The sequence below is a fragment of the Pinus tabuliformis genome, chromosome J (assembly GCF_031772625.1).
Source record: "Pinus tabuliformis cultivar Carrire ecotype Pingquan chromosome J, CPIR1, whole genome shotgun sequence".
NCBI lineage: Eukaryota > Viridiplantae > Streptophyta > Pinopsida > Pinales > Pinaceae > Pinus > Pinus tabuliformis.
In genome coordinates this window covers 1,082,172-1,226,350 of record NC_142295.1, presented here as the reverse complement: position 1 = coordinate 1,226,350, position 144,179 = coordinate 1,082,172, and the positions used below count along the sequence as shown (strand labels likewise).

The 144,179-nt window shown below is 37.9% G+C and overlaps 2 protein-coding genes and 1 long non-coding RNA gene across 3 annotated transcripts; all 3 read left to right on the top strand.

Moving 5' to 3' along the window:
• The first annotated feature begins 60,437 nt into the window (after positions 1-60,437).
• LOC149225115 (CASP-like protein 5A1) lies at positions 60,438-118,377 on the top strand. The gene is made up of 3 exons (XM_089376918.1): positions 60,438-60,877; positions 117,568-117,700; positions 117,799-118,377. Exons 1-3 carry the CDS (start codon positions 60,672-60,674, stop codon positions 117,988-117,990), a joined length of 531 nt encoding a protein of 176 aa, XP_089233044.1. The 5' UTR covers positions 60,438-60,671; the 3' UTR covers positions 117,991-118,377.
• LOC149225117 (uncharacterized) lies at positions 76,127-79,092 on the top strand. Its single transcript, XR_016247635.1, has 4 exons — positions 76,127-77,990; positions 78,101-78,170; positions 78,344-78,402; positions 78,499-79,092. It is a non-coding gene; the product is annotated as an uncharacterized LOC149225117 (long non-coding RNA).
• LOC149225116 (uncharacterized) lies at positions 108,571-117,610 on the top strand. The gene is made up of 2 exons (XM_089376917.1): positions 108,571-110,685; positions 110,809-117,610. Exon 1 carries the CDS (start codon positions 108,745-108,747, stop codon positions 110,299-110,301), a length of 1,557 nt encoding a protein of 518 aa, XP_089233043.1. The 5' UTR covers positions 108,571-108,744; the 3' UTR covers positions 110,302-110,685; positions 110,809-117,610.
• Positions 118,378-144,179: the final 25,802 nt, after the last annotated feature.

Here is a 144,179-nt window from a genome sequence, read left to right as displayed (position 1 = left end):
AAGAGTGTGACCCTCTAAGAAATTCATCATCAATCTAGCATGATACATATACATAGAACCAAAATGTCCTTCACACGTGATAAATTTTTGGATAACTAACAACAGACTAGACCATTCCTCTTTTAGTGCATGAACAGGGATGCCTCTTGTAAACACGGTGGTATCCATACCTTGGTTTTGTAGCATAATTCTCCATATCTGATCATCCACACTTTTATTTTTAAACCACCTCTCACCTTCTTGAGGTAGGCCTGTGCAGCTGCTACTGTGGTTTCAGTCACCGTGAGCTTCAAGTCTCCAATCTCCACTGTTTGACCATCAAAAGACCGTGCAAAAGCTTTGGTCACCTCCTTGTTATGGCCTTTAAACTTTTGGATAAATCGTAACCATCTGGCTTTCTTCAGCAATTCTTTAGTTTGAGGATAACCTTCCAAGTATTTCAGTCCTTCTGGCTCTGCTCTCAGTAATTTTCCCATCCTCTGTTTTGAATTTCAACTGAGAGCTCTTCTGCGTGTGAGGGTTCAGAGAAAAAAATGGCTCGGTTACACGATTTAGGATAGACTGTAGTGGCTGCAATCAGGGTTTAGGATAACTGTAGTGCCTGCAATCGAAAATGCAGAACAGGGAATGGAAATACCTGAATTACAGGAGGAACAAAGGGTGAGCAGCAGTAAACGAGTTCATAAAATAAAATGCGGATGCATGTGAGGAGTATGGTATTAATGGAGTGGTAAACGAATGGAGTAACGTCAGGATTCTTTTGAATCGGATGACTGTGTATGAAATGTTACACGTCTCAATGGACGGCTACAGAAAATGCGACTAAGAAGAACCATAACGAAATAGGTCACGTATCATGAATACGGGTAATAAATGAAAGTGCAGTCAATCTTGAGTTTAAACTCGAAATAATCATGAGACCGTTGGAGAAATGAATGCAAGGTGTGTAGAGTGATATCGTGGAATAGGAGTGGTTTAATGGAGCCATCGTATCAAATCATTGCACGTAGTAGAACTTTTTATGGTTTGATAACTATGCGTAATTATGACTTGAATTGTTGTTTGATAAAAAAAATTGCTCATACCTTTGGAAACTTTGTCATTTCTTGCTCAAGGTTTCCAACCAATTGCTCTTCCTTGATGTCTTGGAGATGCCCCATGTCTTCAACTCAATTACACCTGCATTTCATGATTATTGCACTAACAGTTGACTGTAAATTTGAAAAACAGAGTGATGGTGGCTGCGGAAATCGTTTTTGGCTGCGGAAACAGCTTCCAGCTGCGGAAACTGAGACAACACCCACTTAGTTGAACAAAGATAGTTAGAGAAGAACTAACTGAATGAAAATAGTCCTGAAATGGACTTTTATTGATGAAATGAAATGGAATGAGTGGAATGAAATGAAAATGAAGTGGAGTGAAGTGAAATGGAAATGAGAATGAGATGGAGATGGAGTGAAATGGCAAATAAGGTGGAGTGAAAATGGAAAAAGAAAGAGAGAAGATTTTTTTTTTCGAAAATATAGAGTGTCAGGTGTCCCTGATTTTCACTCTTACATTTTCTGCATAAGACCGCCAATCTGTGATTGGTTTTCAGGCTTATACACTTTTTTTTTCTTTTTTCTTTTTTTTCTTTTTTAAGAACTGAAAGAAACAAAGGTTAGGCTGGTGGGTGAGAAGGATTCTTCTCCACCAGCCTTATTGCAGAATTCTCTTGGAACATTTTGACAAATTCCTCTTTTGAGAGTGGCTTATGATAAATTTTCAATCGGTGGCCATTCACAATGAGAGGAGTTTGAAATTCATCAATGGTCTTGATTCTTACCGCTCCATTGTTAAAGACTTTGTCAATCTCATATGGCCCAAGCCAATGAGTCTGAAATTTTCCTTTGAAGTCTTTAAACTTGGAATCAAACAGTAACGCCTAATCTCCCTCTTGAGACTTTCTCTCTTTGATGTATCTGTCATGCCACTTAGCTCTTTGATGTTGAACTAGATCAGTCCTTAAAATTGCTTCTTATCTGATCTCATCTAGCTCATTCAGCTGCTCCATTCTGTGCTTTTGGGTTTCTGATAGATTCATCCCCAACTGGACTGCCATCTTGAAAGTCTTGACTTGAAACTCAATGGGAAGCAGGACTTCTTTCCCACAAACAAGTTCATAGGGAGAATGTCCTGTTGTATTCTTCCATGTAGTTCCGTAGGCCCATAAGGCTTCAGGAAGCCTTTCTGCCGAATCTCTTCTTTGTAGATGAACAGTTTCGGTGATGATGTTCTCAAGAACTTTGTTTGTAGACTCCACTTGGCCATTTGCTTGCGGATGGTAAGGAGTAGATTTTTTGTGCTTGATTTTGTATTCTTCCATCAGCTTCTCCATCAAGTTAGATGTAAATTGACTTCCCTGATCTGTCACAATTTCTCTTGGGACACCAAAACAAGTAAAAATATCCTCAAAAAGAAATTGAACAACTGAATTTTCAGTGGAAAAAGGCAATACTTTAGCTTCTACCCGTTTAGTGACATAATCAGTGCATACCAATATATACTTTTTCTGTTTAGATGGTGGATTAATAGGTCCAATGAAATCTAAAGCCCATTTTTCAAAGGGTTCGATGAGTACCTGTGGTTGTAATGGCATTTCATTTGAAAGAGTCGGTCTCCCAACTCTTTGGCAGCTGTCACACCTTCTGATATATTGTTTTGCATCTTTGAAAAGGGAAGGCCAATAATATCCTAAAGAAAGGATTTTATAGGCCATCCTTTTGTCAGCAAAGTGTCCACCGCATGGTTCATCATGACATGCCTTGAGGATGTCAGGCATTTCATCTTCCCGAACACATCTTCTGATCACACAATCTAGCTCCGTTTTAAACAATTCATTAGAAATCCATGAATAACTTGAACTCTCCTGAATAATTTTTCTTTTTTCACCAGGAAATAGATGTGGAGGTAGTGTTCCTGTAGCCAAATAGTTAGCAATATCTGCATACCAAGGAGTCTTAGTAGTTATTGCAAATAAATACTCATCTGGGAACTTATCCTCTACAGGAGAATCTTCATTAGTATTTTGGATTCTAGACAAGAAATCAGCTACTGTATTTTGTTTCCCTAGTCTATCCAACACAGTAATATTGAATTCTTGTAAAAGTAAGAGCCACCTTGTAACTCTGTCGTTAGTAACAGGTTTATTCATGAGATATCTAATTGCAGAATGATCAGTATGGACAAAAGTTTCATAGCCAGTTATATAGTGTCTAAACTTATTGATTGCATGAACAACAGCTAAGAACTCTTTCTCAGTCACAGTATAGTTTAACTCAGTGGGAGTCAAATTTTTACTGGTGTAGTAAATGGCATAAGGAACTAAATCCTTTTGTCCCAACACAGCTCCTAGAGTTGTATCTGAAGCATCTGTGGAAATATGGAAAGGAAGTTTCCAGTTCGGCCCTCTCAAAATGGGTGCTTCAGATATTCTTGTTTTCAAAGTTTCAAATGCAGATTGACAATCAGGATCCCATTTGAATTCACAGTCTTTTGTAAGTAATTTGAAGAGTGGAGATGTTATTTTGGTGAAGTTTTCAATAAATCTTTTATAGTATCCAGTAAATCCAAGAAAACTTCTAACATCTTTTTGACAATTTGGAATAGGCAACTTGGAGATGACTTCAATTTTTGATCTATCAACTTTAATCCCATCCCCTGAAATATGATGTCCTAAAACAATCCCTTCAGTAAACATCATAAAGCATTTTTCATGACTTAATGATAGGTTTGTTTCTTTACATCTTATAAGGACTTTTTCCAAATTCTCTAATGCCTCTTCAAACAAATTACCATAAACTGTAAAATCATCCATATAAACCTCTACACAATCATGGATTAGATCGGAAAAAATTCCTAGTACTGCCCTTTGAAATGTTGCGGGTGCATTAAATAATCCAAAAGGAAGTACTCGGTAAGAAAAAGTTCCCCATGGACAGGTAAATGTGGTCTTGTCCTGATCTTCAGGTGCTACCTGAATCTGATTGTAACCACTAAAACCATCCAAAAATGAAAAATACTTTTTGCCTGATAAAGTATTTAATACCTGATCGATAAAGGGTAAAGGAAAGTGATCCTTCAAAGTTGCTTTGTTCAATTCCCTGTAATCAATGCATACCCTCCATTTACCATTCTTTTTAGGTACTATAACCAAAGGAGAAACCCATCGGCTATCTGAAATTGGATAATGAAGTTTACATTAAGTAACTTTTGGAGCTCTTCTTTCACTATCTCCCTAAGGTTTGGATTCATCCTTCTCTGAGGTTGTCTGATTGGTCTACTGTTTTCCTCAATGTAGATGTGATGAATGCAAGTCTTAGGGTCAATACCTTTCATATCAGTATATTCTCATGCAAATGCAGTAGAATGTTTTTGCAAGATTTTGGTTAGTTCTTCATGTTGTGATCTTTCCAAATTTTTGTTGATATTCAATGTTTTTCCTGGAAAGATCTCAATGGCGGAACTACCAAACTCTTCCATAGATAAAAAAGACATTTGTCTAGATGATAAATACTCAATGTCGGAATCTAATTGAAATTGCGTGTGGTCATATTCTGAAGATGTTTCAAAGTTTTCTAATGTGTTCAGAATTTGACTATCTTCACTAACTTCAGAAATGGTAAAGACAGGTTGTATAGTATCTTCATCATCAATCCACTCATTATCTCCTATTTTTGTAATTGCTTTTGCTGGAGGATACAGATTGAATTTCTTTGTCGAATTACCATCAGAAATATACATATCCCTAGACCTACAACTGATGAAAGCATCGGCTGTGGCTAGCCAAGGTCTTCCTAAGATGAGAGGGTGTCCTCCTAAATTACTCTTGGGGGTTAAAATCATAAAATCTACTGGATATTCCCAAGAGTCTAAGGAGACTGAAATGTCTTCTAATACACCATCTGGTTTAATAATTGATCGATCTGCAAGTTGCAGTAAAGTAGGTGTAAAGAGAAGATTAGGAAGTTTCAGTTGTTCCATAGTCTGTCTACTCATAATGTTGATAGCAGCCCCTAAATCAATCAAAGTATTTGGAATTTCAACCCCATTGATATGTGTTTTGACAATTGGACTACCGGGATCTACATATTTCTGCATAGTAATTTTTCCCATCATGATGTCTGCAATTTTCCCTACCAGGTGGATTCTTCTTGTGTCTCTAGGTTTCCTTCCTGGTCTTTTAAGACTCAACTCCTTTATTGTTTTTGCTAGAATAGGAATCTCTCTAATGGCTTGTAACAAGGGAATCTTGATACAGACATTCTTCAATTCATCTAGAAAATCATAGTCAGGCAACAAGATTTGTTTTTCCACCCCTTTGTCAATTTGTAATCTTTCAGGAAAAGGAGGTGTGGATGAAGATGCAGGTTGCTCAACTATAGGATTTGTGGGGGTTAGCTCTTTTTCTTTTTCTTTCTGAGTGTTTGGGTTTTGAAGAGATGCTTCAGCACCCTTATTGGCTTCAAGAGATTCTTCCTCGGAAATGCTTTGATTTTGGGCATCTATAGAAAGTTTATCTAGAACTCTACCAGATCTGAGTTGTACATCATTGAGAGGAACAATCATATAAGCAGGAAATTGTTGACCTTCTACCATGTAAGCATTTTGAGGGTTTTTATTATTGGGGTTTGGCAATGGCTGAGAAGGAAGTTGATTTGACTTCTGTTGGAATGGAAGCAAGAGTTGAGAATTTGGGTTCTGTTGAGAGGGTTGTTGTTGTTGAAATGGAAATGATAGTTGTGCGTTTTGATTTGGAAGTTGTGGAGCTTGTTGGTTTTGAAAAGATGGAGGATATTGATAAAATTGAGAAAATCTCCCATAAGGATTTTTCATACCTTGTACCCATGATTGAAAAGGATTTTGAGGTTGGGACCAAGGTTGTTGCCAAGGATTCCAACTTGGTGGGGTTTGAAAGTTCATAGAGTTATTAAACCCTTGGTTTTGTTGCCCCTGCCAAGGTCTCCTTGCAACAAAACAGAGAGACTCAATTGTATTTGGATCTTCTTGGAAGACAGCTTTGAGCCCGAAAATTGAAGGACAATCCTTGGTCTCATGATTCTCTGAACAAATCGCACATGTTTCTACAACTTTTGCATCCAAGGGACATTCCCTGAGAGCATGTTTTTTTCTACATTTTGGGCAAAAGATGGCTAAAGCTTCAACTTCTGCTTACTGCTTATTGTGGATCTTAAGAGTGTCTAGTTGCTCACTAAGACTCCCTAAGATATCAGTTTTGAATTCATCAAGCATATTGCCAATCTCAGCCCTACTTACTGATCCAGTTGTGGATTTGTTTGCTCTGATGAGAGAAGGATCTCTAGGCCCTTTACCAGTTTTAGATTTTCCTCTTGAGAGATGGACACACAGTTCTGCTATATCATGAAGTGGAAGTTGAGATATGTCTCCTTTTCCCATCATGTTCAAAATATCTATCCATTCATCTCTAATGGCTTTTAATAGAAGGGCTTTCAAGGTTTCCTCATCTAAGTTACTCATGTTTTTTCTTTTCAGATTGTATTGGAATCTTTCAAGTAAATCCTCCAAGTTTTCTTCTTCTCTTTGTACCATTTTAAATACTTCATCCTTGTGGTTGGTAGGCATACAATAATCCATGTATCTATCCAGAAATGTTTGTTTCATATCATTCCAAGTCCTAATGGATTGAGTGAGTAATCCCATGAACCATTTCAAAGCAGCTCCTTTCAATGTTGAAGGAAATAGTTTGAGTTTTTGAGAGTCTTCCAGATAATCATAGGTTCGACACAGGACCTCAAACTCAAATAGAAATGTTTCAGGATCTTCATTTCTTAACCCATGAAAGTTTGGGAGGACAGATGGTGAAATATTTTTCATTGTTGCTCAAGAATCCTCATCGACTATAGGAAATCCAAATGAGTTATCTCCATCCCTATTTCCCCCATTGTTACCTCTACCTCCTCCATTATTTCCTCCTCCCCCTCCTCTACCTCTACCTCTACCAAATCCGTTAACTCCCTCTTTTGTCATGGTAGTGTTCTCAGAGATTTCAGAGTCCTCTGGTTCCTCTACTAATGGCGAACGAGGAGGAATTTCTCCCTCTTCTTCCTCAAATGATTCTACTTCTTCAATTACAATGTGTCTCCCTATAGAAGAAAAGAAAGGATATTTTCCTAATTCAGATTCGATGGATGGTGAGGAAGAGTCTCCTAACTCAACTACTGCCTCTTGAATTCCAGGAATCCTAGGGCTAGGAGTGTAGGTTGGAGATGATGGAGGTGTCTCTTGTCTATTCCTTGAGGTAGAAGGAGTTGTGAAAATCGAACTCTTTGCTCTAGCTAAAAACCTTCCCCTAGAATCTCTTGCTCTATGCATATCATTTTTTTTTCTTCAAGTCAGGCTAATAATTCTCTTTCTGATCTTCCATGTCACTCTAGGTGCAAGAAGAGAGCATACTCAAGAAACTATTAAACCAATAACTTTCTCTTTTATGATCCTCCAGATCACACTAAGTGCAAGAGGAGAGCATACTTTGAGAGGTTATCAATTTTCCTTCCTTGAAATTTTTTTTTTCTTTTTTTTTTTTAAGAAATTGGCTACCTAGTTTCACTTCCCCGGCAACGGCGCCAAAATGTTTGGTCAATTTAGTGTGTTCTAAATTTCTGATTAAAATGCCAATCCGGGATTCGAAAACTGACGAAGTGAAGTGTACTATATGTACAAGATAATCATTTTCTTAGTCTTTTGTTGTTTTTGAGTTTTTTAGTTTGTTTTTGGATTTATCTTTTATGGATTCCCTAGTGTGTGATGGCGAAAATGAAAGTTAAGTATGGATGGTAATGGTGATTTCTACAGTGATTTTTCAAACTTAAAAGTCTTCAAAAAGAAAGCTCTAAAATAACTGTAATGAAATCAATTCTTAAGAGGAAGTAAATGTATCAAACAGTGAACTAATGACAATGGCCCAGTATCCTTACTACTGTATGAAAAAGAAAGTAAAAACTGAACTTAAAGCAACTCAAAGACTGAAAGCAAAGCAACTAATTCACACTACTTCAACTCTTCTGATCCTTTACCCTTCAACTCAATCTGCCTTATGGGAAGCAATCATGAACAAGTTAAGCAATATGATATCTAAATTGCAGGAAATTAAATTGCATAAAGGAAACTAATCACACTACTTCAACTCTTCTGATCCTTTACCCTTCAACTCAATCTGCCTTATGGGAAGCAATCATGAACAAGTTAAGCAATATGAAATCTAAATTGCAAGAAAGCAAACTAAATCACACTACAATAAGTAATATTATGATTCCTTACTAATAGAGTCACTTGACTATAGAAAGAAACCATAAACAAATGAGTAGTATGATGTCTAAGTAACAGAAAAATAAATAAGCAAAACACAATTTGAAAAATGACAGTGCTGGAATTAAACTTCAGAAAATGAAAATTAGCAGGAAGGACAAGATGATCTCATATGTCAGTAGTTATCTAAAAAAATATGTAAATTTGCCTGGACTACCTACAACAAAACCTGTAAAAGAAGCACTGATCAGCTAACAGTTAGAAAAGAAACACAAAGGAAATATAGACAGCAATGATCATTAGAACAACACACTATGTATACAAGCAATGATTGAAAGAAAACAGTAAATGAGAGCAAGTAGAAACTATACAAGGCTCTGGTGTACAGGGGCCCTCTGCAACCTCGACCAGTCAATGAACAGTCACAAAAACGAGCTCAGGAAAGTAGTCTTCTCATGTATTAAAGCAACAGCAAAACACGTAAAACAGAGTACAATGGGGTGATAAAAACAGTCAAAATTACATCTCAAAAGCTTAACCACACAGCGTTTATCAACACGTTATTTATAACGAAAAGTGTTGTAACTAACTCCTAAATCCTATGTTGTTAACTGCGTTGCTAGAGACACGTAGATCTCCTCAGCCCGAGATCTAGCGTAATGGTCATCATGTCCATTAAATCCTCGGAGTGGTAGCTGCTGGATTCAGGTTACGGGGTTGATCTCCAGGTGTGCTGATATCTCCGTGAGCTGAGGACTGTGCCACGTAAACCTTCACGTGCTCAAAACAGAGACGTGCCACTGCTAAATTCCTTGGTTGGCTTTGCCTTTGACCCTTGTTGACCGTGACCGTTTATGGATGATTTGGCTGATCTGAAGGGACACGTTCCATGTACACGTCACCTATAGCTTGCCCATGTGGCTCGTTTCTTCATAGGACACCTGTAGCATAGCCTTTAACAAAATGGCTGCGGAAACCTGTGCTGGTTGCGGAAACTCGTAAGTTTCCGCAGCTGCCTGAACAAAAATATAAACCAAACAACAGTCATAAGAGTTTTCGCAGTTGCTTGAACAAAAATATAAATCAAACAACAGTCATAAGCATAGTTAGAAAACCATGTCAGAAGCTCTTTTTAAACTATAATGCAATGATTTAACAGCTTGGTGGATGAAGTAAGTGGAAAAAGAAGGTTGAGAAGGTGTATAGGAAGGTGCAGGTTTGAGGCTCAAAAATACATATCATTAGTTTCTTATCTATTGATATTAATTTATTGTCTTTTCTTTTTCTTCACCTTATTACTAAAGTTATAATTTTTATATTTATATTGTATACATATATATTTATATACATATTTATTAATGAATGCATTTTTACATATATTTATATATATTTAGATTTTTAGTCTAAACAATTATTAGTTCTCATTCTTGGGGCTTATTTTTTCTATTTATTTTTAATTTTTATTATTCTAGTTTTATATATATATATAATATTAAAATATTTATTTCTTAACGATTTTTTTATTTTATTTTTTTCATTTTTAATTTTGTATTTTCCTTATTCATTATTTAATTCAGTGTCAACTCCTCGATATTGATTTTCTCTTTATTTTATTTCTTTAATTTATATTAATTATTTTATTTCTTGTTCTTAGATGTTACATTAAAATATTTTTATTCATTTTGAATTGTTACTATTGATTTTTTGGCAATTGGAATTTCATATGCACATAATATTTACCTCAATGCTTGTCCCAAAAATAGCAAGGAGTTAAAGAATTTTGTTATGGAGAAATTTCGTAAGCGTATATGGGGAAAAGAGATGGGTAGAAAGAAAAAGTACTATGTTGAGGAATTCAACCCCACTTGTGATCTCCAATAAAAAGAGTATATTGAAGCTAATATTCTGTGGAGAGCAAAGATTCTTATCACTCAATTAAGAAGCTAACATTTTATGAAGAGCAAAGTTTCTTACTATTCAATTAAGAACTAACTCGCATCAACTTCAGTTTGAAATATGACGGCGGAAAAGACCCAAAGAAGCTTGGGAAGAATGGGTATTTACTTTCTGCACTTCTAGGGCAGTGCAATCGGAAAAACATTTCATTTTGGAATGCGATGCTTTTAGAAACATCAAATACAGTTATGGAAATATTTACTTTCTGCACTTCTAGGGCAGTGGAATCGGAAAAACATTTCATTTTGGAATGTGATGCTTTTAGAAACATCAAATACAGTTACGGAAATATGTTATTAAACATGAGGTCCAACCAAAGGAACCTGAGAAGATAGAGTTTGAGCTAAAGGAGGAAGAATCAAACTCTACAGCAGAGGAGGAATCAGAAGATGAAGAGCCACAAACTTTGGGTGTGAGAAGATCAGTTCGAGAAAGAAGGTTGCCAGAAAGGTATAGTCCATTTTCTTTCTATTACTGATGATGAAGCAGTAGATTCAGATGATGGAAAAATCTGGAAAGAGGCCATGGTTGATGAAATGGCATCTTTGCACAAAAATAAGGCTTGGGATCTAGTGGAGTTTCCAACTAGAAGGAAACTCATTGGCAGCAAATGGGTGTTCAAGAAGAAGACAAATGCAAAAGGAAAGATGGGGAAATACAAAGCTCAGTTGGTAGAAAATGGTTATTCCCAGGTGTCGGCAATTTATTTTGGTGATATTTCCTGTTGCCAAGGTAACTTCTATTAGATTACTTTATCTGTTGCTACTGCTTTTGATTTTGAAGTAGAACAGATGGATGTGAAGACAACATTTCTTCACGGGGATCTAGAAGAGGAGATCTACATGAAGCAACCTGAAGGTTTTGCGGTGAAGGGTAAGAAAGAACTGGTATGCATGTTAAAGAAGTCTTTGTATGGGTTAAAACAGTCACCAAGGATGTGGTATCAGAAATTTGATACATTATACGGGGACTTGGCTTCACCATAAGCAAAGCAGATCACTGTGTGTATTTTAAATTAATTGGTGGCCATGTTATTTATGTGGTCTTGTATGTGGATGATATGTTGTTGGTTGGAAATGACAAAGAAATTATCCAAGATTTGAAGACCCATTTGTCTTCCAAATTCGACATGAAAGATCTTGGTGTTGCAAACTATATTTTGGGCATGAAAATTAAAAGAGATCGCACAAAGAGGAAGCTCTAGTTAAGCCAGAGGAAGTATGTCGAGACAATATTGCAGAGGTTTAATATGCAGGATAGTAAACCGGTGAAGGTGCATATTCCTATAGGTGTAAATTTATTTGTTGAACAGTGTCCCAAGACAGAAGAAGAGGAAGAGGACATGTCCCGTGTTCCATATGCAAGTGCAGTCGGTAGCCTAATGTATGCAATGGTCTGTACTAGACCAGACATTGCACATGCAGTGGGAGTATTGAGCAGGTTTATGTCAAAACCAGGGAAGGAGCACTGGACAGCGGTGAAGTGGGTTTTCAGATATTTGCGTGGCACTAGTGATTATGTTTTGTGCTACCAAGGGAGACCAGGATTGGACAGAGTATTGGATATTCGTGGCTTTGTTGATGCAAACTAGGCTAGACATCTGGATCAGAGAAGATCTACAAGTGGGTATGTGTTTAACCTATTTGGAGGTGCAATCATTTGGATGAGTAAGAAACAATCTGTAGTAGCACTATCAACTACAAAGGCAGAATACATGGTAGCCACTCATGCAAGCAAGGAAGCAGTTTGGTTGTAGAGATTGTGTTCAAATATGGGGTTAGTACAGGGAGTTATAACGATAGACTGTGACAGCCAAAGTGCAATTTACTTGGCAAAGAACCCTGCATATCATTCAAAGACAAAGGACATTGATGTTCAGTATCACTTTGTGAGGGATATGATAGAAGACAAAAAGGTGTTGTTGGTAAAGGTGGACACTTTGAAGAATACTGCAGATGCATTGACAAAATTTGTGAGCTCTGAGAAGTTCACTTGGTGTAGAGAAACAATGGGCATTACAAGGCTGGATAAATAACTAAGCTCTCTTGTGGCCCCCTGTGGAAAGAAAACAACAAGTGATAGAATATTGGGTTGTGTTATATTCTTTCCACGACTAGCCCACGTAGTTAACTGGGGGGTTAGAGGGGGGGCGGAGCCCCCCCTTTGTTGCATTGATTGCGTAGCGGGGGGGGGGTTCACAGGGGGTTTGAGGGGTGCAGTTAACCCTGAAAATTTTTGTTTTTTGACCCTATATTAGGTTGGGCGGACCTACCTATGGTTTTGTGCATGATTTTCGCACATGGTTTTGAACGTGATGGTTTTCGATCCATGGTTTTGGACGCGATGGTTTTCAGTCCATGGTATTGGATGCTTCGGCATGTATAAATAAGTATTGTAACATTGAAAGGAACATAATGAAAAATCAAACTGGTAGTCCCGGTTTTGGGATCCAGGGGAAAATCTCTATGTATATGTGTTTTATGTGTTATACTCTCATATTGTTTATTTTCTGTGTTTTAGAATTCGTATGCAGGTAATTTCTATACGAGGTTAAAACCTATATTCCCTTCATTAGGACCCTGATGGAGGAAATTTTTCAATCAAATCAGGATATGCCACTTTACATCAGCATGAAAATCGAGACTGGAGATTTTGGAGGGTATCATGGACAATCGAAACACTGCCAAAAATCAAAGTTTTCATGTGGACGCTGCTCAAAGGAAAAATATTGACCGCTGATAATCTTAAAAAGAAAGGATATGAAGGTCCATCGCGTTGTGCTATGTGTCATGGAAGTGAAGAAAATATCCAACATCTTTTCGCAGAATGCCCCTTTGCCAGGGACTGTTGGAAAGGGATTGTTAGCCCCTTGGAGGTTAGCATCCAACATTCGCTACCTTATCATGAAATTCTATCAACCTGGGGAAAACGATATCCATATTCCTTAAAATAACAAAGAAAGAGTAAAAAGATATTGGTTGAGTTTTCCCTCATTTATGTGTTGGCAAATTTGGATAGCAAGAAATCAAAGGATCTTTAAAGATCATGCTACAAATACTAGAACAGTCCTGGCCAAAACTTGGAGCATGTCATCTGAGTTCATCAACTCTAAAGGAGTTAAAGCAATAGATGTCTAATAGTTGCAGCATGAGGAGAGAGACAAATATGAAGCAAAATCTGAGAATTCCTTTCTAAAGAGACAAATAGAAGAACGGAGGAAAGAAATATTTGTGCTAAAACACAAATGCAACCATTTGGATGAAACGATCAATTATTTGAAGAGCTTACTTATTACTCGGATAAGAGAAAACTCCAACGTACAGAGCAGCAAGAATTGGCCTCAGCCCCATCAGGAACCCTCAGTCAACAAAAAGTAATTGTAAACACCTCAATAATTTCAGTATTGTTATGTCTTTCTGCTACTAGCTCTTTATGTTCTGTAGGTGTAAATTGTTGTTGAATCAGTATGTAAGTATTTATAAGGGTAGTGCAATTAGTAATCTCAAAAACAAAAGGGGAGGAGCTTGGACGAAAATGATTGTTGGTCCTTTGTTTCTCTTCCAGGATGCCCTCGCCCATTTTGGCTTGATGTAAAGGGAGCATGTCTCCCTCCTTTTCTTTTTTGGAATAGAAAACTAGTAATTGACTTTGTTAAAATATAAAATGTGTTTTTATGTTTGATTTTCTTTTGTCACTTTTTTATATATTTTTATATATTTTTTGGTCATGTTTTTTATTTTTATTTTATTTTTTAATATATATTCTTATTTACTTGTTATTATTTTTTCATTTTTTTATTTAGTTTTTATTTTTTCAGTGTTTTTATATTATGAATATATTTGATTAGATACATATGTCAAAATAAAAGGTGCGCAAAAAGTAATAAGTCTAGGAGAACAATTTTTTTGTTGATGGTGTACTTCATTTGCAGTTGATAAGATTCCGGAAACAACAAGTTTTTTTTGCGTAATCTCTGTTTTTTCCCCACTTTCAATATGTTTATTAGTTTTGATTTATTAAATTCAAAATAAATAAAATTTTAATATTAAATTATTATTATTATTATTATTATTACGGCTTTAACGACAGGAGCGAAGGTATCAAGCTCTGTTGCGGGATCGTATTTTGCGGGATCTGTTCTGCTCTGCTACGGGATCGTATTCTGCTCTGCTGCCGGATTCTATTCTGCTCTGCTGCGGGATCGAGTCGGAGTGGACTCGCTGTTGCGGGCCGGCCAAAGGAGCTGCTATTGAGGATATGTGCTTGGAGGTTGTGTTGATTGCCAATAATATATTGTTGCCTGCATTTTCGCAAGAACGGCGCCCAACCCATAGGATCCAAGCCGAGATCCAGCATTTTCGCTATAGTAGGATCAGCCCATACGATTGGGAGTACAGATCACGTGGCGTGGAGGAGACCGAAAATGCAGAAGTGAATTGACGATTCAGTGATTCGCTGGACGGGCGAGGTCGGAGCAATGCAAAGGTGAAAAGGATTCACTTGATAACGAGGAGATCGGGATTGTTAAACGCCTAGGTCCAGCAGTATCTTTTGAAGGTAATTCTATTTCCCTTCATGGTTAGGTTTTAGATCTAATTTTTTGCGGCTAGATCTAGATCTAGGCGGCTAAAATTTTTTGCGGCCAGATCTAGATCTAATCTTATCTTCTGCGACTGGGTTCTACGGACAAGTAAAATACGGCTCCGAGCTTCGCAAAAATAATTGATGGCTCATCTGCCTCTGGAGGGCAATCTCCTGCCCATATCGTCAGTGAAGCCCCAGCTCCCACTATCCAAGTAGTCCAGGCCTCACTCGATGAAGCTTTGAAGTTCTCCGAAAGTGCCCTAATTTGCTGGTTCAATGGTTTTTGGCCGCGGCTGATAGCACTCCACAATTGGATCTCGGAGGTATGGAAGCCTGTCATTTCTGATGAAATTAATATCTACCCTTGTGCTAGGGGTTTCTTCATAGTAGATTTTGAAAATCTTGAAAGCAGACAATGTATTCTAGATTCCGGCCCTTGGTTTTGGGAAAAATCAGGCCTATTCATGAAGCCATGGAACCCATCATTCGATCCCTCTACAACAGTGATAACCTCAGCACCAGTTTGGGTGAGATTGCCAAGCCTACCCTTGCACCTTTGGAATCTCTCCTCGCTAAAAGCCATCGGAAATGCAATTGGGAAATTTTACTGCAGGTGCCCAGAAACAGAGGAATATGCCAGAACCACCTATGCACGAATCTGTGTGGAAATGGACTTCAGTGCCGGATTTCTAGCTGAAATAAACCTAACAAGTAAAGACTATGTGTGGAACCAGAAACTTGATTATGAAAGTGTCCTCTTCAGATGTCAATCCTGCTTTGAGACAGGGCATCTAGCCAAAAATTGCCCAAAAGCCTCTGAGAAAGATTTTGCTAGAAAAAACCACCACAAATCTACATGGTGGGAAGGAGCACAAAAAGAACACTACACTGTCATCAAAGAAGAATATTCTAGAGAAAACTCTGAGTCACAAGAAATCAGGGAAGAAAGAAACAACTCTCAAGACAAGCAAGGAGAAAGCCCGCCCCAACAAATCAACAGTTATGAGGATTCAAATACCGCAGAAAATAAATCTTCATTTAACAGCAAAGCAGATCTCCTAGACCAAACTTCTTCTCTGACTATTTTCAAAAGAACGAACACAATAGATCGCGAAGCTAAGACACCAATGTCCGAAGAACCAGAAGAGATGAAAGAGATGCAAGATAAAGGAAGTTGGAAGACCGTAGAGAAAAAAAATAAAGCTACAACACCAATCTCGCCAAGAAAGACGAGGAGCCAGACAAGTAAAAATTAAGAAAATTATAGGTCCGATAGACCAATTTGGTCTCAGTGGACGTTAACCATCATCATCATCATCATCATAAATTTAAAATATATATATTTATGAGTAATGGAATCTAGTTTTTAAAAAACAATTTGTATATTATAAAATCTTAAAATTATTTAAAAATAAAATATTTACACAAATTTCCAAAAAAACAAATGTTTTAATGCAGAGAGTATGAAAAACTCCAAAATCACATATAAATCATTTATTTTGTAAAATTGTTCATTCATCATAATTGAAGTGTTTCCTATTGAGTTGCTTCAATACATTATATAATTAGTTGTTATTAATATGATAAACTTAAAATAAAAATAAATTAATATAAATTAAATGGTAATAATTTTTTAAAAGAATATTAACATCATGACTGAAAATTGTTAGAAATTTAAGGTTTTTCATAGAGGTGATATTTTATTTTTAATGTCATACCTGAAAATTGTTGGAATTTTAAGGTTTTTCATAGATGTGATATTTTATCTTTAACGTCGTGTCCATCGTTGGAATTTTAAGGTTTTTCGGAGTCATGGTATTTTATCTTTAACGTCATTATTAAAAAATGTTGAAAATTTACCCCGTAAAAAAAATTAAAAAATAAAAAATTTATTCCAACATCAACACTTTTCTTTTTTAGGGTGTTTTTTGCACAAAATATATTGGCTTTTACTTCCATTTTTTTAAATGTTGAAAATTTACCCCGAAAAAATAAAATAAATAAATAAAAATAAAAAATTCCAGCATCAACACTTTTCATTTTTAGGCTGTCTTTTCATTTTTTTGGGGGTTTTTTAGCTAGAGTTCTCGGTTTGAGGTAATAGTTCTCTTTTGATCGGTAACTTTGTTCAATGCGCCCCCTGTAAAGAAGCACCAACCCAAAATCTACAAGACGAGACAGTAAGAAAACTACAGCAAGAGCCCTCTTTCGCCCAATAGACTAACTGGAACCATCTGCTTCCCACACTAGACAACTTCAACCCCAGACACGACAGCCACCCTTCTTCCTTATGCGTTGGGAAATGTAGAGACCTTACAAGCTAGAGCCACCACCTTATGTCGTGTGACCAACCATAGTACTGCAACCCCATAGGTGAATTACACCTAGGATGGTCACCACCACCTTTTGTGGTCACCGTAGTGAACCCTGACCACTTGATAACTCCCACGAAGAGAATAAGACCAGATTGGTCAATGCTCCATTTAAAAGAACCAAAAATAGTCAAACTATAAAAATATACCTGTGAGATAGAGAAATTGGAGGTCTTGAGAGAAAATGTGGGGGCATCCCTCATTACTACAACTCCTACACACCCGAGATGCAAGGGTTTATCACTTGTCACCATTAAGCGTAACAACCCAAAGTCCTAAATGAATACTCCCTGAACCCCCATTAGTATTGAAGAAGCACCAAGCTTCCAAAACACATAACCTAACTTAGTAATCTTCAAGTGAGGGGCGAGGAATGGCTTGGACTTGAGGCCACCCTGCACACCTCAAGAAGTTCCTCTTGTCGCAGACTTACCACTCATCCCCTGAAACCCACAATCAAATGTCTCAACCAAGTGAGTGCCAAATAATCTTATGAGGTTCTACAAAACCTTCACTAAGCGTATGGCAAATGAAACTTCCTCAACATGTCTGCTCATGTTTTTTTTTTTTGAGTAAAGACTAATTCTATTAAGAAAAAGAAGAGTATAGTACAATCAAGCTTGCAAGCAAGCGAAGCAGAAAAGCAAGGGAGCCCAAGGAGATAGGCTCCACCTTGCTCCTTGGCGAAGAATCAGGAGAGGGCTATAGAGAGCATGGAATAACAAAGAACTGGAACTAAGCAAAGAGAACTACCCTGAGGGGGCTGTTATTGTCACACGACTTTTTTTTCCTTTTTTCTTGCTTACTTTGACCCATTCAGTGGAGTTTGGCTGAGCCGAAACAAGTTGAAGACTGTTCTGCTCTAGCGGCGGAATATCCTTCTCAAAGTCTGAGGATGAAGAGAAATGAGAACGTTTCTGGGATATCTGAGAGACCGAGGGGTTTGCCGAATCGTCCAAGGGAGCATCCAGCAGAATCTCAACATTCTGCCCATCTGCAACAATTTCCTCCTCATCCGAACTGGAGGAATCTGAATCGTCCATAGGGGGAGGGGGCGCACAGGGGTTCCAACTTTTGGACTTGGGCTTGCGCTTTGGAATCTTCTTTTTGTCGAGGTACTGGGGACAGGAACTTTGGAGGTGTCCTGTCTGATGACAATGGCGGCAACGGAAGGTTGTATTCTCGTAATCCAAGGTTTGAGTCCAATGGAAATCTCCATACTTGAGATTAATCTGATCCGGCAGTCCTCTGCTTATATCTATTTCTGCACAGATTCTACCATATGTGTAGAGCCCATTTTCCCTCCGAGAAGAATCTACAGCCAGGTAGCGTCCTAAAGTTTCTGCAATTGCTATGAAGACCGAGATATGCCATAGATGCGCCGGAAGGTTCGGGAGCCTGACCCAAATGGGAATCTTGGTGATAACAGTTGTAGAAGGGTCGAAGTCTAGAAACCAAGGAGTAAGAAAAAGCCCAGCCGAGCCCCAAAACCAAGGGCCTCCCGTTAAGGCCTTCTGGTAATCTTCATTTCGGTCAAAAACCACAATGAAGAATCCTTTTGAACATAAGTATATCTGGCTTTTTTTAGTCCAATTGGTATGAATCCATTGGTATAGATCTGATGTGCGCGGCCATAGCCCATTGAATCTGCAAACAAGTGCGGATTCTGCAAAAAGTTGATAGCGCTCATCAATCCCAGGATGGGAGAGATTGATGGAAGGAATGTCCTCTGATTTGTCTACCAGAAAAGGCTTTGGAGCCTCAAATGGATGGCCTGCTGAACATGTCTGCTCATGTTAAATGACACATGGGAGGGAAATTATATGACGTCTCCTGAGCCTCTACTCCTCTTCTTTTCCAGTCTTGTTACTAATGTTATAATTTTGTAACTACATAACTAGTCATATATATTGGTTTTCATATACATATCATTAGTTTCTTATCTATTGATATTAATTTATTGTCTTTTCTTTTTCTTCTCCTTATTACTAAAGTTATAATTTTGATATTTATGTGGTATACATATATATATTTATATACATATTTATTAATGAATGCATTTCTACAAATATTTATATATATTTAGATTTTTAGTCTAAACAGTTATTAGTTCTCTTTCTTGGGGCTTATTTTTTCTATTTATTTTTAATTTTTATTATTCTAGTTTTATATATATATATATATATATATATTCTTTTTATTTTTTAATATTAAAATATTTATTTCTTAACCATTTTTTATTTATTTTGTTTTTAATTTTGTATTTTCCTTATTCATTATTTAATTCAGTGCCAACTCCTTGATATTGATTTTCTCTTTATTTTATTTCTGTAATTTATATTAATTATTTTATTTCTTGTTCTTAGATGTTACATTAAAATATTTTTATTCATTTTGAGGTGTTACTATTTTTTTTGGCAATTGGAATTTCATATGTACATAATATTTACCTCAATGCTTGTCCCAAAAATAGCAAGGAGTTAAAGAATTTTGTTATGGAGAAATTTCGTAAGCATATATGGGGAAAAGAGTTGGGTAGAAAGAAGAAGTACTATGTTGAGGAATTCAACTCCACTTGTGATCTCCAACAAAAAGAGTATATTGAAGCTAATATTCTGTGGAGAGCAAAGATTCTTATTGCTCAATTAAGAAGCTAACATTCCGTGGAGAGCAAAGATTCTTATTGCTCAATTAAGAACTAACTCGCATCAACTTCAGTTTGAAATATGAGGGTGGAAAAGACCCAAAGAAGCTTGGGAAGAATGGGTATTTACTTTCTGCACTTCTGGGGCAGTGGAATCGGAAAAACATTTCATTTTGGAATGTGATGCTTTTAGAAACATCAAATACAATTATGGAAATATGTTAGCATTGGTCCCTTAGCATTGTCTTTTCAGCGAGGGGACTATTAGAAGGTTGAGTCAACTCATCATCAATTTGAATAAGAAAAAGACATAATTGCAAAAGGCGAAAAGCATCAATTTGAATAATAAAAAGACATAATTGCAAAAGGCGAAGAGCAGGGAGGCTGGTGGTGCCATAGACTATTTTTATTCTCATAGACGTTAAAATACTGTTCATTCATATAACTTCATTCTTTGATGAGACTCTCCCTCTCAGTCTTGAGGATGAACCACAGTTATGGTTTGAAACCTGTCGACCAGAGATTATAAGTGTGATTTTAATGAAAGAAATTTCTCATAACAATGTGAATCAAGAACTTAATCTCAAATTTATTAAAAACCAAAAAAAATCAAAATTAAATAAAATAGTACTTATTTAAGTCAAATTTATCAAACATCAAACTTGAAATTGATACATTTATCATAAATATTTTTTATTGCATTGAGAGACACTCTCTGGGCCAGTGTGGAATAGATGTTGTGATGTCATATCATGTCTTGTTACATAAGCATTTCGACTCAGTAATTAATTAAAATAAAATTGAGATAAAATAGTCAATTTATTGTCCGCTGTTTTTAGGCTCAAGTTTTGACAACCCACAATTTTGCTAATGATATTCTTATGTAAAAGATATATATATATATATATATATAAACAATTTTGCATCTATCAATTTTTTAGACAAATCAAATATCTTATATACAAACCTCTTTTAATTTATAAAATTAATTTTACCTTTATAAAACTTCATGTTACAATTAAATTATTAAAAAAAAATTATATAAAAACATCATGCAACCTTATATATTTCCTGAAAAGGTGTAAAATACACATCCTTTTTAACCTTTTTAACTGTTCAATTATAAGGGACATAAAAGATGACAAACAAACTTTATTAATAAGGAATAAATTTGTTAAATATACATGCAAAACCTTTATGAGTGCTACTTTCTAGGTAATAATACTAAAATAAAATATGCGCTCACTTATTAGTTGTAACAGCTAAACGACAAATTTTCACATAAAACTTATAAATTTAATTGAAATGAAAATAAATACAAAACAAAAATTAATATTATACACCCGCAATCCTAAAGATTATAACATCGGCCCATAATGACCCTTGAGCACGCATACATATATGTATTCAAGATATTTATGAAATTTTAAACGGTTTGTATGTGATTGTAAGTGGTCTTTAATGTTCAGTGGAAAAATTTGAACGAGGATCCTCTGAATTTAATGAACACATTTATCCAAGGCAAGACTTACCTGGTTGGCACTCATATGTGGTAACACGCGTCGAGCAGCCTGACCAAAGTGTGGTACTAGTGTTCTATCCTGCCATATGGCTTACTCTAGCATCATTGATCTTCTTTTGTCGATCTGACAGTGAGAAATGGCTAGAGTTAGATTCTCTAACCGAACTCTCGTATCTGAGCCTTTGGTGGTTCATTGTTACTGTTGCTCCGGTCTCCCACGTTGCTCTATTGTGGCCGAGGTTCTCTACAACACTCAACGCTACACATTGTTTTCTCTGGTTTGAAACAGGGATGAAGGTGGAACCTCCCGGAGTAGGTATGTCTATGACCTTAATGTACAAAGGTTTTTATTTGCTCAACCTCGAGGTTTTAACACCATTTCGAGGGTTTCAACCACCTACCTATCCTAAGGTTCGACATCCTATTACAGGCATGGCTTTAGAGGTTGCAGAAGTGGCGGAAAGCAACTAGCACTCTGAGACACCAGAAAAAGGTACCCTTGCCACGACAATAGATCTTATTGCAATTTCCTTCTCATTATAGTTTTACTACTGGTTTATGTATTCTTACCATCGGCTTCTAGATTTGTCACTAAAACCCTTCGTCATTCTACAGATTATCATTTCAGCATGAGGATGCCTCAACTCCAGGTAAGAATCATGTTGGCTTCTTGGGGCCTAACCCAGGTTTGGAGTTAATTAGCCAAACAGATCCTTGTACTTTTTTGCCCTTTCAGCAACATTCCGCGGAGCGCGGACTAAGGTCACACCCGAAGTAGTATGGGGGGATGTTGGAACCAAGTTTTCGCACCCTTGAGATGTCTAAGTGTTTGATTCGGTCCAACTGCTCATCCCTGTGCGCAGGTTGCTTCACACACTTTCCTGGCCTTCGCGTCCTGATATACTTCCCTTCGCGCAACCCTAACCAAGGTTGTGGGGCTTCCGCGCTGCTGGAGCAGCGCTCTACGCTATCTCCCTATGTCACACCTGAGATCTTACCTATCTTCCTTCACTAGTTAGTTATCTTCGCGTAAATAGAAGCCTTGTGTTATATTTAATTATACAACACACTCATATATCGCTCAACAAATAAACAGTACACTTGTAATTTATACTCAATAATGCATTAAATAGGAAAAGATACACAGAAATAAGGTAAACTTATCTTTATTAATTCTTCCAACGATTACAGACTCGACCTGCCCTACGCACTCAGCTGCAGGGGTCCGTGCACTCAGTTGTGGACTACTAGGCCTCTGCGCACTCAGTTGCAGAGCCTTCTCCAACTCTATGACCCAACGACACACTTTACACTTCAACTAAGTCTCTTAGACTCATCATCCTTCCATTCTATTATTTATTTTTTCTCCTTTTCTAGATTTTACACCTAAAGCCTCGCTCTATTTATACACTCCCATGGTCCGCGGACCATGGGTGGATCTTTCAAGCTAACATTACACTACAGAAACAAGGGTGGACAACCATGTGACTATATTATGACTTCGCGCTCAACGCCCACAAATCGAGGAGCCTTTACAATGGACTTGGTCAACACTTGGGCTTTAAGCCCCAAAACATGCCTTGGGGGGATTCCATGCCCAACAAGCCCCCAACACAAACATCGTGACTCACCGTCGAGTCACTCTGTCGATGCAGAGATCATCACGTGGAGGCCCTCCAACTCTATTCGAACCGCTGCAAGGTCGGCAACGCATTGAGCGGCTGCTTGCTAGATCTCTTGTACCCGTTGTTTCGAGACCGCGGTGTCAGAACTGCTTGGCTAGATCTGTTCCTATTTCCCCTGCCTCTATTTATAGTCCCGCACCTTCGTCCGACTACTTGGAGCACGAAGACTATGCTTCTGTCGGCTAGTCAGATAGTCGGGCCACCCGTGTAGGGCTTCAATCGATTGTCATTCACTTTTCCTGGAAAAGGTTATCCATTTAGCTTTACCAGCTGCATTGCGCCTCTGTCTGTGACCTCCGGAACAACGTAGGGTCCCAGCCAATTCATTTTGAACTTTCCAGAGAATTTATCAAACTTATTGTCATACAATAACACTAAATCATTTACCTTGAAGGTGCACAACTTAATATGGTGATCGTGTCAGGCCTTTTCATGCTGCTTTTGTACCTTCTAATGAAAGCCAGCCAGGAACTGTTCCTCTTTGAGTTCCTCTAACTGCGTGAACCTCTCTTCTAGGGCTTCGCGGTCCATCATACCTGTGAGCGTTGTTATGTGCAAACTAGGCACAATATACTCCATGGGCATGACAACTTCCACGCCATAAACCAACCAGAAAGGTGTCTGTCCCGTTAGTGTCTTGCACGTTGTCCTATAAGCCCATAGTACTACAAGTATGCACAAGTCCCAATCACTTAGATACGCGTTGCATACCTTGGTCAGCGCAATCTCCAGTATTTTGTTAAATGCTTCTACTGTCCCATTGGCTTGGGGGTGATACGGTGTGCTTTTCTGATGATACACCTGAAACTCTTCTATCAACGCACTGATTGTTTCGTTCAGGAAATGTGTACCATGATCGCTCATCAAGATCTTCGGACATCCAAATCGAGTCAATACGTGTTCGAACAAAAAATTTGTAGGCGTGGTGGTCGTGCAATCTTTTACCAGCTGCACTTTGGTCCAACGAGTCAGGTATTCTATCACGGTGATAATGTATCTCACGCCCATCTTTCCTTAAGGTTTGATAGGTCCTAGAAAGTCGATTGCCCACTTTTCAAAGGGCTGCAGCGTCATTTGCGGATTCAAAGGCATCTCATCCCTCCGTGATGGTTTACTTGTTCTTTGACATATATCATAGGCCTTACACTGTGCTTTTGAATCCTAATGAAGGGTTGGCCAAGACAACCTTGCACGGAGAATCTTTTGAGCGATAGCTCGCCCTGCATAGTGTCCTCCGGCAGCGCCCCCATGCACTTCTGCGAGGATCTGACTTCATTCAAATTCAAGTACATACCTTCACAGTATCTCGTCATTTCCCATCTTATATAGGTGCCCTGTGATGACAGAAAAATCAGCCGCACGCACCACCAGTTCCTTCTTCTGTTGGACGGAGTATTCTTTTGGCGCAGTCCCCATTGTTAGAAAGTGGGTTATATCTTCAAAGTGTCAGTCCGTTGCGCGCACAGCAAAAATTTGTGTGTCAGGTAATCCTTCTTCCAAACTAGTAGGTTCCTCTCCTATCTCAATGCGTGATAGGTGATCGGGTCTTGCGTTCAAGCGTCCACGGTTCACAACAACCTCAAAATCATATTCTTGGAATAATAAGAGCCACCTGAATATGCGCCCCCCCCCCCCAACACAGTCTTATTAACCAAGTATTTTAGCGCGGAATGGTTTGTATACATCTTGATGTGTCCCCCTAGCAAATAGTACCGGTATTTCTGGAGCGCATACACCATAGCCAACCCATCGCGTTCAGTGGTGGAATAGTTCTTTTCCGCTTTAGACAACCTGCGACTTACGAACGCAATAGGGTGATCCAAGCCCTCTCCACCCTCCTATGTGAGTACTGCTCCCAATGCTATACACGACGCGTCAACATGAACATGAAACTCCACATCCCATTTTGGGAAGACCAAGATTGGCATAGAGGCCAATTTCTCCTTTAATACATCCAGGCTCTTCATGCAACCATCATTCCAGCAGAACGTGACATCCTTTTTCAACCATTTCTCCATTGGCGCGGTGATATGGGCATAGATTTTGATAAAATTCATGTAGTACCCTGTATGTCCCAGGGTAGCGCGCAACTGTTTAACATTTCATGGTGCTTCCAAATTCAGAATCATTGCAATCTTCGTGAGGTCTACCATCAATTCCTATTTGCTGACCACATGTCCCAATAGTTCCCAAAGGGAACAAGGAACATACACTTCTTGAGGTTTAGTGCAATTTGGTGTCGTCGGCAAGTATCCAGTATCAAGCATAAGCTCACTACATCGTTCTTAACCAATCCAAATACAGTCCAATCATCCAGATAGACCTCCAGGAATTTGTGGATATATTCTTTGAATGCTAAAATAACTATGCGCGAAAATATGGCCAACGGGTTTTTCAACCCAAACGAAATAACGGTGTATTAAAAGCAGCCCCACACAGTCATGAAGGTGGTCTTGCTCCTATCTTCCAGCGCAATTTTGATTTGGTGGTACCCTGAGAACCCATCAGTAAAAGAATATGCTTCTTGTCCGCCGACATTTTCCAATACTTCATCTGTGAACGGTGTTGGGAATGGGTCGTGCACACATGCGTCATTCAATTTTCTGAGGTCCACGCATATTATTATCTCACCTTTCTACTTCTTTTCCTGCACTACCATAGGGCTTACCCAGTCAGATTCTTCCACAGGCTCAATGGTTCCAGCTGCGAGCATTTTGTCTAGTTCTACGCGGACCTTTTCCTTGTACTTCGGATTCAAGCGGTAAGGCTTTTGCTTAGCCGTCTTCGCGTCAGGTTTTAAGGTGATCTTCATTATCCCTAAATTGCCAACGATCCCTTTTAAGTTCGTGATCTTGGTCAGGAATAAGTTCTAGTACTCGCGGAGTAACTCGGTGACAATATCCACCGTTGTGTCATCCCAATAGTCGTCGAGCGTTGCATACTTAGGTTCAGCTTCCGTACCAATGTTTACTTGCTTTGTTTTTACTGGCGCAGTTATGTCAGGGTCTTCAATTAGTGGCCCTTGAACCTCACGATAGCCTTCAGTTTCTGGAATGTTAACTTTATGTGGTTCCTCATCGTCTTCTTTAAATTTTACGTTATAACATTCCAGCGCGCAGCTCAACTGAGTTGCCCATTCAGGCTGAATCAATTCTATTGGCTCCTGGGGTATTTTGAAGATAGTTGCTTTTACTGCTTGTAGCACGTCATCAATAGTATCGCACCAACGATCCTCAAATGTGAAGGTTAATAGGAACCCTTTGTGCAAGTTACTTCGCGCACTTCCCTGTCCCTCGCGCCCTAATACACTGCCTTCATGCAGCCATGACCAGGGGTTGTGGAGCTTCCGCGCTACTCGAGCAGCACTTTGAACTATTTCCCTAAGTCGCACTTGGTATCTTACTATTCTTCCTTACACCAGTTGGTTATCTTCGCGTAAATAGATGCCTTACGTTATATTTATTTATACAGCACATTCATATGAGTTCGCGCAGCAAATAAACAGTAAACTTACATAAAATAGGAAAAGATACACAAAAATATGATAAAACTTCTCTTAATTAGTTCTTCCAAAGGTTACATACTCGACCTGCCCTGCGCACTCAGCTGCAGGGGTCCGTTCACTCAGCTGCGGACTGTTAGGCCTCTGCGCACACAGCTGCAGAGCCTTCTCCTACTCTACGACCCAAAGACACACTTTACACTTTGACTCAATTCCTTAACCTCGTCACGCTTCTATTCTTAGTTATTTTATGTGCTACACTTAGAGCCTCGCTCTATTTATACAATCCCATGGTCTGTGGACCATGGGTAGGTTTATCAAGTTGATATTACATTACAAAAACAAGGGCGGATAACCTTGTGACACTATTATAACTTCGCGCTCCAAGCCCACACTTCGCAAAGCTTTTACAAAGGACTTTGTCCAAAGGTACTACTACACGCAGAGATTTTTTTCTCAAAAAGAATCTTTTGCTTCTTCAGATTTATCACCCCATTCATGTTAGTGGCCCAATCTATTCCTAATAATGCGGGGTAGGGATTGTTGTCGTCAACAATATCTATCACTTCGAAATTTGCCAGCGCGCTTGCTCCTTCGATATCCATTGTGATTCCCTGCAATCTCCCCATAGGTAGGATCTTTTGTTGGTTCGTCATTCGCAGTTGGATAGGAGACCATTGCAGCATAGGCCTTCCCATGTGCTCCCATGTTTTCTTAGGCAAAACGTTCATGTTCGATCCTAGATCCAAAATCACTTGGTCCATCTCATACTCTCCAATTTGCGCAGTCAATCTCATCTCTCTTCTCATTCATGTTGTGTGCTTTTTGAGCTTCAAAACTACGTGCAATTCTCCTAATGCGGTCCCAACGCATCTATTTATGATTTCCTGCAGCCCCTTTATAGCCTTGTTGTTGCGCAAAAGCTTCATGCATGTTTCCAGGAATGTTGTGAGCATCGATGGGTCCATTTTCGGCTCTGGTCTATCTTTACTTCCTGAAGTGGAGGCATCAACGAAGGTATTCTTGGCTTCCATGAAGGTTTCCTTAGTGCGCTCTAAATCAAACTCTGGTTCCTTCGTTGGAGCCTTGCGAACCCAAGTACTTTCTTCAAGCTGCTTGCCTTTGTCATCCCTTGTCGTAATTCCACTTCGGAGCACAATATTCACATTAGGGTCTTCCTCGCGCGGCTCAAACCTCATCATTTGCAGGTTCTGAGTCGGGGGAGGTTGGAGTGCTCCTTTATTGTGCAACCTCACTGTCAGTGTGGGACAATCCTCTATCTCATGATCAAATAATGTACAATACAAGCATGATGGTCACATTGCATTTGTACAATCACGGACATGATGTCTTGGCCCTCTGCAATTGTAACATATCAGTTGTCAGTGACCTCTTCCCAGTCCTCCTCCACTTCGGCCTCGTCTGCGCCCCTGAAATCTGGTTCGCATCATCCCTGCGTTCTGGTCAAGGGGTTGCGTTTCGGCCTGAACCCTATAGGTAGGAGTTCGATCCATCATCATCTCATAACTTCTACAGGTGCGCTCATCATGCCCCACCGATCTACAGAAATTACAGAACAACTGCTGTGAATTTTGTGTGTACTTCTGCAATAAATGGCAGTTATTTGCAGCATGCTTTCCTCCTATCTGACAAATCGCACACCATAATGCAAGCGCCGCTCTCGGTCTTGCTTGTGCCTCTGGTCTCAATGGCATTGGTCCTCCTCTCGCGAGGTAGTTCGCGAACACCAGGCAGTGATCCTTGTCATGTCCTTGACCCTTGCACTTTATGCACCATACCTCGTCGTGCACTTCTGGGTGAGCCGTCATGTCTTGCTTCAGACTCTGCATCTCAAGGCACAAGTTTTTCAACTACACGTGAATCTGTTGAACCCCCAAGTTGGGATCCTGTATTGGGGTCTCGTGCAATCTCATCGCGACCTCCAAAGCCTCGGCCTGAGTTGTTAGCCTCTCTTGTGACAACGTGTTCCTTAGATGCGGCATTAACAATGCTACAAACCATGTGGTGTTGTCCATATTTCAACATCATGTTAGCTTCGCGAATTGTGCACTTTAGTCTCTGATCCAACTCCCAAGGGGTCTTTCCTGGTAGCATTATGATTTCTTTGAGCCCGATGATTGACTGCGCCTCTGACTTTGGCCTGCTAAATTCTTTGTTTAGCACAGTTTGAGTATCTACGATCCCCGCATTCAAATTGTCATTGGAATGTTTAATGTACCAGGTCAGTGTGCAATCCTGCAGAACGCTAACCAACATCGCTTTCTTTATATTGTCATCCGTGACTCCTTGCGCTTCCCATACAACTTTTATCACGAACCAAAATTGGTCTGGATCTTCATTCCCTACTCCCTGAACATTGGCAACTTTATCATGCTCGCCATATTGATTCGTGGTGGTGGCGGAGGTGGTATGGGCAAAGATGGGGGTGAAGATGGTGAAACTGGCGATGGTGTGGGTGGGGGTGGTATGCATGGAATCCTCTACCTTATCAAATTGATCGAACTTCTTGGTGAGACCTTCGTGAGCTCTTTCTCGTTCCCTCACGGAGGTGAAATCAAGGGGCTAGTTTCTATTTCTGCAATACCTTCGTCTCTGCAGGTTCTCCCACTTCGCGTAGCCCCAAACATCAATTTATTCGCATGACTTTCTCTTCACACAGTAGCATTTTAATCCAAGTGTTCAACGATTTAATGTACTTACCTCGTGGTCCTTTGAGGAAGCATCGCTCTGCTTCGCTATAGCTGACTAAAGTATCTACCGCGAACTCTGTGATGAATCCTCCTATAATTTGATCAAGTCAGTGATCAACAGCGCGCGCGATCTTATCCTCTGATGCTTTCAATCTGCACACCAATTTTGGAGTCCACACAATAGATATATCGAGCTTGCACTTTCCTTGGCTATCTACTAGCTTTGGAATCCACTTGTATAGCTCAGTAGGGAAGGATGTGAAGAAAATTTCATGGATCTCAGTGTATAAATAGCAGTCTAATGACTCTTCTTTTGATAGTCGCAGATTCCTATTTTTTTGCGCCGTGAACTCGTGAATATTCCTATCCAACCAATCTTCAATTCCTTTCTTAGTTGGATTCCAGTGATACGACATCAAACATCTCTATGTAGATCCCGGTCCCGACAACGGAACCATTTTTTGGCTTGTTGGGGCCTAACCCAGGTTCGAAGTTAATTAGCCAAACAAATCCCTATACTACTAGCCCTTTCGGCAACAGTCCGCGGAGAAGGTCTCACCCGCAGCAGTATGGGGGGGTGCTGGAACCAAGTTTTCGCACCATTGAGATGTCTGAGGGTTTGATTCGGTCCAACTGCTCATCCCTACGCGCAAGTTGCTTCGCGCACTTTCCTGGCCTTTGTGCCCTAATATACTTGCCTTCGCGCAGCCCTAACTAGGGGCTGTGGGGCTTCCGCACTGTTGGAGCAGCGCTCTACGCTATTTCCCTAAGTCACACCTGAGATCTTACCTATCTTCCTTCACCAGTTAGTTATCTTCACGTAAATAGAAGCCTTGTGTTATATTTAATTATACAACACACTCATATAAGTTCGCGCAACAAATAAACAATACACTTGTAATTTATACTCAATAATGCATTAAACAGGAAAAGATACACAGAAATAAGGTAAACTTCTCTTTATTAATTCTTCCAATGATTACAGACTCTACCTGTCCTGCGCACTCAGCTGCAAGGGTCCGCACACTCAGTTGCGGACTACTAGGCCTCTGTGCACTCAGCTGCAGAGCCTTCTCCTACTCTACAACCCAACGACACACTTTACACTTCGACTCAGTCTCTTAGATTCATCATCCTTCCATTCTATTCTTTATTTTTTCTCCTTTTATAGCTTTTACATTAGAGCCTCGCTCTATTTATACACTCCCATGGTCCACGGACCATGGGTGGATCTTTCAAGCCAACATTACATTAAAAAAAACAAGGCAGACAACCATGTGACTCTATTATGACTTCGTGCTCCGCACCCACAAATCGCGGAGCCTTTCCAATGGACTTGGTCAACACTTGGGCTTTAAGCCCCAAAACATGCCTTGGGGGATTCCATGCCCAACAAATCCCTATTATCATTAGCAAATTTATGATTACACCAAAAGGGTTTTAGTCTGCACTGACTTTACTAATCCATGGCGTTTTGTGACAGGTAAGCAATCTTACAAGAAACCTAATGTTTGAGTCCGCGACATTTAATTTCGTAAGGGCTTATAGCCTTCCGGTCATTTTACAGGTTGGAGTTGAGATCTTTGATAGTCTATTCCAGACCTGTCATTACAGAGTTTCATAGAGGGTTTTTCCTGCTTATGGTTTAGATTAAGTTATGCACGCATAAACTGCTCATTTTTGTTTAAGTGAAGCAAACAATGATCTTTGGCTGTCGAATGCTCTTATTTTTGGTTGTAAATATAAATGTATTGATATTGTGACTGGTTCCGAGATTTGAGTTTTGTTTTAAAGAAAGACCTGATGAATTCCTTCTTAAATGCACGCAAGAGTCGACAGTGCCTCTAGGTGGCCTCTCAGATAGCATTTGATGTTTCATAGATTGCTCTGAACTGTTAAGTTATGCATATTTGTTGTTTAATACAATTGTTAATATAATATACTCATTTTGTCTCAATACTACGACATTCAAGGTCCTACGACCTTGTTCATATGTACATAGTATATATATTTGAATATGAGGGTTCCGACCAAATTACTTATAGTGATCTACTGTGTATACCTGTGTTTATTTATTACGTAGAATCTTATGGGGAAATATTATTCTGAGGGTTTTTACTGTCATGATATATATTGAATTGTTCTTTGCTTAACTCAGAGTAGGAGAATTGTTTAACATGTATTCAACCTTTTAAATTGTTGTTCTAATAACATTTATGTTTACTCTGAAGTCTGTCAGAAAGATATTTGCAATTCCTCTGTTTTACTGTTAGGTTATATTTAGTAATATGGTTTAGGAATTATCTCCTATTTCGGATTTGCAAAACAATTAATTCCACTATGTTCGCTCCGTTGTCCATCATATATTTCATGGTTTTTACACAGAAGTGAGCCCTCTATTTTGTTTATTTGTCTAACCTACAAGTTAATGATAGCATCTGCAGTCTAGCATCTTTAACAACATTCTATATTATGTATTTATTATCCTGTAAGTCCAGAGAAAAATACACAGACCAATACTAAATCTTTGAGGTTCTTTATCTTACTTACATGTTATCCTGCACACAATAATAATAATAATAATAATACTTTTCAGAAAGTCTCTCCTCCTAGCCACAAGTCTAGCAATCACGTCTAGACTCTCCCCCGAGCACTTTCTACCTTCCACACTGGATTATATCCAGTTACAGTCAGTACCATGGGCCTCTGGACTCTTGTCCAGCCTATATCTCAGTACTATATGTTTGGACTACATTGAGCAACCTTCCAACTGGTTTATTCCACCCACCTCTAGGATATATTTTCTTGCCCATTTCCCCTCCCTATATTTCCCTTTTCAGGCAGAGGGTAACTGTTTCTTCGTAACCATTTCTTTTAACTAAAACAAAACAATTTTATTCTTGTTAAATTAGTGTTACCAATAATTTAGGTAATCACAAGATAACCATAATAAATGTTTCTTGGCCTTCCAGCCTCAGTCATTTAATGTTAAACATCAAAATGAATTAAAAATTAAATTAACATCTAGTGAAGATTTACTTAGTAATTCTCAGTAATTTTAATGCAATTTTGGGGTGTTACATCTCCCCCCCACATATGAGGAACATCGTCCTTGGTGTTCTCTCTTCCTTCAGAAAACAATGTCGGATAAGCTTTTCGCATAAATTCCTCCTCTTCCCAAGTGGCCTCTTCCGGGCCAAAGTGTTTCCATTGCACTTTAACCTGAGTGATGGATCACTTCTGCCCGTTGGTTTCTTTCTGATCGAGAATACGAAGAGGTTCTTCTAGGAACTCTCCTTCCGGTTCGACCTGCACCACAAAATAATTCTCAGTTATATTCCATTTTCTTTAAAACCAAAACAATATATCTGATCTTATACCTACTTAATTGTTTACCTGAATATTTTCCCAGTCAATAATGTGTTGAGGGTTATACACATACTTTTTTAGTAAAGATACGTGAAATACATTGTGGACCCAAATGTGGCTTGGTAGCGCAAGCTTATAGGCCACTGGTCCAACTCGTTCCAAGACTTGAAAGGGGCCGCAATATCGGGGTGCTAATTTAGCACAACCCTGCCATTGCAATGAACTTTTCCAAGGCTTCACTCTTAGATAAACGTGATCTCCTGGTTGAAATTCCTTGTAGGTCCTCTTTTTATCTGCATACATTTTCTGCCTATCTTGGGTTTCCCTCAAATTTTGTCGAATCTTCCTCACGATCTCCTCCATTTCTGCTAGCATGTCAGGACCCAGTGCAAACTTATTAACTGGATTATTCCAATCTATGGGCACTCTACACTTTCTCCCATACAACACCTCGAAGGGGCTCATGCCTAGCGATTCGTGATGTCCATTATTATATGCAAATTCCACTAAATAGAGGTAATCCTCCCACTTGTGTGGTTTTTGCATCACAAACATGCGTAGCATGTCTTCCAATACCTGGTTTACTCGTTTGGTTTGTCCATCCGTTTGGGGATGGTAAGCGGTACTAAATTGGACCTGAGTACCTAAACCCGAAAAGAGAGTTTTCTAGAAGGTGGAAGTAAATTTCACGTCCCTATCTGAAATCACCACTTTGGGTATCCCATGTAGGTGAAAAATTTCCTTCATAAATATGTCCGCGATTTCCACGGTTTTGTATGTGGACTTCACCGGTATGAAGTGAGTTGTTTTACTCAATTTGTCTACTACCACCATAATTGAATCATGTTGCTTCCTTGTGCGGGGTAAGACGCTGATGAAATCTAAGGATATAGTCTCCCATTTCCATTCTGGAATGGGCAATGGTTGCAACAACCCAGCGGGATGCTGGTGCTCTGCCTTTACCAGCTGACACTCCAAACATTTGGACAAATATTTTGTAATATCCTTCCTCAATCCGGGCCAAAAGTACCATTTCTTGATGGCTGAAAACATTTTCTGATAACCAGGGTGGCTAGCACAAGGCTTCCTATGAAACTCATTCAACACAAAAAGTTTAACCGAACTTTGGTTAGGAACGTAAATTATGTTCTTAAAAGTAAGGAGATTATCGGAATTTATTTCAAATTCTAATTTTTCATTTTTCAACAAAGCTTCTTTTGTTTGTTGCCAAAGGAAGGAATACTTTGGGTCTCTATTAGCTACTTCTTTTATGATTTTAGGAATATTTGAACTTACTTGGCTCATCTGAACCTCATAGATACAATGTAACTTTCTGCTTAGTGCGTCAACAACACGATTTTCCTTCCCTTTTAAATGTTTCATTTCAAAATCAAATTCACTTAGAAAGGTTGTCCATTTGGCCTGTCGAGCGTTCAAGCTAGATTGGTTAAAAAAAATTGTAAGGCTGCTATGATCTATTAGCAACAAAAATTTCTTCCCTAGCAAGTAATGTTGCCACATTTTAAGTGCATGCACCATTGTTGTCAACTCAAGATCATAGGTTGAATATCGTTGTTCATATTCCTTCAACTTTCGAGATTCGTAAGCAATCACCTTTCCTTCTTGTGTCAGCACCCCACCAACACCCTCTTTGCTTGCATTTATGCAAACCATGAAAGACTTTTCTGGATCTGCCACTTTTAACATTGGTGCGATGGTGAGCAGGTGTTTTAGTTTTTCAAAACTTTGCTGACACTTTGTTGTCCAGTGGAAAGCACACCCCTTTTTCTGTAAGGAGGTCATTGGAAAGGCGATTTTTGAAAATCCCTCAATAAATCTACGGTAGTACCCGGCTAATCCCAAGAATGATCGGATATCAGCGACATTCTTTGGAGCTGTCCATTCCATGATTGTTTTGATCTTTTTCTGGATCCACTACAATGCCATCTGCTGATATAACGTGACCCAAGTACTGGATCTGATCCTTGAAAAAGTCACATTTGCTGAATTTGGCATATAACTGATTTTCCCTTAATGTTTGCAATATTATTTTTAGATGTTCTTTATGCTCCTCCTGATTCTTAGAATATATTAAGATATCATCTATGAAAATCAACACAAATTTGTCAAGGTAGGGCTGGAAAATACCATGCATCAAACTCATGAATGTGGCTGGGGCATTGGTAAGGCCAAATAGCAATACCACGAACTCGTAATGACCATAGCGAGTGTGGAATGTTGTCTTGTAAATATCTTCCTCCTTTATCCTTATTTGATGATAACCAGATCTTAAATCGATTTTCGAAAATACCTTGGCTCCTTGTACCTAGTCAAAAATATCATCAATACGTGGTAATGAATACTTATTCTTGATGGTTAGTTTGTTTAGTTTTCGATAATCGATGCATAATCTCAGGGTCCCATCCTTTTTTCATACGAATAATATGGGGGCTCCCCAAGGGGACACACTAGGCCAGATATACTTTTTATCTAAAAGCTCCTGAAGCTGCATTTTGAGTTCTGTTAATTCAGGTATGCTCATGCGATAAGGGGCTCTGGATATAGGGGTTGCACCTGGAATTAACTCAATGGTGAAGTCAATGTCACGCTTTGGTGGTAGACCCGGAATGGATTCCGGAAACACATCAACGAATTCCTGAATAACAAGAATATTTTCCAGAGAGGTCATCTTATTTTTAGTGTTTGTAAATCCCACCTGAACAACATATATTTGGAAACCTTTTCTAATACATCTTCCTAGCTGACTAGCAGTAATGGGACGTAACTTGGTATTAGTTTTAATGCCTTGGAGTTCCTCCCTTTTGCCCGATTCAGCAATAAAACTGACAGTTTTTTGTTTGCAATCCACTAAGGACCAACACTTTTCTAACCAGTCCATCCCGATTAGTATGTCATAAGAACCCAAAGGCAGTATATTAAGGTCTACATAAATAGGTTGTCCTGAAATCATTATGGGACAACATTCTGTCTTTGCGGTTACCCTTCTTTTTGTTCCCGTGGCTAGTTGAACTAACCATGGTTTTGAAAATTTACTGCTCAGCAGTTGACATTTATCTACCACCTTAGGACTAACATAGCTTAAGCTAGTGCCTGGGTCAAATAAAACAGAGACAGGTTGCTTAGCAATCATACCTTCACATTTGATCATGGTGGGCTGAAATTCTGCCTGATGATCATCCAAGGCAGCATTAATTCTAGGCATGCTCCTTGCCATGTCTCCCACCGTGGATTCTTCTTGCATGTTTGATAACTGTTCTGTTCTTGCTTTATGCAGACAGTTTTTATAATAGTGTGATTCTCTGCATCCCCAACACTGTAGTGGCGGTTTGGTTTGCGAGTCATTTATAGATTTAGCAGCTCCTTCCGAATGTCTGTTTTCTGAATAAGCCATCTTGGGCTGATTCCTGGCTGGAAATCTGCTGAGGGGCTTTTGTTGTACATTTCTGCTACCTACAAATCTTGAATGTTTGCTTGGAAGTAGACTTTTGCCTTTCCTGTTTAAATTCCCCTTGGATCCTTCATTCTTTTGTTTCATTTGTTGATAGCAGATGCGGGCTTTCCGCACAACGTCATCCATTGTCTTGGGGTAGTCAAACTCTAATTTCTCTTTCATAAAATTGGGCAAACTGTTGATGAAGCGTTGAATTTTGGCCTTTTCTTCTTGCATGTAAGGCACATAATGTAGCAGGGAGGTAAAGTGTGTCATGTACTCATCCATGGTTAAGGTTCCCAACCTTAACTCATGAAATTCCTTTGCCTTCTCATCGTAATAACGTTCTGTTAAATACTTATCTTTGAAATGCTTTTGGAATTCATGCCAGGTAACTTCCTCTTCATTGATTTTCCTTACTGTTTTGATTTCTTCCCACCACAAGGTGGCCTTTCCTCTTAACTGATAAACTGCTAATCTTGCTTTCAGTTTATTTGTGTACTCATAAATCTGGAAATATTTGCCCATGTCAATGAGCCAAGCTTCTTCTGCCTCTTCCGATTCCCCTTCAAAAAGTGATGGCTTAATCTTTTTAAATTCACCTTGCAATTCAGTTTTCTATCTTTTGGTTTTTCGCTGGTTGGATACATTGTTTGAGCGCCCTTCTTCATCTTCCCCATGTTTCTCAGCTATTCAGCGTTTTCCTCTCCATGTTGCGTTGTTGGGGTCTTCTCCTGGTCTTCAACACTGGGATCTGGATGTCGTTGATTATGTCTATTGGACAAACTTCTTAGTATCTTCTCCTGTTCTTCGCGTAATCTTTCATTATCTGATCTTAAATTCATCATTTCAGCACGCAACTGTTGAACAATTTCTAATAATGTTGCATTAGCCTGTCATGATTCTTCACCCAGTTGTATCCATATGTCAGGATTAGCGTTTACGTATGTGGTTCCGAGTGAACCGGTTGGCCGAGGGCTCCCTTGCATTTTTCCCTGTCTCTTTTGTTGGTGTGATCTTTATTTATTAACTATTTCACACATAAGTTTATTTAGTTAAAAAAGACTGAAGCAAAATTATTTCATGTACATGTTTGTTCCCAAAGAGTCTCAGTGTACGAACCTAAGCTCTGATACCATTTGTAACAACTAAATGACAAATTTTCACATAAAACCTATAAATTTAATTGAAATATATATATATATATATATATACACTCGCAATCCTAAAGATTATAACATCGGCCCATAATGACCCTTAAGCACACATACATATATGTATTCAAGATATTGCGCTGATACCATTTGTAACAACTAAATGACAAATTTTCACATAAAACCTATAAATTTAATTGAAAAATATATATATATATATATATATATATATATATATATATATTATACACCCGCAATCCTAAAGATTATAACATCGGCCCATAATGACCCTTAAGCACACATACATATATGTATTCAAGATATTTATGAAAGTTTAAACCATTCGTATGTGATTACAAGTGGTCTTTAATAGTCAAGTGGGAAAATCTAAACAGAGATCCTATGAATTTAATGAACACATTTATCCAAGGCAAGACTTGCTTGGTTGGCACTCGTATGTGGTAACACGCGGCGAGCAGCCTGACCAAGGTGTGGTAATGGTGTTCTATCTTGCCATATGACTTACTCTGGCATTGTTGATCTTCTTCTGTTGATCTGACGGTGGGAAATGGCTAGAGTTAGATTCTCTAACCAACCTCTTGCATATGAGCCTCTCGTGGTTCATTGTTACTGCTGCTCCGGTATCCCGCGCTGCTCTGCTGTGGCTGGGGTTCTATACAGCACTCAACACTACGCATTGTTTTCTCTGGTTCGAAACAAGGATGAAGGTGGAACCTCCTGGAGCAGGTATGTCAATGACCTTAATGTACAAAGGTTTTTATTTACTTGACCTTGAGGTTTTAACACCGTTTCGGGGGTTTCAACCACCTACCTGTCCTAAGGTTCGACATCCTATTACAGGCATGGCTTCAGAGGTTGCAGAAGTGGCAGAAAGCAACCAGCACTCTGAGACACTAGAAAAAGGTACTTTTGCCATGACCATAGATCTTATTGCAATTTCCTTCTCATTATAGTTTTACTACTAGTTTATGTATTCTTACCCTCGGCTTCCGGATTTGTCACTAAAACCCTTCGTCGTTCTGCAGATTATCGTTTCAGCATGAGGATGCCTCAACTCTAGGTAAGAATCCCTATTATCATTAGCAAATTTATTATTACACCGGAAGGGTTTCAGTCTGCACTGATTTTACTAATCCATGGTGTTTTGTGACAGGTAAGCAATCTTACGAGAAACCTAATGTTTGAGTCTGCGGCATTTAATTTCGTAAGGGCTTACAGCCTTCCGGTCATTTTACAGGTTGGCGTTGAGACCTTTGATAGTCTGTTCTGACCTGTCATTACAGGGTTTCATAGAGGGTTTTTCCTCCTTATGATTTAGATTAAGTTATGCACGCATAAACTACTCATTTTTGTTTAAGTGAAGCAAACAATGATCTTTGGCTGTCGAATGCTCTTATTTTTTGTTGTAAATATAAATGTATAAATATTGTGACTGGTTCCGAGATTTGAATTTTGTTTTAAAGAAAGACTCGATGAATTCCTTCTTAAATGCACACAAGAGTCGACAGTGCCTCTAGGTGGCCTCTCGAATAGCGTTTGATTTTTCTTAGATTGCTCTTAATTGTTAAGTTATGTGTATTTGCTATTTAATACAATTGTTAATATAATATACTCATTTTGTCTCAATAATACGGGATTCAAGGTCCTACGACTTTATTCATATGTACACAGTATATATATTCAAATATGAGGGTTATAGCCAAATTATTTATAGTGATCTACTGTGTATACCTGTGTTTATTTATTACGTAGAATCTTATGGGGAAAGATTATTCCGAGGGTTTTTACTGTCATGATATACATTGAATTGTTCTTTGCTTAACTAAGAGTAGGAGCATTGTTTAACATGTATTCAATCTTTCAAACTATTGTTTTAATAACATTTATGTTTACTCCAAAGTATATCAGAAAGATATTTGTAATTCCCTTGTTTTACTGTTAGGTTATATTTAGTAATACGGTTTAGGAATTATCTCCTATTTCGGATTTGCAAAACAATTAATTCCACTATGTCCACTCCGTTGTCCATCATATATTTCAAGGTTTTTACACATAAGTGAGCCCTCTGTTTTGTTTATTTGTCTAACCTACAAGTTAATGATAACATCTACAGTCTAGCATCTTTAACAACATTCTATATTGTGTATTTATTATCTTGTAAGTCCAGAGCAAGATACACAGACCAATACTAAATCTTTGAGGTTCTATCTTACTTACATGTTATCCTGCAAACAATAATAATAATAATAATACTTTTCAGAAAGTCTCTCCTCCCAGCCACGAGTTTGGAAATCACGTCCAGACTCTCCCCCGAGCACTTTCTACCTTCCACGCTGGATTATATCCAGTTACAGTCAGTACCATGGGCCTCTGGACTCCTGTCCAGCCTCTATCTCAGTACTATCTGTTTTGACTGTATTGAGCAACCTTCCAACTAGTTTATTCCACCCAGCTCTAGGATAGATTTTCTTGCCTATTTCCCCTCCCTATATTTCCCTTTTCAAGCAGAGGGTAACTGTTTCTTGGTAACCATTTCTTTTAACTAAAACAATACAGTTTTATTCTTGTTAAAGTAGTGTTACCAATAATTTAGGTCATCACAAGATAACCATAATAAATGTTTCTTGGCCTTCTAGCCTTAGTCATTTAATGTTAAACATCAAAATGAATTAAAACTTAAATTAACATCTAGTGAATATTTACTTAGTAATTCTCAGTAATTTTAGAGGGTGAAGCCACTCCCCGATAAGACTTATTCTTTGTATTAATGACGAACCCTTCATTCACTGCATTTATTCTTTTAAGGTAGAAACCTTATTGACTCACATTGTACTGAATATATTTTCTCAGTGATTCACACCATTGTTCAAACTATCAAAGCACATATATTGTGTCAAATACTCGAGGTTAGATTCTTTCACTAACATTACTTGGAAAAGTACAAGTGCCACAAAAAGGGTACCTGGCAAAGTTTGAAGGAAATTACGGGCCAAAATTTCGGGGTATGTGGGTGAAATTTAGTCACATAGGGCTAATTTCACGTAATGACAACGTACAAAAGTTACAAACTCTCGTTATTCCTCTTCTTCTCCACTTGCATAACAAGGGCATTTTCTCTCTGAATCAAGCCCATGCAGATAGGGGCTTTGCCTCTGTATATGACTATTGGCTTAATGCAAATGAGCTTAACATACATGTATATTTACATGTTGAATGAGTTTTGTATGCCTCACATTTATGTATTGCAAGGATTGAATTATCAGAGTTGGAAGAAAAAATGATTTGGGAAGGCGGTATACATAAGGAATAGATTGTACCTAAAGAGATATATTCTCTTATCACATAGGGGAAATATAGATGGATAAAGCAGTATGGCTTCAAAAGACTTGGAAACAGGACAATCCCTTAAAAATTAAATGCTTTATATGGTTGGTGGTGAATAATAAAGTTTTAACATGGGACAATATTCTAAAAATGGTTTATCTAGGTCCTAGACGATGTGTATTCTGCAAAGAAGCTACATAAGACATGGTTCATCTCTTTTTATCATGTCTATTTGCAGCCTTGGTTTGGATAAGGGTTCCCCACCTTCTTAATCTTCACGTTGTTTGGTGCAAATTGTTCAGAGAAAAATGTCTTAAGTAATTGTTTGAGGATTTCAAGATATTTCAGACTTTATCGTTGTATATTTTATGGGGAATTTGGAGGTGTTGGAATTGTAAGGTCCCACCTTACCAACCATCAATAGTATAGAGAAGTAAAGGTCGCATTGAACACTATTACTCTTTTTTTTTACTCATGATATGACTAACTTAGTTATCATGTGATCATGTTCATTCATCTATTTCAATATAAGAATATAACATAAGTAGCTAGGGATAACTTTCCCCTAAAACTAATTCCAAAACACAATTCTTCTCAAGTTTAAAAGAAGCATGTGTTATTTTCATACTTATATGTGAGCTCTAAGTAAGAGTGGAATAAATTCCACCATGATGCCATGTGCGCAACATTAAGCTAGATCAACCTATTTGATCTCCTAGATTATGCTAAATAAATTCCACTTATTGACTCTTGACATCATAGCCACAAAATTATGCCACAAGAGCCTAAATCGAATCAGTTGATCCATAACCAGCACCAGCAATTCCAGTTCCCGAAAGTAAGTGTTATAAAAGCATCTCCTTTCAATGCAGGCTGTCTGGGCATCCACCCACATCTCTCTCCCTAGATGGCTGCTCTCTCACCGCCTCGTCAAGATCAACCAATGCATTCCGATACAATTTCTTTACGAGCACGACACTGACCAATCTGATAATTGAGTCTACCTGGAAGAGTGAATAACTCAATGAGAAATGATGGTAGGAAGGTACTGCCCAAATCCAAATAAGTGAAGTATGAAAATATCCTAAGTAATAAGGGGTGGGGTGGAAATAGATAGCCATGCACTGAACGGGGTGATTGGAGGTTGGGTCAGATCTGAAGCACGCAGAAAGGGGAAGCTTAGGAGGGGTTTGGTTACTGGCGATGTGGTGCCTAGATGGTTTAATGTTATGTTTCTATCACAAAAATCACATATCAGGGCATGTGTATTAACCTACATGTAACAAGGTAACTGAAGGAGGAATATGCATCTCTTCATCAGAAAATATAATAAATATGATATGCTTATGAAATGGAAAATGGAATCACAAAAGATATTGACCCAACAACATTTCCAAAATCATCAACCAAAAATTCTCAATCCCAATTATTAAGGCAAAAAAATTATTTGCAAAATGGCATTCCTTTAATCATGAGACCCATATAATAAATGTTGTAGCAAGTGCAACTATTCTTACAAATTCAAAAGCATATTATTATTCAAAAAGTGTCAAGTGGAACAATTGTCCTGCCAAAATTGGGCACAAATAGTTGTTTGCTACAGTCATGAAGCATAAGACTGCACCCATGAATACATGCAGGTCAGATAACTTATTATGCTCGCTTGCATAAGTAATTAAATCCTACATAATTGGCTACTGTAAAATTGTTTCCGACAACAACCCCCTTTTTTTAGCTTTAGATTATAAAAGTAACAACTGTCCTATTCTCTATTCACACTTCAGCAGCTTATTTAATTCATTTTCGCATTCATACAAAAACTTGCAAAGATAGGAAGCTACATCCATTAAATAATCTATTCATAAATCTCTAGTAAATAGAAGATATATTCAGTAAGACATTTACTCTAACAATTTATATGCACAAAATCTACATCCACTGAGGCCTTTTGAAAAACAATTTACAAGCTTGCAATCTACAACCATTGAGGCCTTTTGACAAACACTTTGCAAGAATGCAACCTATAGCCATTGAGGCATTTTGTTAAACACTTTTCAAGCATGCAATCTACAACCGTTGAGGCATTTTTTCAAACACTTGGCAGCCATAATCTCTTAAGGAAATTTTGACATGAAACTAAGATTATTCCTTAGTCCATTCAACTCATAAAATTTATAAATTAAGACTTCAAATGTTGGCATATTAAAACAAGGAATAATTCATCTTAATCCTTCACCAAAAACTTGGCAATAGGCACACACAGTTGGCAGCAACAATCTATAAAATCGCCTAGATTTATGATCTGGGTTCTAAAAAGTGTTTTCTTGGAATCAAATGGGGGGTTATAAGTCCTTATGACAAGGTTAGCCCTTGATGTTGGGCTATCTCTTAAGGCAATTTTGACATGAATCTAAGATTATTCCTTAGTCCATTTAAATCATAAAATTTATAAATTAAGATTTCAAATGTTGGCATATTAAAACAGGGACTAATTCATCTTAATCCTTCACCAAAAACTTGACAACATGCACACACAGTTGGCAGCAACAATCTATAAAATCGCCCAGATTTATGATATGGGTTCTAAAAAGTGTTTTCTTGGAATCAAATGGGGGGTTACATGTCCTTTTGACAAGGATAACCGTTGATGTTGGTCTGAATCACATCTAATATGCCCAAATATGCAATTCTTTAAAACAACAAAAATTTGGATCCATAATGTCTCATTTACCACTTTTGTCAAACACATGGAATGCAAACTTTCATCTACAACTCTACATGAGGAAAGACAACCCAGAATTATGCTACTAAGAGTTTTTCATTGAATTTACACATTTCTAAATCCACCATATGAGTTCTTGAAACATTTTACAACCTGCAAGCTACTTCCTTTGACATAATTTGACAAGCTTATTGCAACCACTGCTACAATTTGACAAACACATGGAAACCCTGAATGTTATAGCCATTAAGGATTTTTTTCAAAATTCTAACAGTACTATACCAAAAACTTGAATCACAAAACATTGAATTATTAATAAGAATGAGACATAATCCATAACTAAAAATTACCTCAAACATACCTCAAGCCTTTGATCTTCCAAACTATATTTTCACTGCCATTATTTTTGCATTTTCTTTTAAGAATTGTTTCTGTAATTCCTTTAGGTATATTTTGGGTACATTTCAATTTTCTTACTTCTCTTGTAAGTTGCAAGTTATCACTTATTCATGCATAAATATATAAATTGATAACATTACTCATTCAGGTATTTTGTCAAACACTTTGCAAACATACCCTAAAACCCTTTCTAAAATGCATCTAATTACCTATTTCAATTAAAACAACACAAAACCATAAGTCATGAAACTCTTACCCAACCTCCTTCACAATTCTTCATTATAATTATTGTTAGCAATATTTGGATTTTCTTCCTCAGTTTGCTACAATACCAAGGTTAGTACAATAAACTACACCAATAATATTTCCAACTTGAAGTATAAGCATCCATACATATAGAATATTCTCATTCTTCATTCTCAATTTAGCCAATAAGCTTCCAGATAACATAAGCTTTAACCAAAATTAGATGCTTACAACAATTTCAATTTATGCTTCTTCTTTTTTATGCTAATACTATACTAAAATTTCAAGACAATCAAATTTAGACTTGATGAGATATTCAACTCCAATAGTTGAGACTATATTCCATCTCTGATTCCTTAACCAACTCATTTGAACCATTCGATTCTCCATCCGACCATATCCAGGGAGAATTTCTCCCCCTGGAACCCCTGAGTTGTAAGAGCTCACAAGCAGTACCAAAATATCGCAATAGAGATATATACAATGCAAGTTGAGGAAGATAAGTTTCACTTCCTCTCAATACCACTCATGGTTAACTCCAATGGGTAGAGCTACTTAGTAATTTAGTTTATGAATTTTAGATTCATTTTAACAACATTTGGCTACTCTCCAAGCCTCACCCTTTCACAATCCTCTTTGAGTCTCTCCAACTCTTGGTATTACAATGCACATGTTTTCTCCCCCAAGTCAGAAGACATGAGACACATATATAGGAGGAGCAAGTCATAAAGGAGAAGGAACTTGCATGCCTTGAGAAAAAGCAACATAATCCATTTAGAGTGTAACTCATGCCATTAAGGAGAGGTATGCATGCCTTAGTTAAGGATAGTGTAACATATGCATTAAAGAGAGCGTAAGAGGAATATTTTATGACATGCTTTTAAGGAGTGTAAGAGGAATATGCCATGTCTTTGATGAGTGTGTAAAAGAGAGTGTGATGTATCATTAAGAGAGAGATTTATTTAGAGCCATGAGAGTCATTAAGGAGGGAGGTGTGAAGTGATTGAGGTGATGAAGGTGACTTGTAATTCCTTTTAATAATATCATAGTCTCACAGAGGATAATGATAATAATAATAATAATAATAATATTGATGATGAAGTCAAGATTGAACTATTAGGATTGATCAGTGATAAGTTAAGTGATTTTCCTTCGAATATACTTGATTACCAATTGATGCAAGGTGATTTACTATTTGGAAAGTCATACTTTAGATGCTAGACATGAATTTCTATTTTTAGAAAGTCACTCCAGAATTATTAGAAATGAGATTTTATTAAGGAAATTCATCCTTGAGTTGCCCATGAGTGGTATTTTTCTTCCGGAGAATAGGGATTTTGCATCCATCTCCATGCCTTAGTAGATTGAGGACTTCACACCCTAATCTACTCCAAGGATCCAAGATTTCACATCTTGATGTTTTAAATATTCATGACTTTGTGCCCTAATCCTTTTATTATAGATCCAAGACTCCACGTCTTTATCTTTCATGGATTTAGGACTCCGCGGCTTAATTTCCATTGCTTCTCATCTACTCTGCTTTGAAACTCCACGCTTCGTCTTAAGGTACTAATTGTGATTTCATACCCATATGATAGTTCGTTGGTAAGGTCTTGTTCGAAGACCAAGAATTGTGCATGACTTCCGCAGTCATTTTGGTTTTGAAGAAATGACTTCCACAATCATTTATAATTTGAAAATCCTTGTTTGCAAGTAACGAGGTCCCCTGTCACATCCTGCTTAGTATAATATTAAGCATATATAATCATAAAAATAATATATCATGACTTCCACAGTGATTTATAATTTGAGTATCCCTATTTGCAAATAACCAGGTCCCCTCCCACATCCTGCTCAGTACAAGATTAAGAATATATTATCATATGAATCATGTATCATCCATAAATAATAATTAACCATATGTTCCACATAACCATGATCATCCATGGATCTATGTATCTCAATCCTGGATTAGCATCAACGTCATAAACCTATGTCAAAACTATGATACTAAAAGAGAAAACATCGATAATATGCACTTAACCAAAATTAGTCTTATACACACAACCATAGATATTATCATAAACATGCAAAAACCATGTGACATAAACCAGGTCTATAGCATACAAGCATATACATAAGTCTAACATGCATAATATTTATATCACTGCATCAAAATCACCCTCTCCAAGTGTCACAAAGATAACCTTATTGAGGTGGGACACTACATGAATGAAAACATTTTTGAACATGTTCTCCTAGATATTAATATCACCTGTGTTAGGATCTCCTCATATTATCTGGACATTGGACCGAAGTTTAAGGAGTACCGTAGGAGAAATTATTTTTAGAAGGAGGTTGGGACCCACTATCTAGTGGATTTTTTCGACAAGGCTTCACAAAATGGGGTTTGTGGCAGTGGGGTGCATCTTGTGTTGACGACAAACACTTCCTACCATTTCAGATGGTCTAGTGGCATAAGGACTAACAACGTAGCAAAACTAATCACTTTTTTGGGGGGGGGACACTTCTTTGTGTTAAGTTGCTTGCAATAGAGGTCCTAACAGTCTATGGTGACTCAAAGGTGATCATCAACTAGGTGCAGTCAAGAACAAGTTTCGGGCCACCTTCCCTTTCCTATTGGGTGCAACACATCAGTTTTATGATGAGGTCGCTTCAGAGTTTAACCATCTGACATGTTTTAAGGGAACAAAATCAAGTGGCAGACTACCTCTCAAAAAGGGGATGTAATCACATGCGGGGAGATATCTTATTTTTAGTTTTTTAAAAGCGTCTCCTTCTCAACTCGGGGAATATAAATATTTGAAGGCCTGGAAGTGACTAAAATACTATTGTTATTTTGTTTTAGATCCATACTCAACAAAATTGTTTATGTTATTTATATCATTTTTGTTGAAAGATCTTGTAAGAACATTACAATCTCAATTTTTTGGTGACTAGGATGTAATAGGGATAAAACGATAACTAGTAGATTGAAAGCATAAATGATCGCATTTTTTTTATCATCTTTGCCTTTAGACTATTAGATGTAGAACAAAAGTGAAGGATACGGACATGAGTAATTCATATATTGTAACTACTTTTTATCTTAATGAAATTATGTGGTTTTTTCTTATTGAAAAAAACAAACAAAACAAACAAACAAACAAACAAACAAACAAACAACAACAACAACAACAACAACAAAAACAAAAAACAAAACAAAACAAAACAAAAAAGAAACAAAGAAACAAAACAAACAAGCAAAAACAAAAAACATGCAGAAGTGATGAACAAGATTCTTGTTTTATGGAAAAATCTTATTGGAATTGTAGTTACAAGTTTAGATTTCCATTAGCGTTGCCATGGGTATCTCTTTATGGGGTTTTAACAAAAAACAAAAAACAAAAAACAAAACAAAACAAAAACAAACAAACAAACAAAAACAAAAAACATGCAGAAGTGATGAACAAGATTCTTGTTTTATGGAAAAATCTTATTGGAATTGTGGTTACAAGTTTAAATTTCCATTAGTGTTACCATGGGTATCTCTTTATGGGAAAAACCCCATTGAAATTACGGTTATAAGGTCGTAAAATGCACAAATGTTAAAAGTGCAAATATCAACCCATATTGAGTACCTCTCCTTCCTAGGAGAGTTGGATATGTATTGGATTTATTTATGTCTGATTTGAGCAATATGACAGTGACTTGGAAGAAAAACATTACAATACCAATGATATCATTTGACTACATAATTTTAATTGGATGAGTCGAGTCAACTAGTTTGATAGTAACGAGGGAAGCCATAGATAAGGAGAAACTTGAGACAATTATAATGCACCTTGGTTGAACAACTGAACTCATCAACAAAGTGAAATCCATTGCCCCCATAAATTTTCCTTTTATTATTTAAATTATTAATCAATAATGGGAGTATAATTACATGAACACATGAAGCACAATATCTTATTTTGTCGATGAATTTTTTTTAAACAATAATTTTATACAAAGTTGGTGTACATAAAGTAAGTTATGATATTGGATGGAGTTGAGTTAAGTATAATACTCCATATCGACTTGTTTTGGCTTGATTGGATGGCAAGAATCTAGCAACTAATAGCTAGATGTCTTCGAGCTTGATTTTTTGTTGTTGCTAAAATTTCGATGCAATATTTAAACTTTCAATATGCTTATTAAGAAAATATGATGTTGACGCTTTATGTGTCGCTTACTTCTACTCATAATAGATTGGTCAACAACAATGAAAGTTAAATGCACAAATATTAACATGAAATCATGATCTCGTCATTTCATGAGAAGATTTGACCTTCTAGGTATCAAATATAGCTTCAGAATCTCTGGTTTAATGTAAAATCTACCTGCATTTACCATACTTCAATTCAAATGATAGCTCCAAATTGTACATTCGACAACAATCCTTTCTTATAATCTTAATGTGGTGGAGAAGCGTGTGAAGCTAGATGTTAGGGCCACTAGTTGTATAGTTTGCTAGGCTGTTCACGACTCTATTTGTAGAGATTTGGCTTGCCACTAGAGCAATGGTATTTGTTTGGTATTAGAAGTATATAATAAGATTTGCATATAATTTTAGTAATGTGTGTTCATCGAAGTGTAAATTTGTTATAGGTTTAGTTTACAATTTAAGATTTTGTGTAAATTTGCTATATATTTAATTTACCACTGTCGAGTGTAGAATCAAATTCTTTCCACTATATTAACATCCCTGAGATGACCACAACAATCTTCAATAAAAGTGTGTTGCCTTAGTTAACTTACATATTTTTATCATGCATGGGCTTCCATTTTTTCTCACTCTATTTTATTAATGATAGAGCTTGATAGCGTGAACTAACATGTCAAGTTGCAAACTATTGCAAACAACCACCATTAATGACACTTCCCTTTGTGGCGCAATCTATTGCAATGAATCCACACGTTATATCTCGTCCAAATTTGAAACAAGTGGATCTAATATGCAAAATTACATCCAATTCAAAATTCAAATTTTGTTAACTAAAGATATTAACTATTAAGGAAGAGTTGTGTCTTTGTTTTCATATCACACAGGTAATACAGGTAGATTAACATTTAACCACTCATGTGTAGTACATGTGGGAGTTACCCACACGTGTTACCACTAGTTCTTACTGAGTCTTGTTACAAGTGGTGATTTTCCACTATTGAATATTATATGTTGACTGCCAAGTCAATGCCATAACTCGCTATCAATTTAGTTAGTTAAGTCTATATCATAGCATTCAAAGATAACACTTTAATAGGTAGGGTTATTGCAGAGACTATCATAGTGGGGTTATTGCCTCAAGTAGGCAACCTAGAGCTTCTTTCCTAGACTGTCGAATCTCTGGCTTGACCCAGTGACATAGATTGTAATTGTTGGAGATTTACCATGCCATGCATGTGACGATAGGTATGTAAATGTGGATGAATTTGTCACATGTTTCTCCTTCCACACACATCCCCACATATGCACCTCCGCACACATCCCCTCACCACACAAATTGATACCTTACAAGTCGATACCTTCATCTTATGTCTCTTTTTTGTGTCTCTAGTATCGTCTTTGTTGAATTACTCGCAACCTAATTTCCCACCCAGGAATTTGTTGACAACCAGACGAGGCCACATGATCCGCGTCAACGGATTCCACTGACCGCCCTACCAAATTACACCTCAAGGAACAACAAAACAATGAGTTAATGAAATATATGTAGTTGAACGAATTTGTATGAAGGATTATAAATTAACATGGAAATAGTGCAAAGAAGGTAGTGTCTCCACATTTTCAATCCATGGATGATGGCAGCCAATTCCAAGCCTTGAGTTACATAGTTTTGCTCTTGTTCATTTAATTTCCGAGATTTGTAACAAATTACTTGGCCTTCCTACATAAAGACTCCACTAAGCCCCTCCTTGCAGGCATACGTGCATATAATTAAATATTTTTCAACATTCATTCTTCTTAGCACTGGTGCATTAGATTACAACTACTTCAGTCGATCGAAGCTTGCGGCATAATCAGTTGTCCATTCAAACTTCTTATTTTTCTTTTGTAATGCAGTAATTTGGTGGCCATCTTGGAGAAGTTCTTAATGAACCTCCTGTAATAGCCTTTTAGCCCCATAAAGGACCTAATTTCAGCCACATTCTTAGGTGTGGGCCATTCCATGATGGCCTTAACCCTCTCTAGATAAGTTTTACTCCCTCTTTTGAGACAATGTGCCCCAAATAATGGGTCTGTGATTCAAAGAAGTCACACTTATCAAGCTTCGAATAAAGCTTATGTTCCCTTAACAATTGTAGTACTGCGACCAAATTCTCTTCATGTTCCTCCTCGGTCATTGAAAAGACAAAAATGGCATCAACAAAAACCACTAGAAACTTATCTGGCTAAGGGCATAGCACATTGTTCATAAGGCATATAAATGTTTCAGGTGCATTGGTAAGTCCAAAGGGCACTACCATGAACTTGTAATGGCCATATCTTATTTTGAAGGTTGTTTTATGGATATCCTCATCCTAAATGTGCACCTAATGATACCCTGATTTCGTATCAATCTTGGAGAAGACTATTGCTACCCTTAATTGATCAAATAGATCATCAATCTATGGCAAGGGATACCTATTTTTCATGGTCACCTTATTTAGTTGTCTATATTCAATGCATAACCTAAGTATGTCATCCTTTTTCTTCACGAATAGTATTGGTGCTCCCCATGGAAACATGCTTGGCCATGTGTAGCCCATGTCCAACATATCCTTGAGTTCTAGCTTCAACTCAACTTATATGGAGTGATTATTCTATATGGAATCTTGGATGCTAGAGCTACTCCTAGAACTAATTCAATAGAGAAATCCACCTCTCTATGACGAGGAAATCTAGGTATTTCTTCAGGAAAGACATCTTGGAATTGTTTCAAAATGGGATATTTTGACAAAATGTCATTGTATCTTTGTTACACATCATTTTGTCACCATGACACTTGATCGATATAAATGGATTTCTCGCCATCCGTGAACATGTTCCATTGAACTCCCTTAGAGGTCAAAAAATAAAAAATCCCTTGAAGAAGATGCGAATTCTGGGGAAAATGGTTTGTATACCTTGTTAAGTATGACCTATGCACTTTTCTTAGAAGTTTTTGCGCATTCATTGTACTTATCCCTGAGAACAGTGCAGAACTATGATTTGTTTGCCACGATAGACCACGCAGGTGAATCAAATAAAAGTAAAAATAAAAAGTGAGATCTAGAAGGATTGTTGGGCGAATATATCCTAACTAAAAGCTCATAGGTCATATCTATTCGAGCCAAACCCCTCAGATGATGGACCTAATTCCCTTTCCTCAAGGAACCCTAATCCCCCAATTAGGGGATCTCATCCTCCTCTTTTGGATCTGAAACTTCTTCCTCTTGACCTATAAATTGACTAGAGGGTAGAGGGATTGAGGAGGCCAGAAAATATAGACTTATGTTATTGGATTGAGATTGGAAAGCTTATCATCTAAGGAAAGGGTTGGAGGCATTTGGGAGGAACCTCATGACATCAAGGCAAAGGTTGTAAGGCTCTTCTTTATCCTTGAATTAATACAAATGAATCCTTTTTTCCATTGTATTGTCTTATTGAATGATGAATGGTTTATAGTTATTTAGATATTCATTAAGGAAATTTCAATTTCTAATCTCCTTGATCATTAGATTAAGCTTGTTTGAATTGTTATGTTGCATATGCCTTTGATCTTTCTTATGTTTGTGGTTGCAAGTCTTTTCAGGCATTAAGAAGCTACATCAAGACAAGCGAGGATCTTCATTAAGCATTTGGAAAATAGGTAAGAGGCTTATTCACCATCTTTTATACTCATATTTCCAACGAAGTAAGCTTAGGTAAAGAGCTATTCAATTATCTGTTTGTTTCTAGTTTCCTTTAAGATCTAGGGAGATCTCTCTTGTCAGCAGGAGGGATTTATCCACCTAAGAAATTGGTGACCATACTGGGGAACATTACTAGTCTCTTCTCTTTTCTTAGTTTTGCTTTCCTATATTCTTTGTTTAGTTGGACCTGAGTCTTAGCAAATTTATGATCTTTCATATCCTTTTGGTTTGATTTTTTATTTTATTTATTTACTTTATTTATTATTTATTTATTTATTTTCTTTTTCTTGGATTTCCCAAATCCACATGATTTATGTTCATACACAGAACGCAAAACTGCACAATTTGTGCGTTAAACAACTTGCGCGTGCGCATTGGTTTACACTGCTTACCTGCGCAATTCCTATAAATTTTTGAAAAATTTAGGTTTTCTTCTACCCATAATCTGATTTTTTTTTTTCTAAAAATGTCATAAAAAAGAGATATGTTATCTTCAAGGTTACTGTGTTCCTACCCTTTTCTGTCAGATATACCAAATCCATTATCAATATTGTTTATTTAAGAGCAAATTCTTTGTTTAATTGCAAATTAGGGTTTCTCAAAAATTAGTGTGTTTTATGAAAAATGGTTATCATTTCTGAATGATAAAAAGAATTTGTTTCTTTTCAGCTTTGAATTCCTACCTAATTGCACTTTTGGCATCATTAGTTAAAAGCATTCATTAGGAAAATTGCATTTTTTTCCAACGTTTGTTTGATTCCTTTGTGTTTTTTTCGAGTGATCAACAATAAAGGGCATTTTGTGTTTGTTTGTTCTTTAGGCGAATTTGAAATCTTAGTTTATTTCTGCAATTGGATTGCATTCAAAGTGAAATTGGCTTGCTTGTGAAAATAATTTTAAGTTAAGCTTTGAGTTTTGCAATACAAATTAATAATTTGCATGTAGGAGGTTGTTATGGCCCTGGTAGATTTCCTAATATCTAGTATCCAATCCCTTGTCTCCTGCTCTATATGTTTTTCAGGTATGAATCTTTGAGATTTCCTGACCTGTTCCTCTAGATAAAAAAGAGTCCTCTGGACAATTGTCGGTATTATGTCCTTGTGGTGCTCCATTGCTGCTTTGACAAATGATTAGGCTTGTGTGCAGTGAGCAAGGATGGATTGAGATCAGAAGGGGAGCTAAAACATCTCCACCTACCATTGCAATGCAACCCTGTAGTTCAACATCTAATCATGATGTAGGGGATAGGATAGGGGGCGAGTCAATACAAGAAGGCCTCTTGATTAAACAGGGTGGAAAGGAAGAAGGAAAGTAGGGAAAGTAGAGGGAGGATTAAGAGATAAAAGCGAAAGAGGGAGAATAGGTTAAGAAGGCGGGTGATCCAAATGGAAAATGGCATCAACCCTTGGTATTCATCCACCCATGGAATTTACCCATGGTATTATAAGTGGCATCCACCCATGGTATTGTAAGTGACATCCACCCATGCTATTCATTCACCCATGGTATTGTGACATCCACCCATGGTATTCATTCACCCAAGGTATTCATTCACCCTTGCAATTGACCCGTTGTATTGTAACTGAAAAATACGATAAGTAACAAGTCACATTTTGTAAAAGGACAGATTTTCCACCACAATGTAGTCTTTACAATTATTATATGTTTTAATAAAAAATTTATTTGTGGTTTGGTTTATTGCGCATTCTCCTCTTTTTCTTCTGGCATTTCAATTTTTCAGATCTTGGGGGCCTCCCCCCTTAGGATCCATTTCAATCTTTTAGATCTTGAGGGCCTCCCCCCAAGATCCGGATTAGTGGTATCAGAGCAGGTTATGATTCCATGGGAATGAGGGTTTCATGCATATTTCAGTTTCATATTTTTGTACCAATATTCAACAAACTTCAGGCATGCACTGCGACCTCCACAGAGCACTTTCTTGGGCCAAGTAGGAAGAATTTTTCTTTTTCTCATTTTTTTTGCAGGATTTTTTTTTGGGCGGTGAGTTTGCAGATCAGATCTGAAATGTTTGGTGAAATATTTACAAAAACAGATAACATATCTAGATTCCTTGCAAAAAATACAAAATTCAAAAAAACAATGGGCCAAATCAGACTCTGGATGAGGGAGATATCACTGATTTAAAATCAACTATGTTGTAATTTTTTTTTGGTCGACAACTCGTGGATGGCGAGTCTCCTATCATTTTTGAAGTTTTCGTTAGGATTCCAGAAAAAGGATTGTAGATCTGAGCTCCTCTTGAAAAATCACCCAATTTAAAAAAAAAGGGTCGAATCAGAGTTCAAATGTGGGAGATATCGCTGATTTAAAATCAGTTTTTCTTTTTTTTTTAGAACATTTGTGATGACAGAAACATTGCACCACGAATACAAGATTCTAAAGTGTCCAGATAGGGATTTCCAACACATGGGAAGATGCAAAATAGTCATTCTGCTTCCAAAAACATGTTATAATAAATATTTTGAGCTATATTGACCGAGTTATGTCCATTTTAATTCTGGAGCAGCATTCAAAGCAGGTTCCCGTTGGAGACATGCCCTCCCACCCCACTTTAGTAGGCACCTGCTTCACATTCATCAGTTTCAGCATAGTAACATTCGGCTTAGGTTATTTGAAGACGTGCCCTCCCACCCCAGGCTATGTAGGCACCTGCTACTTCATCAACAACCAACATCATGGTTATGGGTCAACTGCACAAAATACTTGTCATCAAAGTCCATTCGCTTGGCTGCACACTGTTAGTATCACAGTTGGTCACAAGCATTAGATGATATCTCTATCCTCAGATCTTCGTTTGTCATGGTTATGGGTCATCCACAAACCCACACTTCATCAAAGTCCATTTGCTACGCTGCACACTGTCAGTATCACAGTTGGTCACAAGCATTATAGGGTATCTCTATCCTTGGATCTTCATTCATCATGGTTATGGGTCATCCACAAACCCACACTTCATCGTAGTCCATTTGCTAGGCCGCACACTGGTAGTATCACAGTTGGTCACAAGTATTACAGGGTATTGCTATCATCGGATCTTCATTCATCATGGTTATGGGTTAACCACATAAAGCCCTTTTCTTCAGTGGCTCTTCATATTCAACAAAGGCTTCACAGGAGGGAAATTCACGCAATGGGGACCATTGCTTCTTAAGGAGGGAGGAATGATCCGAATGGAAAATGACATCAACCCATCGTATTCATTCACCCATGGAATTTACCCATGTTGTTAAAGAAAGAGTCCATACAGGTTGGTAGAATTTATTTGTTTGCGGAAAAACCTTTGAACAGTTATTGAACCAACGTTTTGGACTAGCTTAGTGAGTCCATCATCAAGGCAATGAGATTTGTATTTTGAGAAGATAGAGCGTGAATTGATAGGTTTCTAGCTTTGGAAATTCTCATCTTCTCAAAATTTAGAGCATTGTTCATTATGTCCCTTCCATGGTGGGACTTAATGGTGTTAAAGAGAGAGTCCATACAGGTTGGTAGAATTTATTTGTTTGTGGAAAAACCTGTGAACAGTTATTGAACCAACGTTTCAGACTAGCTTAGTGAGTCCATCATCAGGGCAATGAGATTTGCATTTTGAGAGGAGAGAGCGTGAATTGATAGGTTTCTAGCTCTGGAAATTCTCATCTTCTCAAAATTTAGAGCATTGTTCATTCTGTCCCTTCCATGGTGGGACTTAATGGTGTTAAAGAGAGAGTCAATATAGGTTGGTAGAATTTATTTGTTTGTGGAAAAACTTGTGAACAATTATTGAACCAACGTTTCGGACTAGCTTAGTGAGTCCATCATCAAGGTAATGAGATTTGTATTTTGAGAAGAGAGAGCGTGAATTGATAGGTTTCTAGCTCTGGAAATTCTCATCTTCTCAAAATTTAGAGCATTGTTCATTATGTCCCTTCCATGGTGGGACTTAATGGTGTTAAAGAGAGAGTCCATACAGGTTGGTGGAATTTATTTGTTAGTGGAAAAACCTGTGAACAATTATTGAACCAACGTTTCAGACTAGCTTAGTGAGTCCATCATCAGGGCAACGAGATTTGTATTTTGAGAAGAGAGAACGTGAATTGATAGGTTTCTAGCTTTGGAAATTCTCATCTTCTCAAAATTTAGAGCATTGTTCATTATGTCCCTTCCGTGGTGGGACTTAATGGTATTGTAAGTGGCATCCACCCATGGTATTGTAAGTGACATCCACCCATGGTATTCATTCACCCATGGAATTGACCTGTGGTATTGTAACTGAAAAATACTATATGTAACAAGTAACATTTTGTAAAAGGACAGATTGTCCACCACAATGTAGTCTTTACAGTTATTATCTGTTTTAATAAAAAGTTTCTTTGTAGTTTGGTTTATTGGGCATTCTCCTCTTTTTCTTCTGGCATTTCAAATTTTCAGATCTTGGGGGCCTCCCCCCCAAGATCCATTTCAATCTTTTAGATCTTGAGGGCCTCCCCACAAGATTTGGATCAATGGGAAAGCTGAGGAGAAGTAGGGGAGGGAAAATACAAAGAACAAAGGAGGACAAAAGAGTCTAAGGGGGTCAACCTAGAGAGGAAGAGAGGAATTAAGGGAACTCCAAGAGGATCATAGTGAGAGGCTAGAAAGGGAGTGATAAAGGAAAATAAGGAGAGAGGCATGAAATTATCTTAGAGGAAAAACAAGTCCCCCTAGGACAATTAAACCCAGAGAGGGGGTGGAAATATAGAAGTCCACAAAGCTAGAGATAGAATTTAAACTTTTGACAAGAAAATTTGATACTGAAATAAAATTCCAAATTGATATGGCAAAAAATCCAAACCTGTAATTGTTGAGGCATTGGAAGATGGTTACAAAGCTAGAGAGTTTCGCCTTAAGAAGCTTCTTCCAAGCAGAAAGATCAAACCCTAGAGCCTCAATAGTTCCACAAATCAATTTTGGCAATCTGACAACTCTAACTTTGTTCTTCGCTCTCCATGGCCAATTGAATATATGCATCTAGAGGTGTTTGAGCTTTATTATCTGATCCCCATTTCACTACCTCTTAGCATAATTCACTTGATTTTTCCCATTACTTCCCATAATGAGTGACAACCTTCCTCAACAGTTCAAGAACCAGGTCAAATATATCTTCCCCAAACTTTGCATGATCCAAATTTGCTGTTTTGCAAACTCCTCGAGGTTCCTTTGGTTGCCTCTATTCATACAACATACAAGTTTACATGTAGGTTGCTAGAGGGAGGGAAACCTGCTTTCCTTTTTATTTTTTGTGTCTCTCATCTCGAATTCGGGTGAGGTACCCTTTCTTTGCACTCTCTGTAGGAAAAACAATTATATATATTTTTTAATTTAAAGTTAAAATTTGTAAATTTTTATAATCAAAGCTTTTATCATAATGATCTATACTAAATATCTCTTAATATTTCTTTATGGTACCCATAACCTTTATTTTTCTAATTTTCTTATGTTAAAAACCCTTCTCTTTTGGATTTCTACAAATAGAAAGCCTTCCCTAGCAAGTTGCAATGGTTTTACTAACACCTATTATGTACTTTTGACGCATAACCATCCCAATCTTCGCATGCACAATTATCATATCTTCTTGTGGCCACCTATCCATTAACTTGACATAGCCACTTCCATCTGTTGAACACATCCCTTGTAGCATCAACTTAGTAGGGTCAATTCCATGCGTGGAACACATAACTTGATGGGGTCAATTCCATCCCTTGAACACATTCCTAATGTCAACTTGACATGATCAATTCTATCCCTTTGGACACATCCCTCACATCTCTTATATGAAATTTATTTAAAAGAATATGATTATTAAAAGTAAGAAAACTTTCGGTAAAAACTACATCATTCGAGCCATCCTAATTGTTATAATATAACAGTTAGATTTGACTAAATAAATAATATTTTCATATAAAGAAATAATTGTGAGGGTGTAATTGTTAATAATGAATTAAGGAAAATAATCAATCAAAAGGAAAATTTTAATGAAATGAATATCTAAAAATAAAAATAATATTTAGGTCAAACCTAAACAATTAAAACAATAAAACAATTAATAAAATCAATATAATAATATAATAAAATAAAAATAATATTTGGATGAAACTTAAATAGTCAAAACAATTAATTCTAAAAACTTAAAAAGAAATAAAAATAATAAACGGTCAAGCTTAAATAAAAACATTTGGACCAAATCTAAATAATCAAAACTAAAATAAAAATAATATTTAAGTCAAACTTAAATAATGGAAACAATTAATTCTAAAAACTTAAAAATAAAGAATATGATTATTAAAAGTAAAAAAACTTTAGGTAAAAATTACATCATTCAAGCCATCCTAATTGTTATAATATAACGATTAGATTTGACTAAATAAATAATATTTTCATATAAAGAAATAATTGTGAGGGTGTAATTGTTAATATTGAATTAAGGAAAATAATCAATCAAAAGGAAAATTTTAATGAAATGAATATCTAAAAATAAAAATAATATTTAGGTCAAACCTAAGCAATTAAAACGATAAAACAATTAATAAAATCAATATAATAAAATAAAAATAATATTTGGACCAAACTTAAATAGTCAAAACAATTAATTCTAAAAACTTAAAAAGAAATAAAAATAATAAATGTTCAAGCTTAAATAAAAACATTTGGACCAAATCTGAATAATCAAAACTAAAATAAAAATAATATTTGAGTCAAACTTAAATATTGGAAACAATTAATTCTAAAAACTAAAAAATAAAGAATATGATTATTAAAAGTAAGAAAACTTTAGGTAAAAATTACATCATTCAAGCCATCCTAATTGTTATAATAGAACCATTAGATTTGACTAAATAAATAATATTTTCATATAAAGAAATAATTGTGAGGGTGTAATTGTTAATATTGAATTAAGGAAAATAATCAATCAAAAAGAAAATTTTAATGAAATGAATATCTAAAAATAAAAATAATATTTAGGTCAAACCTAAACAATTAAAACAATAAAACAATTAATAAAATCAATATAATATAATAAAATAAAAATAATTTTTGGATCAAACTTAAATAGTCAAAACAATTAATTCTAAAAACTTAAAAATAGATAAAAATAATAAATGGTCAAGCTTAAATAAAAACATTTGAACCAAATCTAAATAATCAAAACTAAAATAAAAATAATATTTCATGGAAACAATTAATTCTAAAAACTTAAAAATAAATAGAATAATAAATGTTCAAACTTTATAAAAAATAAATAATAATAATAATTATATATAATAATAATATTATTATTATTTAGTTATTTAATTAAATAACTAAATGAATAATTAATGGTTTATTAATATTCAAGTTAAAAATATAAATAAATAATTAAAAACAAGGAATTATATATATATGATGATGATGGTGATGATGATTAATGATGATGTTGATTAACTTTTATTAAAAAGAAATATAAATAAATAAAAATTTAAGAAGAAATTGGAGAGATCCAACAAATGCTAATTTTTAAGCTATAGTTTCTATTTAGATTGTTTGGCCTCTTTTCAATTTCTATAGCAGAAATAAGAGGGATCCAACAAATGCTAATTTTTAAGCTATTGTCTCTATTCAAATTGCTTGGCCTCCTTTCAATCTCTATAGCTTCTCCAAACTTACAGTGATGGAAATGATCTATCTTAGCAATGACTCATGGGTTTTCAATGCATATGTGGTATTTTATCTTTTCGACAAATGTAGAAAAACAAATCCTCCCATATTTAATGTTTATAATATTTTTTTAAAATTCTTTTATATTTTGATTTTTTCCAACAATTTTTTTGTAGTTTACAATCCTAATAAATTTATTTGAAAAAATATACCCCGGAAAAAATTTTAAATTATAATTTGAATTTTATACCATATTCTAACTATATATTTTTTGTTTTAACATTTTATACCAAATCTATGAGATTCATCATTAAAAATGATTATTAATGATAAAAGATTCAAATAAAAACAAAATGAACTTATTATAAAAGCATTAACTTGATACTATATATAATGAACTACACAACACATATACCATATAAATAGAAAAAATTTTAAACTGTAATTTGAATTTTATACCATATTCTAAATATATATTTTTTGTTTTAACATTTTATACCAAATCTATGTGATTCATCATTAAAAAGGATTATTAATGATAAAAGATTCAAATAAAAACAAAAAGAACTTATTATAAAAGCATTAACTTGATACTATATATAATGAACTACACAACACATATACAATATAAAAAGGGATCTGATCACATCAATCCACATCCTTACACCTAAACCTAATTTCTACTCACCTAACAAATAACCACTGACCACCCTTTGGAGCTCTTTCATTTTGCTTTACTTTTTCTTTAAAAAGATCTCTCATTTTGCTTTACTTTTTCTTTAAAAAGATCTCTCATTTTGCTTTACTGTCACAAATAAATAAATAAAACAAAAGGAATTTCAACTTTTTCTTGAACCTTGAAAATATATCATTAATAATGATGCGCAATGACATCAGCTATTTGCGTGCTTTGACGTTCAGACATCATTCGGCCTCGTACGGATGCTGCCTGACTTTCACGGTATTCAATCTCAGAACATTCATCTCAACAAAGCCTGCCAGCAGTTGATTTCAGGTTTTCTTATTCATTCAAATGGCCTATAGACATGTGAAGCCTATATAATTTGGGCATTGAAGAATAGTTCTGTGACGATATAAAATGAATTCTAGTCATCCGGCCGTGCATCCGGTGGATGTACCTCCCGCAGATGTCCAAGACCTTCCCAGAGTGAGAATGAAAGATTGGCAGGGAATGCCTGGAACGCTGGGGGGCCTTTTACTGAGAATTGGGCAGTTTTTCTTCGCTGTTGCAGCCTTCAGTATCATGCTATCCATTGAGGACTTCTCCACTGTCACTGCATTTTGGTGAGTTATTTGGATACCCATTTCTATAAACCCTAGCGCTGTATGTCTAAGTTTTAATCAACTTCCAGTATGGTTGGACGCCCACTTCCATGAACCCTGGATAAGCGTTTCCAAACAGTGTTTGAAGGAATTCCAAAAATCTCGAGATTCCCACTCTCTTAAACCATGCAGATGCATTCTGAAATAAATGTTTTAACTATTTCCAAGAACCTTGGAACACCTACTTTCAGAAACACCGGAGGCATTCCCCAATAAATGCATCAACTTGGAATAACCACTTCCACAGACCCTGTAGACACTTCAAAAAAGTTTGGGAGATTGAATTTCAATTTATTTTTTTTGGGTCGGGGGGACGGGGGCAGGTAGAATATTATAATTATGGAGTACTGGGGAAATGTTTATGGCTAAGATAAATCAAAGCTTTTTCTGATTTTTCTTTTCCTTTTCTCCTAAATTTTAGATCCACTTGCAATGAAGTACATTTGACTAATCCCTTCCCAAAATCTCGTTGATAACTGTTTTATTCATTTTTTTTGGGTCATTTATAATTCGATAGGACATAGTGTTATGTCCAAGTCACTGTTAAGGCCCCGGTTATACCCATAAGCCGTTACAAAATTCTAGTCTACAACAGAGCTGCTTTCAGTCTGCTGAGATTACAAATTCATGGAAGAACCAAAGTAGCAATCTCTCAGCTTCTTAAATATACCCAAGAAACGAGGAAATAAAAAAGAGGAAGAGCTGAGATCATTGTAACTTCTATTATTCCTCGACCTAAGCAGTATCAGCTATGCTTTTCTCGTCATTCCTGCCTTGAAGAGAGGGAATGTCACTGTTCTAACTGGCACCCTCATGGGCTGGGAAACAAGCATTTTCCTACCTGAACCTGGTATGCATCTCAGAGAATAATTCCACCAACCCATCTAGTTGAATCTCAGCTGTCTCCAATCTCTCATAACGGCTTGAATGATAGCTGCATCACTGGTAGTTCTTATCCTCTTGGCTTCAACTATATCCATGGCCTGCATCTGGTTCACGCTTCTTCTTGTGTCCTTTCAGTTGTCGTTTGACTGTAGCAATCCTCTCACTTAACTGACTTCTTTATATTCTTGTGTCACCTCTGAGCTCATCAAACTCTTTTTTGTAAAGCGTCTGCACAGATGTCTTGCCATGTAGTAGGTACTGGTCAGAAGTTTGTCTCTATCTGAAATGCCACCAGTCTGAAGGGGAACTGTAGGATGACAAAAAATAAGCCAAACCCAAGGGTAGATGGCCCAATAAATTTTCTTTGTATGAGCTGTAATGACAAAGAGGTATAGGATCTCAGAACGGATTTCAGCATGATTGAAGGGTTGAGAGGGAAGGTGGGGATACGAGAGGGAGGGGAGCAGAGGAGAGGACTGTGCCTTCCGCTGGACGAGAGAGGGGAGAAGGGGCTTAGTGGCTAATAGGGTAAATGATGGCATGGATTAAAGTTTGGACTGAGGACAGAAACTTCCTTTTGACCAATGGGGAATGGGGCGGGAGTAAAGGAAAGAGGTCCGGCACAGGGGGGAGGTGGAATGTATAAGGGCATGGGAAGGGTAGGTGACAGTCATACTGAGAGGGGAAGGAGTGTTCATTGCTCGACATGATAGCAGGGAGAGGGAATCTTCTGCTCTTCCACAACTTTTGATCGTTGGTTAGCTCCGATCATTTGGGAGTGCTCTTTGTTTGGTGTATCCATGGTTTAGGGAGTCATACTCCTTGTCACATCTGCTATCCTTCTATTCAGATGAGGAGATTGCTCAACAGGATGTTCTCTGTGGCAACAATGCCTTTGAGAATGGATAATTAAAAGCTAGGAATCACTCGCACAGTCAATTTCGGATGTAATTTCTATTGCAATTTGCAGTCCTTCAAAAATAGATGTGGCTTCGGCTATGTTGTTTAGATTTTCAGAAGACTTTAATTTGTCTTTTTTCGTAAAATTATTAGCCATCAATAATAAACTTATTAAGGAACGGGTTTATGGCTAAATAATTGTTTTTGTACCTTTCAAGTTTTTCTGCATTAATGATTAGTTACGGCTCAGGTTCATTGCTGAAAGCAGAATCACTGTTAGCGTCAAAGACATCCAATTTTCCTGTTTTTGTTATGAAATTAAGGTTTGATGCCTCCATAAGCTATATTTCTGGCAAAATTTTGCGTTGTACAGTTTGCCTGCCACAGTTCTTTGCATGTTCCCAGGTAGGGTTCTTTTCTCTCACCATTTTTAGCTTCTTAAGGTTTTTTGTGAGTGGTGTAACATGAAAAAACAGCTTACTTTCTCTGAGAAGAAAGATAAATTTTGTAATATCCAAATATGATTCCCAAAAATGATCAGAAACTTAACATGAAAAAACAGCTTACTTTCTCTGAGAAGAAAGATAAATTTTGTAATATCCAAATATGATTCCCAAAAATGATCAGAAACTTAACATGAAAAAACAGCTTACTTTCTCTGAGAAGAAAGATAAATTTTGTAATATCCAAATATGATTCCCAAAAATGATCAGAAACTTAACAGATCTCCACAAGGAGCAAAGTGAAGCTTCTGCAAAATAATCGCTGAAATTCATTCACCACAGCAATTTATAACTGGAAACCCACTCTTCTGCTTCAAATCTTGTATATATATATATTTTTCCCTTGCATGAAAATGCTTTGTTGGGGCACTTCTAACTCATTTGGAAGTTTTTTCTAGACATTCGTGAAAAATGAAGAATGAATTAATTTTGCCCTTAATGGCATTTTTTCCATGGTTGAGATTTTGCCTAGTTTTGACTCTGAGGCAAGTCAAAACTAGTTTTTGAATATTTTTTTGGGTTTGGTCACTCTTTTGCACTGTTTAGTATCACTTGTGAATATCCTGAATTTTTGGCAACTACTATGGTTGAAATTTGTCAGGATCACAACTTTTATCCTGCTACAGAGGATTGGCTTCCCTGTTAAGTAACAGGACAGGTCCACCAGGGATTATGTCTCCATATCCCACATGTCAGATGGACATGTGTCCTAAACAGAGTAGACATGCCAAACATGTGTTGGACATGTACCCTGCATGTGTCCTACCTGGTTGACTATAAAAAGCAGTACTCGCTGCAGTCTCCTCGTTGGATGACCAAGTGGTTGGCACATGGGATGTTATCTCTCCACCCAGTTTCAAATCTCATGGGGGGAAATATTTGGCTTGTTGTGACAAGGCTTAAGGACTAGGCTCACCCACCCTTGTGGAGTCTCGGTTCTTGCTAAGACTTATGGGCTGTTGGATATACTCTTGGTGTTGTAGTCGCAACTGCTAGGTTTGATCTTGGGCCTCACCCAGATTACTCCAACAAGTCACCCATTCACCATGTAAAAAACAGAAAAAAAAGAAAAAAAGAAAAGAAAAAAAAAGAGACTATTCTCACTGCTATGTTCTTCCTTTCAGTTGTATGGAAAGTGCTTCTTACAGTCTTTCATTGTGCAGGTGAAGGGTAAAATTGAGAGTCGAGACTTGAAGGGATTCCAAGTGTTCTGTAAATGTCTACATTTCATGTTTTGTATTTGTGATATTTTTAATATACATAGCTTTTTTGAACACACACAGACATGTGTTATGTGACTTAGCTTCCCTGGATCAAATATTGCATCTGACAGTGTGAATGGGGTATCAAACGGCTATATGAAGGAAAATGAACCTGTTATTTGTTTCGAAACTGTGTCATTAATCTGTTACAACTTCCGTCTCATAATATGCACCTTTAACAATGGCATACCACTCATCACCTACCAGTTGTTACTTTTTCTTTTCTTACTTTTCAGAGGATCATTTTACTTGGCAATTGCACTAGGAGTGGCGAGGTGCATCTACAGCCTTGTATGATGGAGATGCTGTAACGTGTGTAATGCTTATTACATCATGATATGTCGGCTTGGAAAAAAATAAAAATAGTAATGCTATATGTTAGCCAAATATAGATACAATGTACATAAAAATATCTCTATATATATGAAAGAGAGATATAATATGTACACCTAATATGGAAAACTACTTTATAGAGATAAAAAGAGGTACCAATTTACACATAAATAGAAATGCTATAAATATGATATTGTTACATAGAAATATTGTTACAATGCAAATATAAATATGTTAACAATAATGCAAATTATATTTTATATCTCCATATCTGCATAAGTTGTGAGTTCTAACCTAAGTTGCACGAAATGTGGAAATGTGTACTAGTTTAAAAAATGTGATCCCCCCAAAATGGGTACATTGGGGGGCAGGGACATTGTTTGTGTGGGGTGTGTGTTTGGGTGGAGAGAGAGAGAGAGAGATGTATGTATGTATCTGTGTACGACGTATGTATATTTATTATTTATAGGCTTTTTTTAGAGAACACATTATTTTTAAAGAAAATAAGAATGATAAATTAATTTTTAGGTAGGTTTTAGAAACAAATTAGAGGTTTATTTGTCTTCATTTTCTACTGTTTGGGGTTTTGTAGACTTCCTATAAGTCCCATGTCCCTAGTGGGCATTTGGGTGTTTCCAGGAGGTTTCCAAGGCATTTCTGAGTTTTTGTGAGTTTTCAGCAATGGTACATGGGCAATTTAGAAGTTTTGTACAATAAAGGTTCTAACTTTCATCACAAAGTTGAGTGAGACTACTAGCCTAGATCCATCTTAGACAATATCACATGGTTTGCGTTTGAGTTCAGGTTTCGCAAAGATGAAGTTGAATTCGAATTCGAATTCAAATTTAGTGATAAGTTTCAGATAAGATTCGTTATTAGGTTCGACTATATAAATATTTTAAATTTTCAAACATATAAAAAAATTATAATTATATATAACTATAGTTATGTATATTGACTTTTAGTTGATATATATTTATAAATATGTATTATATTAATATTTTTTGATGTTTTATAATTTTGTTTTGTTTGCTAGGCAATGTGGGTTCTAAGATGACTGACACGCTGTTGAAAATGACAGTGAGAAAGGGTTCCTTGATTTGCCCCTTAATCAAATGGATCACAACGAGTTTCTCCTTAGCATGCTCGAGTTCCCTATAAGTTAGGACAAATTCCTATAATTTAGGATTCGTTCCTAAAAGTTAGGATGAGTTATTGGCAGTTAACTAATGAGCAGAAGTGGAAGGCCGGGTTTATTGTCTTCTAGTGCGAGTTAAATTGGGAAAAGGACAAGTGATTGAATCTCAAGTCTATAATTGAGATGAGATGAGTTGCATGGTGTAGTTCAACTTAGTTAATTCGTCAATCACAAAATCAATTTCCTAAAATATAATTTGCCATATTTAGCCATTCGAACTGCTTAAAAGGAGGAGCGAAGGCACAATTGTATTCATTATTGTATGCACTAGTTTTGTGTGTGAGCTTGTGAGAGAGCGAGTCAAGCAAGAGGCTTGTGCGAGTTGATAGAGGGTGAATTTGCCTTGGGAATGCGCTAGGAAATAGGAGGAAATTCCTAGCAAATAGGAACTCCTAATGTGCTAGGAAATAGGAGGCTATTTCTCAAGATTTGTGCAAGGATTTCAGAGCTCATCTAGGCAAGGCAAGAAGGCATAAGGATCAGGGGTCTTATAGATTGTTTCAGGCTTAGTTCAAGCAGGGAGATCATTGTATTCTCTATTGCTCATTCTTCTATCAATAAAATTCTCAAGCAAGCAGAAGGTTTTCCTAGTTGAGTTCCTTGGAAAAATTGTGTTGTTGAATTGTGTATTTATTTCCGTTCCTATTCCGCTGCAAAATAAGTAGAGAACTTTTGTGCCTATATGAAAGGAAACTAGTTTTCAGATTGTTCATATTAGCAGTTGCTGAATTTCGTGGATTTTCTACATGGTATTAGAGTAATGAACGGAATCGACCACCACAGAGACTTCAAATTTGGTAGAAATTAAGCAGGAGAAGAAGATTTCCAGTGTTTAGTTTTCGCTAAAATGGCCTCAATAGGTCTTAGGGATCAAGATAGACTTGATGGAGCTTCTAACTTTGGTGTCTGGAAGGCTAGGATGCTCTTGCTACTGGATGAGCTTGGTCTGAAGCAGTTTGTGATAACTATGATAGTTGTACCGACGTATCCTATCCTTTCCTTGAGTACAAGAAGGATATTTGCAAGGCGAAGAGGATGATCCTTGATGGAGTTCGAGACCATATAGTTCCACATATTGCAGATAAGAATACGACAAAGGACATGTGGGATGCTGTTGTGAAGCTATACCAGGATCCATCTGAGTATCGTAAAATGATTCTCAAGGAGAAGCTGAGGCTCACCAAGATGCAAAAGGGTGAGAACATAGCTTCCTATCTCACCAGGATTCAGGGAGTCTGAGATGAGCTTGTAGCTGTAGTAGAGAAACCAGAAGACAGTGAGCTTGTGCAGACAACTATAAACGGGTCTAGCAAGGAATGGCGAACTTTTGTTCAGGGAATAACTGGATGAGACAAGTACCAAATTGGCAATGCCTGTGGAGTGATTTCACAGGAGGAGCTCAGGCTCAGTCTTGTCGAGGGCAACAATAGCAAGGGGTTGAAGGTTGAGAATGAAGAGGAAAATTTTGCTTTTGCAGGTAAAGCCAAGGGCAAGAAAGGCAAAGGGAAGGTTGAGACTAGTCATAAGAGTGACAAGAAGAAGATGGATCTAAATAAGATCAAATGCTTCCATTGCCATGAGTTTGGGCATTACTCTACTAAGTGTCTAAATTAGAAGAAGAAAGGGTTGAATAAGGAGCATGTGGCTGCATCAGTTGAGGTAGATGGGTTTGCTTCTTAGTTTGAGAAAGATTTCCCATTGATAGCTTGCATGGCAAGCTCAGTGAGGAGCAACACGTCATATATTGATTCAAGTGCCTCTTTCCACATGACCAAGAATAGGGAGTATCTCAACCAGTTGGAGGAGAAGGATATGCAAGTTCATATCGAGCTTGGAGATAATGGCAAGTATGCAACCAAGGGAGTTGGTACTGTCAACTTTGAAAGGAAGATTGGGAGCTCTCTCCATCTCAAAGATGTTCTCTATGTTCCGAGGCTGAAGAAGAACTTAGCTTCAGCAGCAACCTCAAGGACAAGGGATATGATGTCATATTCAACAGAGGTAAGGCCTACCTCAAGCATATAGCTTTTGGGACAATGAAGCAGATAGGTATGAGGATGAGGAACCTTTACAGGTTGCAAGTAGAGACTTACACAACCTTGAGCAATAAGGCAGGATGTGAACAAAGGAGGGATGTTGGAAAGTGTTGCAACAGGCACATGGGACACTTGCAACATGGGGTGTTGAAAATTCTTCAACAGAGTGCCACAAGATTGCTACCATGCAGTTTTGACAAGAGTGGAGTGTGCAAGGGGTGCACGCTTGGCAAGTATGCCAAGTCTTCCTTCAAGGGTGAAGACAATAGAGCCAAAGGGATTTTGGAGTGGGTGCATTCAAATGTGTGCAGGTCCTCCTCTTCTCCATCACTCATGAGACACATGTATTATGTTACTTTCATTGATGATTATTCTCGTAAAACCTGGATATTCTTTATGAAAAAGAAAGATGAGGTCTTAACCAAGTTCTTGGAGTTTAAGGCCTTAGTTGAAAATCAAACAGGAAAGAAGATCAAGGCAGTGAGAAGTGACAATGGTGGAGAATATGTCTCCAATGCCTTCAAGGAGTTGTGTGCAAAGGAAGGCATTAGGAGAGAGTTGATAGCACCTCATAACCCTCAGCAGAATGGGGTGGCTGAGAGAAAGAACCACAGTATTGTTGGAGCGGCTAAGGCCATGTTGCATGATCAGGGATTGCCTATGTTTTTATGGGCGGAGGCATGCAACACTGCAGTATTTTTGCAAAACAGGAGTCCACACAGGATTCTTGGACGAGTTACACTAGAGGAGGCTTTCATAGGCAAGAAGCTTGATGTTTCACACTTCCATATCTTTGGCACAAGAGTTTATTGCCATGTGTCCAAAGATAGCAAGAAGAAGCTTGAACCCATAGCAAAAAAGGGTATTTTTGTGGGATATAGTGAGACAACTTAGGCATACCTTGTGTATCTTCTAGGACTCAGGAAGACAGTTCTCAGACGGAATGTGAGATTCCAGGAGGATTGAGCTTTGAGAGATTCCTTGGAGTGTGAGCAGATTCCAGTACCCAAGGAGGAGCTACTCGCTCCCAAGCAGGAGCCACAACCAAGACCATAGAGCAAGCCTTAACCAGGTGACAAGAGGGCCGCACAACAAGATATACAACAGGATGGGGAGGAGAGTAGGCAACTACTCAGCCAAATAATTCTAGCACAGGGAGGAAGAAGGCCAAGTGGGCTAAGAGGTTGACTCAGGAGTTCCAGGAACAGGTTGAAGCTCCTAGCACCATGTTCATGCAGAGCAGGCAACCACAAAGATACATAGGATATATGCCACTAATTACAAAGTTGGTGGACACTAAGCCTTCTTACAAGGAGGCAACTTCTTAGTAGGTTTGGTAGGATGCCATGGTGGAGGAATATTCCTCCATCATGAAGAACAATGTCTGGGAGATTGTTCCATGACTTGAGGGCAAACCAGTTGTTGGATCGGGATGGGTGTACGAGGTGAAGCATGGGGCAGATGGGAGTGTGGAGAAGTACAAGGCCAGGTTTGTGGCCAAGGGCTTCTCATAGATTGAGGGCATTGACTATGATGAGACCTTTGCCCCAGTAGCACGGTATTCATCCATCAAGATTATTTTGGCACTTGCAACACATATGCAGTGGAGGATCCACCATATGGACGTAAAGACAACATTCCTCAATGGAGTAGTTGAGGAGGAGATTTATATGGAGCAACCAGAGGGGTTTGAGCAGTTTAGTAGAGACACGTGTGCAAGCTGAAGAGAGCTCTTTATGGGCTCAAGCAGGCTCCGAGAGCATGGTACACTCATATTGACAACTACCTTCGAGGATTGGGCTTCACTAAGAGTGAGGCGGATGCCAACCTATACTACATCATGGTTGGAGGGCTTTTGCTCATTCTAGTGCTCTATGTTGACAAACTTATATTGACTGGAGCAGACAACTTGATCCAGGATTGCAGGGAGGACCTTGTAAGGTAGTTTGAGATGAATGATATGGGTCTTATGCACTATTTCCTTGGCTTGGAGGTTTGGCAAGATGATGGTGAGATCTTCGTGGGAAAAGGGAACATTGTAGAGATTCTCCGAAGATTTCATATGCAGGATCACAGGCCCATGGCCATGCCTCTAGTCACAAACTAGAGGAACGTGGATACTAGTAGAGCAAAGCGAGTGGATGATACAATATACAGACAGTTCATCAGGTCGTTGATGTATTTGGTCAACACATGAATTGATATTTGTTTTGCAATCAACCAACTGAGTCAGTTCATGTTGGAATCGACAAGAGTTCACTGGGTTGCTGCGAAGCATGTGTTGAAATATCCCAGAGGCACAATGGATTATGGATTGTGGTATAAACAGGTTGATGGAGTGAGACTTGAGGGCTTCACAGATGCAGATTGGGCAAGGTGCTCCATAGACAGTAAGAGTATTTCAGGTGGCGTCTTTAACATTGGGTCAACAACTATTTCTTGGTAGAATAGTAAACAAAGATCAGTTGCACTCAGTTCAGCAGAGGCCAAGTACATGGCTACTAGTTTGGTAGCATGTGAGGCTATTTGGATGTGGAAGTTGCTTGTGGGACTTTTCAGATGGAGGATGGAGCCTACCATGATACATTGTGATAATCAGAGTTGCATCAAACTCTCTGAGAACACAGTGTTTCATGATCGCTCAAAGCATATCGAGATCAGGTATCATCATTTCAAAGATTGTGTACAAAAAGGGATAGTAAAGCTACCATACATTCCAATAAAGGAGCAAACAACAAATATCTTGACCAAGGCATTGGCAAGAAGTAGTTTTGTTCATTTCAGAGATAAGTTGGGAGTTGTACAAAATCTCTTCCTCGCTAAGAGGGAGTGTTGATGATGATAGTGAGAAAGGGTTCCTTGATTTGTGCCTTAATCAAAGGGACCACAATGAGTTTCTCCTTAGCATGCTTGAGTTCCCTATAAGTTAGGACAAATTCCTATAATCTAGGATTTGTTCCTAAAAGTTAGGACGAGCTATGAAGCGGTTAACTAATGAGCAGAAGTGGAAGGTCTAGTTTATTGTTTTCTAGAGCGAGTTAAATTGGGAAAAGGACGAGTGATTGAATCTCAAGTTCTAGAATTGAGATGAGACGAGTTGCATGAGTTAGTTCAACTCAGTTAACTCATCAATCACAAAATCAATTTCCTAAAATATAATTTTCCAGATTTAGCCATTCGAATTGCTTAAAAGGAGGAGCGAAGGCACAATTGTATTCATTATTGTATGCACTAGTTTTGTTTGTGAGCTTGTGCGAGTTGATAGAGGGAGAATTCGCCTTGGGAATGCGCTAGGAAATAGGAGGAAATTCCTAGCAAATAGGAACTCCTCATGCACTAGGAAATAGGAGGCTATTTCCCAGGCACAAGGATTTAGAAGCTCATCGAGGCAAGGCAAGAAGGCATAAGGATCAGGGGTGCTGTAGATTGTTTCTAGCTTAGTTAAAGCAGGGAGATCATTGTGTTCTCTAGTGGAACAAGAGTGTTTTGTAAGAGATCTATTGCCCATTCTTCTATCAATAAAATTCTCAAGCAAGCAGAGGGTTTTCCCAGTTAGGTTCCCTAGAAAAATTGTTGTTGTTGAATTGTGCGATCGTGTATTTATTTTTGTTCCTATTCTGCTACGAAATAAGTAGAGAAGTTGTGTATCTATATGAAAAGAAACTAGTTTTCAGATAGTTCATATTAGCAGTTGCAGATTTTTGTGGATTTTCTACACACACCTAACTAGTGGCTTGAGTAGCCATGACCTAGGGGCATCTAAGCCGTCAAATTCACTTGGAGATGTATCTATATGAAAAGAAACTAGTTTTCAGATAGTTCATATTAGCAGTTGCAGATTTTTGTGGATTTTCTACACACACCTAACTAGTGGCTTGAGTAGCCATGACCTAGGGGCATCTAAGCCGTCAAATTCACTTGGAGATCGTACTTGGCCTGGGCCACACCAACCCTTAGCATGGTTGGATTTTTGCCCATGGAGTTTTGAACTGGTGACCTTTACACCACAGAGTTCCTTAACAGAACACTCTGTCACCGCTTGCTCTATGTCCCATGGGATTTAATATTTTATAGATTAAAATTATATCAATTTACATTATATTTTACATATCACATTAATAAAATTTATAATAACATTGAATACATTAATTTATATGTATAATATAAAATATAATTAACTTTATTATCTGAAATGTGTTTGAATTTATAATAACTAATGAATATCCCTGTAACCTACCCCTACAAAATTCATGTAGACTCCCGTAACTTGCCCGACGTAATTTGCATCAACTCTCTGTTGACTCGTAAGCTGCACACACATCATCATATGGCTTCATTGTTTTTGTCAATGGTGATGCCCATCACAGAGTACAAAATGCTTAAGAGCACGTCTCTTAATCAAATATTTTGCGGTGATGGATTTCTGAATTCATGCAATTGTCCTTCTGCATTGACAGTATAATACTTGTAATTGGTGGTGATCTGCGAGTTGTTCTATTAACGTCTTGAGTACCCACTGAAATTTGTGCCAAATCTGTATAAAAGATTGATCAAGATGAACCAGAGCTTTTAGATTGACTAGAATTCGAACGCCATATTTCAAATCTGGTGAACCTTGTGACTTATATCTTAGATGATCGAAAAATGTACACCTGAAGGGATTTGATTCCTCTTCATGCTGATAGATCTGGAGTTAGAATGGATCTACACTGGTTATCTTATTTGTTTTCTTTCATCTTTTTACGCATTTGTTCAATGGATTTTTGGTTCCAGTTACAATGTTCTCTTTTGGTTATGGAATATCTCATTGAACTACAAACTGAGGACTTATTGAACTACATACTGAGGTTTCTCATTGGGCCTATCTCTAACAAGTTTCTTATTTGACTAACTAACCAATGAGTTTAATCATTAACGGAGCAACACAACATTCATATATAATTGCAATCATAGAGGGAAGTCAAGACACTTCCTTCTCGACAGTTCTCAAATAATCTCTAACTTTTACACACTGCATATTTGTGGTCTGGCTCCTATCTTGATCTGCACACAATTTCTTCAACTGGACTTGTCTATAACACCTACAACTCAATACTATCTTGAATTGTCTCTTGAATTTTTCTTCCATCACCTGCATAACAAATTTGTTAGTTGTGCTGGAGTGACATCAAATTCGAATACAGACAGGTTGTGACCTTTGTTTGGCAAACTCAAATACTTCCAAGTGCCACAACAAGTCAGATCACTCTAGGCTCAACATAACTTCACTAATAGTCTACTGATGCTGAACTAAAATTTCATTCGGGGTGCCCTTGCATTTAAAAGCTTTTACAACAATTTATGCCCCATTGCATCAGCATTTCAACTGGGACATTTGACCATACATCTATACAGACTTCAAACTAAAAGTTGAGTATGTACCAGTAGAAAGTAAGATTTCCTGATCAGTTTACATCACCTTTTACAAAGTTCTCTATCTGATTGACAGGCTATATACTTTAACATTTACATTTTCAGGAGGTCTTATTCAGATGTCCAGTTATTAGTAATTACAAGATCTAGGTGCATTCTCTTTGTTTATATTGGGATCCTGTGAGTCCTCACTCTTTTCTTCAGATATTTGGATCGGAGATGCCTGGCTTTCTTTAAATGGGAGGAGAATTACACAGGAGACAGCTCCTTTGCAGCGCTCCCAGAGCTGATCCTATCTGGTGGATAAATTCCTGTTGTCAAAGTGTCCAGTTGCAACAAGAGGTGCACTGAGGCCCTATACATACTTTTCACCATTTAGTTTGAGCAGGCATCTCATGGCTGTCATGTGGGATCACAAGGGTGTTGCAGAGTACACACTCTAATCAGGCTTGGGGTAGTCAATTTGTCACTGTCATGCAGTCCTCTATCACCAGCTTTTTCCCAGTGGTCTAGAGTATTAGAGGAGTTTCATCAGACCATACCAGACTTCCTTCCAGGTTGGCCCAGCTATCCCCTCAGCCCCAGCAGTGTGTTGCCTCAAAATCTAGCAGGCCTTGTGCGATACCTTGGAAGGCAATGGCTAGACCCTAATGCAACAACTAGGTGGGTTGCTGCTGTCACCTCAGCAATCTCCTGCTCTTTAGTGGAATTTCACCACATGGGAGGCTTCTCAATTTTCACAGAAAGGATATTCTAAGTCCATTGGCTCGAGGTGATATGTATGACAGGCTAAGTAAGGTACTTCTTAAATGGAAAGGCACATTTTTTTAATGTAAAGGAACAATGTACCACAACTAAGCCTCAAAAGATGCTTGATAACCTAGGGTTTCAAGGTCTATCTCAATGAAGGAGTATCTTGGCATGCAAGCATAAAGAAAAGGTTTGCATAATGATGGAATCAACAAAAAGAGATGGCAAACCTTACAGATAAGCCCTAAGTTGAAGCCTTGTTTAGGATTAGCGATTAATAGGGCAAATTTCACCATGAAAAGAGCTAAATTTTGAGTTTATAAGGTCAATCAAGATGAGATCAAGCCAAAGAAGCTCCAATGTCTTTCTTCAATAAGCCCTAGTTGAGTTCTTCTCTTGCCCTAGCCCTAGTGGCTTGTCTTGTAGAGCTTAGGAAAATAGAAAAGTGAGAAAAGATAAAAAAATTGGTAAATTTTGACCACCACAAGGATCCCAGTCCCTTTCCCTACTTGGGCGATAGAGTCTTTAGGGCTAAGTCTAAGAGATATCAAATCTATGTATGGAGTAAGGGGGAAAGCCCTAGTTTTTACTTGCAAAACCCTAACTATCTTTTATAAGGGGAGAAATTAACTAGAAGAAAGCTTTCTAGGAGGTCTTATAGGGAATTCAAGGAAAATAGATTTAACATGCAATAATTAACCAATGTTTTCCAACAAAAATATGCATTTAGACAAGGTACAATAGAAAAACCCTAGCAAACATTGATTACATGTAAAGCCATTAAAAATCTGCAATATATACACAAGTTTTCCAAGAAATTGCCTTCTTCCAATTCCAAAAGTACATCTCCAATACGTACGCTAGTCTCCAATAGCAGTAGCTCCAAAAAGATCACATCTCCACAAGTATTGAGTAGCAAAGGGTTAAGTCAATCTGTCTCTAAAGAGGTCGAAATCCGCAAGTGCTGATGAACAATAACAATGGAGTGATCCTCCTTTTATAGGAGGTCCATCCCATCCAATTTATCCAATTGAAAGCCCTATAACAAGTTTGATTTTGTGTAGATATAAATTAAATGGGTTACAACCCAACCCAATAGCTCAACCAAAGAAAATATGCCACTATTTGCCCACACGTGTGAGCTGAAGTGCCTTTCTAAGCATGGCGTCATGCTCTTTTAGGGCTAATAAGGCTTCAAAATTGCAATACAAGGGCTAGATGCATCACCAATTATCATGATCAACCATAATTTGAGGAAGGGTCCTCAGATCAATACTCAAAACATCTCCATGTGTCCAAAGGTGAGCTTTGGGTGCCATCTAGACAACATAGTGTACTCTCTCTCCAGCCCATACAAGCCCTCCTTATTCATCTCGAGGAGGATCATCATCATTTGCGTTGTGGATCAAGGCATGCCTATCAAGTAGTGTCAAGGCCGGAGAGGTGAGAACTCGGAGGTCGATTCTTCAATTCATAGGTGTTAGTGACAATAGGTGGCAACAAAGGGGAATGGATTTGAGGCCAAGTGCCATGTCTAGGGGACGAGCCATGAAGGTCCACATCTTGAGTGTATAGATGTAATGGAGGGAGCAATCGTGGATGCATGAGTTACCTCTTTCTTCAACTGCTTTTTCCATCCCTCTTGTGTGCCTTTTACTTCTTTTTGATAATGTTTTTAAATGGAGCATAGCTTAAGGTTCCAAGCTTGCTTTTTATGATATAGCGTTTATTTACCCCTTTAAGATGAGTGGGTTTCTCACTCATCAGGATTGGGACATGCAAGGGTTTCTTATGATGAGATGAAGCATCTAGTGTTCAAGAACTGGGTGATGGCTAACGAGGGGGGTAGAAGTTAGAACTCATGTCAGGATTTTTCCCACGTGCTAATTATGTCTCAAACATCGTTTGCATTTTAACTTTTCTTTTTCTTTTGTTGTGGCCATATTATGCTTTTATCATTCTTATAGCTGCATCAACCTCCAAGGCAAAGTTTTCCAGTTTTATTCAAGAATGTGTATGTATGAGTGCCAAATCCCAATTAGCCAATGATAGTTAACCTGAAGGATGGATGTGATATCAAGGGAATGATGAAAGATGTCAAGTATGAAATAGTTATGGATGCGCTATTTCAATCCAAGTTTCCCAAGTAGTGTCCTACCTACAACGTTAAGGCCTTAGAGGAGGTCCCTTTAGACTAGGGCTAAAGACTACCCCCCTTGGTAAGTGAGAGAACAAGTTTACAGTCAAAATCAATCAATCATTCAAATCATTCAAATCATCCCTTCATTCATGTTAGAATGCCCAAAACACTAAGTAAAAGCATTTGATTGCAAAATGGTTAAAGTACTTGCTGAGTGGTAGTCCACCTTTATTCAGGAGGAATGCCGGATGGTGAGAATTGTATGATCCGTACAAATGGTGGATGAATGTGGCATAGCATCATCACTGAGCATTGTGTAGGGCTACTGGCTGGCTGGCTGTCCAAGATAGGAGAAAAGTTTTCTCCTATAGTGTTAGCCATTTTGGTGGGTAGCAGAGTGCACCAGCCACTCACACTTTGTATTAATGGATAGTTACTTCCTTTTTCTTTTAGTGTTGCTATTATGTTGTCCTTTCTCTTATTCTGTTAGCTTTTAGCTTCTAGTTCTAGGATTTGTTTTTGCACTCCCATTGCTTATCATTACTGAGTCCCATTGACCTACATTCTTTTGTCATTTGTAGACATTAATAATATTTGCTTATCTGGTCTTATCTCTCTAATAGAGTGTCTTTATTTTCTGATATTTTATTTTTCTTATTTCACTTTAACAGTCACTTGTATATTCATTTTTTTTTATCTTCTAGCTTGCATGAGGCTTTGTGCACTCCGACAGCATGTTATAATTGACTGTACTCTTGAGTCCCTTGGACCTACTCTTTTTGTCTTGTGGACATTGATCAAATTATTATCTTATCTGTAAGACTTTAACTCAAATTTGCTTTCATTTCGACCCGAGTTTGGCAGTGATTTACTCAATCTACAAATTTGATTAGCAAGTGTTAAGCTCACACATAGATTACAAATTGATTTGTGAGTGTATGAAAATATTGCATTTCACCTAGGACACTTCCCTGCAATTATCTTTCAATATCTGTAACCCCTCTTCAATACATTATATTTATGACAGAACTATTCCCCCTTTCATGAGCTTCGTAAACTTTATCTTTTGTTTTAATGAGATCATTGCGCAATTCACAATTCATCCAACTAGCTGCATTAAAAGCTTGGTTACCTCCACCACATTCTTTTGTTCTCTGCAATTTATTTTTCCCTTCTGTTTCTTTTCCTTGTCATTTTCTCCAAGTTACTTGCACACACAGAATAGACAATATGGATTAGTCACTCTTACACAATTAAAAACACCCAAATCTGCAAATATATGTGTCCTGAATATTATTTCAATTTTGGCGTTAGTCAATCACAAACACCTATATGTTTATTCTTTTCAGAGTATCGCACTAGATTTATTTATGGCCATAGGCAAGCCCATTGTAAAGGAACCCACCTATAACTGCATACTTGACGGTGTGTGTGTATTTCCCCAAGTAATGCATTTCCTGAGGGAACCCATTGTGTACTTCCCCAGATACTGAGGATAGTACCCAGGGTACACCAGATTCTTCACAGCTCAAGGCCAGGTCAACAATCAAGAATTGGCTAACAGAGAGAGCAAGCATGCCACCAAGTGGGATTTGAACTCGCGCAGGGGAGGATAACAACTTTTCTCTCAGCCACTTGAGTTATATCACTTGATGGTACGTATATTCATGCACATGCATATAATCTCTCTACAATCCCGTGAATAAAATATGCTCTAGAAATCACCCATCTACAACTGAACCATGACAACGATTTATCTGAACAGTGGTGCTACTGAATGAAATTTTCCAAAGCAGCAGCTTTTCAAAATTTTCTCAAAAGGAACATGTTTTCAGGTTTGTTTCACAGGCAATTTATCTGATTCTTCATATTCACAGGTTTTGTAATACTTTTCTGTGTAGCCTTCTTTATTTTTCTCATCATCAAGATAACTTTAATCAGAACAAGATTTTTTTTTCACTCCATTGATCCATCAGTTCATTCTCACAATACTTGCAATTGTGATCAGAATCAAATTCAGAAATTTGCAAATGTGAAAATTTCCTAGCACAGACAAACATGCTACAGGTACATTTCTTTGAGAGTGACATCATATTTTAGACACCAAAGTTTTATTGTAATCTGAATAGTAAAGTACACAGGTCATATTTCTATGCATGCCAGTGAAACATTGCCAAAGAAACTTCGTCAAACAGCACTGGGACTGGATGATAGATTCTCCAGCAGCAAATTTTCCAAGATCATCGTCAAATTACATTCTAGTCATTATGATATCACGGCTTCAGATGCTTCAGATGACCTTGTTTAAACTCATGGTGTGTATTCAACAATATCTGATTTAAACAATTATTGAATTTATGCCAATTTAGTGCACACGATGCACAGAAATATGAGAAAGAATAATATGTATTATATTAAAATGGCATACAATTTCCTTGCATCTAAATCCATAAACACAGTACATAAATAGGAGTTCCAGTGGTGGCTCACCTTTCAAACCTCCATACTCTTACCTCTTCCACTTCTCTATGTGACTCATCCTTTTTCTCCTAATTTCTTGTCCATTCTCTTCGATGTATTTACAAGCATGTGACATCACATATTCCAATAACACTAAGGTTTGCCTTGTCAAATTAAGTCCTGCATCACACTTCTGTACTTAAGTTGGCCCAACATTCTTTTATGAGAATGATGGCTGCCTTTTAAGTTTTAACATATTAAAGGAGCATAATCAGATGCTAGTTGTGCCAGCTACAGGAGCTGGAGACTGAGATGCACCTCATTTTTCGGTGCCCCGTATACTATGATATCAGAGGACGATATCATTGCCTATATAGAGAGTTTGGAGGATCCCTCTCTACCTTCTTCTGGTATCTTGACCAAAGATGCCTAGCCCTCTTCATCAGGGAGATATTTAGACACAGATCTCAAATCTCACATACCCTGCCTTACTCGGGGATGATTCAGACGATCACATCATACTTACAGGTTGACCCGGATGATCAGAACAAGTGACGAACTGAGTTCTAGGGTATTCTAGATAGTAGAGTAGGGAGACCTCGGGTCTCCCCCCAGCCCCCCCTTTCGTCAGTCAACTGGTACCCCAAGACCGTTGAGGAGGTACTGAACAGCACATCAGTTCACTCCTAGAGCGTCAGAGGGTTTAGTACCAGACGGTTCCCAAATAGACCCCCTCCCGCTGCCCCCTCCTGGCGGGTTCCTTCCCAGTCTCGGTGGAGCAGCCAGAGACTTATCCAAAGCTTGTTTCCTTTGGTCTCAGATGTTAGGAGTATCCCTCGCTCCTACATCCTGCCTAGGATCATGCAGCCAGACTCCTTGTTGGATCCACAAGACTCTGATAGCGAGCCAGTGCCACTGTTGCCCCCTTTGCTGTCGGCTATCAGACTCTGGCATTCTTGACATCACCGACCCCAGCCATGGACTTATTTACTTATACCCCTTCTACATGATCTGATTATATCCATGTTTATGAGGCTATCCTATTATTGTATCATTTTTTACTTCATTTCATTTTATCCTAGATTTAGCATTGGCATTTTCTAGGAGTTGTGTTTGCACTCCTACATTGTGCTTGTACTGGTTGTATCTTTCAGTCCCATTGACCTATTTATGGTTATTTGGTGGACATTAATAAAATTATCTTATCTTTATCTTTATCTCATTCAGAAGCTATTTCTTTAAAAGGAGGACATGTATCAACAGTTTATCCAGGTTACATGGATCTCTCTCCCCAAGCCTTTTGGACCTGAGATTGCCTTCTACTCAGCATTTTTTACCAATAATATGCATAGAGGCGCCCCCACGCCCCTGGTACATATTTTTTGTGGAAACATGACCTGGGATGTTGGGGACATCCTAGAAGTACTTGGTATGCCATGTATGTTAGGGGATGCAGTTGTGTACACTTGTGTCCCATTGTTTTAAATGCCCTGCAAATGGGGTTGTCTAGAAGTACTCTGTTGGTTGGTGTACTTCTGGACATCCCCACTGTGGGTGCATCATTTAACTGTATTAGAAAAAAAAGCTACAAAAATGTTTAAATTTAATTTTCCCTACTTATATCTATAGTGGGTCCACCCAGTGCCTTTGCACAGTATTAACCCTGACAAGTCCCAAATGAAAATGAACATCATTTTGAAGATTGATTGCTGGTGTTAAGCAGTGGCTGGAAAGATGGTAATTGAAACTCCATAACAGCAGAATTTTTTTGGCATATTTTCTCTGGATGTGGCATTGAACATGTTTTTTTGGTAAGATAGTTGAAAATGCAGATATGCAATGCTTTCCAGACTCGTTCTGGGATCCCACTGGATCTTGATGACAGGAGCTTTGGGTTTCAGAGTATTTGACACTACATCATTCAATATATAGGTCCATGCAATAGTGTCATTCCTTTGCTCTTAATGAAGCTTAAGATAACCATCTTCACTATGTTGTCTACATCTTTCCTGCCACTTTTCGCCGTCTTCTTTTTCACCATGCTGGTGCATCCATTTACTGCAGTAAGGGCTTCTTCCTATGATCTTGTCTCTCCTTCCCTTTGAGCCTTTTCCTGTATCTTCGATTGGTTCTCCCTAGTCCTTTCCTGCTTCCATTTTCACTGGCTTGATGCTTTCGTTTTTCCCTTGTTCATTGGTTGCAAGAGGATTTGTCCATGCAGCTACGGGTGTGAGTATTCTTGTGCTCTCTTCATCTTGTTGCACTTTGACATGATCAATGTTAAGTTCTTCCTATTTCTGTATGGCTGTTCATATGTCATCTATAGAATGGATTGGGTTTGAGAGCAAGTCTGCCTATATGTTTCCATTAGTCTCTCTTTCTCGCCTGACATTCAGGAATCAGAATCATATCCCTGACATTCAGAATCATATCCTTCACTGCTCAGTCTACTTGTTGCAGCTCAAAGATTGTGTCTGTTGACCACCTCCATCCTAGCACTTTCTCCATTTTGAATTTTGTTTATCTGCATTGAGAATTTGTCAACTAAGTCTGCAGTAGCTAATTCCTGTACTTCACTTTCCCATGAGTAGCAGTTGTGGTCAATATTTCATCCTCTTTGCCCAATGCCATATCAGCCTTAGTGTTGGCTAGGGCATCTGCCACAACATTGCCTGATCTCCTTATGTGCTGGAAATAGATTTTCTTGAAGAGTTTAAACACGGTTTCAATCTCGATCAAGGGAGTGAGCAGCCTTCAGTGGGTGCCTGTGAAAGCCATTGGGCTGAATGACTTTTATCTTTTCCACCTTTCCAATGATAAGTGTGGATTCTCCTTCCACCTCAATATTCTCCAGACCTGCTTTTTGTGCTAATACAATCCCTTTCACTGCCAGGGACTCTGTTTTATTATTTGTATTCTCCTATGTTCTGAGCAAAGAAAGCTATAATCCAACCTTGAAAATCTCTTAGGATTCCTTCTGTCCCTCATCTTCCTTGGTTACACCAGGAGGTGCCTTCAAAGTTTAATTCAACATAAGCCCTTGGATGGTTTATTCCAAGTAATGACAGACTTCTTGCTCCCAGAGTTCTGTAAATCTCTTCTTTGCAGTTTTCCAGGGTTTACTCCCCAAGCTAGTATTTTTTCCCCATCTAACTCTGATGTCAGGTTTTACTCTCTCCAAGATTTAGATTCAACGGTTTCTTCTACATTTTTGTCACATTTCCTCGGTACCTGACATCAGCTCTTCTTCTCGTTTCAGAAAATTCTCTGGTTTCTTTCTAGTCATATATTCTAAATCAGCAGTCACAGGATTATCTGCCACAATTGTTTTGTAGTCAGTCTGGTTTGTGCCAATCTCTCAGAAGGTTTTGCAGGTCTTTTGATTGATCCTCAGACCTCATTCTGTGTGACTGTTTCCCATAAATTTCTTGCAGTCTCACATTGCATGAATATGTGCTCATTTATTTCCATTTTATACACTCCACATTGGCATGATCCCTGACTGCCTTGTTTTTGGAGTTCATCCCAGGTAAGAATTTTCCTTTTCTCATTTGGGCATGGGACTGCTGCAAGTTTTGACCATGGGTCTGGATTCTAGGCTTTTCACCATAAATTGACTTCTGTTCCTGCTAGGGGACATGTATAAGAGTTGAATCTAGCAACTCCTTGTCCATGAAGAAGGTCAACAGAACTGTTTCCCAGACATGTCGAGCAGTCACCATTCTAGACAAAGTAAATTGGGTGGCTTACACAATACAATTGCCACCAGGTATCAAAACGCATCTACGAATGAAATCAACTCATTGGGATCAAAGTGAATGGGTGCAGCTGGGCTAGTGTTATTGCTGGCTGCTCTCGACCCTGTGCCTCTCACATCTTGCAAAACAATAGGAAGAAGGGGGGCTGTGCTGCGTCCCATCCTGCTTCTGGATTTGGGTCTCCTGCCAAGTTCAATGAGGATCAAGCAGGCCAAGTTTGCCCTCCTTCTGTCCCTGGTCAAGCCTCCTTTTTCTTTGTGTGGCAGGTGATAGCTTGCTGCAAGCTTGGATGGGAGGGTGCTGCCATCTCCTCTGGGGCCTTCTTCTGCCGCATCAGACAGCCAGGCATCAGTGGCTGCTCCGAAGCAACAACCCAAGGTTGCACCCTCTCCTGCTGGGGTGCCGATGTCTGCAAACAACAGAATCTTGCACTCTCCCTTAAGGATACCCTACTCAATGGTAGCTTTGATTTTGGCACCGGGACACCAAGGTATTCTTCTTCAACATTATATGTGGATAAGCTGACCTGTTACACGTTTGGTGTATTCCGTTGAACAAGAGATTATCTTAAGGCCCATGAGGTGATCTACTGATTTAATGATCTATGGCCTGTGTTGAAACAACTACAAACTTGGATTCAGGCATCTTGGGGGTCATTTTTCACAAAAGTTTTGTTCATTTGCCCTGCCACTAAGGGTTTGTTCTTCCTTGCTTGTGATGATGATGATGACCGGTTCGAGGTGATGATGCACGGCCTCTGCTTTATGGGGAGTGCACACTGCAGACCTCTCCATGAAACCATGGCACCCAGACTTTCACCCTACAATCAAAATCTAAACCATGGTGCTACTTTTGGTTAGATGGTTGAGCATTCCACTGGAATTTTGGAAATCCTGGACTTTCGTAACTGTTGGGGATAGCTTGGGAGTCTAAGTTTGTCTTAGCAAAGCTATGGTACATAACTATTCTATATTTGCTAGCTGGTGCATTTATGTAGAGCTGGGCAGGGAACTGCAATATCAGGTAATCTTAAGATATGATGAGTGAAATTGGACCTAGGTTGTGGATTACAAACATATATCTTTCCATTGCAGGGTTTGCTCTGATCATGTGAATTTAGTGGTTTCTGCCCAAGGGCAAAGGGTCCTAAACAGTCCATCAGCAGAGATAGGGTTCTTTGCTCCTTGGTGGAAGAATTTGGAAGGCATGCACAACAGTGCAGTGCCCCCCCTCTTCCCCTTTTGACCCCTTGCTGCTACTCCATCTGGCACCTTGCAGCAATGTTATTGAAACCAGTGGAACTGGCTGGTCCAACCGGTTTGGAGGCAAAACGACTTCAACCGGTCGCTTTGAACCATTTTAGGACTATTTGATATGAATCAGCCTTTTTCTCCAAACCGGCCGGTTCTATACGGAGTAACTAAGGACCCACAGAACTCATTTTTTTTTAAAATCAATTTTTTTGGAGTGGGTTACCTTTAAATCAACCCTAGGCCCCCCTAAAAGCTTATTTAAAGAGACACCCCCCCCTCGGTTTCACTTACATTATTCATTTGAGCTTCTTGAAATTCTTGAGCTGACTTTTTTGAGTAGTTCTGGAGAGATGTTTGTAGGGCTGTTTTGAAGTTATTGGGAAAATTTGGAGTGCTGGCTGAAGAGTTGAGTTGGAGAGTTGAAAATTTGGAACTGCTTCAAGGAATATATATATATATATATATATATATATTTTTTTTTTTTTCCAATGATCTTGGGCTGTTTTTGGAGGTGATTGAAGGGTTCATTTCCAGATTCTTTAAGAGCTGTTAGAGAGTTGCTTTTTTCGCTGTTTGGAGCTATTCTTATTCTCAATATTTGGAAAGCTTGTGGTATGTCAAGGTTGCTCTTCTTCTCTTTTTTCTCTTCAAAATTGCTGTTTTTCCCTAGTAATTAAGAATTCCTAGGGTGTTACTTGCAGATTTTTACATGTAAAGATTGCCTTAAAAACAAAAGGGAAGGGATCCAACATGGATTCATTTCCATTTGGGTGAAGAGAGCATAAATATTAAAAATATGGAACTATTGTGGAAAGAGAGTTAAAAGTGGTGGGGGTATCTATAGGATTAAAGAACAATTAGCACATGAAAGATACCAAGTAGAACCTTGTTGCATTGTCTCTCGAGCTAGAAAGGGAGATGCAAGGTCTGCATGAAGCCTACCAAGCAAAGAATGGCAATACCAAGAAGGTTAAAAAAATAGGGAAAAGTTAAAAAGATGATGCTTACAATGACCTTGAGCTGGAAGAGCATATGCCTAGTTTTGAAGGATCCTCCAATTTCCTTATTAGAATTGAAGATGAACATGTTTCTGGCCCTAGTTCTTCGAGTTTAAAGAGGGCACATAAAGGGTTTGACTTTCTCTTCAACCCACACTTTGATGCTATATAGAAGATAGAGGAGGAGGATTCTTGGAAATGCATTTCTAGATGGTGGTATGATGTAGACATACCTTCCAATGCCACTAATTATGCATATTGTCAATCTATGATTGATACTATAGCTTCATGTGGTCTAGGCTTCAAAGGCCCTAGTTTTCATGATCTCAGGGGGGGCTCTTTTACAAATTGAGGTCCAAAGAATTGATGAATACCTCATAGAGTTCAAGCAACCAGGGACTAAAACAAGGTGTACAACTATGTCTGATGGATGGATTGATGGAAGATCCCACACCATTCTAAATTTCTTAATTGCTTGCCCAAGAGGAACCATGTTTCTTAAATCCGTGGATAATTAGGTGAAGGATGCACAACTACTATTTTGTTTTTTGGATGAAGTGGTTGACAAAGTTAAGGTGTTCATCTTTTGGATGAAGTGGTTAAGGAAGTCAAGGTAGATAATATAAGATAGAGAATGTTGTACAAGTGATCACAAATAATGCTTCCAACTACGTTGTAGTTAGAAGGATGTTGGAGGAAAAAAAATCCACTATTTGGTAGACTCCATGTGCAACCCACTCTTTGGACCTCATGCTTGGAAAATTAAATTAAGTGGGTGAAAAAGTGTATATAGGAGGAAAAATCTATAATTAGGTACATCTGCAACCACTCATGGGTTTTGAACCTTATGAGGAAAAACATTGAAGGCAAGGATCTTGTTCGATTAGTCATTACACAATTTACAACAAACTTTCTTTTGTTTCAATCCCTTGTTTAACAAAAAAACTATCTTGTAGTAGATGTTTTCTTATGATTGAATGGAATGCATCTCAGTGGAGCAAAAATGCTGAAGGAAAACAAATGATTGACAAAGTGTTTGGATTTTTTTTGGAGAAAGGTAGAAGAGATGGTTCTATTTAGTGAGCCTCTTGTGAGGATGTTTCGGATGGAGAATGGTGATAAACTCACCATGGGTTTTGTTTATAAGGCCATGGATTAGGCCAAAGAGGCAATAAAGTCAACGTATGGGAATAAAAGACAAAAGTATCCTCCTCTATGAAGAATCATTGGTGAAAGATGGAACGAAAAAACAACTCCATAGACCCTTACATATGATTGGCTATTACTTAAACCCAAGGTATGTAATTTTAAAGTTTCTAAGTTCTATTAGTCATTACAAAAGCTTAGCCAAACATTCAAAAATCAATTGATGAATATGTCCTCTGAACTTTGAAGGTACCATTACACAAAAGATTTTGAAGCAGATGAAGAGGTGAAAGAGGGATTGTTTAAATGCCTTGAGTGCATGGTCCTCGATCCCATGAATTAAGATGAGATACATAGCAAGCTCTTGAATTTCAATGAAACTGGTGCCTTTGGCATGTCTATGGCTATAAGAAGTAGAACAAAGGATCCATTGGGTAAGAAATTTCAAAGTTTTCAAATTATATTATTCATGGCAAAAGTTGAGTCCAAGTTTCAAAGTCATTTGCTAAAACTTCTTTGATTTCAGGTCTTATTGCAACCTGTTTTTGGCAATAGTTTAGTAGCCAATTCCATGATTTGAAAAAAAATTCTATTCGGATATTGAACCAAGCATGTAGTGTTTGGGGGTGTGAATGAAATTGCAACATTTTTTGAGCATATACTTACTAAGAAGCATAATCATTTGGAAAAAAATGGTTGATTGATATGGTTTATGTTTAGTACAACCTTAGGATGAGTTGTAACCAATTTCCAAATGAGACCCCAACATTTGACAATGAAGACCTTTATTGGATGGATTTAGACCCACTTCCATAGGGAGACGTATCACTACACTTAGGGCCAAAGGGATCAAGCCAAAATCCCATTGTAGAGTCTACTTATTCTAGGCACAAGGATGGGGATGAGGATTTTGATGATAGTCATTAATATTGCTATGCTTATTTTCAATCATTAGTAGAACTATGCTTATTTTTGGATTCTAGAGGCCATTTAAAGCCTGTTTGTTGATGTATTTTTTTTTTTAGTTCAAAGATGCATATCAATAAGTGCTATTTTGGTTATATGCATTCTTGCTATATAAATGAGAAACTTTGCATATTTATGTATAAATGGTTTGGATTCATATGGTTACACTTGAATGTGTGTGTGTGTGTGTGTGTTTATTTGATTATTTTATGTATTTTTTGGTCAAGCAATTTTCTTTGGTTCTAGTATGGTTCACAATTTTGGGGTTGATGTGTTCAATGACTTCTTTAGTTTGGATAACATTTCTTTGCAACTCTTTGTGGTTTGCTTTAGTGTCTCATAGCCCTACTACACCTTCATGGGCTTGTGCAGTGCCTAACTCCCTCCTTTGTTTCTAGTAAAAGGAAACATGAATTTGATTTCTTCAATCAAGAGGATGCTTCCATAGTTAATGTAATCGAGCATTGTTTATAATTAATTGATTAATGAGGTTCCTTATGACCAAGTTATGTGAATGTGGTAATAAAACACAAAGTACATGATCTAGTGAGAATACTAGACTAGAGGACAAACAAAGTACATGATCTAGTAAGAATACTAGACCAGAGGACAGACAAAGTACATGATCTAGTAAGAATACTAGACCAAAGAACTAGGAAACTACATTATAGAGAAATAGAGGGTTACTTAATAGCATGATCCAAACAAACTGATTGAAGAATCTACGTGGGATTGAATGACTTCCCCCAATGGGTGGATGGGAGAGTTGTTTTTCCCTAACAAAAAACATTGAAGTAAACGAATCACAAAATACATATTTAATATTCCAAAGGACAAAAAATACGCATCTTTAATATTTCAAATAATAGCTAAACTCTAGAGAAAGAACATATATTTCTATAAGAAAAATACAAATATTTAATGAAGTACTTCCTACTTTAGATAGCGGGCCTACATTTAGTGGATGCTAACAACATGCATTTATAGAAACATCAGCCTGCAATGCAACAACTAACCTACAATAACTGAATGCCACACTTAAGATGGTTAGGCTTGTTACAACAAAATACAAAAACCTCACTAGGTGTCTAAGATAATGTGCAATAATGGGAGTGTCATCATTGTCATATTAGCAACCATTCCCCTTGTTTTGGTGAAGGATGGATATCCAACACAAGGGAGGATTCCCCAATAGATATTAGAGATCAAATCGCCTAGTTAAACTACGTCAAGAGCCCCTAGGGCATCTACTTTAATTATCACCAATCTAGGAGATCAAGTAATTAGAGTTTATGGTGGATTTTGGAAGGAATTTCCAAATTTGAATTCAAAGGGTCCTATGGCTCTTCTAGAGGCTTAGGTCAATCAATAAAGGATTAAAGAAGGTCCTCAAACACACACAATCAAGAAATCACACTTTGCCAAGTAAACTAGCATGTAAAATCATAAATTGTAGCAATATACTAGTTTATAATGGCAATAAAATTAGCCCCATAAATTATGATAATAAAGTGAAAAATGAGGGCTAAACAAGAGAATTAATTACAACATTTTTCTTGTTGTTCAAAGGTATATAGTAGCAATCAAAACCCTAGACATCGACCCTAATCTATGGTTGGAAAATACATTTAAGATGACACTTTTGCCTTTTTAATATATTCCAAACAATTTGTAACCATAGGACAATAACATCTAAGTTATTTTATTTTTTTGAAATTATATGATTTTTATTATAATTAAACCCTAATTCACCTTAAAACAAATTTTAAAAAATGGATTTGAAAAATATAAATGATTGATACAAGAGAGAGAACTAGTGTCTTTCTTGATCTAGGGCTAATGTAATCTAGGAGTAACAATTTGAAAGAAATGAGATGGACATGGGTTCAAAGAACTTGTGTCCCCTAGGGACCTTCTATTTTTGAAGGCAAATAACGGAGGGAGCTTAATTTAGGTCACTTTAAAGAACTTGATGGAAAACCTTGTTTAAGGAAAAATAAAGATATAAAAATTTCGACAAAATTATGGTAAATACTTAATAAGCCTTATCCATCAACAATAAACAAGATAGGAGAAGATAACTCACATTGAATAACATGTATCACCGAAGTTTACCAATAATCATCCATGAAAATAGAACCATCCACATCACAAAATCTCCTAAGAGAAGTCTATCAACTAGTGCTCCATAGCATTTTGGAGAAAAAGACAAGTATCCAAGAGATGTGATCTCTCTCCAATGTGCAATGATCAAAAGAACACAAGCACTCCCTGATTTATATTAGGGCAACCAAACGCTTTATCTTAATTAAGACTAAAGCCCCTAAAACATAATAATCCATGATACAAGGTGGATAGGTTATTAACCCCCAAATATGCCTCCAAAGTAGAGATATAATACTAAAACATAAAAATACCCTCCAAAAATGTTATATGTGTGAGTGTAGAAGCCTCATGAGGGTGGCATCATCTCTAATAGGGGGTGCAAATGTTCCAAAGATCATGTCTTTCTCTTAAAAGGTGCCAAATCTCTCTAGTCTTGTTTCCTCATCAAAAGGACATGACACATCATCAAGAGTTGCCCCTTGATCATCAAGTGCCTCATCAAGTGTGGCATCCCATCATATATGCAACTCCCTCCACCATCACTATGGCATCATCAAGGGAAAGTGGTCCATGACCTCTCCAAAGAGGTATATGACCATCATAAAGTGCCATGTCATTAATCCAAACCCCCATGTCATCAAAGTGGTGCAATATCATCAAGGGGCTCTATGCCCTCTCCAAGTAATACATCAAGCTCTTCCATGCAATGTCCTATCTTCAAGGTGTAATGTCCATGGTCCAATGAGTGAGGAAGTGTGTCTAGCATGGTGCCAATTCATCACACCATCCAATGCCGATCATCAAGGCTCAAACATCCATTATGAAGTCAAGGGGCATGTGATGTCATCAAACATGGCTAAAAGAATCAAGTGAGATCAACCAACATGCATACAAGAGTTAATGTAACAAAAAGAGTGAGTCATATTCAATGGGAAAGCCACATAAGTAAGTCACATTAGGTATCTTCTTGAAACTTCACATTAGTGTATGACCTTGGTTGCCAAATTTAGGTATGGGAGGGTTACCAACTTCCAAATGACAATGAAAGAAAAATCCCTTGGGGAAGAACAGTTTCTAGGTCGACCCTTCAATTGATAGGTGCTTATGATAAGTGATATGTTTAAAGGTGGACTTGATAAGTAGTATTATAGTCTTATGCATGAGTTATGCAAGACCTCCATCCATGAGCTCTTTTGTCAAGGGAGCACTTGTAGTCCTTGAGTTACCCTTTCCTTGACACTACTTTTGGCACCCCTTAAATAGCCTTCTAATTTTATTTGATTAGCTTGTTTAACAAGCTTCATTGACTTTTCCTTGAATATCCCTCTTTTCATATGGGCAATTCATTGCTCATAGGGGTTGGGATGTTCTTTTAAGCCCCCCTTACTTCGATAAATCATGATATGCATGAGAGTGGGGTGATGGCCACATGAGGAGGTAGAGCTCAAGCTAACTTGGCCTTTAATTACAATTCATTCCTTGCCAAATTTAAGTATGGGAGGGTTATCAATTACTTCTATCAGGTCTGCTTCCAAATGACAGTGAAAGAAAAAGCCCTGGGTGAAGACTTCCTAGGTCAACCTCTCAATTGATAGGTGCACCCTTAAAGATATCACTTATCATATGCACCTATCAATTGAGAGGTTGACATAGGAATTCTTCCCCCAGGGCTTTTTCTTTCATTGTCATTTGGAAGCAAACTTGATAGAGGCAGTTGATAACCCTCCCATACCTAAATTTGGCAAGGAATGAATTGTAATTAAAGGCCAAGTTAGCTTGAGCTCTACCTCCTCATGTGGCCATCACCCCACTCTCATGTGTGAGTGTAGAAGCCTCATGAGGGTGGCATCAGATCTAATAGGGGGTACAAATGTTCCAGAGGTCATGTCTTTCTCTTAAAAGGTGCCAAATCTCTCCAGTCATGTCTCCTCATCAAAAGGAGAGGACACATCATCAAGAGTTTCCCCTTGATCATCAAGTGTGCGTCCCATCATATATTCAACTCCCTCCACCATCACTATGGCATCATCAATGGAAAGTGGTCCATGACCTCTCCAAAGAGGTATATGACCATCATAAAGTGCCATGTCATTAATCCAAATCCCCATGTCATCAAAGTGGTGCAATATCATTAAAGGGCTCTGTGCCCTCTCCAAGTGATACATCAAGCTCTTCCATGTAATGTGCTATCTTCACGGTGTAATGTCCATGGTCCAATGAGTGAGAAAGTGTGTCTAGCATGGTGCCAATTCATCACACCACCCAACGCCCATCATCAAGGCTCAAACATCCATTATGAAGTCAAGGGGCATGTGATGTCATCAAACATGGCTGAAGGAATCAACTTATCAAGTGAGATCAACCAACATGCATACAAGAGTTAATGTAACAAAAAGAGTGAGTCATATTCAATGGGAAAGCCACATAAGTAAATCACATTAGGTATCTTCTTGAAACTTCACATTAGTGTATGACCTTGGTTGCCAAATTTAGGTATGGGAGGGTTACCAACTGCCCCAATTAGGTGCTTCCAAATGACAGTGAAAGAAAAAGCCCTAGGGGAAGAACAATTTCTAGGTCGACCCTTCAATTGATAGGTGCATATGATAAGTGATATGTTTAAAGGTGGACTTCATTAGTGGTATTATAGTCTTATGCATGAGTTATGCAAGACCTCCATCCATGAGCGCCTTTGTCAAGGTAGCACTTTTAGTACTTGAGTTACCCTTTCCTTGACACTACGTTTTGCACCCCTTAAAGAGCCTTGTACATTTATTTGATTAGCTTATTTAACAAGCTTCATTGACTTTTCCTTGAATATCCTTCTTTTAGCATGGGAAATTCATTGCTCATAGGGGTTGGGATGTTCTTTTAAGCCTCCCGTACTTTGATAAATTATGATATGCATGAGTGGGGTGATGGCCACATGCGGAGGTAGAGCTCAAGCTAACTTGGCCTTTAATTACAATTCTTTCCTTGCCAAATTTAGGTATGGGAGGGTTATCAACTACTTCTATCAGGTGCGCTTCCAAATGACAGTGAAATAAAAAGCCCTAGGGGAAGAATTCCTAGGTCAACCTCTCAATTGATAGGTGCATATGATAAGTGATATGTTTAAGGGTGGAATTCATTAGTGGTGTCATAGTCATACATGGTGTTATGCAAGTTCTCCATCTATTAGCACCTTTGTCAAGGGAGTGCTTGTAGTACATGAGTTACCCTTTCCTCGGAATTGCTTTTTCTACACCTTAAACAACCTTTTACTTTTATTTGGTTAGCTTGTTTAACAAGCTTCATTGTTTTCCCCTTGAATGTCCCTCTTTTAGTATGGGAAGTTCATTGCTCATAGGGGTTGGGATGTTCTTAAAAATCCCCCTTGGATAGATAATGATATGCACGACACTGGGGTGATAGCCACATGAGGAGGTAGAGCTCAAGCTAACTTGGCTTTTATCTACAATTCATTCCTTGTCAATATTTTGCATTTTAACATTTGGCACATGCTCTTTTATTCTTTCTTGCAATTGCATCAACCTTTAGGCTATTCGAAGTCCCTTCTTCTCATAGGATGAGACAACTAAGGAATCGGTACGAGCCGCTGACAACAACGAAGTCAAAAGAAAGGAAAACAACAAAAAGGACAATTGGAAAGTCTCAAGTATGGAAGGATATGGTCACGTTATCTCTATCAAGGCCTCTTAGTCATGCCCTTTTTGGATAATGAAAGAAAAGTCCTGGGGTGGTCACTCTTGAAGGAATTGATGACCACCAAGGTTAAATAAGGCAACATACATAACTTCCATCCATCATGATTCACTCTCTAACTTCAACTGATGATCCTTACTCAAATGTCTAATACGTTAAATGTGAACACTTTGTTTGAAAGAATGACTAAAGTACCTCATGTATGCTAAACCACCATCATCGAATGAATATTTTGATTAAGTAAATGAGTTGAGTGTAGGAGGCATTTGAGGGGTTGTGGTATATGGAGGATTTTGGTCATCATCTCTACAATGATCTCTGTTGTGGAGAAGTGAAGAATTGCAGGTTGGGAATCAACATCATAGGAGAAAAATTTTGTCCTAGGGTTTCCCATGTATATAGATGGGTAATAGGTCTAACCTACCATGTAAGAATGTACAAACCACCACAGTAGGCAATTGCCATTTTCCCTGTTTATCACACATTTTCCATATTGCACTTTTATTAAGTGCGACAACTTCAGTCCCAAACAATAAATTTCATAATCATTTTTATAATTTGGGAATTTGGCATCTTTTCAATGAGTTATACTTCTGCTACAAAAATATTCTATTGCAATGGGTTGACTTTGGAGGCATATTTCTACATCATCACTCTTCCAAAGCATTACAAACTCATACTTCTGCTATAAAAATATTCTAATGCAATGAGTTGACTTTGGAGGCATATTACTACATTGCCACTCTTCTAAAACATTACATCACCGTTTCAAGTGAATCAATTCAGCTTAAGGTAACTACATCGAATATTTCAATTTCCAAGTTTACATATATTTTTTACTCAATCTTAAGCTTATTGATGATTATATTGATTTGCATCGTCATGGGCCATAGTTTTGCCCTTGAATCAACAATCATAAATTGATATTCACTCTACCTCCATAATAAAGTGTTGTTTGTGATTCCTCTTGACAATTGATGTTTGGGATATACCTAAGGTTTTAAAAATAGGTCCGATCTAAATTGGAACTATTCAAACGAATCAATTGGATAGGGCCAATGATCAATCCAGCCATTAACCCGAACCAATGGACCAGGTTGTGTTGGTTTGGTACAAAACTAGTACAAACAAGTTTGATCTGGTCGGTCTTGTCATGAATTGGTTAAACAAATCATGGACCATACATCTGAATTTGAAATGGTTTTTAGGTTGCTTTTTGATAAGAAAAGGGATTAAATTTTCCCCTGTACCCTAAGACTTTGCTGTAAAGAGAACTCTCCCCCTACTATTTGCCTCACACCTCTCATTGCGAGCATATCTAAACTTCCCAATTTCTACAACAACGCTGAATTTTTTAGTGGTAGTCTAGTGGCAACAAGCTTCGAGTTGGTTTGTGTTGAAAATGTAACTAGTATCGAACCTTAAAGTTCATAATTATTGTTTGGCTCTTTACATGATGTTATTCTTATGTACTTGCAAAAGAGAAGAAAAGAAAAATTATTGTAAAGATCTACGAAAATTTATTTTTATAAGCACTAGTTTCATGCTCAATTTATTTTGTTTGTAGGTCAAAGCACCCATTGAGTGCTTCTAGGATTGAGTCATGAGTCATAGTCCTTGTCATCATGTGATAGACCCTTCTTGGGCTTTTTGTGTCAAGAAAGAAATTTTTATTTGTGTAAAAAATGTAAGTTTACCCCCCTCCACCAAGTTGGCCTCATCTTCCATCAAGTTGGCCTCATTGAAGGGACTCAACCTCACATAGGAGACTATATATAAATAGTGCATTCGATCTATTGTGGCATTAACTCTAGCAAGTTTGATTTGAAGTAAGATAGCAAGGAAAGAGAGCGAAAGTCTAGAGAAAACAAGGAGACAAAAGGAGAAGTTGAAATCTGAAGTTTGTATCCATCTCTCTCACATGTGAGTATTTTCTAGGGTTATTGCAGCTGTAATAAAGACCGAGTTTATGAAGTAATTCGATCTGCATTTTGATGAAGAAAAGGAAGTGCGAGAAACATAGAAAGAAAGGCTTTATCTTTGCAAAAGGAGAGTCCAAACAAAGAAGAGAAGGACCGAAAATATGCTCATTTTCTGTCACACGTGCGAAGAAGTTTGAGGTAGAAGTGCGAAGGTGCAGGGTCGAGGGTGCAAATTAAGATTTCAGAAGTTTGAAGAAGGGCCGAGACCCTTAAGTTTTTGGACTTGGGTTGACTTTGAAGGGCTTGACTAGAGTTTGACTAGTCTATCTTGGAAGGCTGAGTTGGTGAAGTAGAGGAGGTATTATTGTTGGTTTAAAGGTCTTGGTTGTCTCATTTGATTTGTTTTTTGAAGAAGAGAAGAGAATTTCGTTGGGTTTTCCCCTAGGAGAGGGGTTTTCCCCTAGCTGAGAGCCTACATCCTGTGTCCTTGTTGTTTCGATCTTCATGTATTTATGTTTTGATAGTTACTTGATGATAAGAACATAAAAGGAGACATAAAGAAGTTAAAGAAGACCTAAAGAAGATAACAATACATCACAAGTAATTATCAAGAAAAGAAAATATTTCTACCTTTATGATTTTCCAACATGGTTTCAGAGCTAATGTGAAGTAAGAAGGGAAAAGGCAACATGAAGATCAAAGGGTTGTAGTCCTATGCCAAGAGGCCGAGATTATGAAGAGACTCTAAGAAACATTGTTCAAAGTTCCTTATTACCACTACAGGGGTCCCAAATTTAGAATCTTGAAGTTTGAATTTCCAAAGGTATGTATGAGAATTTCTTCATTCTTGTTCTTTAGAAGCAGCAAAATAGTCACCTTATCAAGATTGAGATATACATTAATAACATAAGGTCTTTTTGTAAGTTCTATTTAGAAGGATCATAGTCATTCTACTCAGAAAATTATATCAATGGCTAGCAGCGGTTTTTCAATCTAACACAATGGACATTTTGTAAATGTTTCAAGCCTAAATTCTTTGGAGAAGTATCCCTATAAGCAAGCAGAGAAGTAACCTTATAGGAAGATCTGGACCGCACCTAGTAAAGGAAGTTATAAATCTAATCTAAAGGTCTTTTACAGTGAAAAACAATGCCCTAACCAGAGGACCAAAGTTGCAAAATATGTGCTCAGACGTAGAATCATAAGAAAGGCACCAAATGCATTATTAAGGATAACAAATTAAGGGAACTCTGAAGCTAGCGACAACAGAAATGGTATAGTTTGAAGTCCTATAGCAGCACCTACAAAATTCAAAAGTAGCATCTTGTCATCTTGGAAAAGGAATCTTAGTTTGAAGAGTCATCTTTGAAGATATTATAAGAGCATCTTGAAAGCAACAAGAAGATCGTGACATCTTGAAGAAGCGTTGTAGCAAATTGTTTGTGATCTTGGAGGACTTAGGTATGTAATCCTTGAGGAATGTATAATTGTTTTCATTTATATAAGGTCTAACTCAAATTGTATTAGGGTTTTTGAGATCCCATTTTTGGTTCTAGGGTTTGTAGCCTTCATATTGTTGAAGGTCATTGGCATCTAAGTTGTAATCTCTCGTTGGTATTTGAAAACCCTAGTCAAAAGAGAAACCCTAGCCCTATTCTATTTTGTTCCCTCATAGGAACCCTAGCTTTTGGTCTCTAGGGTTTGTAGTAGTCTAGTGAGAAATGGAAATCAGTGAGGGTACAATTGGATTTGAAATTCAAACCGTAGGGTTAATGTTTTGAAATGTAACATCAAGAAACTTAAGGTTTGGATCTAGAAACCCTAGGAATTCTCCATCACTAAAGCTTCCATGAGATCGCTAGATTATCAAAATCATAATCCTACTCTTGTACTTGTATACTTCTGGTGGTTCCTGTTAGTGAATGTTGTATGTACATAAAAAAATGTTGATCTTATGCCATGAAGAGCATGATGAATGAAGAGAATAGTAACTTGGTAATCAAATTAGATCCTTGGGCACTCTGATAAAGGTAGACTCATATGAAGGACCATGAGGATGTTGATGCTTTGTTGAAGAATGTCATAGTAAGAGGGAGCCCTTCAAGGTTTGTCGAAGAAGCGACTTGAGGTATGCTTAAAATTCTAAAGTTTGTAGTAGGTCTCCATCATATAAGAAGGGACGATCATTTTTGTTTTTAAAATCTATTCAAGTTAATGTCTCTCTCATATCTAGGGTTTTGCTATAAAATCATGAAGATTCATATATTGTTAAATCAAACCTTGTAGTATTATTTTAATATTTTGCTATTTATTCACTTTGGTAAAACCCTAGCTTCTTAGGGTTTTTGATAATATCTAGGGTTTGTGACAAAACCCTAGTAGAGGTTGTTAATATTTAAGATCTTAGGGCATGAAAGTGAAACCCTAGGTGTAAATGCTTTCATACAATTTAAACCCAAACAAGGTTTAGATTTTGGATATCTAAGGTTTACTTTCTTATTTAAAGTTTTGATAACCCTAAATGCTCTCCTTGTGATTGATGAAGTTAATTGCATTCTATTGTACATATATATTTGTGCTTGTTTGTACTTGTTGATAAGATTTGCAGGTACATAGTTGTCAAAGTTGTAAAAGATGTAAACCTACCTTGTATTTGATGATGTCTTTATGATGATGTTGAGCATGATGGAAAGAGGGAACTATTAGAACCCTGATGACATTGAAGTTTACATTAATGGTTGAAGGATAACCTTGTTGTCATATGAAGATAAAAGGAATGATGTTTTGAAAGGTTGAAGTTCTTTGATGACATGATGATGCAAAAGAAAGAGCCTGTGTAGCTGGAAGAATAAAGTTGTTGATGATGGACTTATCTCCCTAGTTCAGAGGGAGGACATGATTCTCTGCTTCATGTGTCATGCACTAGGCCAGGACTAACGACAGTAAGAGATAATGAGATTAGAGAATAGCTAAAGCACTACTGGTGGTTAGTTTTGATGTGTCGTGAATAAGATTAAGATGTTTTGAATAGTGCTGAGGTTGAGTATGGTGCTGCTTGAGAGGTTGGAAAAGGAAGCTTCCATCAAGATTTGTTTGGATATTATAAGCAGCATCAGAATGGTTGAGGACCCCAGATTTTATGCTAGCATATTGATAGTAAGAACCAATATATTGGAAGTTTGATACTGATTGGGATTGTGAGGCTACAATATGTTCTAAGGGATGAACACGTAGCTGATGTGTTGGTCTCTCCTTGAGAAGTTTGAATATTTGATAAGTATGCTTGGATTGGTGGATATCCCTGATTTGGTTAAGAGAGAGAGAGATGAGTACCTTAGGCTGCGTGCCTGTACATCTTGGCCTAGTTGGTATTGAGATCTCAGTTATAGTTTGGCCTTGATGATGTCTAGATCCTTGTGTGGAAGGGTATCTTGGTCTTGATGATATGGAGCTCCGTTTTAGTGATGATATCTTGACCTAGATGATACCTAGATCCCTGTGAGGGTTGGTGTCTTGTCATGAAGGCCTAGATTGTATCTATATCCAGTTGGATTGATACCAGGGTTGTACCTTGATGGTACCTATAGTGGCAAGTTGCCTTGATGACACCTTAGTCCCTGTTGGATGATACCTTGGCAGTTCTTGGCCTTGATGGCATCTAGCACTGTTTATGTTGTTGTACTCTTCTTGAAACATTTCAAATTGAGATTATCCTGTACTAGTTGTAAAGTTATGATTAACTCCCTAGTTAAGAGCAAGTATTGAAAATGTAACTAGAATCACTCTTCATAATTGTTGTTTGGCTCTTGACATGATGTAATTCTTATGTACTTTCAAAAGAGAAGAAAAGAAAAATTATTGTAAAGATCAAAGAAAAATTATTTTTATAAGCAGGGGTTTCATGCTCAATTTATTTTGTTTATAGGTCAAAGCACCCATTGAGTGCTTCTAGGATTGAGTCATGAGTCATAGTCCTTGTCATCATGTAATAGACCCTTCTTGGGCTTTTTGTGTCAAGAAAGAAATTTGTATTTGTGTCAAAAATGTAAGTTTACCCTCCTCCACCAAGTTGGCCTCATCTCCCATCAAGTCAGCCTCATTGAAGGGACTTTACCTCACACAAGAGATTATGTATAAGCAGTGCATTCGACCTATTGTGGCATCAACTCTAGCAAGTTCGATCTAAAGAAAGATAACAAGGAAAGAGAGCGAAAGTCTAGAGAAAATAAGGAGACAAAAGGAGAAGTTGAAATCTGAAATTTGTATCCATCTCTCTCACACGTGTGAGTATTTGCAAGGGTTATTGCCACTGTAATAAATGTCGAATTCAAGAAGTAATTCGATCTGCATTTTGATGAAGAAAAGGAAGTGCGAGAAACATAGAAAGAAAGGCTTTATCTTTGCAAAAGAAGGAGAGTCCAAATAAAGAAGAGAGGGACCGAAAATCTACTCATTTTTTTGTCATTCGCACGAAGAAATTTGAGGTAGAAGTGCGAAGGTGCAGGGCCGAGGGTGCAAGTTTGAAGAAGGGACGAGACCCTTAAGTATTTTGACTTGAGTTGACTTTGAAGGGCTTGACTAGAGTTTGGCTAGTCATATTGGAAAGCTGACTTGGTGGAGTGGAGGAGGTCTTATTGTTGGTCTAAAGGTCTTGGTTGTCTCATTTGATTTGGTTCTTGAGGAAGAGGAGAGAATTTTGTTTCTAAATCTACCCCCCTTTGTTCGTAAATTTAAGATAGGGTTTGCATTGTAATTTGTCGCATGTTCTTTCTTCAATTTGCAAATTTCTTTCTATTTAAACTCCATCATCCATGGCCCGAAGAGTCAAAGACGTTGCATGGACCCATTGTGATGTGATAACCAACCATTTTGCAAATATTGCTAGCACTCAATTGGGGAGAGGGGGTGGCGTGAATTCATAGATTGAAACAACACTTGGATGGTGTAACAGTCCTAATAATTGCATATGGTGCACCAAAGGAAGTGATAGGGCATATTAGAGCATAAATGCTTATATAATTTCAAATATTTTAAGAGGAGACAACTAGGGAAAAGGCAATAAAAGAAGAAGTTGCAAGGAAGAGGCAACATTTACCTATGAGTGCAAGTGGTAGTGGTGACTTTGAACTTGAAGACTCTTTCTCTATCCCTTCCACCAATGTTGATGACCCCTTTCTGTTATGTTCTTCCCCTCCGACTCTCACAATCAACCTAAAAAGAAGAAGAACATTAAGACTTATTTCACACCTTCCCCCAGCTGTGCCTCTCCTAGTACCTTCAACCTAGTCTAACTCAACTCACCTTACATACCCATTGGAAGAAGCAATACAAAGAAGTCGCTTTTAAATACATTGCCAAACAGTGGTATGGTGCAAATATCCCCTTCAATGCTGCTCACGCTCACCTTATTACCAAGCTATGTGGGAATTTGATTTATTTTTTTTGCAGGAAAGGGCTTCAAAGGCCTTAGTATGCATAACTTGAGGGGATCTCTTTTGCAAAAAGATATTATGTCAATAGATGAATATTTGAAGGAGTTTAGAGAGTCATGGGCCAAAACAAGTTTTTCCATCATGTTAGATGGATGGATTGATGGAAAATATTGTACTAGCTTAAATTTCCTTGTCTCTTTCCTTCAAGGAAATCAGTAGATGCATTTGATATAGTGAAAGATGCAAACTTATTATTTGAGTTTCTGGATGAGATGCTAAGATAGTGGGGGAGAAAAATGTGGTTCAAGTCATCATAAATAATGGCTCAAACTATGCTCTTGTTGGAAGAATGCTAGAGTCCAAACATAGGACCACATTTGTCATGCACATTGCATGAACGCCATGCTTGAGGACATAGGAAAAGTGGATTGGGTAAAGAACGCTATAGAGCATACCAAGTGTATCACAAAATATATCTACAACCACTCATTGGTATTGATCCTAATCAGGAAAAACATCAGGGGCAAGGAGCTTGTTAGGCGTACCATCACAAGATTTGCAATTCACTTCCTCACGTTGCAATCTCTCATTTCTCAAGCACAAAACTTGCAAAAAATGGTTTTTAGTGATGATTGGAATGTATCTCAATGGGCCTACAGACAGATGTGGAAAAGACACCCCCAAAAAAAGGTTTTTGACAACACCTTTGGAAAAAAGAATTAGAGATTAGAAATTTGGTGAGCACCTTGTTAAGGTTGTGAAAATTTCTAGATAGAAATCCAACTGCAGTGACTGATATTATTTCTTCTACTTATTAATTCAGAAATAAGTTATTCACAGTGTTTCTACGGCAAATATCGAAATAAATTCTACTGCAGCCTTCACAATTAAAACACTGCGGAAAGTAAATGCAAGGAAAAATACTAGCACAAGTATAATCACAATGACAGTTATTTTTGGACAATTGTCCCCAGAAAAACCCAATGCGGGAAAACCGGTGCAACAGATGAGGGTTTCTTTATTAATCTTCAACAAAAATCTCATGTACAAGATACAACCAGCAGAATAGAAGAGAAATCTCTGTGAGAAATTTACTAACAATTCTCTCACTTCCTGGCGAGATTCTGATCCAAGAGAGGACCTGCTGCCCCCTCTCCATCTCGTTGCGTCATCTTCTGTGTGAGGACTACACAGTCCCAGCGTTAGCCTCTGCGCTTCCCCTCTGCGTCACAGCTTCTGCGTTGGCCCTTCTCTGCTCTGCGTCTTCTACTCTTGCACTCCCGACTAATGCTGCTACCCTCTCTCTCCTCCTCACCTGCAACTCTCCCTCTGAATCAATTTCCTCTTGCTGAACTTCGACCAGTGAGAAAATCGATTTTACTCAAGTAACTGAGTATCTGCTTGGTGTGTTTTCCAAATGCCCATCAAAGTCCTTCTTATAATCCTCGAGTTGAGAACCAACAGATTCTAATCAATGGATCAGATCATTTAGACTCAATCTTCATCTTCTTCTAGAAGTTTCACCCACAGTTAGATTAATACCCTTTAATTATTTTAATTTCATAAGTTTAGACTTAGGGTCCCATTAAAAATAATTAATTATTTTAATAAAACTGCCTCCGGGTGGAATTTCCCAAAACGATTTCGGGGTATTGTGGAATACATGTGTCCAAGCCTCCCTGCAAATTTTGAGACTTATAGCACATCCGATGCTACTATAAATCAACCCTCGTTAGCGAGGAATGTGCTTTAGCAATGCACCCTGCTGAAGCATCACCCTATTCTGTAACATCTCCCTCTCCATTGCTAATGTTTGACATCACTACCCACCAAGTACTGCGCAAATGCTGCTTCCATATTGTTGCTGACTCTGCCACTGCCAACACTACACCTATACTGCAACTTTCTGCTACTGCAACTGAGAAACCATTTGTTTTTGCTACTGAAATGGATTCTCTACCATACCCATCTGCTCCCTGAACTAGATGAACTTAGCTCTTCCTAGAGATTTTGTGAGTACGTCTGCTACCTGATTTCCTGTGGAGACATACTGCAACTGTACTGCCCCACGTTGAACACAGTCTCTGATAAAGTGACATCTGATATCAATGTGTTTTGACCGATCATGAAATACTAGATTCTTAGAGAGTTTAATACAACTTTGATTATCACAGAAAATATTGGTTGCCTCCATCCTTTTCTTGAACAAACTCACAAGCAGTTTTCTAAGCCATATAGCTTCGCACGTAGTTGTGTTGGCCACCATATATTCTGCTTCTGCTGAGCTTAGAGCTACCAACTTCTGCTTCCTGCTGCACCAAGAGATCATTCCTGATCCAACACTGAAGCAATACCCGGAGGTACTTTTCCGGTCTACTTAACTTCTTGCCTAATCTGCATCTGTGAATCCATTCAATCTGACGTCATCTTCTTGGGTGTATTTCACCCCATATCCCACTATTCCATGCACATATCTAAGAATGTGCTTAACTGTTGCCCAATGCACCCTTTTCAGTTCCACCATGAATTGACTAAGGCTGTTGACAACAAAGCAAATGTTTGGCCTAGTGTTGACCAGATACATGAGTGACCCAGTGAGTTGTCTGTACAAGGTGGGGTCCACCTCCTTTTCTCTTGATGCATCTATTTTCTTCCAGTTGGTGATCATGGGTGTAGCCATGGGCCGACAATCCTGCATTTTGAATCTATTCAGAATCTCTGTAGCATATCTTCCTTGTCCAAGGAAGATCTTCCCATCCTTCTGCCATACTTCCAACCCTAGAAAATAATGCATCAACCCCATATCCTTACGTCGAATTCTGCTTCAAGATTTTTCTTCCAATCCTTTATGAGCCTAGATGACCCTGTTAAAAACACGTCATCCACATAGAATACCAGAATAAGCAGCTCATTCTCCACCATTAGATAGTAGAGATTGGGATCAACATCACTCTTGATGAATCCCATTTGCCGCAAGTAACTATCAGTCTGACCATACCATGCTCTGGGTGCCTGCTTGAGCCCATACAAGGCTTACTTTAACTTACATACATGAGTTCTCTTCTCATGAGTTTCAAAGCCTTCGGGTTGTTCTATATACACCTCTTCTTCTATCACCCCGTTCAAGAATGTTGTCTTGACATCCATTTGGTGAATCTCCCATCCCATTTGAGCTGCTAGGGATATAACGGATCTGATAGAGGTATATCTGGCTACTGGGGCGAAGGTCTCTTCATAGTCTATTCCTTCTTTTTGTGCGTACCCCTTTGCTGCGAACCTAGCCTTATGCTTCTCTATACTGCCATTTGCAACATACTTAATATTGTAGATCCATCCTACAACTAATCTATCCTCTGGCCTAGGTGTTCCTTCCCAGACATCATTCGTTATGATAGAAATATACTCTTCTACCATGGCATCCACCCATACTTGGTGTTGTGCGGCTTCCTGAAAGCTAGAGGGTTCTTCAACTTGTGCTACCAAGGCTTGGTACCTGTCAGGTTGTCTACGCTATCTCTTCTTGGTTCTAGGAGCTACGATAAACTCCTCTGCGTCCCTCAATGTCTGTCGTACTTCTCTACTGGTTTTGCAACTAATGGTGGGAGGCTCGATCAAATCCCCCTCTTGTTCTTGCTATTCCACTTGTTGGGAACTACTTGGATTTCCTTCTTTTGAGGAAATACTAGTACTGGTCATTGTGCTAGTTCCAGGTGTCTGTCATCTTGCTTGTCCTCCTTGCTGCCCCTGCTGTTGCTGGACTAAAGGAATATATATTGACTGATCTTCTGCTGGCATCTCTCGGGATTTCCTAAAAGCTCTATCCTCCATGAACTTCGCATCCCGTCTTACTGCAATCTTCCTGTTACTAGGAATGTAGATTATGTATGCCTTCGAGGTCTCGTTATATCCTACGAGGTACCCCTTTTCTGTAGTCTGATCCAGTTTACTACGCTTCTCGTCTGGAATGTGATAATATGCCACACTTCCGAATATTCTGAGATGATTGACTTCCAACTTCTTCCCTGTGAAGACACCTTCGGGCGTTTTCTTCCCCAAAGCTCTATGAGGAGTTCTATTCTGGATATACACCGTTGTGTTGCAAGCTTCTGCCCATAAGAATCTAGGCAAATCCTGATCATACAACATAGCCTTTGTCGCCCCAACAATAGTTCTATTCTTACACTCTGCTACTCCATTCTGCTCTGGATTATATGGAGTTGTCCATTCTCTTTTGATGCCCTCTTTTGTGCAGAAACCTGTGAAGTCTTTGTCCGTATATTCTCCACCATTATCTGAACGCAATACCTTTATCTTTTTCCCTGTCATGTTCTCAACGAGAGCCTTAAACTCTCTGAACCGATCAAAGACCTCATCCTTGGTCTTTAAGAAATAGATCCAAGTTTTTCTAGAGTGATCATCAATAAAGGTGACGAAGTATTTGCCACCACTAAGAGCTCTTGTGGACATTAGACCACAAATATCTGAGTGTATCAATCCCAATACACACTCTGCTTTGTTTTTACTCCTGGAAAACGCTGCTTTAGCATACTTCCCTAGTATGCATCCTCTGCATATATCATCATGCTCAGTACTAAAATTTGGAACTCCTGTAACAGACTCTTTGAGCATCCTTAGTGGTCCATGGTGTAAGTGCCCATTCCCCTGTGCCATAGCTCATTCAACTCCTTTTCACCATTAAGATTGTTGCCTATTAGTGCCATTGGAGACTCGAGCTGCAACCTATACAGTCTGTTGCTTCGAGCTCCAATTTGTCTCTTCTCTTCAAGTTTGGATGTTTGACATATACTTTCTTTCCAATGAAGTATACATCGTATCTCTTGTTCTACAACTGAGACACTAAAATCATATTCATTCCTAACTTGGGCACATGCAAAACATTAGTGGCTCGGATGCTGGTTCCTACTTCCGTCTGAAATGCCATGGTGTCTCTCCCTACTGGAGTACACTTCGTTCTGTTTCCCATAGTAATCTGGAAGTCTATTTGCTGTTCTTGATATCTCGAGAAATATTCTCGTACTCCAGCCATATGGTTTGAAGGCCCACTATCAATGTACCAAACATCTGCTGACGCTGAACTTGCCAAACATGCGAATTCTTCTTCTAATCTAGAAGATAATCTAGAGACATCTTGATTTTCCATCCTTCTTTGTGCTATTTTCCTATCGATTTCTGATGCTTTTCTGCCCTAGCAACTGCTGCAAAATATTTGCGTCCCAGCTGAAGATCTGCTCTGCAAGGAAAAATACGCTACTCCCTTCTGCCTCTGGTAAGCTTCGATCTGGAGATTGAATTTCTCTGTCGACTCACTCAGAGAAATCGATTTCTCCTCAAAACTTCGTCCTCCTTGGCCTTCGAACTGTGTTGCCTCTGGGGTTTTGAATTGCTGCCTCTGCAGTAATTTCGAAATCCTTTTCCTCTCTGCTTCTGAGCTCTTTTGCTTACAATCTGTGCTTCGATACCAAGTGAAAATTTCCAAGTAGAAATCCAACTGCATTGATTGATATTATTTCTTCTACTTATTAATTTAGAAATAAGTTATTCACAGTGTTTCTATGACAAATGTCGAAATAAATTCTACTGCAACCTTCACAATTAAAATATTGCAGAAATTAAATGCAAGGAAAAATACTAGCACAAGTATAATCACAATGACAATTATTTTTGGACAATTGTCCCTGCAAAAACGCAATGCGAGAAAACCGGTGCCGCAGATGAGGGTTTCTTTATTAATTTTCAACAAAAATCTCATGTACAAGATACAACTAGCAAAATAGAAGACAAATCTCTGTGAGAAATTTATTGACTGTTCTCTCACACTTCCCAACAAGATTCTGATCCAAGAGAGGACTTGCTGCCCCCTCTTCGTGTCACTGCATTAGTTTCTGCGTGAGGACTATGCAGTCCCAGCGTTAGCTTCTGCGCTGTCCCTCTGCGTCATAGCTTTTGCGCTGTCCTTTCTCTGCTTCACGTCTTCTGCTCTTGCACTCCTCACTGATGCTGCTACCCTCTCTCTCCTCCTCACCTTCAACTCTCCCTTTGAATCGATTTCCTCTTGCCAAACTTCAGCCAGTGAGAAAATCGATTTTACTCGGGTAACTGAGTATCTGCTTGGTGTGTTTTCCAAATGGCTATCAAAGTCTTTATAATCCTCCAGTTGAGAACCAATGACCCAGATTAGATTCTAATCGATGGCTTAGATTATTTGGACTTGATCTTCATCTTCTTCTGGAAGTTTTACCCACAGTTAGATTAATACCCTTTAATTATTTTAATTTCCTAAGTTTAGACTTAGGGTCCCATTAAAAATAATTAATTATTTTAATAAAACTGTCTCCGGGTGGAATTTCCAAAACGATTTCTGGGTATTGTGGAATACATGTGTCCAAGCCTCCCTACAAATTTTGAGACTTAGAGCACATTCGATGCTACCAGAAATCAACAAAGGTGTTGTTGCTGGTGGATGGGGAAAAATTGGACATGGGATACATTATGAGGCTATAGATCAAGCAAATGAGTAGATACAAGAAACCTATAAGGATAGAGTAGGTAAGTATGGGCCTATTTCAAAGATCATTGATAACAAAAGGAACAATCAACTCCCATCACCCTATACACGCAATTGGTTATTTCCTAAAACCAAGGTATCATTACAAAGCTTGGTTAGGAGAGGATCACACTTGGGAGGTCAAAGATGGGTTGTATGAATGCTTGGAGTGTAAGGTCCTTGATGAGTTCGAGCAGCGGGCAATAGATCGATAGATTAGCACTTTCACTAGGGCCACAGGTATCTTGATTTATTAGCCAAACTCCCAATCTAAATTGTTGAATAGTGAACTAACTTTAGTATTTGTCTGTGCAACACATTGGTGGAAGTCATTTGGCAGCCAATGTCCTCAATTGCAAAAGTTTGTAGTGCTAGGTGTGAGTGCAATTGGTTTGTTTTTGAACAAATTCACACAAAGAAGAGAAATTGTTTGGAACAAAAACAATGAAATGATCTCATCTTCATGCAATGCAACCTCTAACTAAGATACTAGCGGTTGCATGTCAAAATACCTAATATAGATCCCATTGCATCAGATGATATTGCTTCGGTATTGGAATTGGTAGAGGAGACTCAACCAACAAAGTTTGATACTGAAGTCATGGAATTTGTTTTTTTTTTTTGGCGGGGTGGGTGGGTGGGTAGGTTTTTTGTTTGATCCTAATGCAAATCTAGTAGTTGAATTAAGAGCTAAAAGAAGCGAAGCACCAAGCATAGCACATGCAAAGTCTAGTTGTGCAACTCGAATAACTTGTGCTTGTTGATTTGGGGTAGCATCAAATGTGCTGCAAGCCTCAAATTTTGCAAGGAGGCTTGGGCATAGGTATTCCAAAGAACCCATAAAGCATTTTGGGAAATTCCATCCAAAAGTGATTTTATTAAAATAATTAATATTATTAATGGGGTTCCTAAGTCTAAACTTAGGAAAATTAAACTATTAATGGGTATTAATCTAATCAGGGGTGTAACTTCTAGAAAAAGCCATGGATCAAGTCAAAACGATCTGAGCCTTTGATTATGTTTTAATCTAGGTCGTTGGTTGTCCAACTGGAAGATATAAGAAGGGGCTTGAGGGTCATTTGGAAAACACACAGAGAGATGGAGAATCGATTTTCTGAAGTGAGAAGTTCTCAAGAAGAAAAATCGATTGAAGGAATCTCTTGCAGTTGAGGGGCAAGGATAGCAGCTTCTGGAGAGAGATTCTCAGCTGGAGATACATCAGCAGAGAGACGCAGTAAGTGATCCAGAGGCCTTGATGCAAAGGTTGATGCAGGGCCAGAAGGGCCATGCAGAAGTGACGTAGAGGCGAAGAGAGAGTCAAAAATCAAAGCATAGGGTCAGTTTCAACAGCTGGAAGTTGGGGTGTGAGACCGGGAGGCTGAGAGCAGTGTTGTTAAAATCGCGATTTTTTCATCTGCCCGATCAAATCGCGATTTTTACGGATAAAAATCGCCACTTTTTTTTTTATACCGATTTTTATCGAAAAAATCGCGATTTTTTGAAAATATCGCGAGATTTTTACGCAAAAAATCGCGGGAGGCGCGGGCAGCGGGGTTTTATATGGCAAATTCGATTTTTTTTTAATTCATTGTGCTGTCGCCGCGCGGAGGAGGAGGAGAAGAGGTGAGGGAGAGGAGCTGAAGGGTTTCCGTCGGATTTGGGAGCGAATCCAAGCGTTTTTAGGAGGAATCCAAGCCAAGATCACCAATTTGTCCATAAAAGAGGTATGTAGATTAATTTTTTTTGGTTTTGCTTCTATAAAAACTTTGGTTTTCATTGTTTTTAAAGATTTTTTTGAAATTTTTCATTGATTTGGGATGGGTAATTTGTTATGACTATGAAAACCAATTTTTTATTTTTATTTTCTCATTTTTTTTAAACATTGTTTATTTTTTTTGAATTTTCATTGTTTTTTGGCATTTGCCATTGGCATTTGGTTGGGTAACTTGGGTTTAGAAATTGGGATTTTGGAAATAATTAACTTGTAATTTTGCAAATGCTAAATTGTAATTTGTATTATGTAATCCTAAATTCCTATTTCCTAATCCTTTTTTTTCCATAGGTTTGCATTGTGCAAATTCAAAATTCAAAAACAAACATGCCAAGGAAATTGGATCCTTTCTGGGAATATGGTGACCCTAAAACTCCGAATGATAGACAAAACTTGTATTGCAAGTTGTGTGGAAAGGAAATATTCGGGGGGGTGTACAGGTTGAAGTTCCACCTTGCACAAATCCCTGGACATGATGTGGGGCCCTGTCTAAATACAAATGCTGAAATTATCCAAAAAGCCATGAGAGCATTGGGAGAATTAGAGCACACTAGAGATGCCAAAGAAGAACTCAAAAGGCAACTAAAAAGGTCAGTTGAAGGAAGTGGGCCAAGTGGCACTGGTTCTACTGCAGCGTCAGTCAATCCGGTAGCTGCATCATCATATTTTGTTCCTCGAACCACACCTGGTTCACAACCAACTATTGGTTCAATGCTAAAAAGAACTGAAAAAGAACAAGCTGACAAGTTGATGACAAAATTTCTCCTCTGGAGTGATATTCCTTTCAGCATTGTAAGGAGTAATCCATTTTTCCAACCTACTGTTGATGCTATTGCCAGTGTTGGCCCGGGGTACAAAATCCCTTCTCTTCATGATTTCAGAGGCCGGCTTCTTCAAGATGAAAAGCGTGACTGCACCCAAAGATTGGAGGATTTTAGGGCATCATGGGCACAAACAGGATGCACTGTTATGTCAGATGGTTGGACTGACCAAAAGGGGAGAACCCTTATAAACTTCTTGGTTAGTTGTCCCAAGGGGACTATGTTTATCAAATCTGTTGATGCAACTCATCAAATCAAAGATGCAAGAACTTTATGTGATTTGCTGGATGTGTTTATTTTGGAGGTGGGTGCAGAAAATGTTGTCCAAGTCATAACAGACAATGCTGCAAATTATGTTGCTGCTGGTAGAATGCTTATGGACAGGCATCCTGCTTTATTTTGGACACCTTGTGCTGCCCATTGTATTGATTTGATGTTAGAGGACATAGGGAAAATTCCCTTTGTCAAAGAGGTTGTTGACTCATCAAAAAGCATCACAAAATTTATTTACAATCACACATCTGTGCTTAGCTTGATGAGAAAATGCACCAACAACAAAGAGTTGGTGCGCCCCGCCATTACACGGTTTGCGACGAGTTTCATATCTCTTCAATCCCTCTTGAATTCTATGTGGGATTTGAAGAGAATGTTTCTTTCAGAGGAGTGGCGTGCTTCGTCAATGAGCCGCAAACCAGAAGGAGAGGCCATCTGCAGACTAGTTTCATACCAGGAAGACTTTTGGGCGGGAGTGCAGGAGGTGTGCGCTGTTACAGAACCTTTGGTAAAGGTTCTTCGGTTGGTTGATGGTGAGAAGCCCGCAATGGGCTATTTGTATGAAGCCATGGACAGGGCCAAAGAAGCCATTCGGTCCTACTATGATGATAAGGGAGATGATGGGTTTCAGAGACAACTCCTTCTATGGGAAGTCATTGATGAGCGATGGAACAACACACTCCATCGTCCCATTCATGCTGCTGGGCTTTTCCTGAACCCTGCATTTTCTTATGCATGTGGGTTTAATTTTGATGTTGAGGTCGTGGAAGGATTATTAACCTGTGTCTAGAAGATGGTGAGATCTCCAGAAGAACGTATGGAGATCTCTAGACAAATTGAGCAATATAAGTTGTCAGGTGGCACATTTGGCTTTGAGATGGCTGTCATTGATAGGACGATTAAAATGCCAGGTATTTTTTAGTTTGTAGTATGTACTTTGTAACTTTGTTTCAACTTTCAAATTTCATTGTTTCTTCAAATTCCATTTTTTTCTTATGTTTATTTAAAATTTTATTTGTAATTTTGTTGTAGACGCATGGTGGAAGATGTATGGTGGCAGAGTACCCCTTTTGCAAAATCTTGCCGTACGCATCCTCAGCCAAACATGCAGCTCCTCGGGATGTGAGCGCAATTGGAGTGTATTTGAAAAAATACACAACAAGAAGCGCAATAGGTTAACACTTAAACATTTAAAATATTGCAAATTTCCAAATAAATTTTTGAATTCATTAAAGTTTTAAACAATATTTTTTTTATAATATTAATTATTTATTATTATTTCATGAACTTTGTACAGGTTGGAGTCCCATAGACTTAATGACATGGTCTATGTCTACTACAATCTTCGATTGTGGGTGAGACAACTAGAGAAGAGTAAGACACCTGATACGGAAGCCATCTCATTGGATGGGATTGACACCACTGCTGAATGGAGGGTTGAGACCGAGAGGCCTCTCATGGATCCCACTGAGGATTGGTTAGTGCAGGATGAGGGGGAGGAGGAGGGGGAGGAGGAGGAGGAGCAGGAGCAGGAGCAGGAGGAGGAGGAGTTGGAGGAGCAGGAGGAGGAGGTGACACCGCCTACCCGGGCTACCCGGGCTACCACTACCACCAGTAGAGGACGTGGTCTCCGTCCACCTAAGCCTCCTGTAGCTGCTACTACTAGTTCTTCAGCTTCTAGAGCACGTCAGACTCCACTGCCATTTCCACCAGCACAGGCACCAGCTTCTACATCTAGAGGGAAAGAGAAAGCTGTGCCATTTTCTCGCAAGAGGGGCAGAGGAAATCAATAGGATTAGACTTTCATTTTATTGTATATGACATTATGACATGATGAGATACATTATCATATTTTTTGTTGATATTTTGAGGCTGAGTTGGACTTGGGACTCAGGACTTACTATTCAGGACATGATTCAATGTTATGTGTGATTTTAGCGCTAGAAATGATATTAAACATCTTATATATTAGTTTTTTTATCATATTTATGTGTCAATGTATTTATTTTATGTTGTAGATGGTTTAGATATTAAAAAAATTGAAAAAAAATGAAAAAAAATGAATATTTTTGTGCCAAACGCTTTTTTCCCGCTTTTTTCCGCTTTTTTCCCGCTTTTGTCGATTTTTTCCGCTTTTTTCCCGGCGCCGATTAAATCCCGATCGCGCTTTGTGCAACATTGGCTGAGAGCAGTGACTCTGGGCTTCTGATCGGATTCCCAGCTAGGTGACGTAGTGCCTGAAAGGGTTGATGCTTGGACAAAGTAGAGGAAGCACAAAGCCTGCCAAGGGCGTCTCATCCAGTAGCCGGAACAACCGGGACTTTTCTCAGTGTTGTGTGAGGTAAACTCACAAAGCTTCTACCAATTTATTTCTCTGTAACTGGATTGCCGGGAGGGCATCCAAAGATGTATTCATATTTTGCTACTGCTTAATAATAATAAACCCTTAGAGCTGTTGCATCGGTTTTCTCGCATTAGGTTTCTTCGGGGACTATTTGTCCAAAAATAAATGTGTCCTATGTGTTGCATTGTTCTTTCTTGCTCAGTATTTTGTTTCCGCAAATATATTAATTAAGTGAAGGCTGCAAATGTATTTACTTTGGAATTTACCGTAGAAGACAATAAATAACTTGTATGATTTAATCAAGTAGGAGAAGTAACATTAGTGTGCTGCAATAGGGATTCCGAGTTAGGAATTTTCACATGGCATCAGAGCTAGTGCAGGAGAGACAAGAAGAGCAGAACTAGAAACCCTAGCGCTGAATAGGAGGGGAAATCGAAAAGCTGTAGGAGGCAACAAGTCGAAACCCCAAAGGGTTTGTGCAGTTCTAGTTGGAGGATCGAAAATTCGAGGTAGCTTCTCTCCGAGTGAGTTGACGGAGAGAAAGAACTTCCAGTTCGAATTTTGCCGTGGCAGAGGGAGCAACGCTGAGCCTCAGCGTGAAGAGCAGTTGGTGGACGCAAATTTTTCAATAGGCAACTTTTTCGGGTTGAAAATACGTCAGAAGAAAGAAGTAGCAGAGCATAGTGAGGGAATACTTCCTCAGTGATTTCTTGCCGAGGAAATCAACATTTTTCATTTGCTGAGTAGTAGAGGAACAATAGCATACCAAGATCCATCAGGGAGTGTGTAAGTCAGCCCAGGAGCTACACAATAGGGAAAAAGACGGAGCAGTTCGATAGTTTTCGGAGGAGATGGAAACTAGTGGCTTGAGGGATCAGGACAAGTTGGACGGGGCTCCCAACTATGCCATCTGGAAGGCTAAGATGACCTTACTGCTAGATGAGCATGCCCTCAAGATGTACGTTGATAATGTGGTAGCTGTCCCAGCAGATGCAGATCTGCTGAAGAAGTATAGAATTGAGATGGCTAAGGCGAAGAGGATGATCCTGGATGGAGTTAAGGATCATGTGGTGTGCCATGTTGCAAGCAAAGGGACCACTAAGGAGATGTGGGATGCCTTGGCCACACTATATCAGGGATCTTTCGAGCAACGAAAGATGTACTTAGAGCAGAAGTTGAGATCTGCTCAGATGTAGAAGGAGGAGCGAGTGGATCCGTTCCTTACGAAATTGAAGGAGACCCGTGATGAGCTGTCAGTTGCGGGACATACACCTCAAGACTCAAAGTTAGTGAGTCTGGCTCTAAATTCCATCTCAGATGATTGGTAGATCTTTGTCCAAAGTATCCTGCGTAGAGCAGCATTGCCAAATTGGGACGAGATGTGGGCAAATTTGAAACAAGAAGAGATGAGGAGAGACATGCTCAAGGTAAAACTTGACGAGAGCAGTAGCAGCAATGGATCGAAGCCTGGAGTAGAGGAAGAGGATAACACAACCTTTACATCGAAGGGACAACAAGGGAAACATAAACGAAAGAAGGACGTCTCCAAGGTAAAGTGCTTCAGATGTGGCAAGATGGGCCATTATGCATCCCAATGTCCTTCGAAGAAAAAGGACAAGGATGAGAAGCATGATCCCAAGGTTGCATCCGCGAAGATTGACGAGGAGGAGTTCGCTATGACAACCGAGATACCTCAAGGAGGGAGGTGGGTTGATATAGAACTATAGTCAGGAGGACAACAGATGGGCAGGATCCTTGAGGAGCCCACCTCTTGGATCATCACCTTGCTACGGGAGCCCATGATCAGGAGTAGTGAGATGGTGGAGTTTCAATTAGTACCGTGGAGTGTTGATTCGACATATGTAGTGGCTAGGAGAGCCAGAGACTGAGCAAAGCAAAGCAGTGAGGCAACAGTGCAAGGAGGCACAGTGCAAAGCTTCAGTAGTGCAGTGCAAGGAGGTAGAATGGGACTAGCAACAGTCAGGATGTCAGCACCGAGGAGTAGCCACTAGATACTTGTCCAGTTGTGGGTGTTTTTAGTTGCTTCTCTCAGCAACTGAGTTGCAGTGTGGATGCAGTGTTAGCAATGGCAGTGCTAGCAGCATAACAGATGCAAAATTTGAGAGGGAGCTGTAGTACGAATGTAGCATTGGCAGTGGCAGTGTCAAAGGCAACAATACAACAGCGACAATGCAGTGGTTGGTGGACAATACGTTAGACATCAGTAGCGCAGAGACGATGCTTAGAGTCAGAGCAGTGTGCAGAGTGGCAGTGTATTGCTAGAGCACATTCTTTGCTAAGAGGGAGTGTTGATTTGGGGTAGCATCAGATGTGCTCTGAGCCTCAAATTTTGGGAAATTCCACCCAAAAGTGATTTTATTAAAATAATTAATATTTTTAATGGGGTTCCTAAGTCTAAACTTAGGAAAATTAAAATATTAATGGGTATTAATCTAATCAGGGGTGAAACTTCTAGAAAAATCCATGGATCAATTCGAAACGATCTGAGCCTTTGATTATGTTTTAATCTAGGCTGTTGGTTGTCCAACAGGAAGATATAAGAAGGGGCTTGAGGGTCATTTGGAAAACACACAAAGATGGAGAAAATCGATTTTCTGAAGTGAGAAGTTCTCAAGAGGAAAAATCGATTAAAGGAATCTCTTGTAGTTGAGGGGCAGGGATAGCAGCTTCTGGAGAGGGAGATTCTCAACTGGAGATACATCAGCAAAGAGGTAGTAAGTGATCTGAGGCCTTGACGCAGAGGCTGATGCAGGCCCAAAAGGGCCACGTGAAAGTGATGCAGAGGCAGATAGAGAAAGTCGAAAATCGGAGCATAGGGTCAGTTTCAGCAGCCGGAAGCCGGGGTGTGAGACCGAGAGGCTGAGAGTAGTGACTTTGGGCTTCTGATCGAATTCCCAGCTGGGTGACGTAGTGCTTGAAAGGGTTGACTTTGGGACGACGTAGAGGGAGCGCAGAGCTTGCCAGGGGCATCTCATCTAGTAGCTGGAACAACTGAGACTTTTCATAGTGATTGTGTGAGGTAAACTCACAAAGCTTCTGCTAGTTTATTTCAATCTAACTGGATTGCCAGGAGGGCATCCAGGGTTGTATTCAGATTTTGTTACTGCTTAATAATAATAAACCCTCAGCACTGCTGCACCGGTTTTCCCGCATTGGGTATTTCCGGGGACTATTTGTCCAAAAATAACTGTCCTATGTGTTGCGTTGTTCTTTCTTGCTCAATATTTTGTTTCCGCAAATATATTAATTAAGTGAAGCCTGCAGATGTATTTACTTAGAAATTTACCATAGAAGACAGTAAATATCTTGTATGATTTAATCAAGTAGGAGAAGTAACATTAATGTATTGCAGTAGGGATTCTGGGTTAGGAATTTTCACAGTGCTTTTGGCAAGCCTACTACTACTACTACCACTGAGATTGCAGATGTCCCTGAGGAGTTTAAAGACTTTTACGCATATGATTTTTATGTAGCTCTTGCTGATGATCCTAATTCTAATGGTGGGGATGAGTTTGATGAATGATCATATTGATCAATGATTTGTAGTAGGCCAATGGCCCAATAGCTTCTAGCATGGTTTTGCACTGTAGAGGTCATTTAAAGTATCATTGATTATGTAGTTTGTTGTTGATATGTATTGCATTTGGTGCCATTTTCATATATTCACCCTTACATTGTATATAGATGAGCAAACTTTCCATATTTTGTCGCTAATGGTTTGGAATCATGTTTGAGATCTTAAAAGTATTTTTTTCATTAAAAATTAAGTATTTTATGTGTTATTTTAAAAATTGGTTTGTTGAATCTGAGTTAATTTGAGTCCAAGTTGAAACCTGGTTTGGTAGGTGGCCAAATGGAAGACCGGTTCTATGTTTTAAAACTATGGCCATGTCTATAAAAAAGCACTATCTAGGACTGTTTTCAATGGGATTGACTTTTCAATGAAGCATAGATCCATCTTAACCTGGATCTATTAAGCATTGAGAGGGATAATAAAGAAACCAACACACAAACCTCTAAGTGCTAAAAAAAAATTGGGGTTCAGATAGATCTATGCCTTAGTTTATTCTATTATTATATATCTTTGTTAACACTATGGTAATTAATGGGCGGTCCTTTTTTTTTAATATTAGGGGTCTCAACTTCTTTTTTCAGTTTATAAGCATTACACACACAGACTGGATGAATCTCATCCATAATGGGTTGTAGAGTGCAACTCAGTTTTCTTGGTGCAATGATGGTGCGTGTCACAAGGTTGTCCGAATTCGAACCTTGAGATTCAAAATTCAATGAACCTCAAAAAAATGTCTAGGTTTGCTCAGGCCCCAAGTTAACATTCACCTGGTTTCACTTTTACCTTAAGTCGCCCCATTCGTTGGATTTGATTTCTAGCTTGAGTTGTTGCATTCATGAGATTTCATTCATGAAGTTTGAAATTTGGTGCCGAATCACCAATTTACTAGTCGAATTAGCATTTGATTGGATGAATCTTGAACTGATGCATCGAATTAGTGATTAAATAAATGCACATCGAACTTGCATGTCGAATTACCAATGGAATTATTGTGGAAGCTACAACCCCTATCTCCGCAAACAAATTAACCGGTCAATTGACTGCAACTACTGAATGGCTCATCGATCATATGCACATAAATCAATCATTAAATTACCAATTAGGAACACATTAATCTATTTTAATTAATTATTTAATATATTATATAAATATAATATTAATTATGCAAGTTATTTATATTGTACTATAAGCTTAAATAATGCTTTATAAAATAAATATGAAATTTAATATATATAAATTTTGTTATATTAGTTAAAACTTAAAGATATGTGAATTAGATCATCAATAATTATGTAAATTAAATAATATATCAGATATATTTATTACATTTGATATCGATTTCACACACACACACATATATATATGTATGATTATCTCAGGTGGTTGTGAGGAATGATTGTTGTCCTTGCCACACAGGTTCATTCCCACAAGTGACATGTTGAGCTCATGACTATGAGCCTTGTTGTTGTATGCCCTTGAGTCCTATGGAATATCTTATCCTTGCCTATGGGCCTGGAGGGTGAGGTGCTTTGCTACATGAGAGAAATAAAATATATATGACTGAACTTAATTGCGAACCTCATCCTAACCTTATCAGAAAATTTGAATTCAAATCAAGCCTAATTGTTGTCGAATCCAAACTCAAACCTGAACTGTGTGACATAGGACTCTAGAATACTGCTTGGTTGGATCATTGCATATACATCATACACAGCCATGTGTCCAAGCATTGCACATAACTTATAGCACCTATATGTATAAAGAATTTTTCCAGAAAGGGTGTTAGCAGAAATCTGAATGTAAATGACCATTTGTTTTGGTTGGAAGTGGGCTACATTTCAAAGGAGTGAGTGGCATGATGCTTAGACTGGGAGAAGAGCTCCATATGATTCCTTTAACTTATTGTTGGATTTGGATGTGATGTTTGACAAAACCTGTAAGTGATGTCTTCTATCAACTTTGTGCTTTTAGATAGAATATGATTTTGGGGTTTAGTCCACTACATCGCTTGTTTTTGTGCCTATTAGTTAGGTCTTCTATTAATTTTGTGGCTTTTACTTCTATGCTTTTGGGGTTTAGTTCAGTGCATCACTCGTTTTTGTGCCTATCTTTTACAGTTATCTTGTGGCAGCGACAGTTTTGCAATGCTTGTGGAGCTTATCACTGGCACTGATTGATGGATATGCATTGCTTGTAAAGCGCAGTCTACGGAATTCTCTTGTTGTCAGTCTTTTTGTTGTAGGTGATGGGGTAAGGAGAAATTTACTGAACCAGGCAGTGGATCCATTATGGCTGCAGGATTTACTAATTCTCTGATCAATAACTCATCTGAAAATTCACTATTGCAGGTTACTGCAACGTTGACTTTTGCTGCTGCCTGTGCATCAGCGGGTATTACTGTTCTCATTGGAAATGATTTAAGAGAATGTGCCCAGAACCACTGTGCAAAATATGAAACTGCTACAGCTATGGCATTCTTGAGCTGGTTCATGGTTTCACCATCATTTTTTTTGACATTTTGGATGCTGGCAAAGAGGTAATATTTGGTGTGCCTTGTTGAATAAGTCCATTCACTGTTAACACCAGAAGTATATGCAGCTTGATTTGTCCATGAGAATAAAGCTTTCTGCATCAAGCCAATTACCTTTTCGGGGTAATAATGTCCACTGGAAGTTCTGATATGTAAGACATATTGAAGCTAAGCTAAAAGTTACCTAGATTGTCTAGAGTCCATTTCTATATTACATGCAACCTTGCTAGTTCACTGAAGTGAAATATTCAGAGCAATGTTATGGCATTCATTTTTAATGAACTAATGACTTAGGTGTGGATGATTCCATTGAAGAGCAAACTACATCTTGACTTTGGAAGTTTATGGCAACCTATCTGTAAAATAGTTGAAAATAATGTTGTTGTTTCAGAAGTTACCTGCTTTTGCTTTCTAGAAGGGTAGAGTTTTCTTAAAGGCCAATGGCCATAGAGATGTGTGAAACTAAATCCTCAAAAAGGGGCATAACAACGAAAGGAACCCACAAGGGACAGTCACCTCTAAGCAACGTTAGTAACAAAGGTCATTATACTTTTTGAATCAGCTTGATTGACTTGCGAGTCTCATGACTGGTGTTGTGTTTGGTGCCAAGTTGATCGATCTACCAAATTTGACAATGACTACATCGACTGTTGTGTTTGGTGGTAAGTTATTTCTTATTATTCCGAGTTATTTGTCAAGTTATTTCTGTTCTGGTATTGATTTAACCAAGCTGTTGCATTGCTTTCAATTAACTCTCTTGCCAAGTCCAAGTGTGACAAGCTTGTTTAGTACTGAAGTGAGGGGGATGCTGTCATACCTCAAAGATTTTAGATCATAGCCAAAATTTAAGACAAAACAGAGGCAGGTGTGTCCATCTTTAATCCCCCTTGCAGAAGTAATCTTAAACTTACGGCATTCTTAGACTGGATTTTATGTATAAGAGGTATAACCGTATATGTACATGCAGACTGATTGTTTGATTTGTTTTTGGATATACGCACTGGATTATTCATGGCCCAAAAGGCGTCGGAGTGTTATAAACTTTGTTTCTCTAATGATTTGTCAGTGGTCTGGTATTTGTCAAGTTATTTCTGTTCTGGTATTGATTTATCCAAGCTGTCGGATTGCTTTCAAGTAACTCTCTTGCCATGTCCAAGTGTGACAAGCTTGTTTAATACTGAAGTGAGGGGGATGCTGTCATACCTCAAAGAGTTTAGATCATAGCCAAAATTTAAGACAAAATAGAGGCACCTGTGTCCATCTTTAATCCCCCTTGCAGAAGTAATCTTAAACTTACGGCATTCTTAGACTGGATTTTATGTATAAGAGGTGTATGTACATGCAGACTGATTGTTTGATTTGTTTTTGGATATACACACTGGATTATTCATGGCCCAAAAGGCGTTGGAGTGTTATAAACTTTGTTTCTCTAATGATTTGTCAGTTGTCTGGTAAGATAACAATATTAAACATTCATTTATTTATGGCCAAAGCATGTAGCAAGCCCTAAAACCTAATCCGCTGTACTAAGTAATGAAATCTCGTATTTAAGAAGGATATTTTTATTGTTATGGTTTAATCACGTTGATAATTCATGTTTTATGTGCCTATTGTTAACGAAGTGATTCCAAAACCAAAGGTAAATCGAGTGATAGGGTGTATGTTCTGTCAAAACCATCTAGTAAAGTTACACTGCGTAGAACAAACCACCTAAGCTCATTTAACACTGATACACTGATACATCTTAAGTTAAACACATAATTGACCACATTAAGATGACATCATGAGCTTTGGAGGATTGATCCTAGCTTTTTATGAAGAAAGCTCACTTGATTTACCTCTTGACAGTACTATGTTTTAATTGAGCATTTTTAGTTGTTTTTTAAAAATCTATTTTGTTCAGACCATGTTCAGCTTATTTTAGTTGTTCTGTAAAAACCTATTTTATTTTGTCTCAAAGCACATGTGAATGAGGTTTATACTAATACCAAAATACGCAATGCATAGTGATAAATCTGTGTTATAATTAATGTTATAGGGAAAGCAGGAGAGTATTAATATGAAGTTGATGATTATTGTATGCCCTTTGTTATTGCGAACTTAAAAATATATAAATTGAATTATAATTGCTGTTGATACTCTTAAATATTGCAATTTGAAGTACATAATCTCATGCTTCAAAACATTCAAGTTTAGCAGAAAAGCTGTGTTAAACGTCTCACTGAGCACATTAAAACCCATGTGAATAAAGTAAAAAATTTAGTGCCTCCCAAGCAACAAAACTACGGTAATTCCTCTCTTTTGCATAGTATGATATACCATCGAGCATGACTGGTAGCGCTTTCAATTGAAAGATGTAAAAGTCCATGATTTCTCAATGATAAAAGTCCAACTTTGTTATTGAAATATACACAATTTACAAAATATTGGGGCTTGAGCATCGACATGGATATATACATAACAGAGTTTAGATATACAATAAATTAATCCGTTTTCGATGGCTCGGGATAACATAGTTTACATATATAATGAATTAGTCCTTTTTCGATGTCTCGGGATAATAATAGACCTGGGGAAATCGACATTTTTGGGTCTAAAATCATGCACGAATGATTTTGGATTGATGAATTTATAGACAGGAAATGTTAACAATATATGCTAACATTATATAATCAAATTGTAATAAGAGTATTTAAAGATAATAATAGTCCTTGGGAAATCGACATTTTTGGGTCTAAAATCATGCATGGATGATTTTGGATTGATGAATTTATAGACAGGAAATGTTAACAATATATGCTAACATTATATAACCAAATTGTAATAAGAGGATTTAAAGTTGTTTTAGTTTGTTTTTTCTTTGTTTGTTTGTTTGTTTTGTTACATTAAAAATAACAATTCTATCAATCAAATTGTAATAAAAGTATTTAAAGGTGTTTTTTTGTTCTCTTACATTAAAAACAACAACAATTTTATCATAATAAAAAAATGCAATTTCTGTAAATATTACTAGACTAGATTATGGTAAATCGAAAAAGGTGAAAAACATAAACTTTTGACTCTCCTTTGTGGAGACCGTGTAAAGAATGCCTAATTAGTAAAAATTGGCAACTCCAAGCACGTTGAAAGGACATGAAGAACTTATAATTTGATCAACTTGCAAAACACCCCAAAAGTGCGTAAAGGGAGCATTTGTCGGGCCAGGAGTAACTCCAGTTTGACAGAAAACTGATACAATTTATTTCATTAGGTAGCTATTGTTATATACAAAGAATGTGACTGCTTAGTTCATCTTCTGATGACTGTTCACATTCCAAATTCTCCCAATCGCAGAGGACTAGGTGTCAACATTCCCCCCTTAATCTGAAGGGGATGTTGGTGAGTCCAAGCATCGTTCTGAATCTTTCAAGCTTTTCTCTTCCAAGCGCTTTGGTGAAGATGTCTGCAATTTGCTCATTTGTGAAACAATGACAGAGATGGATTGTTTTGGCCTCAACATGATGTCAGATCAGATGATATTTAGTATTGATGTGCTTTGTACCATCATGGAACTTTGGGTTCTTGGCCAACTTTATTGCAGAGGTGTTGTCAATCATGAGTGGAGTTGATTGTACTTGTTTTACCTGCAAATCTTCAAGAATTTTCCTGAGCCACACAATTTCTTTCGTTGCTTCAGCTGTTGCCACGTATTCTGCTTCTGTTGTGGAATCTGCTGGAATTGATTGTTTGCGTGATCTCCAAGAGACAACTCCTGATCCAAGACTCATAGCATATCTTGAAGTAGATACCCCAGTTTTTTTGTCTCCATCGAAGTCTGAATCAGAGTATCCAATTAAGTTGAAGTCATCCACCTGTGTATACTTGATTCCAAGGTTTTGAGTTCCCTTTAAGTACCTTAGAACTCTTTTTGCAGCAGACCAGTGTCCCTCACAAGGCTTTTGCATAAACCTAGAGAGGATTCCAACAGCAAATGAAATGTCTGGTCTGGTAGTAGTGAGATAGATGAGACTTCCTACAAGCTGTCTATACTTTGTTGCATCCTCAAATTCCTTTCCTTCAATAGATGTGAGCTTTAAGTTTTGTTCCATTGGAGTAGAAAGAGGATTGCACTCTGTCATGCCAAATCTGTTTAACAAATCTCCAATGTATTTCTTTTGAGAAAGAAATATGGATTTTGGATGTTGGGTTACTTCAATGCCAAGATAGTAATGAACATAGCCCAAATTAGTCATTTCAAAACTTTTCCCCAATTCCTTCTTTATGGATGCAATGTAGCTTTCATTGTTCCCTGTCATTAAAAGATCATATACATATACCACAAGATATACAACTGTTTTGCCAACTTTCTTGACAAATAAAGTTGCATCATCAAGATCAAAATGATTGAAGTTGAGTTTCTGAAGATGCTCAGTTAGTTTTTCATACCAGGCTCGCGGTGCTTGTTTGAGGCCATACAAGGACTTCACAAGTTTGCATACGTTTTGTTCATGTCCTTTCACATCAAATCCTTCAGGCTGGGACATAAAAACATTCTCTTTTAGATCTCCATTTAAGAAGACAATTTTTACATCCATTTGATGGACTTTCCAACCGTTCTGAGTTGCTAGTGCAAAGAGTGTCAGGATGGTGGCCCATTTTGCTGTGGGGGCAAAAGTTTCCTCATAATCGACCCCTTCCTTCTGTGCAAATCCTTTTGCCACAAGCCTAGCTTTGTGCTTGTCAAGTGAGCCGTCAGCTTTGTACTTGTTCTTGTAGACCCACTTGCAGCGAATTGGTTTGGTTCCAAATGGAGGATCAACTAGCTTCCAAGTGTCGTTCTTTATGAGGGCATCATACTCCTTTTGCATCGCTTCTTTCCATTTATCATGAGAAGCAGCTTCTTTGAAAGAAGTTGGTTCAAAATCTGTAGACAAGTTCAATTCACAGTCATAGGAAACATCCATATCAACAGGTGAATTAGAGTCATCTACGTCACCTCCATTTTGTCGGTTTGAATTTCTGGTTCCTGTTTTTCCAATTTCATCAGGATGAACACTTTCAAATGTCTTTGTCAGCCACTTTGGGGGACCTTTCAGAGATGGTCTAGGCTGCTCTGTTGATTGAGTTGGGACTGAATCAAGATTGAGTCTCCCAATTCTATCAATTACATCACTTAAAGCATCATCCGTTGTTGGAGTTTCATTCGGGGGAGAGTGTTCTTCAGAAGAAGATTCCACATGTTGATCTAGTATAGGAATCCCCCCTTCAAGATGTGGAATCTGATTATCAAATTCTTGAAATGATTTCGTTTTTGCGAATCTATCCAAGCGATCAAGTTGCCGCTCAACAACATTGTCAGATTTGGATGATTCAAGAAAAATTACATTTCTAGATACAACAAACTTTTTATTTGCTTCATCATAGAGGCGGTATGCTTTGGAGGTGTTTGAATACCCCAGGAAGATACACTTACGACTTCTAGCACCAAGTTTGTTTCTATGTACCTTTGGTATCAAAGCATAACAGGTGGAACCGAAGATCCTGAGATGTTTTACCGAAAGAACGTGTCCATACCACAATTCATAAGGAGTTTTGTTTCTTATAGCATTAGATGGACACCTATTCTTTATATATGCAGCACATAGAACAGCATCAACCCAAAACATTATCTTTACATTTTTGAAGAAAAGCATGGATCGTACCATATTCAAGATTGTTCTATTCATTCTTTCAGCTACACCATTCTGTTGGGGATTATAAGGCACAGTTGTTTGATGTTTGATCCCATGTTGGCGAAGATAGTTTTCAAATTCATTTGATGTATATTCTTTTCCATTATCAGTGCGAATAGAGCCAATATGAGATTGTGAATCATTTTCAATCCATTTATGAAAATTCTTGAATGTTTGAAAGACATCAGATTTGTTCTTCAATAAATAAACCCAACACATTCTGGTGTAATCATCAATAAATGTCATGATATATTTATTTCCATTTGCAGAAGGAACAGGCATTGGACCACATAAATCTGAATGAATGAATTCAAGCTTCCTATGTGCTCTTAAACGTGAATCATGAAAACACTGTTTGCTATGCTTTCCTAGAATGCAAGCATCACATTGCTTATGTTTCCTAAGAATTGTAGGCAAACCAGCAACACCATTTTTCTTTAATAAGCGGAGACTGTCATAGTTTAAATGTCCAAATCTAGCATGCCACAATAAACTTGATGGAAGTGTACCTTCTTCATGATGAGAAATATATGAGAAATGTTGTGCATGAGCAGAGGTTCCTTGTAGTTTGAGAAGCCTTTCGTCTTCTATTCCCCTCATGACAAGTGAGTGGTCAGAAGCTTTTCTTACCTCAAGTTTGCCATCAAACATATGAATGGAGTGACCTTGCTGGCGGATGTGGACCAAAGACAACAAGTTTCTCTTGAGCTGTGGGAGATATAGAACATGATCCAGAAGAAAGTCTGGAAGACCAGGTAGTTTAAGCCTGATTGTGCCAAGCCATGATGGCTTGATTTTTGACTGATCTGCAAAGTATACTGCTCCATCAACATTATCAGTGAAATCTTCAAAAAAATATTTTCTATGAGTCATATGACAGGTTGCTCCTGAATCAAGCAACCAATCATTTTTCGAAGAAGCAAGTGAAGCATTAAACAAATCTTCATTTACTCCGATGTTACATTGTGCCTCAATATAGTGAGAAGATTCAGGTGCTTTACCTTTGTCTGTATCATTAGTTTTACCTTTCTGTTGGTTTCTTTTCTATTCAATTTTGTCCCATCGTATCTTGCATGTAGAGGCATCATGTGATCCATTTCTTTTGCAGCGAATGCAATGTAAGTCTGCTTTTTCTCCTTGAGAATCTCTGCCCCCCCTGCTTTGAAGTATCTTCTTCTTCCTCTTCGTCCTCCTCTTCCTCTTGTAGAATCTTGAGCAGGATGCTTTTCTTTATGAACAAGGCACACAGTCTCCTCAGAAGATTCATGGGTTATCTTCTTTCCAAAGGCTTTATCTCTTTCAACAAACTTTTTCACAAGAGAGTCAAAGGTTATATCTTTAAGATTTCCATTTGCTTGTAAAGATTCAAGATAATTGGAATAAGTAGGATAGAGTGCCTTGAGGAAAACAATAAGAGGGATATCTAGCTCAACGTTAGTGAATTTGATATCATGCATTATAGATTTTACTTCAGATGCAAGAGCAAAAGGATCATTATTTTTCAGTTCAAAAGTGAAGAGTTTAATCATGAGCTGAACAACTTCAAGTGCAGAATGTGAGTCATAGAGTTCTTTCAGCTTTTGTAAAGCTTCAAAGGCAGTTGAATATGATGAAATATGGCGACTCACCTCTTCATTTACAGATGCTGCGATTAATGCATAGGCTTTGCTATTCTTGTTTTCCCAAATGACGAGCTCTTTGTCTGATGTAGGCTGCACTGGGTCATTGTCTCTTTCTCCGACGCACACTCCTTTCCACAACTCATTGAAAATGAGGGTGTGTTTTATCATTCGGGACCATTCAGGATAGTTCTCCTTGCCAGTGAGAACTATTCCTACCATAGAGATGATTGAATGCATTCTGTAAAAAAAATACTTCTGCTGATTAAAAAAAAAAACTTCTGCCAATATACAGTAAAATTGTACTCAAAATGGCATTGTCAAAAGATTTCAAATCCACCATGTGACCCATATAAATCCATTATATAAATCCACCTCATATAAATCAATTTCATAGGCCACCATATAAATCTCATATAAACCTCATATGAATCCACTATATAAATCTCATATAAACTTCATATAAGCTTTATATAAATCCATATAAATCCACTATTATATATGCATATGGCATACGTCTCCTTTTAAAAACTCAATTACCATGTGACAACCACAAAAAAGGATCATACAACTTATATTCAGCGAGGATCATACGACTTATATTCAACTCGTACGATGAAGATGAATAAATAACCAGCTCTCACCGTAAATTCCGAATCTGTGAAATGCTCATAAATGTGATCAGTTAATAGATGATTGCATTGATTCTTCAATGTCCACGGATTCCTGCTTAGTTTACCTTTCACGTGATTACAAATTCAATCTTGGAATTTGCATCAATCATGTTCATAGGGTGCAACCAAATCCATGTTACCTACACTTAATAAATATATAAACATCAGCGTTTATATAAAGCAACGTTTAACACAGCGTTTCTGGAGCCAATTTTATACAGCGTTCAAAACAGCATGACAACGTTGTGAGAGGTAAAACATGGGCAGCGTAACTGTATGTATGGGCAGCAAATACCAAGATCCATAGGTAGAATGGGCGGTGTATTTAATTCATATGCCAAAAAAAGGGACAACGTATAGCCAAAACACAGTCAACATATATATACCAGTGTTGTTCAGAACGGAGTAGCATTCCAGAGTGCATTCAAATCAGGAGCAGCGTATTCAATATAGGGTTACCATTCAACTCACGAGCAGCATTCAAATCAGGAGCAGCGTTCATACATTCCTTTGGCATGTAAATAGACTCATTCCAATGCGTGCTCGCTTCTGCCTGCCTCCAACGCCTACAATTGTCAAATCCTCTAACGCCTCTGACAACGTCCAGAATGTATTTCAGAGGATGAGCAGCACAACTTACAGTGAATATGAAAAAAATGGTCAGAGAAGAGGGCGCAAGCAATGTCAGGCAGTAGTGTTCAGGTGACAGTGTGGAGCAGGCTACAATATTTATGAACAGGCAGCATTTTTGAATGGAAGGCAGAGGAGCAGAGGCGCAGAATAGGGAGTTACAACAGCGAAAAAAAGGGTTGGTTCTGATACCATGTCAGGCCAGGAGTAACTCCAGTTTGACAGAAAACTGATACAATTTATTTCATTAGGTAGCTATTGTTATATACAAAGAATGAGACTGCTCAGTTCATCTTCTGATGACTGTTCACATTCCAAATTCTCCCAATCGCAGAGGATTAGGTGTCAACAACATCAAAGTGAATCAAGATGATATATAGTTTGAAGATGAGATAAATTTGTTGAATGGTTCATAAATAATCAATATATGATCCATTGTTTAAGGTCCACGAATAATATATTAAAATTACATTTTATATGGTTAAGCATGGATAGAAAGTCTTTTGTTTAGTACCAATCATGATCATCAACTTCTAACATGCATGGGAAGGATGAAGTTTCATGGTTCACATCCAAAAACTGCATTTCCAAATAAATGCATATGGAGAATAAAATTTGAAGTTGTAAAGTTAGGAGGGTTTTGGAAAAAAAAAAAAAAAAAGTCAGGTGTGATGAATCAGAGGTTAAGACATGTATTACTATAGTTAATGGTTTGAGAAAATTAAGAAAAAATGAATCGAATGATTTGCTTTTAGGAATTGATTATGTCAATAGGTTAAATTCAGATCGTGTTAAATTAAACCTACTGTGGAGTGAGAAAACATTGATAGGAAAAATAAGAAGTTTGGGTTTCATTTTGGTTCAAAATTGGAATTTGAAAATATTTTTAGAGCCAGTGAGGGTTTTTCTAAATCCAAGCATAATATACTTGAAAGTAATGATTATTTTGTTGTTAGAAAGCAAACAAAAGTTGTTTGCCAATTAGAGTGTATATTATGTGGGGCTTAATCAAAATGGCAGATTGCTAATCATTGCTAGGCTTGAGAAGATGTTGAAGTTTTTCTAGTTTGATGGGGAAATCTTTCACTTTCATCGATTCTCTTTGGATTCTAAGTCTTTAACATTTTTGTAAAGCAATTTGTTTTGATTTGTGGAGTTTTCCATAACCTAAGACGAGTGAAACAATGAATTTTAGAGTTTCATGCTTGTTTGGAAAAACCCCTTGATTTGTATTTGTGACTAGATAGCTTGGGTGATGGATTTTATGTCTACAAGATTCTGATATCTTGGGTGATAGCTCTTATGTTTGTGGCAAGAGTATGTCGCCATTTTCCATTGCCTTTATCCAACTCTACTAGAAACTCTTGCACTATATCTTAATTTAAATGTTCATTAAATTATTACATTTCAATTGAAATGATGATATATGCCTAAGATCTCATTGCATCACAACCAATATAAGAAATTTTCATCTTCAAATCAATCCTACATTAAATTATATACTTTTTATAGCCTAGCTAAACCTCATTCTCACATAATGCTTTAAAGCAAATAGCTTAGACTCTCCTTTTTGTAAGAGAAAACTCAAATAATATGACAAACAAAACAAATAAATTTGAGGGAAGCCATTGACATTCAATATACAACGCATTGATATAGTAAAAGTTAAGCTACCATTTTCCATTATGTCTCTCCCCAACTTGGCTAGGAAACTATCTTAATTTAAATGCCCTCGATTGAAATGATAATATATGCCAAACCCAGATCTCATTGCATCACAACCAATACAAGAATTTTCTCATTTCTAGACCAAGCCTACACTGAAGAATATACCTCTATAGCGCGACCAAACTTCATTGTCACAATATGCTTTAAAGCAAATAGTTTTAGATTCTCATATTTATAAGAGAAAGCTTGATTAACATGAAGCAAAAAACAAGTAAATATGAGGGAAGCTATTGATATTCGATATCCAATATATAGATATAGTAAATATTACGCTAATCCATTTCCCCTAAAATATGAAAAAAAAGGAAATTAAAGTGACATTTATGCACGAAAGCAAAAGTAAGATAAAATTTTCCATTAAGACAAGGTATTCTAGTGGGCCTTGAATTTCTCTGGTTTTAATGAATGAAACTAATAATACTAAAAACTAACCATATGTAACCACCATTTTGTTGAGTATAGATTGTATCCACTAAATTCAACCTTTATATCCCACCTCACTTGAGAGTTGAGTGAAGGCATGTGTTACTTTTATATTTTTTCATAATAAGAAATACAGGTTCTTGTACAAAATGGGAAAGGAGGGAGTTAAGGGAGTGGGTCGGGCGACTAACCCTAGTTGCTCTGACCCTGCCTCGTGCCTCCTTTCTTCCCTGTCTCTTTGCCACCACAGAGTTTTCTATCCTTGCATGTGATTTCCTGGCATGTGGTTTCTTTTGTGTCATCAGATGAGTCTTATGATACCGATGTTTGCTACCTGGTTTTCTCTAAGCTGCGTTGTCGCCTACCACTATGGAAAGTTAAGGGGGTGAGGTTATTGGGCAGTGGTCTGCACAATTCTCCATTTTGTGCCTTTTCTTGACAGTGTTTTTGGACACTGTTTATTGGAATGGGTTTTCTTGCGATCGATTTAGGTTTTCAACAATTTCCTTATGCTTACACTCCTCCAATGTCGTTGGTCGCTTCCGACCTAGTCCTCATGCACTTGTCACGTTCCCATCTCATCTCATCTCAGTCCTAACCTCTTCCAGCGATCGTCATCTCTTTATCCTTTGCAAGGTCTCTGTTGTGGCCCCTTGTTGGGTTTTGCGGCCTACTTCCAATGGTTGGGTTTGGCTTGTGTCACCCTATTGCTTGGTCTCTCATCATGGGTCTCTGGCCCAATTTTTGCAGCCTCGCTATGTGTTGGCTCGCGGTTGAGTGTTCTTTTTTCTCCCTATTTAGGATATCAGAAAGTCTACGTGCCTGGAATTTTTTTTTTATATACTTTTTTTTTATTTTTTGTGGGCTTGAATGCCCAAATTTTTTCTTGTCGGGCCTGCATGCCTTGAATATATTGTATCTCTATGCTTTGTGGCATGGGGATTTTTTTAATCCTAAAGTTTCATTCCCTGCTCTTTTGACAGATGTTTGCATTGTATCAAACATGTTTGAGCTCAAGATCACACACACATGGTGTGTCTACATATTGTAATTTTTATTACCTATTCTCATAATAAAAATTACGGGTTTTTTCTCTAGAAAAATAAGTTCTTGTAGAAAATGAAAAGTTAGGGTAGACTAAATGCTCATTTAAGCATGTTGAATTGGGGACAAGAAAATTAAAGCTTGATAATTAAATACAAAACAATGAAGAGGGAAAACAATTGAAGGAAACATTAGATTTAACATAATAGGAAACATTTTGGGGGATTGAAGTTGCGGGAGCGCCCTGCGACTGATCGTGCATCTGATCCCTGCGTCTGAGGCCTTCGCCTCGGCCCTAAGGCCGTTTCGGAGGGCTTAGCCTTCTTCCGCGAGGCGCTGCTCTTGCGAGGTGTCGATCTCCTTAATGGTGGTTCGGCCTTTGCTATCCTGTTCATTTTCCTGGGGCTTCTTCTGAGCAAATATGGGGGCTATGACCGCTAGTCTTGGGTGAGCTCGATTAGATCGAGCTAAGGCTGCTTCAATGGAGTCTCCTTCGCCCCCACTCTTTGAAGCCGAGGCTTTTGTCAATTTGCTGAACTCTCTTCCAAAAAAGAAAACGACCGAGGCTGCGAAATTTGTAAAACGCTTGGATGACATCCCTGAGATCTCGCTTCCCCCCGAGAAACCGATCCAGGTCGCCCTTTCTCTAGCGGAGCGTATTTTGGTTGGGCAGTTCACTGGGCTCTGTCCCTCCCCCAAAACTACGGAGAGCTGGGTCGTAAGGAACTGGGCGCCGCTCATTAAAAATAGAGTCACTTCGTATTTTCTGGGGAAGGGTTTCTTCCTGTTTGAATTTGCTGAAAAAGAAGATAAGGAGCTGATATTTCACAATGGCCCCTATTTCATGGGCCCTCAAGGGCTGTATCTCAACAAGTGGACGCCTGATTTCAATCCAGCAGTTGACGTCCCCTCAGCCGTCCCTGTGTGGGTTTGTTTGCCCAACTTGCCAATGCATTGCTGGAACTGGGAATCCCTCAAGCACATCAGAAATACCTTAGGTAAATTCATCGATCGTGCCAACAGCGAAGACCAACTTGATTGCACTAGAATCTGTGTTGAAGTTGACCTTGAGGTCGGTCTGCCTGAGGCAATAAAGCTTAGGGTCGGAAGATGGACGCATGTTCAAAAACTGGATTATGAGCAACTTTCGTTCAAGAGCAGGAAGTGCCATGTCTATGGCCATTTTGCTAGAGGCTGTCCAAAAAACAGTGAAGCAGAGAAAGGCAAGGAGGAAGGATGGACGCAGGTTAAAAGAACAAAAAACAAAGCCCCAAGAACGGGCAATAACAATGCCAAAGCTCTCTAGACTGGCTCTGGGCTTCAAACCCCTCACATGGAAGAATAAGGAAATAATTTTTTCCAGTTAAGTTCAGCAACAGAGGACTCTCAAGGAATAGAGATACAGAATGAAGGATCACCCCACAAAGAGCCCCCACCGGAGCCAAATCAAGTCAAAAGCAATGCAAACGGAACGGAAGAGATACCCACAAAAGAGGCCGAGGAAGTGCAAAGCTCGGAGGACTCAGAAGAAGAAGGAGAAATAGTAGGTTCACAATCCTCGGCCAGAAGATCATTGAGAGGCCGAAAATCTGCCCGCGAAAAAAGAGAGCAGGAGACTTACAAAGACAAATTACAAGGAAACCAGCCTACCCTCGAGAAAATATTGGCTAAAACACCGAAGATGACTAGAAATCAGCTCCAGAGCTCTAAAGGAGCTCCCCACTCCAAAAGCAAGTGATGAAGATCGTCTCCTGGAATTGTAGGGGTATGGGGAGCAAAATAAAAGAAGAAGCCATCAAAAGTCTGATAAGATCCGATTCTCCTGACATACTCCTCATCCAGGAGACTAAAATGGAGGATAAGGCCTTCCTCCATATCGGCAAAAATTTATGGAAGAGAAGCGAAGGACAAGCAGTGTTAGCCCGGGGTGCCTCAGGAGGCCTGGGCACCCTTTGGAATCCAAACAAATTCTCAAAGGTTAAAGAGGTCACCAACTCACACTGGCTGTTCACAAAGCTGAAACATGTGGACTAAGATGAGACCCTCTGTCTCTTTAATGTGTATGCTCCAGTTAACGCAAGAGAGAAAAATACCTGCTGGGATTCCATTCGAGGATTGGCAGATTCTGAAGATCTAGCAAACATCATCATTGCCGGGGATCTAAATCTCACTTTAACTTTGGCTGAAAAACGTGGAGGAAGCATAGTAAGGGATCCGGCGCGCGAATGGGTGGAGGATCTGCTTCAGGATTGGGATATGATCGACATCAAACCTTCATCGGGAAAGTACACCTGGTCCAACAGAAGGCTTGGTCCGGGTCACATTGCTGCAAGGTTAGACAGATTCCTTGTTCAAAGTACTTTCCTTCTTCTTGGTTTATAATCTAGAATGCATATTCTCCCTTGCAGTGTATCTGATCACAGATCCATCAAACTTGATCTTGTGGCCCATATGGATCAAGGCCCTATCCCTTTTAAATTCAGTCCCCTTTGGGTCAAGGAACAATCCTTTATGCAATTAGTAAAAAACACATGGAAGCAACCTGTCAACGGCTCTGCCTTCTTCGTTTGGGAAGAAAAGCTTAGGAGAGTGAAAGCTGCATTGAAAACTTGGGTAAAATCCCTTCCCAACCCAGCAGTGGAAAGGAAAAAGATTCAAGAATGCCTCGAGAAGCACCATCTGAAAGCGGAAAATGAAGTGATCACAAAAGAAGTCCTTGACAAGGAGGCGAAACTTCAGCAAAATCTACTTAAAGCAAGTTTGGCTGAGGAAGAGTATTGGAGGGTCAAATCTCGTAGGCTTTGGCTCAAGGCAGGGAATAGGAACTCTGCTTTCTTTCACAAGCAAGCCCAAGCTCGGAAAAACTTCAACTCCATCTCTGAAATCAAGGAAGAGAACACCAACCACAGAGATATTCAAAGTATAAAAAATGTTGCATTCCTTCATTTCAAAAACCTGTATAGTGAAAAAGAGGGCCTGGGGCAAACTTCAACCTTAGTAAATGAGGTGCCCACTCTGATTTCGGCCAGAAAGAATCAGTCTTTGGAAGCAAAAGTCACTAATGAGGAAATCAAAACTGCTCTCTTCGCCATGGAGCCTGATAAGGCTCTGGGCCCAGATGGCTTCACTGCCAGATTATTGCAGAACTGTTGGCAGATTGTGGAAAAATATTTAGGCAGAATGGTCTGGAAATCTCAAATTTGTCAGAAAATAGGAGGAAGCACCAACTCGGCTTTCTTGGCCCTTATCCCTAAGGAAAAAAGAGCCAACACCTTCTCCAGATTTCGCCCTATCTCCCTGTGCAACATAGACTGCAAACTGATAATAAAAGTGATTGCCAACAGGTTGAAAACTATTCTTCCTACCATTATTCCAGAGAATCAGGGAGGTTTTATTCAGGGAAGACAGATAGTGGATAATTTTATCCTGGTCCAAGAGGCGATTCACTCAAGCTTGACCCGGAAAGAGAAAGGAATGGTTGTCAAATTGGACCTTGAAAGCGCCTTTGATAGGGTGAGACACAGATTTCTGTTGGATTTCTTGCACAAATTTGGGTTTGGACCCAAATTCATCACCTGGATCAAGGCATGTATCAGTGAGCCATGGATCGCCCCTTTGGTGAACGGGAGGGCCACTGACTTTTTCAAAGCCTTTAGAGGGCTAAGGCAAGGGCGCCCTCTATCCCCCTTGCTCTTTGTCCTCCAAGCTTCTGTCCTCAGTTTCCTCTTGAATAAAAAGCAGGCAGACCAAGAAATAATGGGACTAAACATCACAAGAGGTGTCAAAAGCATAAATCATGCACTGTTCGCGGATGACTCTCTCCTGCTGGGCGCTGCCTCCTTACCCTTGGCTAAAAGATTCAAAGAAGTGGTGGATGTCTATTGTGAAGACTCAGGAAGTAGCCTCAATAAAGGCAAATGTCACATCTTCTGCTGGAATGCAACGACTAGAACGATCCAAGCCATTTCTAACTATTTTGGTTTTGCAACCTCCTCTACTTGGTCATCCTTCAAGTATCTGGGTCTCCCTGTCTTCCAAAAAAGAGCCCTCAGTAGAGATTGGCTGCCTCTGTTGGAAAAATTCAAGTCTAAAATTCATTCCTGGGGATTAAACTAGCTCAATTTAGCAGGTAAGACAGTGCTAATAAAAGCTGTTCTGAATAGTCTTCCCATTTATCAGGCTGCAGTGGTGATGGCTCCTATTGGCATCACGAGGAAAATGGAGGAGTATATAAGAAACTTTTTTTGGAAAGGTGGTAAAGCAAATGAGAAGAGAATTCCATTAATAAGCTGGGACACAATCTCCTTGCCCAGAATGGAAGGCGGGCTACACTTCAAGAACATCAGCAAACAAAATATTGCTTTGGGGGCAAAACTGTTATGGAGGATAATCGCTCCAAATCCGGGTTGGGCTCAGCTTGTGTTATGGAAAAAGTACTTTCGTGGGCAGAGAGCACGCTGCCTGGACAATCCTATCACCACCTCTAGTACTATGATACATAAGTTGTGCGAAAAAGCCTCTGCCTTAATTAAACAACATGCGCACTGGATTCCTGGAAATGGAAAGCACATCAATATCTGGGAGGACCGCATTATGGGCAACGACCCCCTTGCTGATGATCGTTCTCTGGTCCTGTTAAAAGACTAGATGGATAGAGCAGGCGTTAAAACGCTGTGGGACTTATCACAATGGGAAAATAATAACTGGCAGAGATGGGGAAATCTTGAGGTGCCATCGCACCTGTCCAAAGAATATACCACCCTCCTCACCCACTTAAAAGGCAAAGCCCCATTGAATATCAGGAAAGCAGATGCTCGGGGATGGGGATCGATCCTGGGTAGTTACACAGTTTCGCAGGGTTACAAACAGCTCTCTCAACATCCAAATGTGCCGCCTGATCCGAGGCCCTGGCAGGGGATCTGGTCTCATACAATGATCCCCAAGATAGATACCTTTTGTTGGCTTCTTTGCCACCACAGGATTTTGACCGAGGACAGACTTCGTAAAAGAGGCATTATCGGACCCTCTCGCTGCTCGTTGTGCGAAGATCATGAAGAAACTGCCACTCATTTGATGCTCTTCTGTAAATTCGCAGCTAATCTTTGGAAGGAGGCGTTAAGCCCTTTGAACTCTGACTTCGCTCCTCCTAATCATTGCTCAGAATTGTTTTCAAACTGGAAGCGCATGTATCCTGGTGGCACTTCCCAGAACCTCCATATCAAAGACGCCTGGCTCGCCCTCCCTAAATTAACCTGCTGGCACATATGGCTGGAAAGAAATCAAAGGATCTTCAATGACAAAAAGAGCGACCCCAAGATAATCTGGGTTAAAATCAAAAGCCACTTGAAAGATTGCCTGGGAGACCAGCGAGACAGGGCAGATCTTAACGATCAAGACGCAGTTTGGAGAGACTCTTTGGGCCTCCATTTCGTTGATAAAGTTAGGCTTCCCCCTCCCCTAAAGCATTGGCAAATCCGTCTCAAGGCTGCAGAACTCGTTGAGTTTTGAAGAAATAAGGCAAGGAAAACTCTCTTCTTTGACGGTGCTGCAAAAGGCAACCCCGGCAGCTTTGGAGCAAGTGGTGTTATTAAAAACGCAGAAGGCAGAATTGAATCTAGATATGCTTGGGGAGTGGGCTTCAACTCCAGCATTCAAGCTGAAGCTCTGGCTCTCCTCCAAGGGCTCAAGCTGCTCATCTCTCTGGGTATCAAAGATGCAATTATTTTTGGGGACTCCCAGTCCATTATAAAGGCCATGGTGGATAATTCCTCTCCTTCAGATTTAAGATTATCAAGACTTCTGAGCAGAATTAGATTCCTGACAAATACCTTCCAGAATCTGGAGTTTCTTCATGTAAAGAGAGAAAACAATAAAGAAGTTGATGCTGAAGCCAACAAAGCGGTTCTTCTCCCCCCCGGAGCGCTCCTAAGAGATGGAGACGAAGGCTGGAATCCCATCCCTTAATCGTCTGTTTAAAATGTTCTACTATCTTTTATTGAAGCAGTTTGTTTGTATCTGCAATTTAGGAAAGATAGATAAAGCTACAAGAACTACAGCTAGCAAAAATCGCAGGCTCATTAGAGGGGAAGTCAATTAAATCCTGACAGATGAGAAATTTGATCTCTGTTTACCTCATTGTAATCTGAATTAAGGCTTTCCAGCCAAGAGTCAATATATCAACCTAATCGTTTCTGTCAAAAAAAAAAAACATAATAGGAAACATTTTCAATACCAATCATGAACTTCAACAAAAACTCATTGAGAGCAAACAAAATAAGGAAATTAAGAATTTACGAGCGAGTGCATGTCATCATGTTGCAATTGGAGATAATTTATTAGAGAAATTTTGAGGTCTAAAATGAGCCTCCTAAGAAATATTATAAAATAATAGTGGAAATAATAAAATAAAAATATATTACCTCATCAAGTTTTGGAGGCAAAAAAAATATTATTATTTCATCTCATATTTTCAACTTATCTTCCTATGATTTTACTCAAATTTTGAGCAAAAGCACTCGTTGGATGCATAATTTAATTATGCATCTAAGGAGTATCCATGTTGCATACTTTTGATGGACCCTACTACACGAAAAATGTGAAATGCATGAAAAAACGTGATTGCATTTCACATTTTTCGTGTAGTAGGGTCCATCAAAAGTATGCAACATGGGTACTCATTGGATGCAAAATTAAATTCTGCATCCAATGAGTGTTGTTGCTCGAAATATGAGTAAAACCATAGGGAGATAAATTGAAAATATGAGTTGAGAAAATAGTTTATTATTATTTTTATCATTTTATTTTTTTACTCCAAAAATGGTGAATCATCCCCCATGGTTGACATCATCATATTGAATCCTATTGGTTCTTATAAATTTGATTCTTGTTATACATTTTTTTTTTAGGCCCATTTTTTACTTCAAAATTTCTCTAATGTTTATATTTTACAAAGGAAGATGACCTATTATTTTTGGTGGAAATCTAAGATGTATGTAGAGTGTGCAGATCCAAAATGGTTTGTGGCACTAATAATTATATGGTTGAGTTGTTGGTTACACAAGAAGTAAATTGTTTTTTAACCCTTTTTGTATACAATTGAAGGGCTAGATAAGCTCTTAAATCTTCAATTTTAAAGGAATTATGGACAATTTAACCCTAAGCTACCATTTTTCCTCTTTTTGAATGATGACAAAATAAAAACCTTTTATACTAGCGATAAAATTTAATCTTAGAACTTATTTCCCACCCCACCATAGTGAAATCCAAAACCAACATATTACTAACCTAAGTAATTGGGGCAAGTTTGAGAAACCAAAATGTTATTGTGTTATCTTACCATCTGGGTGAAATTTGAAGTCTAAAATGGGTTGAAAATATCAAAATGAGAGTTAATCACCCCACATGGGGTGATAAGTGGGCGAGAAGGAGGCATGTGGCCCTTGGCATTAGCTAACTCCCTGCATTAACGTTTAGTGTTCACTCCATCGCAGATGGAATACCACACCAAATCCCACCTTGATGGAGATTGAAAATCTAGGCTTGCACAACTGCTTAGAGAAGTCATGAGTGAATTTGGCCAATCAAGGCCTAATGTGTTAGCGATCAATGCGGCTTGCAATCCAACACTAAGAATGATGCATATGATTTTATGGAATATTTTTGTCACAAGAGGCTCCATATTTGGTAACTACCCCCGAGGCATGTGCGTTTTGCATCCTTGGCTATTCGATTGCTTTGTGACATTTGCGGTGCTTGTTGCTAGTGCAATGGTTGCAGTTGATTACTGTCGTAGCATGAATGGGACACTGCAAGAGCAAGGGAAAGGAACCCATGGCTAGGTCACTTCGCAACACTAAGGTAGAGAGAGATGCAACAATAACATCCATGGTATTCCATATCGCAACCTCCTTGAAGAAAAGGTGTTGTATTCAAGAGCTTGAAAAAATGACCAGATTTGTTAAGCAAATGATAAAAAAGGTCAAATGGAAGTAGAGGGTGTAGAGTTTTTCATAAACCCAATCACTTTACGTACATGGGACACAAAATTTCAAAGAACTAGAGAACTGTATCGACATACAAAGGGCTTTGTTGCCCAGATGTTGTCATATTAAGAGGAGCAACAAATCTTGGTAAACTATTAAAATCCTAGTTTTACATTTTAGGCATGATACAATATTTTGCATTGTTATTCTTGTTAATTCCCCTCTGATTTCCTTTTTATTTATGTTTTATTTTTATGATTTTTATTTATTCTCTAATGTTCCATAAGAATATAATATTATTTATTTTTTTATCTAACCGTTGTATATCTACTATATTTATTTGTTCCTTGGATCATGCTATCCATCTTTGTCTTGATGATGAACTATAGTAAGTGGTAAGAATATAATATTATTTATTTTTTATCTAATCGTTGCAAATCTACTATATTTATTTGTTTCTTGGGTCAAGCTATCCATCGAGTCTGTCTTGATGATGAACCATAGTAAGTGGTAAGAATATAATATTATTTATTTTTTATCTAACCGTTGCATATCTACTATAATTATTTGTTTCTTGGGTCAGGTTATCCATCGATTCTGTCTTGATGATGAACGATAGTAAGTGTTTCAAAATGCGTTGGCCCCAAAAACTTTTATGTGATTTCTGCCAAAGAGATTGTGTATAAATTTTGCATTGTTGTTGAATTGTTTGATGCTAAATATATGACTTTCTTGGACAGTGGTTTTATTTATGATAATAATAGTAACAATTGTTTAGAAACATGCAAAATATTAAGAATTGCTACTTTACATAAAAAAAATAAAATAATAATAATAATAATTTTAAAGAAAAAGGAAAAAACTATTAATTTGATTATAATTTTAATTATTTATTTATATTATTATTAAATAAATCAATAATAAAATGAGAGTTAATAAATTAGAGAAAAGGAATTTTTTTAGATTTTCAATTATTTGTTTATAAAATTATTAAATATATTTACTAAATACTATTAATACACATACTACAAATTTAAAATAATTTGTAGATAAATTAAATCTAAAATACATAAATATGATTGATATTTATTTGATCAAAATAATATTACAAAAATTATGAGATGACTAAGATCGATCCCTTGAAAAACCCAAACTCAAAAGATTAACAACATAATGATATGTAAATCATATCCCCACTTTTTCAACCATTTGAAAATTCATTTAAAAGAGTGATTTGAATATTCATTGAAATAGGGGTTTGGATATGGCAAAGGGTTTGTTTATTGTGCTAGAGAGGTGAAAAATTGACATATACTATATACTTTCAACACGTGGTGTGCTCAAAATGTGTTGTGTATAATGAAGACGGGGCAAGTTATTTCACTCTTTTTTTCAGAGGAAAAAAACATGATGATATTATATTCAGGAATATAATGAGCGAATACAAATAACATATGAGGCTGGCCATCAAGACAGGCCAATAGGATAAGAGCAGGTGAGTATAAAACATTACATATAAGCCATGAGAAGATGACCAACAGGCAGGCCAAAAACAGCATATGAAGATGACCGAGAAGCGCAAATCGACATGAAACCATACATAAAACATCATATGCTGGCCGATAGGCAGATCGAAGAAGACGATAGCAGAGGAGGACGAACCGATATAATCCAAGAAAGAAACATAGATCAACCTGTAACCATAACATTGAACATAGAGAAGCAATCCATAAGAGAATGGACATAGAGCAAAAAGGCGATAGAAAAAAAAAACAGCAGGATCAGGATGGGTCAATCATAACAGATATAAGGATCAGAGTGGAGGAGAGAGGAGCCCTGGATTCCTGGAAGATGCAAGCGTTCCGCCATTTCCACAAGGTCCAGCACGTGAAAATGAATAAGGATCTCCAAGCAGGCTGCTGATCCGACCACCATCTGAAAGCATCCAGAACAGAAGAGAAAATCTGGAGAGGAAAACCATATGAAGAGGAGAGTTCATACCAAATTTGGGTCGTAGCCGGGCATTGAAAAAACATATGGAAGTTTGTCTCGAGCGCTTGACAGCACATGCAGCATCTTCCGAGGCCCATCCAGCCTTTTGTTTGGAGAACCTCCCATGTCAGGTTCCTGTTATAGAAAACCAGCCAGGAGAATAAAACAGCCTTGAGCTGAACTGTGGATTTCCATAATTTGAAAGGAAAAAGGGGACCGGGCAGCGGCGGGAGAGATGAGGAGACAGATGCATATATATCTTTGACACGCGTGAACTGGTTGGCGATCCCCATCGACCAGACTAACTCATCTTTAAGACTAGATTGGGAAATACCTTTCCTTTCGAAACAGTGAATGGCAGCAGACCATGAGGGCCGCAGAGGAAGGGGCAATCCGAGATCTTCGCCATCCTTCCAGATCGGCGACGAAGAGGACCAGGAGCGGATCACTTTGTCCCAGGTAAAAAACCCCTTCGAGTGGAGAAAAGCAATGAGCTTGGGGGAGAGCGAGGATTCTAGACCATGAACAGTGGGGTCGATACCAAGCAGGATGCCAAAACCAAAATAATTTCAACATGTAATGGGCTCCCATTCATCTTCAAGAAATTTGGAATAAAACCCTATAAAGTCTCAATGAATTCTCATCTATATCATTTTCTCAACTATTCTTTTTGCACTTCTCGATAAATGATAATTCAATCTCTTATTTTATTGTACATTGTTAAAAAAAATTATTTTACAATACCATTTCCATTTGCTCTACATATTGTTTTCCCTCCAATTTGTAAGATGCCATTTATAGAATACCTTTTCCTCCCATTACACCTCTAAGTTATTTCTATCTTCATATCTCTATTTTCATAAATTTGTTTTTAATTATACTATTACATTCCATAAAAGGGTAAAGCTCAAAGTGAATTTTATTTATTTTAATATTTTTGGTTGGTAAAGTATTTCACTATCACATTGAAATTTGCAAACAATAAAAAAAAATTATATTCTTGCTTAAAATGATATATTTATCACGCAAACTAGATATAATGACTTTTATGGGCTTGACTCTTTCCCTATTAAACTTATCCACCCTCCATGTTTGGCATATTTGTCCTTGCCAAAGCAACTTGTCTTTACGGAGCCTCTTGCAAGGTCAAGAGTACATTCATTTTTCCCATAGTCTTTCACCCCTTTAATAATTATGTTTGCTGCCCTATTTTGTCTTTCCTTGCCTTCACTATCTTGCATGTTGTCAACCTGAATATTTGTTTCTCTTTCCTTAATAGCAGAATTGCTAATAACTTGAGCCCAAGTTTTGGAAACTTTGTTGGAATCTCCTTTCGTTTTTCCTCTTGCGTTCTCTTCATGGTTGTTTATTTGGGCAATCATTTTCTCTTTATCCTGGAATGATTTCACATTCACCACCTCTTACTTTCCACTACAGATTTATTTATGTTTTGCACATTTGCCTTCATGTGTTGCCATTATGTCTTCCCTATCAAGAGAGCTTCCTGTAGCAATGCCACTTGTTCTTTTAAAATTTTATTGCTTTATGCTAAAGCCTTGTTCTCCGCTGTTATTATATGAATTTTATGATCTCTTTCCTGTCCTTTAGCTTCTCAAACCTCCAACCTTTGTTTTGCATTTAACAATTCTTTCACATATTAAAGATCAGATGACCAGATGAGAGGTGTGGATGTGGGACTATATAAGGCAGAATCATCAATGACTTTTCCTCTGGACTTCTTGTTGCCACGTGCTTGTAGAGGAGACTTGTTTGAGTGCTTTTTGCGAAAGGCTCGAGTACTTTTCTTTTTAGACCGTTTCTTCCTTGTTTGCTCCCATTTTTTACAGGCTATTCTTCGTTTTAAAATGCTTCGATATTGTTTATCATTGACCCAAACGCACTTCCCAACTTTAGTGGATGAGACAATTTTCACTTGTCCTAAATCATTTGTCTCCACATGTTCTGAAATTTCTTGTTTCTTTGTCATGTTTGAATGCATTTGCTACTCCTTGCTTGTTGCTCAATACTTCTACTGCATAAAAGCTCCTTGCTCTCACTCTGCTCACTGCTCGCTGCTCTCATTGCTGACAACAGTGCTCACACCGCTCTCCTCATAAATGCCCTAAAAATTTGAATACCTAGAATAGCAACCATCGACATGAGATAAAACGACACATAGGGAAACAAAGCATTATCAACGACCGAAAGAATATATGATAGTAAAAATTGATAAAGACACACTTTAATGACATAGTAGTTAGCACCTGCCGCTTAAGTTAAATATAATAATTTAATTAAAAACAATAAACACAGAAATAAAACAATTAATAAAATATTGTATTGCAAAATTCTATCACCAAAAATTAAGAAATATTACTAACTAATATTGTTTATATTAATATATATATGTTTATTTTATATATATGTGTTTTATTTTTTATTAATATATGTATAAATTTTTATAATTAAATCTATCAAAATATGTTTTTAATATAATAATAAGTTACTTTAAATTAAAAATATAGAGAAAAAACTTTAAATAATGAAAATGAAAATAATAGAAAAAAATAAAATGAAAATAAAACTAAAAATGAAAAATTAGTAACTAATAGAAATGGAAGTTACTAAACAACCCATAATATGACATCAAGCAATTACTTTACAAATAAATAAATTTAAATAATAATAAAAAAAATAACAAAATTGAATTCCCAATATTAAACTATGGAAATTTGACAATTTGTTTTGGTCATTGACAAACTAATAGGCAATCAAAGGGTATTACACTGGGAAAAGTGAATGCGTAATACCATACCTACAGCAATATATTTTAATACAAAAGTCTTATAACCTTCCTATTATGAAATGAAATGATATTTTACTTAGGCAAAACGCAATGCGTTATACCATTCCTGATGCACTGACCCAACCTTCTAATAATCCCCTAGCTGAAAAGACAATGCAAATCGTCAGCTGAAAAGACAATGTTAAGAAACTGATGCTAACATATTACCATAACTTTCTCATGTTAAGAAACCTACGCTAACATATTACCATAACTTTCTCTAATTTCTTTGAACGTATCACATTCCAAAATGAATATTTTACCCGATTCCACTGCTCCAGACTTGCAAAATGTACACACCCGTTCTTCCCAAGCTTCTTTAGGCCTTTCCACGGTCATGTTTCACACACCAAAGTTGATGCGAGTTGGTTCTTAATTGAGCAATAAGAATCTAGCTCCAATGTACTCTTTTTGTTGGAGATCACACATGGGGTTGAATTTCACAATGTAGTATTTCTTTAGCTCCTTGCTATTTGTTGGACATGCATTGAGGTAAATATTCTATTTCTGCTGCACACGAGTGCACGGGTCAACAGTTGGGGTAGTCGGTTGGGGTAGTCGGTTTTCTCGCACCCCACCAGCGATTGATTCCCTGTATGTGATGCTGTGCGGCAGCTTATAGCGCTTCATTGAGAATGTATGGTATATTATAATTGATGTGATGGATTCGCTCCGCAACTTCAGCTGTTGTATCTGCTCGCTTTGGCGTATATATGTAATATGTTGCTTCTTCAGGGGGATGAACTTCCCCACTAAAAAAAAATAAAAAGATAAAAATATTTCTATTTCTGCATCCATGTGTAATTTTGTCTATTCATGTTTTTTTTTTCTTTCACTCATTCCTTCATTGAAAATAACATTAGACCATCTACCCACTCTTATTTGCTCAATTTTTTAGAGATATCCATATTTTCTTTCTTTCTTTCACTCATATGTAATCTTATAATCATTGCCATAGCAGTTACTTATATAGAAATTGTAATTATGTTATACAAATTCACCCGTTTCAAATTATAAATTTTCAAATTAAAGAAAATCAATCCAAAAACATCTGACCCAAAATCCAAAGAGTCATCCATTACTGCAAATAAAAAAACAAAGAATGGATGCGCTTTGAGGTGTTGCTCACTCCATCCCTTTTTTGTCTTTAGTTTTGCTACCACTGATAGTGACGGTACACGACCGACTTCTCGGACGACACGCATCCCCAGTCCACAGGCTTGACACACAAAGCCCTTTGATTTAGCTGACATGTGGAGATTCCGAACTACTGACAGCCAAAATTGGAAACACCGGATCGTTTATTTTATCCAGAAAACGCCTCTAAGTTTAGTCCGGGTATTATCTATCTCTGAATCGCCTCTACATTTATATTAGTATCGAGATGCGGTAACCTCGTCGTTTACGGTGCAAAGTCAAGGATGCTGCAGACGAGGAGCTGAGGGTCTGCAACTGCTGATAAGCCTCAGCTGCCCCATGATCGCAGAGTGCGTGAGAAGCGGCCTGCTTCTTCCAGCACCGCCGCTGCAATACGTTAAAAAATTTGAACAG

What these genes read in the sequence shown, in the direction of transcription:
- LOC149225116 (XM_089376917.1), top strand. Translation starts at nt 108,745, where the DNA reads ATGCCAAGGAAATTGGATCCTTTCTGGGAATATGGTGACCCTAAAACT.
- LOC149225115 (XM_089376918.1), top strand. Translation starts at nt 60,672, where the DNA reads ATGAATTCTAGTCATCCGGCCGTGCATCCGGTGGATGTACCTCCCGCA. An exon ending in TCCACTGTCACTGCATTTTG is followed by an intron (nt 60,878 to 117,567) that starts GTGAGTTATTTG and finishes TATCTTTTACAG; the next exon opens with TTATCTTGTGGCAGCGACAG. An exon ending in TTTTTGTTGTAGGTGATGGG is followed by an intron (nt 117,701 to 117,798) that starts GTAAGGAGAAAT and finishes TCACTATTGCAG; the next exon opens with GTTACTGCAACGTTGACTTT.